The sequence below is a fragment of the Cornus florida genome, unplaced genomic scaffold (genome assembly GCF_030987335.1).
Source record: "Cornus florida cultivar Cherokee Brave unplaced genomic scaffold, ASM3098733v1 CherokeeBrave_3.0.0_Hap2_Chr02, whole genome shotgun sequence".
NCBI classification, from domain to species: Eukaryota; Viridiplantae; Streptophyta; class Magnoliopsida; order Cornales; family Cornaceae; genus Cornus; species Cornus florida.
The window spans coordinates 3,834,106-3,978,284 of record NW_026775572.1 but is presented as its reverse complement, the minus strand read 5'-3'; the positions used below and the strand labels follow the sequence as shown (position 1 = coordinate 3,978,284).

Below are 144,179 nucleotides of genomic sequence, written 5' to 3'. Positions count from 1 at the left end.
AAATAAAAATAAAAATAATAAAATATATAGTGATTGCCCCGAACTAGAATGTTATTCAAACTATCTAATTAGTTACTGAATTGATCCGTAATTATCACCTCGCCCAAATATGATATAATAATAAAATAGATAATATAACTTTGTTAGTAAATGCACAAATTTGGGGATATATAGTTAGAATATACGATCTCCACCAACCCTGGTTTTTTAAAAAAAAATCAATGATTGAGTCAAATTACCCATTACAGATCCATACAAGCCGTCTCCATGGATACCAGAGTATCCAAGAGACGCAGCCATCTACCATGGGTGGACAACTCCACCAATACACAAACACCACCCGATGTCTCTCCCAAGATTCTGATAAAGCCACCAAAGTCTCCAAACATCCAAAAGAAGTCGAAACTTTAGGCGGTAACGTTCCAAGTGGTGAAAGGATTTCAAGCAGTTATTGGCGTAGGCGGTGATTGGCTTGCTCATGCGTTAAAGGTAAGTGCAATTCAGACTTTATTTATTCATTTTCATTATTTATTCATTTTTCTATATTTATTGTTCGTTTAGATATGTTCATTGTCCTATGTTGTATGCACGTTCCTTTTCCATATGATATGTATCTACTTAATTTTATGGTTTCTTGTGAGCATACATATGTATGTTCGCATAACTGGACAAATTTATTTGTTATCGTAGAAACTCATTCTATTTCTCAATAAGCAATGCCAATGTCTTTTACGTTAATAAACATATCTAAGTAACATGACCATGGGATGTTGGTATACCTACTCAATAATAAAATATAAGTTTTCTGAAAATAAATTTTAGTTTCTTCCTTTGGAAGGCCAAAGGCAGACTTTTGTCACACCCCGCTACCAAGAGGCTATGCCACGCAGGCGCCACGCAGACGCCCAGCAGACGATGACATGGAGCCTGCATGGATTGGAGCTTTCTAGACTTCTCTACACAAGTATGGAACTTTCCGGAATTCTCTAGATTAGTGTGGAGTTGTCTAGCCTTTTCTAGACTTGTCTAGAGTTGTATAGAATTCTCTAGAATTCTCTAGACTTGTCTTGTACATAGTAGAAAGTTCTAGAGTTATGTAGATATTTCTGGAGGATTCTAGACACTAAATCTAGGCCACACATTTGTACACATCTAGAATGTTCTTGTAAGGCCAAAGGCCTATAAATAGGAGGTGGGAGTTCATTTACTCCTCACCAAGCAACCAAGTTGTAATCTCTCCTCTCAAGTAATACAAGTTCTATACATTCCCAAACTCTCTTGCTCACTTGCCTAACCTCTTCCTACACACCCAAGTAAGCAAAACACTTGTCTAGCCTTAGTCTTCACTAAGCTAGCACACTCGGGTAGGCTGACTTAGCGCTTCAAGGGGGCTTGAAAGTGTCTAAGGCCGCACGGGAGCTTGAAAAGGTTCAAGTCCGTGACAGTTGGTATCAGAGTTAAGGTCGTGAGGCGTCACACCTTGTGTGAAGGAAGCTATGGCGGAGCTATCAGACGTGACTGGCACCCAAGAGGAGACTCTACGTGGAAGGGAAACAAATCCCCCTCTAGGCGGAGTGAGGACGAGGGCTAGATCGAAGGACATCATGGCGGGCTTAGAGGCACGTGTGGCAATGATGGAGGGGTCCATAGCCAACGTGTTGGAGCAGCTTGAGGATGCTCACCAGCGCATGGATGGGCTGGAGTCGGAGGACGTTGAGGTCCAGAATGCTATCAAAGGGTCACTCAATGCCCTAAGTGGTGACTTTCGGCAGGAGCTCCAAGCACTTCGAGAACTTATGTTGGGGGAGTTTGCCACCCTACGTGGCTATGTTGATCAGGAGCTTGGCACTTTCCGCGAGCAAGTGGAGGAAATGCGAGCGGACTGGACATTGTGCAAACGGGCGGTGGCGTCCGGCACAGCTACTACGGGGGTAGTAGCACCCCGGGTTGATATTCCCAAGCCTAAGTGCTATGGTGGGAACCGGGTAGCGAGGGAGTTGGAGAACTTCCTCTTCAGCATGGAGCAATACTTTGAGGCTACAGGCATGACCGATGAGACCATCAAGATACGCACGGCGACCCACTACCTCACCGACCATGCCATGCTATGGTGGAGGAAAAAGTATGGTGACATGGGCAAAGGTACGGTCTCTATTGATACTTGGGCTGATTTCACTAGGGAAATTAAGAAACATTTCTATCCTGAGAATGCCGAGGATGAAGCTAGGGGCAGACTCCGAAGGCTGAAACAGGTTGGGTCGATTCGGGACTATGTAAAGGAATTCACTAATTTGACTCTTGAGATCCCGGATCTATCCGACAAGGACTCTCTTTTCTTCTTCATGGATGGATTGCAGTTGTGGGCTAAGACGGAGTTAAGGCGGCGCAACGTGCAAGACCTTGCCACAGCTATTGCAGAGGCAGAGTCCTTTATTGATTTCAGCTCCAAGAAGGAACCCTCGTCCAAGCCAAAAGACAAAGACAAGGACAAGGGGAGGTATGCCGGCAAAGGTGGGGGAGACAAGGGCGCTGCACCCCACAAGGATTGGTCCCGTAAGCCATGTGGTGGCCATGGAGGCAAAAAGGGAAGGGAGAACAAGGAAGAAGCACCCAAGCCTAAGGGTTCTTGCTTCATATGTGATGGACCACATTGGGTACGAGATTGCCCAAAGCGGAAGACCCTCAATGCCATGACGAGCCGTTATGAAGAGCAACAACAGGAGGAGGCGCAGATGGGTTCATTGCAAATCCTTAATGCCATTAAGGCTAAAACTGAAGTCCCTAAGGCGGCGGCTAAAGGGCTAATGTTCGTGGAGGCAAGCATCAATGGGACACCCACACGTGCTTTGGTGGACACGGGTGCATCCCATAACTTTGTGAGCCTTGACGAGGCCAAGAGATTGGGCCTCAAGTATAGCAAAGAAGAGGGCTCCATGAAGGCAGTTAACTCGGCGGCAAAGGCCATACATGGCATGGCACATGGCGTCCAAGCATGCATTGGCGAGTGGGGTGGCCACATAGATCTATCAGTGGTACCCATGGACGACTTCAAACTAGTCCTTGGGTTGGAGTTCTTAGACAAGGTGAGAGCCTTCCCCATCCCTTTTGCTAACACTATGTGTATTATGGAAGGCAACACAGCATGCATGGTGCCAGTGGAGCGAGGCGCCAAGTTGGAAGCCCAAGCTTTGTCAGCTATGCAGTTCAAGAAGGGCTTCAAGAAGGGAGAGACTAGCTACCTTGCTACGTTACTGGAGACACCCGAAGATGAGCTAGTCCCTTCCCCACAAGAAGAGGTGCCTAAGGAGATACGAGCCGTGCTAGACGAGTACACGGACGTGATGCCTAAAGAGCTGCCCAAGAAGCTTCCACCTAGGAGGGAGGTGGATCATAAGATTGAGCTGGAACCGGGTTCTAAACCCCCTGCTTTGGTGCCCTATCGGATGGCACCCCCAGAGTTGGAGGAGTTGCGGAGGCAACTTAAGGAACTGTTAGATGCGGGCTATATTCGACCATCGAAGGCCCCATATGGCGCACCGGTGTTGTTCCAGAGGAAGAAGGACGGGTCCTTGTGCATGTGCATCGACTACCGGGCGCTCAACAAGGTGACTATCAAAAACAAGTACCCCATTCCTCTCATTGCCGATCTCTTTGATCAGCTTGGTGGAGCACGCTACTTCACTAAGCTTTACTTGCGCTCGGGGTACTACCAGGTGCGGATAGCGGACGGGGATGAGCCTAAGACTACGTGTGTAACGAGGTATGGCTCCTATGAGTTTCTTGTTATGCCGTTTGGCCTCACCAATGCACCTGCTACTTTTTGTACTTTGATGAACAAGCTCTTCCATCCCTACTTGGATCGCTTTGTGGTGGTGTACTTGGATGATATTGTTGTGTATAGCACCACTCTAGAGGAGCACGTGCAGCACTTGAGCGCGGTCTTCCAAGTCCTACGGGAGAACGACCTATATGTGAAGATGGAGAAATGCTCATTTGCCCAAGAGGAGGTGTTGTTCCTAGGGCATAAGATACGGGATGGCAAGCTGATGATGGATGAGGCAAAGGTGAGGGCCATTCAAGAGTGGGAGCCGCCCACTAAGGTGACAGAGCTACGCTCATTCCTTGGGCTTGTCAACTACTACCGCCGCTTTATCAAGGGTTACTCGGCGAGAGCAGCCCCATTGACAGACCTTCTCAAGAAGGCGCGTGCTTGGAGTTGGACAGAGTCGTGCCAGGGGGCATTTGATGACTTGAAGAGGGCAGTTACGAAGGAGCCGGTACTTAGCTTGCCCGACCACTCCAAGCCATATGAGGTGCACACGGATGCATCGGACTTCGCTATTGGGGGTGTGTTGATGCAGGAAGAACACCCCATAGCTTATGAGAGCCGCAAGCTTAATGACACTGAGCGGCGCTATACTGTGCAAGAGAAAGAAATGACGGCGGTCATCCATTGCCTACGTACTTGGAGGCACTACTTGCTCGGGGCACAATTTGTGATCAAGACGGATAATGTTGCCACCAGCTACTTCCAGACACAGAAGAAGCTTAGCCCCAAGCAAGCTCGTTGGCAGGACTTCCTAGCGGAGTTCACTTACCATTTCGAATATAAGCCGGGCAAGGCCAATGTTGTGGCGGACGCACTTAGTCGCAAGGCCGAGCTCGCAACTATTAGTCGGCCCCAACACTCTCTTGTGGAGCGAATCAAAGAAGGGTTGCAGCATGACCCTCTAGCCAAAAGCCTTATTCAGCTAGCTAAGGAAGGGAAGACTCGGCGCTTTTGGCTAAGGGATGATTTACTTCTCACTACGGGGGACCGACTCTTTGTGCCCAGGTGGGGCAACTTGCGGAAGGAGCTAATACGGGAGTGCCACGACACCAAATGGGCTGGTCACCCAGGTATGCGGCGCACACTAGCACTCCTTGAAGATTCTTACTATTGGCCTCGGATGCGAGATGACGTGGAGACATATGTGAGGACTTGTCTTGTGTGCCAACAAGATAAGATTGAGCAACAGCATCCTGCAGGCCTACTAGAGCCACTGCCTATTCCAGAGAGACCATGGGAGAGCGTCTCTATGGATTTCATCACTTGCTTACCCAAGTCAGAGGGTTGCGGGAGCATTATAGTGGTGGTAGATCGATTCAGCAAGTATGCCACCTTCATACCCGCACCAGCAGACTGCACAGCAGAGAGGGCAGCAGAGTTATTTGTTGACCATGTGGTCAAGCTTTGGGGAGTTCCGCAGAATATTGTCAGTGATAGAGACCCGCGTTTCACCGGTAGATTTTGGACGGGACTCTTCAAGAAGATGGGGACGGATCTTAACTTCTCTACGAGTTTCCACCCCCAATCAGATGGGCAGACAGAGTGCATCAACGCTCTCCTGGAGCTTTATTTGAGGCACTATGTGAGTGCTAATCAGCGAGATTGGGCCAAACTCCTTGGGGTGGCACAGTTTTCTTACAACTTGCAGCGGAGTGAGGCTACCAATCACAGTCCATTTGAGGTTGTCACCGGACGACAGCCTATGACACCCAACGCCATTGCTTCAACTTGCGATGGTAAGAGTCCGGCGGCCTACAAATTTGCCAAGAGGTGGCATGAGCAGTCCGACTTGGCTAGGGCGTACCTTGACAAGGCGGCAAAGAAGATGAAGAAGTGGGCCGACACCAAGCGAAGGCGGGTGGAGTACATAGTGGGAGACCAAGTGATGGTTAAGCTACTACCCCAACAATTCAAGTCCTTCCGGAACGTGCATAAGGGGCTAGTAAGGAGGTACGAGGGCCCGTTCCCCATCGTCAAGCGGGTGGGCAAGGTCTCCTACATGGTGGAGCTTCCACCCAAGTTGAAGATACATCCAGTCTTCCATGTCAGCATGCTCAAGCCTTATCATGAAGACACGGAAGACCTTACTCGGGGCATATCGCATAGGGCACCCACGGCCGTTGTCACATCCTTTGACAAGGAAGTTGATTGCATCCTTGCAGATCGTGTGATGAGCAGGAGAGGTGTGCCCAAATATACAGAGTATTTAGTGAAGTGGAAGAACCTGCCAGATAGCGAGGCGAGCTGGGAGCATGAGGATACACTATGGCAGTTCGCAGAGCATATCCAGCAGTTCAAGCAAGAAGACGCGACGAGGGCGTCGCGAGCTTAGGTGGGGGAGAATATCACACCCCGCTACCAAGAGGCTATGCCACGCAGGCGCCACGCAGACGCCCAGCAGACGATGACATGGAGCCTGCATGGATTGGAGCTTTCTAGACTTCTCTACACAAGTATGGAACTTTTCGGAATTCTCTAGATTAGTGTGGAGTTGTCTAGCCTTTTCTAGACTTGTCTAGAGTTGTATAGAATTCTCTAAAATTCTCTAGACTTGTCTTGTACATAGTAGAAAGTTCTAGAGTTATGTAGATATTTCTGGAGGATTCTAGACACTAAATCTAGGCCACACATTTGTACACATCTAGAATGTTCTTGTAAGGCCAAAGGCCTATAAATAGGAGGTGGGAGTTCATTTGCTCCTCACCAAGCAACCAAGTTGTAATCTCTCATCTCAAGTAATACAAGTTCTATACATTCCCAAACTATCTTGCTCACTTGCCTAACCTCTTCCTACACACCCAAGTAAGCAAAACACTTGTCTAGGCTTAGTCTTCACTAAGCTAGCACACTCGGGTAGGCTGACTTAGCGCTTCAAGGGGGCTTGAAAGTGTCTAAGGCCGCACGGGAGCTTGAAAAGGTTCAAGTCCGTGACACTTTGCTTCGTATGCTGGTGGTTAAAAGTCTCAGTAGGTAAACTTATGTCTAAAACTCATAATGGCGCTCTGGCGAACTAATTGCCCAAGAGTCTAAAACGGCAGTGTGGACATTTAATTTATTAAGGATTTTTTTTTTTTTTTTATTACATCAATTCACTGGTATGTTAATTTTTTCAATAGGATTATGCTTAATAGTCTATATGCAAACCCACTTTAAAACATTAGAAATTTAGCACCGAAAGAGTGTTGCATTATAAGGCCTAGCAAATATACTAAGTGCACGAACTAGTATGTTGGCTTCCTCTTCTATGAAATTATAACTAACTAATTTCAACTAGTATGTTCCATTGATCTAGAAATCAAATTTTCTAAATTAAAAACATATCTTTTTTATAACCTTTGTTTCCTAAAACAAGGCTTCCAAAAATGTTTTGACATTAAAGCTTAATCGTATTTTATATTTTAGGCCTCCTAAGAAGTAAGAACTTAAGAATCAACTATTGAAAAAATATTCTCAGGCATATCAATTTATGTAGAAATTATTTAAATTCATAAACTCTCTTTTAAGATAGAAATGATTTAAATTCATAACCTCTCTTTTAAGATGTAACGATAATATTTTCTTGAATCCTAAAATCTTTGTATTTTAGTTGTAAGTCAATAAAAAATCACTTTTTCATTATTTATTTCATCTTTCCAAAATAAATGAAGTTAATTACATATTAGCTTTGGAAATATACAAATTGCCTTAGAAACACACATATATACACACAAATCATATTTTTTTTCTTCAAAAATAATACTTTCTTAAATAATAATTTACTAAAAGGGTTTTATTCGAATCTATATGGTCCCCTTTAGGGTTTTGTGTCGATCGTCAACTAATTTGGGCTCCACATGTCTCTATTTGCTTCGATTATAGTTAAATAACTTCCACTTTGTCTTCTTCAGGCTTATTGAAGTGTATTGTAGTTTTTTTAAAATTAAAAATAGGGTTACAATTCTAAGATAAAAATGAGGGCTTTTTGCCTTTTTTATTTTTATTTTTTATTTATTTATTTTTTTTTTTTTTGGGGTTTCACATGTCTAATAAAGTGTTAATTTGACTTTAACTTGTCTAATTTTTTATTTTTTTATTTTTCATTTGAGGTTGGTTCTATTAATGTGCTTACACTGATGTTAGTATTCTTTATTATCATATTGCGTCTACACATGCATGTAATATATTCGTTATGTTCTTGTCCTTACAATGCATAATATTCATTATGTTCTTGTCCTTACAGTGCATGTAAATTATTTGTCTGTACATGCATGTAATTTGATGTTAAGTGTATTGCGTGTTTAATTTTTTGTAGGTGTTGTTTATAATGTTTAAAAAGTATACAATTGAGATGCATTATGATGGGAAATTTGATAAGGACCACTATTACTATATTGGGGGGAAAGTTGATGTAACGACCCACTTCACCACTTGGTATGATATTGTTCGCTTTGGATCTAAGCTCGCACGGTTTTGCTCTTGGGCTTTACTCTAAAAGGCCTCATACCAATTGGAGTGACACACCTACATATAAGCACTTCACATTTCCCTTTCCCTTTCCCTTTCCCAGATGATGTGGGATTGTGCACCCGTAATTCGCCCAGTGTGGTAGCCTGTCAGTGTCTCGCAATCGCCTATAGGTTCATCACTATCCCTTTTGGGGTAAAGCTCAAGAGCAAAACTGTGCGGGCTTAGATCCAAAGCAAACAATATCATACCATGTGGTGGAGTAGGTCGTTACAAATGGTATCAGAGCCTGACCCAGCTGGAAGTGTGCCGGCCGGGACGTCGTGCCCCCAATGGGGGTGAATTGTGATGACCCTGTGGGCGGGTGTGCCATGGGTGGGTGTGAGACACTAACAGACTACCACACCGGGCGAGTTATGGGTGCACAATCCTACATCGCCTGGGAAAGGGAAAAGGAAATATGAAGTGCTTATATGTAGGTGTGTCACTCTAATTGGTATGAGGCCTTTTGGGGTAAAGCCCAAGAGCAAAACTATGCGGACTTAGGTCCAAAGCGAACAATATTATACCATATAGTGGAGTGGGTCGTTACAGTTGATGAATTTGATAATTATGATCCTGATCATACGTCATATTTTGAAATTGAAGATATGTTGAAACTACTGAACTTAGATCCGAAAAGTGAAGTTTATTATAAAGACCTTAGTAATGGAAATTATGTGTTAATAACCCCTGATGAATGTCTGTTATAAATGTTTGTAATGTACAAGAACTTTTCATTAGTGAAGGTATTAGTTGTTGGAGGTAAATATATTCCAGTTGTTGATGTGTCAACTGCACCTGAACCTGAAGCTGCACCTGCACTTGCGCCTTCACCTCATTCCCCTTCCCATTCACTTGTCCATTCCTCCTCCCATTCACTTGCACCTGAGACTGAGGATAACAATGGTGATATCAAAGCTTTATGGGGTCAAGTAGAAGAGTTAGATGGAGATTCTGTATATACACTAAGTGATGAGCTGTGGAGTGTTCATAGCTCATCGGATGAGGAAGTTGATAGCAACATCAAAGCTAGTGAATATGTTATTGAAAGGGATTTAGGGACTAAACCCTTATAAATTGGGACGAAGTTTACATGTGTAGATGATTTTAGGGTAGCATTGAGGGACCATGCTATAAAAATACAAGTATGATTTTAGGCTTAAGAAAAATGAAAAAAACAGGATTACTGCTGTGTGCATTAGTAAATGTGGTTGGAGGATTCATGCCTCAAAGAATAGTAGTGATAATATTTTTCAAATCAAGACATGTAAAAGTACACACCACTATATTCCACCTGAAACAAATAGGCAAGCAACATCAAGGTACATAGCCAACCACTACATAAATCAATTCAGAATGGACCCAATTTGGAAGAATTGTGGTTTAAATGGCTTGATTGAAAAGGATTTTGAGATACTAGTTTCTAGATTCAAGTTAATTAAGTAGAGCTAAGGTAAAAGCCTTGAAAATGATTGAAGGTAATTTTGAAGAGCAGTTTATGAAGATCAGAGAGTACTGTGAGCTTGTTATGCAGACAAATCCTGGCAGTGTATGCAAAGTGAAAAAAGAAATTGACAGTGAGGGTAAGCAAAGGTTTCTGAGGGTTTTTTTTTATTGTCTATATGCAATGTGGAGAGGTTTCAAAGTAGGCTATAGGCCATTTGTTGGGCTAAATGGTTGTTTTTTTGAAAGGGCCATATGGAGGACAATTGTTAAGTGCTGTTGGTAGGGACCAAAATGATCGTTATTACCCAATTGCATTTGCAGTGGTGGAAGTTGAGTTAAAGGCCACTTGGCAGTGGTTTATTAATGAGTTGATTGCAATCATTGGTCCCCTTATCACTTTAACTTTTTTCTTTGACAGACAAAAGGGATTGGTTGATGTGTTGGATAGGTTGTGTGAGAATACTGACCATATGTTTTATATTAGACATATGTATGAAAATTTTAGGAAGAAATTTTTATGTCTCAAATTGAAAACTGAATTATTGAATGCTTCTAATGTATTTACACTTGAGGTGTAAAAGACTCACGTGACAAACATTAAGAAGATGAACAATGATGCTTTTGAGTGGCTGAACTGAATCCCTCAATATTTATGGTCCAAGTGTGGCTTTAGAGTGGACTCAAAGTGTGATTTAAATAGTAATAATATGTGTGAATCTTGGAATATGCAGATTCTAAAGGCCACGGGCAAACCATTGATTTATATGTTTGAAATAATTAGGAGATACTTATTGAAGAAGTGTAATAATAAGAGAGAATACATAGAAGGCCAACATAGTCTTTTATGCCCAAAGGTGCAGGATGAAGTGGATAAATTGAGGCTGAAAACTAGAAAATGTCATGCGCAGCCAACAGGACCACAACTGTATGAGGTTGACAGTATTGGGGAGAATGATGGAGTTGATATGGTAAACGGAAAATGCATTTGCAGGGTTTGGGAGGTCACTGGTATACCTTGCATACATGCAGCAGCTGTTATCATTTATAGGAGAGGTAATATTGAAGATTATGTGAGTCATTACTACTGCAGTGAGACACACCTTAAGATATATACACATATAGTGAAGCCATTTTGTTTGAGAAAAATTCTGAACATTGAAGGATATCCTCCCATACTCCCATTATTGAGAGAAAAACCAAAAATGGGAAGGCCAACAAAGCAAAGAAAAAAGAGTGCTAAAGAACTGAAAGAAATTAAAGTAAAAAAACTGCTTCTGGAAGATTGAACTTTAAAGTGAAGTGTGGAAGGTGTAATATGGAAGGGCATAATGTCAGAAGCTGTAAGAATGATGCAAAACCTCCTAAACCACCAGGGGGCAAAGGTGGAAGGCCTCCTTTGAAGAGAACTGGGTTGTTTGTGGGAGAAAGTAGCAGTGAGGGGGTGGAATATTAGTTAGGGCTAGAGGAAATGCAAATGTGCAACAATAGGTAATATATATTCTTATTTTTTTTAACTGTGTAATTTTTGATCGAGTGTAATAACTATGCATGTGCAACTTATGCCTGTCTACGTACTTTTATTGCATGTGAATGTTACTTATATGCCCCAATCTAAAACACTTGGAATTGACCCTACACTTACTATCCAGGAATCTATGGTATGTGGACAGTCTCAAAAAGTTTGATTCCATTCATTTATTTGTAATAAATGTATACAGATCTAATACATTCATTTTTTACTTGTAAGACAATGGACAATGGCTGAACTGACTTTGGATGCAACTCTTTTGGTGTACTTTTGGTTAAAGCTACTTTGGGAGTTACGGGTGACTTGTTTGCTTCATGTGCATGTAGTATTCTTTCTAATCAATTCAATGACTTTTTGTGGTTGTACTGACTTGAATGACAATATTTTTTTATTTATGTGTATGCACACTTTGCACAGGTTCACATTAGTATGAGTTGTAAAACTTTACTGCTAGTGCTAGTAGTTCTAAGATTTTAATACTTTGTGATCTGGATGCATAATATTAATGGTTATTTTGAATGACTTATGGTGACTTACTTTGAATTACAGGTTCACAATGATGTATAACTTATTTTGAACTATAGGTTCACAATGAATGCATGATTGTTTTGCATCACAGGTTCACAGCTTCATAAATATTGCATGATTCATTTTACAGCTGCAAACATTGCTACCACTGCAATACAAGTAAGAAAAACCGAGAAGAAAACCTACAAAAACACCATTATAACCACCATTTATATGCCTCAGACCCAAAAAATCATTCCTTTCTTCATGGTAGTTTTTATTCCTCTCGTTTTTCAACTTCTTCACTTCACACATGAGATCAAACACAAACCTTTTGTAATATTCTAATAATTTTTCATCCTCCCAGCTATAAAACTTGCATGACTTTATTTTGTAATTTGAACAACCATAGAATTTTCAGCCTGGATTTCTTTTAGTCCAAAAAGTTTTCAATGAAGTCAAAACTCCACAATCACAATACAAATTTATTTGTTGGACTTGATGCTTGCATTCTTGATTTCTTGCTATATGAGCTTGAAGATGAAGCCATTTTCAATCAACCTGCAAAAAGAGTGAAAGAAACACGGAGACAAAAATAGGAAATGATCAAAATAGAGAAAGAAATAGAAAATGGAAATATAATGGTGGGAGAGAAGTTAGAGAGGGTGTGTGTGTTCTCTAAAATGAGAGAGAGAGAGAGAGAGTAAACTTATATGGAGAAAAAAAACAGTTAGATAGGAGAGAGGAAAAAAAAATTTATTTAGAAATTAATTATTGAGAGAGAGAGCCGTAACCGCCGTTATAAATGAAAGAATAACAAAATTTAAAAATTATTTTCATATTTAAAAAAAAACCCTTGTATTTTCAAAAGTGCACAAAAAACCCATGTGTTTTCAAAGGGGTATTTTAGGTAATGCAAAATAGTAGTTTTGGTATTAAAGGCCAATTTTTTGTCACATGCACGACACATGCCAATTTTCTTGGTCAAAAACCCTTATTTGCACTATTTTGAAATTACAGGAGTAATGTTTGAACAGTAAGAGTGTTATTTGCACACTTTTGAAACTACATTATGGATCTAATTAATATATAGTTTATACAAATACTAAACACAAAATTCAGATACATCATTACTTAAAATTCCTCTATAAGTATTTATTTATTACCATTGACTTCATTTCACCAGTTTAAATATTTTTCTTCTTTACTAATGGGCCAGTGACCTAGCGGTATCAGTCTCTTACTTTCCAAAGGGAGGTCATCAAGTCTCAGAAGAGACAAGTATGTGTGAGTACCAACTAGGAATTTTTTTTTTCTTTCTAATTTTAATTATATATAATGATTGCTAATTTAAAATAAAATAAAATTAATAACTCTTTAATTTATAAATAGTTAATTGATTGTGTTAAATGATCTTCAAGGAATACATAAAATTTACTAATTAGGTTTGCTTATTCATTAATTTCATAAAAATATAATCAATCTAAAATTCATGAATAGATCATTACTCGTGTTAAAATGATTTTTAAAAGTTCAATAAAATCACTAAATTCATTAAAACCCATACTTATTAAATTATGTGGTAAACAGTCATATCTGTGTTCTCTGGGCATTATTATGCGTGAGATATAAAAAAAATTCAAGATTGCAATAATCAATTCTGTTATGCAACTCCCACGGACGGCTTGAAGTACTAGTTTGGGGCCTTAGGGGGAAAAAAAATTAAAAAGTGATATTTTTATCAATATAAGTAAAAAATTTCACAACTCACAAACTAAATATACAGACAAATTAATATATATATATACACACACACAAATTTATAATAACAAAGTTAATATGTCTGTATATAATAAATTTTTGTCTACTTTTATAATAAAAATAGACAAAACGAAAAAGAGAGTAGGACAAAACGTGAAACCGAGGGTTGAGTAGTGCCGCCGTTGGTTTGCATGTCACAAAGGATTTTTATGCGTTTGTGGTGACACGTAGCCTGGTATATGTGTTAACGTTCATTTTCACTTGCCATCTGTTGGAGAAACAGACGTATGGAGTTCACATATGAGTTACAAATGGTACCTAAACATATCGATTAGCAAGTACGTACTACTATTTGTGATATATAGTGAGAGAAAATAGTACAGATGCAAAGTACAAAATTAGCTGATCAAGTAGGGATGAGTAGTACTGAAGTTTCAGAGGAGACGCAGCAGCAGCCGTTGATAGCAGGTCAGGAGATCAGAAAGATGAAGGTGATGGTGGCAGTGGACGAGAGCGATGAGAGTTTCTACGCTCTCAAGTGGGCCCTCGATAACCTCTTCAGGTCTGCTGCTGCTGCAGCACCTGATCAGCCGCCGGCCAACCAGGATGATCAGATCACCGTTGTTCACGTCCAGCAACCCTTCCAGCCCTACATCTACCCTGCTGGACCTGGTTCGCATCTCTCTCTCTATTTATGTCTACATTGAGTGATATATGTTATACATTTTCTCTTTCAAAACTTAAAATTAAGGGTTGAATTTTGCGGATTGAAAGGGGATTTCGCTTTATTAAAATCCTTTTTATTCCATAGCTCAATTTTTATATGAATAATTAAAAGTTGAAAAATATAACATTGATCAAGCTGGTTTGATTGACAGTTTTTTTTTTCTAAAATTATTGTTATATAAAATTGAATTTAAATTTAAAGAAGAAAAATGTTTGGTGTTCAGATGTAACGGTGCATTATTCGTGATTCAACCAAAAGCTTAAGCTATTAGTTGGAATTAACACCCAACTTATATACACACATTCATTTTTTTGATCCCAATCCGGTCCGACGCGGAACAAGTTAACTCCCCTTCTTGCATTAGACATAGTGAAAATTCTCTTTTTAGTTGTGTTTGGTAAAAATTAAAAATTAAAACGTTAATTTTTTTTTTTGGACTGATGAAGCCTAGTTGAAACTCAAATTTGGAGTTTCCTTTCCACAACATTTTTAATTTAAAATTTCTCATCGAGTTTGGTAAAATAAAAATAAAAAATACTACATTTTTTTTTGTGACTCAGTAAAACTTTTAGCTAAAACTCAAAATTGGAGTTTTAGAAAGAGTATATTATAAAATAAAACAAACAATACTTATATAAATTAATTAATGTGCTTTACATGGTCTGACTTCGATCATGCAACTTCTTTTGACTGGCGACGCCAAACAGACCCTTAATTAGTTTGGCTTTGGTTCATTTATAATGCAATGTACTTAAAATCAATGGTAGAAGAAGAACCCTTTGCATAATCAATTTAATGAGCAATTGATTAATTATACGCTCCTTCATTAACATCTTGAGATGATTTTAGAAGACAACAGAAAAAAAAGAAAAAAAAAACGTTTGGGAATATATATATCATGCTTCAAAATAAAAGAAAATTTATCCTATTTGATATCTCGACACCCTGCATCATTAAAAAGAGTTTAAATAAAATTTAGTAATATGTTTTTGAGGTTGTGCAGTTTGTTTAAATTAAAATACTGTCTGCTGACTATGTATGATTTCCAATTGTTCAATTTTTTAAGTTGTATATGCAACACCTACAGTGGTGGAATCTGTAAGGAAGGCCCAAGAGGAAACTGCTGCTATCATACTCACTCGTGCATTACAAATGTGCAAAGAAAGGATGGTGAGTTTATAATTCCCAATTTATTTCGTGAAACACTTCTGAGTTTGTAATATAATTAGTTTTTAATCTAACTATATATTAACTAAGAAATAATAATAAACAAAAAGGCGAATATGGTCGAGTTGGCATAGAAGTGATTCAAAACTATTCATGTTCAATTCCTGTCAAAACCTCTCCGGCGCCTTAGGTTATCAACAGATGAAAGAATAATAATGCGATACAAAAGGATATTGAGACAAAACAATTCTTTTTAATTCCCTTAGTGGATGTTTGTTACGGGGTTGGGACCTTGACAAACCCTGACAGCCATGGATGCTGTTAGTGTAATTTACCCCTGTGACAATATATATAGTAGTAGCATCTATTTTTGGTTTATCTATAATGTTTTTGGATTTCATATATGTTCTACACAGATCAAAACAGAAACTTTAATTCTCGAAGGAGACCCGAAGGACATGATTTGTCAAGCTACAGAGCAAATGCACGTTGATCTCTTAGTTATGGGCAGCCGCGGTCTTAGCAAGATTAAAAGGTGATTTCTGCAATTTGATTTATTTCCACTAAATTCTAATAGCTTGATGTGCAATTTTCTTTTGACATTGGTATTGTTAACACCAGCGCATTGTACGCATTTAAGTGCTTGTACAGAGTCTCACATATGCATGTATTTTACTCATCCTAGCGTCTCCTGACAGTATCTCAATTTTGATATGAAAACATATTAGGGGTGGGTAAATAATCCGTGAATCCGATCCGTGCGGATAGGATCATATTGCTATACTCACAGATCGGTAGCGGATTCAAAAAAATTAAATCCATATCCGATCCGATTTGATTCGTGAAATATATATATATATTTTCAAATAATATATTAGATAATTTAATTAGTTAATGATAATTTATTGTACTCTAAAGGGTATTAGTTAATAATTATTTAAATATATGAATTAATATTAATAAATTAAATTTTTATGTATTAGGTTAGGGTTAAAAGATAAATAAATAATATTACTTATAAAAATAATAATAATAATAATAATAGATAATTTAGATAAAACCCAATCCGCGGATCTATTCCGATCCGATCCATGGGGTAACAAATTGGTGACGGATTAAAATTTTTATAATCCATTGGGAGCGGAGCCTAATCCGATCCGTGGCCACCCTTAAAACGTATTCATAATTATATTTTTCCAAATCATATAATTAACATGATCAGCATGTAAATGTTAGAGGAAACATGATACGCATCTTTTAGCAAATTAAAGAAATATGGAGTTATTCTTTCAACCTTGAAAATAACATAAAAATAAATTGAAAAATGAATAATTTTTTTTAAGATTTGGGGTATGTGAGTAATGGTAAAGTCATCTATATATATATGAATGAATATTGCAAGAGTACATAGGAGATGATATGTGTGGAGAGGCTGTATATGAATGAAAATGATTTGAAGGATGAGAAGTTAAGAGTAGATTGTAAGACCAATCAAAATTTGTGGGTAAAGCAATTCACCGGAAGTCGTGACCTAAATATCAAATTTCTATTGTATATAATCCAATCATGTGTGTTTTTAATGTTGTCAATAAAGGTTGCTCTTCTTTTTTAGACACTATGTTCTGTCATCAATATGCTTTTACGGTTTTACCCACCTTTACCTGTTTTTGTCAACATCTTTATTATCGTATAATATGCGACATTTGTATTGATGTATTATGTTGTCAATTGTTCATTGCAGGGCCTTTTTGGGGAGTGTAAGTGACTATTGTGCACATCATGCAAAATGTCCCATCCTCATTGTAAAGCCACCCAAGGAGTCCCATAAGTAATTGTGGGGGTATTTTGGCCTTCAAAATGTACGTTGTGAAATGTAATAATGTATGTGAAGCATAATTGCTATGATGTAATGTAAAAGAAGCTACTCTAGTAGTTTTTGGTTGCAACTAAAAATGGAACTTTGCTTAATCCAAATAAGGGATCCTTATGTCGGGGTCCCATGTGCTTTCTCTAACGTTGTTTTGCATGAGAATGACCTTTTACTGGATTATATGCTGACGTTGAAATTATATGTATTAGTTGGCCTTTAAATACTTTTATTGATTTCGTGTTGGTATTTTTGTTGAAAAGTATTAAAAAAAAATTTGTTATTTTAATTTTTTTGTCTTAAATTATTAAAACCAAGGCTGTAGCCTGAATGTCGGATGGTATGAATGCCCGATTGGTGTAGTTCAAGTGTTCAAGTTTTTATCGGGACAAAGACAAAGCGTTTTTTGTTCAGAAAATAATAATAAAAAAATATTGTAAAGTGAAATTAAAATGAGATGGGAGACAAAAATGACATTGAAATTTAATTTCAGTATTCATGTAAACTGATTCCGGACTTTATTTATTTACCCTAAACATACCTAGGATATAAATCTATTTAGAAAATATTAATTTAAAGAGATCACAGCTAATTCTTGAATAAATAGGAAATACCTTATAATTATGCTATTAATTTCACTGGAGTTAAATGTAATTTTGAATCAATAGGAAAGTAAAACTATAAACTACTCAATATAAAGTTAATATATGGATAATATTAACCGTTGAGAATGCGATCCCTACTTATCCGTAATCACAAATTACAAAATAAAAAAAGTAATAGGAAAGAAAAATAATATTCTTTTGAAATAAATTGCGTCACCATTTATTCTTTATTTATTATTATTTTTTTAATTTTTTAAAAACATATTATATGTGTATTTGTGATTAAACTATATTTACCTACTCAATTCTACTTATCATCACTAAGAGTGCGACCTCTACTTATTGTCCAATCACAAATAACAAAATAAAAAGAGTAATAGAAAAGAAAAATAATATTCTTTTAAAATAAATTGAGTCACTTATTCTTTATTTATTGTTTTTTTTTTTAAAAATTTTGTAATTACATATTACATATTTATTTGTGATTGAACCATATTAACATAAAATAGGGGTCGCATACTCACCTGTAAGTAAGTAGATATTGTTCCAAGAAAAAACACTTTTCAGTCAATTACCAATCACCAACTTTCTGAAAAAATAATAATAGTAATAATAATAACAATATAATTTGCCTCCCACCAGAAAAATAATCCTAAAATTTGGAAAAAAAAAAAAAAAAAATCACTTTTATGGGTCTGCCTTGTTCAAAGGCAAGAAATGCCATGGAAAATTAATACTTGTGTAATTCTGCAAAAAAAAATGGAAAAGAAAAAAAAGTAAAAATGGGTTGTCAGCTCAGCTACAAATTTGCTAAAAAATGAAGTAAAAAAAATAAAATAAAATAATTACAACGACACATCTAAAATTTAACATTAATTTGACATAACATAATAGTTCTGAATTAACATTATTAACCTTTAATACATTTAATTACCAATTTATTTTATACAATTATTTTTTTATTATCCAAAATACCCTACCATAGTCACCACCGTAACTATCACCCACCAGGCCACCACCAATACTGCCCACCCCTTCTTTCTCTCTCTCCACCCATCACTCCAACCTCTGCCACCACAACCAAAACCCATCAATTGAACACATGAAAAACCCAGAAAACCCAGCCAATTAAACCCATGAAAAACCAAAACCCAGCCAATTGAACTCACGAAAAATCTACAAAAAAAAATCCCAATTGCACAGACACAGATTTTCTAATTTCTCCATCAAAACAAACACAAACAATTGAAATCATCACCACCACAACCACATCTCTAAACGCAAACGAGCCGCCGCCGCCGACGAAGAGGACGACGACGACGACGACGACGACGACGACGACGAAGACGACTCAACCTTCCTCCAGCTGCCACCACCACTCGACGCCCTAAATAGCGGCGTCGACCTCTCCCTCATCAAAGCTGCCAAACAGATCCGAAAACGTCGTCGATTCTTGGTCTCTTGCACCATGATACCATTGACCGTCGGATTGCTCCACCTCTTACCACCACTCCCAACCACGACCACCACTACTCATCACCCCCAAGAATAATATTGAAAAAGTTGCAAGTGATGTAGCAGAGTTGCTCGGGAGCATAATCTGTGCAGTTCATCAACATGTCTATGAACAAATTGAAGCTAGAACACAAGTGTATGTATATATATATATATAGAAGAAATGAAAAACCAAGCAAGCAGTATTATTTGCTTATATTCTCTCTCTAATATGAAGATGGGTTCTAGCTAAACTATATATAATGACAACAGTACTAAACATGTGCGTGTATGTATAAATTAAGGATCTATAAATATAGGTAGAGAGAGAAAGTTTAAAGAGAGAGAAAGAGGGGCAAAAAAACAAAGAAAGAAGATGAGCGATAGGATCCAAACTGGTAATCAGAGCTGGGTAGGGAAGTCAATAATAAAAATTAAAGTGGGTTCAGTAGGGCCCACGACAGGCAGGAGGTTGGGGAATTGGGAGTGGTAGCGTAGTGGGGGCGGCGTCGATGAGGCGGCGACGGCTGGTGCTCTCTCTTCCCTGCTCTTCCATATATATATATATATATATATAAAAGGGTAATAGTGTATATATAAGGGTAAATTTAATTTTTGTTTTTTTGGACAAAAGGTTCAAAAATGAGCAAAGGTATTCCTTTACGTGAAAAATTGAACAAATTACCTTTGACCATTTTTGAAACTTTTTTAACTACATAATTTAATAAATTGGATCAATCTACTTAAGAATAATTTATGCATAAAAAAAAAAATTTATATTGATTACTTTATTTATTTATTTATTATTATTTATTTTATAAATGTCTCAACTTCTTAAAAATATTGAAGTCTAAAATAATTTTTTAATTTAATACATATATTTTAAATAAATTATATTTTGTTATTACTTTTTTTCTTTTTCTTTTTTATTTTTAAATTAAGATGTTTAATTTTTTCATCTAAAAAAATTAAACCAATCTCTTTTCCTTAAAAATAAAAACTATGTTAACAGTATAACTTTATGTATCTTAAATTATATATCAAATATTATGCATTTCTCAATATAAAAGAAAATAGGTACCTCTATAACTTTATGCATACCTTTTGTTTTTGTTTTTTTTTTGTTTTTCCCTTATTTTTTTATTATTATTTTTTATTATTTTTCCCTTTTTTTTATTATTATTATCTTTTTCCTTTTTTTTTTTTTTCCCTTTGTTTTATTATTATTTTTTCTCTTCTATGTTGAGAAATACATAATATTTGATATATAATTTAAGATGCATAAAATTATACTGGTATCATATTTTTTATTCTTAAAAAAAAGAGATTGGTTTAATTTTATTAGATGAAAGATTTAAGCATCTTAATTTAAAAATAAAAAAAAAAAAGAAAAGAAGTAATAACAAAGTATAATTTATTTGAAATATATGTATTGAATCAAATAATTATTTTAGACGTCTAAATTTTTAAGAAAATAAAAAAAAAAGAAAAGAAAAAGTGAACAATATAAAATTTTTTCTTTTTTGGTTACTTTTTTTTTATATACATAAATTGTTTGTAAGGGTAAATTGGTCTAATTTATTAAATTATAAAGTTAAAAAAGCCTCCTAAACGGTTAAAGGGTAATTTGATTATGTAAATGAGTGTCTTTATTCATTTTTTAACTTTCGGGCTATCTTTGTCCAAAAAATAGATAAATTTAATCCGAATGTCTTTTTATCAAATCTCAGGTCACTATACTCTACCCTAAAAGTAAATCAAATATTAAAGGATAATTTCGTTTTGTAAACATTTTCAGGACTCATTTGAATCAAAATTACCACTGTCTATGTAAAAAAAAAAAATAATAAAAAAAAAAAATACAAAAACAAAAAAAAGCTAAGTTGTATATGGGTATATGTTAAACCTCACAGGTGTCCTCGCACTCAGCTCAAGTACAGAGTCCAAGTTATAACTGTGTGGCTTTGTACACAGTAGTACAGTACAGCAGTTTTGATTGACAAAATTGATGTGAACTTCAGGAAGGCCACACCACAAACAAGCCTCTATCTCTGTCTCTCTCAAAATCCCACTTTTCGATCCTTTACCCTATCGTCCACCTCTTTCTTTCTCTCTATATATGTACACCCGCCTCTATATATCTTTAACAATACTTGTCATAAATCAGAAGAAATGGAGTCAAGCCGTCAAAAGGTTGTGATTTCGTTGGAGGATAGTGACGATGAAGTTGTGATTTTGGTGGATGATACTAGAGTTGTGATTTCATTGGATGACAGTGAAGATGAGGTTCAGATCTGCGAACCCTTTGAGACGAAGAAGAGAAAGCTCGATGAATCAGCCGTGGGTAAAACTCGGCGACAGAGAGAGTACGACATGCTTGCGGATTTGACTGACTACCCACACCTCGCTGCAATGTTCGCAGCTGAGAAAATCTGGAGACAGAATAAAAAGAAAAAGAATAAAAAGAAGAGAAACAAGAAGCAAATGGTTGGATTCGAAGCACAAAACCAGAAGGTATTTCGTTTACGTATATGTATGTGCTTGTATTTGCACGCGCGCGCGCACACTTATATGTGCCTCCATAGTTGCCGAACTATGAATTTCGAATTTCATGGTCAAATTCTTCTATAATATTCACGTTTTTGATGTCCTTTTTTCTTCAATCTATGTAATTAATATGCTTAGAATTTTCTTTGATTTTTTTATTATTAATTTTGATTCAACAATATTTCCTTTTAGGTATCGTTTGGTTGCATTTTTTGGAAGTGTTTGTTTGCCTATATGCTGCAAAAGGGAAAAAGAAAGGAGTAAATGTATAATTAAATAATATTTTCAATTTTTTTTTTTGATGATAGTAATCATTAAATCAAAATCTGTATTAGTGATTCTTCTCAGGGGGAGATAATGAATTAAAAGAAGGCCTATCAACTAATGATTTTACAATTAGTTTTAAAAGATAGATATGGAACATATTTTTAGTTTTTACTTTTTGATGTTAAGCGTACCTCAAAGAAAATTTGAACAAAATTTAAGAATAAAATTACATATGAAATTGATTACACCTTTACCCAGACCCATCTTTTTCTACCCTGCAGGTAACTCGGTGTAGTTTAACTTAAAAAAATTTGCTATTGGATTTCTACAACCAAAAAATTAATGAAAATGGAATAACACAGCCAGTCAATTCACTTGGTTGAATTTGATAGTTTATTACATTTTCATCTGCCTTACTGTTACAAGTGAAACTTGTCCCACATCGGATTTGGATTGGGGGTTGAAGTGTGTATTAATGGGTAGGCATGCAGTACTATCCAACAGTTCGAGCTTTTGGGTAAATGGACAAGCGCCCACCTGTTACAGTTGGTATCAGAGCCAGACTCAGTCCTTAATCCGGTGTCACGCCAAGCGTCCGGCCCGGAGGGCGTCCGAGTCTGTCCTTGGGTAGACAGGGTGGTCCAACCGCAACGAGGGCGTTGCTCTGGATTTGGATGGTACTCACGGATCAAACCCAAACTCCACCAATTTGCCTCCGTATTTACTTACCCACACTCATTGCGGTGCTAGCTCATAGCCATGGATTTATCAAGTCCACTGAAAATCTGTCCAGCAATGACCAGAAACTTTTCTATCCAAGAAAAAGGAATTCTCTGTACTAGGAAAAAATGTAGGAGTAAAATAAACTTGTTTGTAGACAAATTGAGGAAGTAATAAGTACAAGAGGGACAAAGAAGTGTCATATTTTTCCGCAGTGGAGTTTGAAGTTCTGACTCATAAAATTTTAAAAATTTGCCAGCAGGAAATATAATTTTATTGTATATAAAACCATCACAGTGTCTATCAAATTACTGCTTTCTTTAGATTTTGATTAATATTGTCATTTTTAAATTATTGTAGTTAAGTTATTATTATTAATAATTTTGCTGGACATGGAGTTAAGATATTTGGAGAAGATTCAGGTTGCTGACTATTATAATTATCATTTTCCACATTTGTGCATTTCTTTAGGCTGATGCCACAGAGGAAGAAAATCAGGCACTTTCTTCTGAAGCTGTAAAAACAATAGCATTTAAGGCTTGTGATGAAGCAAGGTCTGCAGAGGTAACTGATCTCTCTTCCTTGTCTCCCGAGAAAGATGAAGTAATTGCAAATCTGGGCAGCTCAGATGCACTCAGAGAAATGGTTCCGACAAAGGCGATTGTAAGTGAAGAGTTGACAAGGATCAAAGCACAAGAGACCGATGTAATTTATTTATTTACTTTGTTGTTGAAGAGAGGAGAGAGGAGAGGGGTTGGGGTTGATTGGTCCACTTTTCTGATTTGGCTTCTCTTTATTTGTTTTTTACCTTTTACTTCTGGGTCTTATGGTGCATAAGGATACTGTCTTAAAATATTGTTTCGTTTTCAGTAAATTTCAGTTGTTGCATCAAAGATATTTTTTTCTAAGTTAAAGAAATTTTGTGCTTCCATTTTCTTAGTTGAATTTCATACCTATATCTTTTTTTTGCTGGACATGAAGTTAGGATAATTGGAGAAGATTCAGCTTGCTGGCTATTAGAATTGTAATTTTCCACATTTGGGCATTTCTTTAGGCTGATGCTACAGAAGAAGAAAATCAGGCACACTCTTCTGAAGCTGTAAAAACAATAGCATTTAAGGTTTATGATGAAGCAAAGTCCGCAGAGGTAACTGATATCTCTTCCTTGTCTCCCGAAAAAGATGAAGCAGCGACAAATCTGGGCAGCTCAGATGCACTCGGAGAAATGGTGCCGACAAAGGTGATGGTACGTGAAGAGTTGACAACGATCAAAACACAAGAGACTGATGTAAGTTATTTATTTATTTTGTGGGGGTTTCTGATTATTGTATCTGAAGTTGATCGGTCCACTTTTCTGATTTGACTTCTCTTTATTTGTTTTCTACCTTTCACTTCTGGGTCTTATGGTGCTTAAGAACTGTCTTAAAAATATTGTTCTGTTTTCAGTAAATTTCAGTTGTTGCATGAAAACTAATTAATATAGTTCAGATATTTTTCAACTTTAGGAAATTTTGTGTTTCCATTTTCTTAGTTGAATTTCTTACCTAAACATTTTTTTTTTGCTGGACATGAAGTTGAGATATTTGGAGAAGATTCAGCTTGCTGCCTATTAGAATTATCATTTTCCACATTTGTGCATTTCTTTAGGCTGATGCTACAGAGGAAGAAAATCAGGCACACTCTTCTGAAGCAGTAAAAACAATAGTAGCATTTAAGGCTTTTGATGAAGCAAAGTCTGCAGAGGTAACTGATCTCTCTTCCTTGTCACCCGAAAAAGATGAAGTAACTACAAATCTGGGCAGCTCAGATGGACTCAGAAAAATGGTGCCGACAAAGGTGATTGTAAGTGAAGAGCTGACAAGGATCAAAGCACAAGAGAGTGATGTAAGTTAAATAATAAAATGCATCTACCTCCCTTATAGTTAGGGTTTATTACACTTACCTCCCCTATGTTTTGGATAATTACAGTTACATCACTTCTAGTTACATGTGTAACAAACCGACTCCTAATTAACAGTCAGAGATGGTCAATGCTGTGCGACAAGTTTTTTTTGCTTCATACGACAAATATGCCTTTCAAATTGCTGTGAAAACACTTTTGTCCAATACTTGTGTGAAAAGACAACTATACCCCTAACTAAAGAAAATTAGATTGGCGGAAATGCGGGTGTAATTGTCTTTTCGCACAAGGAGCATTGGACAAAAATGTCTTCACAACAATTTAAAGAGCATATTTGTCATATGAAGCTACAAACTTGCCACATAAGCATTGACTGTCTCTGATTGTTAGTGAAACTGACGGCAAGGGTCGGTTTGTTACACACATGTAACTAGAAGGGAGGTAACTGTAATTATTCAAAACACATGGGAGGTTAAGTGTAATATAAACCCTAACTAGAGGGGAGGTAAGTGTAATTTACCCTTTACTTATCTGATTTGACTTCTCTTTATTTGTTTTCTACCTTGTACCTCTGTGTCTTATGGTGAATAAGAATACTTTATTAAAATATTGTTCCATTTTCAGTAAATTTCAGTTGTTGCATCAACACTATATTTTAAGTTAAGGAAATTTTGAGTTTAGGTCCCATTTTCTTAGTTGAATTTTATACTTAAAAACTTTTTTTTTTTTTTTTTTTGCTTGACATGAAGTTAAGATATTTGGGGAAGATTTAGCTTGCTGCCTATTAGAATTGTCATTTTCCACATTTGTGCATTTCTTTAGGCTGATGCTACAAAGGAAGAAAATCAGGCACACTCTTACGAAGCTGTAAAAACAATAGCATTTAAGGCTTGTGATGGTGCAAGGTCTGCAGGGGTAACTGTTCTCTCTTCCTTGTCTCTTGAAAATGATGAAATAACTACAAATCTGGGCAGCTTAGATGGACTTGGAGAAACGGTGCTGACAAAGGCGATTGTAAGTGAAGAGTTGACAAGGATCAAAGCACAAGAGGGTGGTGTAAGTTGTTTATTTTAGTTTTTTTTTTTTTTTTGGTCTTTGGAAGGGTGGATGTGGGGTGACTGGTGCATAAGAGTGCTGTCTTAAAAATATTGTTATGTTTTCAGTAAATTTCAGTTGTTGCATCAAAACTAATATAGTTCAGATATTTTTCAAGTTGAGGACAATTTGTGTTTACCTTCGATTTTATTAGTTGAATTTTATACTTAAACTAGGAATGGGTGTAACTGTCTAAGAAGTTCAATAAAGTTCTCGCACTGTGTTATACTTTTTTCTAGGTGGTATTGTAGCAGGTGGATGGTTCTAAATTGAACTCTCTTCAACTATTTCACTATTCCTATGACAATAAGCAGTCTTTTGCAACCTATTTGGCATATATGTGTATATGCCATACACCTGCAATAAAATAAAATATATAGACACTACCAACTTACAATGTGTTATTTCCATAGACAGAGTCATAGAGTCAAGATAATCATGTGAGAGCTAAAATTAAACCATATCAATAGATATTAGTTCAAATGGAATGATCTTTCCTCCTTAAGGGAGAGTTGAATGTTCCAGCCTTATTAGGAGCAATATTGTGGGTTATAAAATTAAGAGTAAGAGATTTGATTTGATTATTTTAGACATTTGGGTTAATCAGACAAGTATATTAATTCAATTGATTTCAAGTTAGGAAACCTTATAGTTAGTTTCCATCTTTCCTTAATTGGTATTTTCTATATAAAACCTTCCAAGTATTCTCAACAAAATTCCTGGTGTTTTCGCCATGTTTATTTATGTTGTGTATCTTAATGATCACTTTTATTTTCTTGAGCTATATGCTAAGAAGCACGGACACTTCTAAGAGGTGCTATGTCCGCGTCTGACACCGACTCTCCATGGACACTCCTAGATACGTGTCCAACATTTCATGGCCGTGTCCATTATTTAATTTATTTTTGATTTATTATTTTGAACACTTGGCCTACACATCTCGGACACTTGGTCAACACATTCCGGACACACAACCAACACATCCTACACTCTTCGTTTTATACAAAACAAACGCATAACAGTCCTGCAAACAACATTATGAACATGCATCAAAGTGTTCAATCTCTAAGGAACAAAAACGCAACTATAATGGTAAGATAGGATGGTAATGTCATATATAATATAACATTCTTTTTGAGATCCGAATAACGTCATCTTCTAACTTATGTAACTTTAGTGTAGAATTTATAAATTAATTAAAGTTCTATAATTGCCTCATTCAATGGATATATAAATGAAAATTGATATTTATATTAGTTGTGTCCATGCCGTGCATGTGTCCTACTTTTTAAAAATTTGATGTGTCAGTGTATCCTCGTATCGTATCCGTGTCCTGTGTCCATATCCATGCTTCTTAGGCTATATTTTAGTGTTTAGCAATCTCTGATATGCTTCTTAGGCTATATTTTTTTAATTTCATGTGCCCTTGAATTCTCTTGCTCTAATTCTCTTTTCATTGTGTTAGCTGTTGCATCAAAACTAATATATATCTTAAGGGAATTAGGAGTTCGAGCTTGCAATGGCTTCAAATGACCCTTTTAACATTTTTCTTGCCCTAGGTTGAAATTGCTGATGAAGAGAAGCAGGTAGACTCAAGTAAAGATGAAGAAACAAAATCAGTTGAGACAACTGAAAATATTGTGCTACGGAACCTTCTTGTGAGTAGAGACTTTTGGAGCTAATTACAAATTTAGGAAGTCGTAAGTCATAATAAGAACTGATTTCATGGGAATTAATTATTCGTAATTATTGTATTAGCGTGGTCCAAGATACTTTGATCATCCGGAAAGCAGCAGGGGAACATGTTTCAGTTGTGGTGCAGATGATCATATAGCTGTGAACTGCATAGTGAAAAAGCAGAAGAAACCTTGCTTTATTTGTGGGGGTTTGGAGCACATTGCGAAGCAATGCAAACAGGTTTTCTAATATTTTACTAGATTATTCTGCTTGTCCCAGAAATCTTTTGTTGTCCGGATCCAACTTAATATGTTATTCTTTTTGGACCTTTATTTGGTTATGTTTTTTTGCTGCATGGATTTTTTCTAGAGTAAATATCATTTAGATATATTGTTAAAAAAAATCCATTTTTTTTTCCTATTCAATAAATAATTCCTTTAATAATTTTAACTATAGCAGATGCGTAATACACATTGACTAGTTAATAATACTCAGTCAAACGCCTTTCAAGGTGAATCTCTTAAACCTGATAATCATAAACAGTAATATATGAGGGTTGATCATTAGAAACTTGAATGTCTGATTGAGGAGGCATAAACATTATTTTTCTCTATCCAAAACATTCCTAATGGAACTTGGTAATAAATAAATATGCTGGCAGAATGAAGCTCATTATAGCGATCTACTTTACATGAGTGTGGGATTGATTGTGGTCCTCTTGATATCCGTGCAGAGAAAGGCTTGCACTATCTGTGGTGGAAGAGGCCACATCAACAAGGATTGTACGGAGAAACACCCAGCAACCAGTGGAAGCTCTAAATTCTGTTTAAGATGTGGGGATTCAGGGCATGATATGTTCTTGTGTAATAATGACTATTCCCCAGAAGATATCAAGGTATTAAATTTTGCAGAACATTTCGTGTATTATGTACTTTAAGTGCTGATAACGTAATTAGGGGATTCTGTTGTGTTGAATTCATTAATGACGGTACACGACAAGTTTCTTGTTACAATTGTGGGCAGTCTGGTTATTTGGGTTCTCTAAGTCACTTATGCTCTTTTCACGTGGACAGAAAATACAGTGTTATGTTTGCAAGGCTCTCGGCCATCTCTGTTGTGCTGAATTCATTAATGAGGGTCCAAAACAAGTTTCTTGTTACAATTGTGGGCAGTCTGGTCATTTGGGTTCTGTAAGTCGCACATTCTATCTGTTTACTGTATATGTAACAGTTTGTTAGAGCACAATTATTGTGGATAGATATCCACTGTTCTTATGGAGTTCCTGTCTTTGAAGGGATGCCCACGGTCTATTTTTCGATGCTTCAGGTGTGGAGAGGAAGGTCATTATGCCCGAAATTGCACGAATATTGCCACGGTTCGTTTCATCAGATAATTAGCAGGCTTTCTAAATTATATTGAGTTTGAATAGGAGATCCTTCTCCATCTGCGTATGTATGTGGGTGGACTTCCTTGGTCTTTTGCTTATTATATGACAGTTTGTGTTTTGTTGATATTGTTTTTTCAGGCTAAACTGGGAACAGCTGATTTAGCAACCTCTGAGAGGTTTCCCAAGGAAAAGAAAGGTACCATAGGATTAGGATATTCGACTAGTGAACTTGGATCTCATAAACTGGAATACAAGAAAAGTACGAGTGTGGGTCAGTCTAGGTGGATGCACGGGGGGAATACCATCCGACCACAAAACCTCTTTAATGGAGAAGCCAGAGCAAATGTTTGGTTGTCACCTGCAATATCTGCCAAAATGAGTCAAGAGATGCCTGCCTTTTCGGGATTTCGCCAAGTTTCAGGTCCTCAATATCCTCAACACCAAGTTTCAGGTCCTCAACACCAAGCATCAGGTCCTCAATATCCTCAACACCAAGTTTCAGGTCCTCAACACCAAGCATCAGGTCCTCAACATCCCCAGCACCTAGTTTCAGGTCCTCAACATCCCCAGCACCAAGTATCAGGTCCTCAGCATCCCCAACACCAAGTTTCAGGTCATCAACAAAATGGATTTCTCCAAGTTTCAGGCCCTCAATATCCTCAACAAAATTTCAACCGTTACGCTGGGTCTCAGTGTTCACAGGCTTACCAGACATATCCTGTGTCGAGGCATGATGGTTCTTGAAGTGAAGGACAAACTACTTATGTTATGTTTGGATCACCGAATCGGTGTCTTGGATTTGGAATTGGAATAAGTTTAGTTGAAAATTTGTACTAAATTTTCTCCAATTCCAAATTTAAGGTGTCGATTCGGTGCCGCCAAACATATCATTAGGGTTCTTTTCTATTTATGCAATCTCTCTATTAGAAATAAAATTTCAAAATTACAGTATTCCTCATAATAGGAAATTTCTAGTGTTGTAACTTTTGTAAAATAACCTGTCTTTAGCTGGTTGATTTTATTCTGGTTTTCTCTGTAGCCTGTAATACTCTATTATATGTCGTTCAATATGTCACGCTTGGGAAAGAAAGGATTGAAGAAGGGATTTTGTAAGCCATTGGTGATTATGAAATGCTCCATCTCCGATTATCTATTTGATTTTGCATTTAGATTAAAAAATTACTATGGCATTAAAACCTTAACTGATGAAAGAAGTGGCTGCCTTCCCGTGCTCTTACGTTGAGGCAACCGGACATCGTTAAGTTATTTGAAGATTTAATGAGAGCTGCATTGAATAGGGGAGGTGATATTTGCATTCTATTTTTTTTTTTTTTTTTAACAATTGTACTCCATTATTATTATTTATTTTTATTTATTTTTAAAAAAAAAAGAAAAAGATGAGAATATTTCAATTCATTCGTTCATCATCTATTATTTTATAATATCATAATTATCCTTGATATAATAACTTTATCTTTACTTTCTTTTATTTTATAATATCATAATTACCCTTAATATAATAACTTTATATTTACTTTCTTTGGTTTTTTTAGAGAGAATTAATTAACGGGACAATTGTTGTTATTATTTTCTTAGTTGGTACTCCCGCACACACGTTTCTACTAAGACTCGAATCCTGACCTCCATTTGGAAAGTAAGGACTCAAATAGCTGATCTTCCTTTAAGAAGTAGGTCACTAGCCTGTTGGTCAATTATTATTTTTGGTTCTATCAAAAGAGAAATTATTTAATTGATATAATTTTTTTGGGACTTCTTCTTCTTCTTCTTCTTTTATTTATTTTATTTTATTTTATTTTTTTAAATAGAGAATTTATTCAGCTTAAAATACCTTTTGTTTGGTACCTTTAGTCCAATCAAAATAGAGATATTATTCGGCTAAAAATACCTTTTGTTTGGTACCTTTTTATATGAATTCAACTTTTCTCTTTGGGGCTTTTTTTTTTTGAGTTCCGTCAAAAGAGATGAAAATATTTATATTGGTGAGTCTAATTTATATCTTCTAGTCTCCCAAAATTTGTTTGCCTAATTTTCTTTCGGTTAATTAGCGAACCTGAAAAAAAACCCTCTCTTTGGTCTCCAACCATTCCTGCTCTCTAACCTCAATATTTAATTTCATCTGAAGATGCAAAATCTATTCATTCCATTACGAGAAGACATGGAGTTTACTACTTAAAACTGTTATCATATAACGAATTTACAAAAGATCATTGAAACAAAAAAGGAACCTTGAACAATTAGGTTCAAGTGTATTTGAAATAATTTCCTAATGGTGTCATTATGCCACATTGTAAAAATTTAGAACATCATAACATAAAAGTAACAGCAGAACACATCATAGCACAAAATTGAGCTCTAAATTTGGTCTGAAAGTGGAACTAGAAATCTATCGCCTTAAATTGTCCATCAAAATACATAAAGACATCAATCAAGTTGGGTAGCAACGAAGTTCCAAACTGCCAATGCATCTTCAAGTTCAATAACCAATACATAAAGTTTTCAAGATAACAATTTACCCATCAAGTTGAATTTCAGTTACACTATCTCCTTTCCTTCTGAGAAAAGTTTGTATGATTGTGTACACATCAAAATATCTCCCCACTCCTCCTTTCTCATACACCACCACCCCCTCTCTAAAATAGGATATAAAAAAAAGAAAAAAGAAAGAAAAATGCCTGTCAGAAAATATAATATCCAGAAGAGAACTCTTTGTTCATGGGAGGTCTTCATGAAGTCCAAGTACGAGCAGTCTATTACGATTTACCCTGCTTACTGTCAGATAAAATAATCAGTCAGTGAGAATTCAGTCACCAGGACTACTGAATCATGACCCCTCTATATATACACACACATATATATTTATAAGTAATCATGAGCCTCAAATATATACCTGTTGGCTCATAAGAATTTCCACTGCTACATTTAAATCCCCATCAGCAGCTGCCACTGCAACTTCAACCTGTGTCTGAAACAATCCAAAGGCACTCACACTCAAAATCCCCCATTTCACTTTGATACATGCACATTGAAGTAAACATCAAGAATGAATACATATTTTCAGCTATATGATCACACCCATTTTTCTTTGGATAAGTTGTTTTCAGCTATGATCCTAAATCTCACTCAAAAGAATGTGGTAACATATTTTTCGATCTTCAAAAATCCCTTGGGTCGTCCAAGTATAACGCGAAAAGGAAACCAATAAATTAAAACAAAACCATGTAGGTATGCAAGATATAGGCAATGATTTTACCTTTTCAAAACCCATTGCTACAAGCTTTTGGATATCTTCATCAGACACAACTGAGCCCTAAAGTCAGCAGCCAAGTAAAACAAAAATGTTTGAGAACCAGAAAGACAAAAAGGAGGCAAGAGCCCAACTCTTATATCGAAAAAACTAACCTGATGGCTTGGAAGGCCACCGGCAGTAGTTAAACCATCTACCACTGCCTGCCTGAAAAGTCAAACAATGAAAGACCACATTTAGATTGGAAAAAAGTGATACCTATCATTCATGGTCCACTTCACTGCAACAATCTAGGATTATCTATTGTAAATCTGGCAAAGCCCACTTGTTCACGCAACAGATTCTAGATCTATTCAAATCACTAGATAATTTTCCAATCATATTTCAGAGGCAACAGTGGTCATTTTGATCTAAAATGTATTTTCTGATAATTTTCCTCGTGATATTTTGTTTTCTGTAAGCTAGAGAAAGGGAGGACAACTCAGCTGCATATTTCACAACAAATTCCCTCTGAATGTCCAACCCAGTAAATATGTACTTTTTTGAACTTACATGAAGAGAAACATTTTTTTTAACCAAATAAAAACATATTCAAACAACATTAAAAGGCACATGTTCAACTCTAAGGGATCATAATCCAATTAATCTCTTTATAAACTTGGCAAGATTTCTCAAGAAGTAGAACAGAATCACAAATTAAAACCAAACTCGAAGCTTCAATTCATATCAAATCTAATTTATCATCCAATCAATGATCTTTATAAACTATGAGAACCAGTTAGTTCACTAAGATGCACCAATGGACTTTTCATAATACCTTCCATCTAAAATCTGCTGTCCTGCACTAATTGCTGCTGGACCTGATGGATGATTAGGGCTGCTGCTATTATCCAAGAGTCTTGCCTGCAGGCTTGAATCAGAACTTAAGGTAGAAACTGTTTGACTTCGACCAGAACCAAGAGACCTTCCCCTCCCAGGGAATCTACTGTCTTGGGCTGTCTGCATATTGAAATGACAACTTATGAGAAGACCAAAAGGAGGGGGAGACACACACACAAAAAAAAAAAGATGTACCAGAAAACATTTGAGGCTACAGGATTTGTGCTTAGGGATTATGATGGTATAATTCCATATCAGTACAAAATGAGGATGCGTGCACTGTTAGACTTACTGTTTGGACCAACACCAAGATTGATTTCAAGTATTCACGGTATCAGAACTTCGGTAGAATAATTGTTAAGATTACATATTACATGAACTAGTACATAGCTACAAATAAATTAACATTTCAATGATATCTTTTTGTTTTTTTTTTTTTTTTTTTTTTGATAAGTAACATTTTAATGATGTCTTTTAGAATAAGAAAAAGAGTGGATCAAACGAGGGGGAGACTACCAAATCACAAGGTTTATATACATGGTGTGTGTGTACGACACATTTGTCCAGATCTACAATTTATTAACGCCAAGCTCACAAGGTCCATATACATAAGCTAACACATTTGTCCATGTCTGCAAAGTTACAAATTCCAAGCTAACAAATTTGTCAACATCATCAAGAGTCAAGATCAACAATTTATGACATATATGTAAAGAAACATGCAACAAACGACACATTCACAATATCACTTTTTCTTGACAATCTTGAGAAAGCTAGCTCAAGTACTGAGTTGAAATTGTGTAATCATAATATCACAAGTCGCTCTTTCTTGTGAAAACTTGGACATATTTGTTTTTTGTAAGCTGTCATGGATTTTACACCAATGATCAATTCAGTGCAATTAAATAAAATTGTATTTTAAATATAAATTCCTTACAATTAAAAAACACTTATACGGTTATACTGAAGTTCCAAGTGCGCAACCTAAAAATGAGCATTTGACAATAAATAGCCATATAATTATTAATATGATGGAATTTTGAACTATTTTTACTTTTAAGCTACCATGGAATTCTGAATTTTATTGATCAACACAGTGGAATTATGTCTTAGTTTCAAACTTTCAATAGCGGCGGGACCAACTGTTCTGACCCTCAACCTGATCACTTTTTTAGATTAAAAGACCGACGATGATAAATGCTATAGGAGAGACACTACTCTGAACTCTATAGATAGCCGGTGCTAAATAATTCCAGCGTATGCTTGCTGCCTGATTTCATTTACTTCGGTCACCATAATGAAAACCAAGTAACAAGGCCTTAAGAGTATCCATTTTCTTCTCTTGTTCAAATTTTGCAACTCCAAGTTAATATGAGGGGCCAAACCCTTCTTGAACCACACTATCTATGTTTCATATCAAAATTAAAATGGTCAGAAATGTAAAAGGTCCAGCTTATCCGTGTGTTAGAAGCATCCATAATTAGCAAAAGTCAACTGGCAAATGTAGAAGAACAGAGAACATCAACTAAAACAACAGGTTGTCCTATTAAAGAAGTAAGAATTATATAGCAAAGCCCAAGGGGTTGGCCTAGTTGGAAATGACTTGGACCCTGGTGCCTCATGAAGCATCAGGTCTCAGGATTGATTCCTGCTACGTGCAAACAATTCCTTGGGAAGGAGGGGGGGTGGTAACCAACTAGAAAAAAAAAGAAAGAAAGAATTATATAGCAGCATTATTGAACCAGGGGGAAAAAAAGTCCCAAAAACAAGATGAAGTACTGCAGCAAGAGTAAAAAAGAATGCAGCACTGCTTCCAACACATACAGGCACATACTCAATTAAACCTATGATTTATGTATAAAAACTTACAGGCACATACTCAATTAAACTTATGAATTATGTATAAAAATTTACGCCACACACAAATATACATCTAAGACAGCCATTTTCAACATTGCTGAGAATATTCTCAATACCTGAGCAGATGTTTCCCTTTCTGGCATCCACGAAGAAAGATTTCTCCACATATTTCCGGAAAGCAACCCACTGTTATAAAATATCAAATTAGAAGTTATGTAAAGGGACTAAGTAAAACCAAAATTGCAGACTCTACCTGGATGTTGTATTTTGACTTGAATATGTGGGGATATAGCCTGAAGAATTTCCGCCAGTGCACAATATAAATTTTGGTCGCCTCACACAAGTTGCCTGAAAATCAAACCCAAAAAGCTCATACTGATGCATGCTTATATATCATTAATGTTCACATGAAAAACAACACATTATTCAATTCATACATGTACTTATTTTCCATGTAATACAATTTTTTTATGCAGTTATAAGACATCTTTAAGTAGGATAAACAGAAGATGAAATCAAAAATGTCATTTACTTAAAAATGCAACACAAGTTGAAAAGTACAAAATGTAAACTGTAGAACTATTAGCTATCAAGAGGGAGGCAGACCACACCCCAAGTGTTTGTCAAAGACACTCCAGGTGCTTGCCTAGGGACTCCAGCTAGGCAAGGCCCTGCCACTGCACTTTTGATACCCATGTGAAGTGTTTTTAGTGAGGTGCTAACCTATGATTCCTAGATGACCAATATTTGCTAACACAAAATGTCCAATCAGCACTTTTATCAAATACTTGCCTTTTCCCTTTGCTGATTAATTTTTCAAATCTAACTCTCTTAGTTCAGTTCTCTTTCAGGATACTTTTACAGTTTTCTTTACTACCTTAGAATTGCCAGCGACTTTGAAGGATATTGTACAGACAAAAGGAAAAAGTAACATGGAAAACAGAAGTAAAATTTTGAAGGATGTACCTACATGTTTTGTACACATACTGTACGCTAATTTACCAACAGCACTAAGAATTTAAGAAACACTCTAGCAGTAAGATGCATTCTATAATGTTTAACCATAGTGAAGTTAAAGAAATAAGTAGATCTGTTACATGCCTGTATGTGTCTCTTGGGAAATGAATCATCCCATTATGTTCAGCTCACATTTAAACGAGTTCATTGCTTTACATGTGAAGTACTATTAATAGGATTTAGAAAATTTTTGTCAGTGTAAATGTTTAATGTCTTTTTTGGTGATAGTTACATTACACCTTCAGATGCCACAAAAAACAAAATTGAAGGATCAAAGGCAGACAAATCAACAGACAGTTCAGATCGTATCCATTATGTAATTATCCTATTTCTATACAAAAGGTAGACACATACAATCTTCAGACAGAAAAGGAAGGGCAAAGCAGTTTGTAATTGAAAGCCAATGCTTTGCAGATACTTACAAGCCAAGAGAAGGATTCGATGGCTGAAAAGAAGGATGTTCCAGGTATTATAAGGTTGAATAACCCACTGGTATCTGATGGAAAAAAGAATGTATTGTGAGTATATCCAGTGACTTCCTAAATTATTATTGAAGAAGAAAGAAAGAAAAGGATTGTAGTTGGAAATGTAATTGTAGAAGAAAAGGATTGTAGTTATAAAAAAAAAGAAAAAGGATTGTAGTTGGAAATGTAATTGTAGATCTTGGGAGGAATGGAGATACACACATGCAAATCCTGATAAAATGCCACATAGATGTCCAAGTAGTGATACATTGGTCATAAGAAGCTGGAACACTACCAATAAGATCCATGCATACCTGACACAGATATTAAAATTGAAAGTTTTACATATAACATTTTAAAATGAAAAGAATGAGAAAATCAAGCAGATCACTCAGCACGTTCATTTACCATTTAGCAGGAACATTGAATAATCCGAACATACTGCAGGAAACAAAGACAACAATCAGTACTCAGTAGATGACCCCACTAGATTGGACGAGAAATAAAAGAACTGTTAATTGCTGTTAGATAATTAGATGCAAACTACAACAGTTTGTGATCACGGATCCACTCCATGAATGTGTGCGTGTAACCCATCAAGCATTTGCATGCGTACATTTATTCCACATATGGACAAACAATTGAGAAGGATTCACATAAAAAAAAAAAAAATCCTATCATGCAAGGTGACATTATTTAGAAGTCCACAGGGGAAACAAACCTTCTAGACTGAACTCCACTTAGACTCGTCTCTATGACGATCATAGAGAATAAAACTCCCGAGAAGCCTATGGCACACTCATCCATGAGATACTGATATTGGTGGAAGGGATTATGGGCAGCCAGTAGTGCTATTAGAAGATGAAATATTGCATTGCTTGTAGCCAATAGAATTATCATGTACAACAAGCGGACAGATCCCATAACTCTCTCCAGCTCAGAGCCCAAAGGAACCAAAGCCATCATATTGAATAGAACATGTAGCATAGAACCGTGAAAAAGAATAGAGGTGTAAAACCTGTGCACTGCAAAAAAAAAAAAAATAACTACAATCAAAACTCTAATAATAATATTTTATGGTGATTGAAATTAAGATGGATATCTTATTGAAGGCAAGAACGAAGTCAACTCTACAGTAATAAATATTTGATAGTTAATAGTTCAATACTCCTTCCGTCCCATGTTAGTAGTCCTTTTTCGTTTTATAACTTTTTAAGGGACATGCAATTAATGCATTGTAAAATTACCATGTTGTCCTTTCAAGTTTAAATATGTATGTTATCAAGTTGGAAGATTTTTGAAAACTTAAACTATAATTATGAGCAGATTGCTTTTATTTGTTTTGACTTTTCAAATGGGACAAGTATTTAGGGACAATCCAAAAAAGAAAGATAGACTGCTAATATGGGACACAGGGAGTAATTGATAATTGTTGCAGGAGCAAACTTGGTTCAATGAAAAATTGTTAAATAATTCTATAACCTAATAATTAATAATTTTTGGAAAAAAAAAAAAATTATTAGGATATAACAATATACACAAAATTGTATATATATTTTTACATACGATATGTCAAATATATTTGAGATACTGAGATACTATATTGACCAGTCACATCAATTAAACTCTAAAATTGAACTCCGAAGTCACATAAATGCATAAATAAACCCTTGAGCCAATGAATAATAACTAATTCAAAAGAAATTTGACTTTATGATAAAATGCTAATTCATCCTTAAGTCACGAGATTGTTCGTAAAATATAATTTGATAAAAAATTATTGTCACTAGAAGATGATGATGACATTGAAGAGGTTAAGGATATCAAGAATGAATCAATTGTGGAAGTAACGAGATTTATCTACGTAGTGCATCATTTTCTGTATGATAAAGCAATATATTATCACTTTTTCATAAATTATAATTTGTACATTTTAAACAATTAAAGGCAATACTAAGACCAAAACAAGTTTAACAGCCTCAATCTTTCTAACTTTAAGGAACAAAAGAAAAATGAAACTGAAAAGCAAACTTATGTAGTAAAATTTTCCATTCTTAAAAAAGGAATTTCCATACAACCAGAACCAGCCAGTGACTCAACCTGAATAACATGCATAATATAAATATATATGTATATATTAATTTTTGATCCAGAATTAGGATAATATATGAAAACTGGGTGACAGATCAAAATGACCAGCCATGTGATCAGAAATCTAATGCTGGAGACAGGACTGGACTGGTCCAAAGCCCACCGACTAAGTCGTACGCTTAAGATTTAGGCAGCCAAAGAGGTCAAAGCTGCAGCCTTAACCAAAGTCATGAGTCTGCAGGTTTAGGAAAAAGATCTTTTCTGGTAAGGAATCGAAAGGATATTTTACCTTAGAAATTATATGCCTTTCATCAAATAACTAAAATAAATCATATGCATTTAAAAAAAAAATTATAGCGACCAGTCCGGGAAAAAAAGTATATAGCGACCAGTCCGAAAAAAAAAAAGTCCTTTTTCATACATCTTCAGCCTGAGGTAATATCTAGCATGAGCCAATCTGCTTATATTTAACACTGCATTGTGCATGACCTGAGAATAGCCTAAACATTGTCTAGCACACAATCAGCCTTATCAGAACTGCACCAGTTTGAGTATTCGTTCAAACTTCAGATCCTCAATATTGATACTCAATTGAACTATGAAACTGCAATGGTTACTAATATAGATCTAATATTTCAGGCCTTCAATAAGGTGCTTGAAGGTTAAACTGAAATCAAAATGCTCGGGATATCATATATTGTACATGAATATCTATGTTACATAACAGTGTAGGAGAGATAACAAAGAACAGAAAAGACCAAAAAAAAAATTGTATGGATTGAGGAATCAAACCTCAGCCCCCAATAGATCACAAAGGCCACTGAAATCATACCTATGTTCTTTTAGGCAATCACAGCCAAAAGAAGACGTGTCAGACATCACAAGCAAAGTGGCCCAAGATAATTCCTCACTTATCTCAGCATTGATAAGAAAAAGCAATGAACGAGCGAAAGAATGCATTTTTAAAATAAAATATATTATTAGAAAGATAAAGTCATATACAAACTATTAATCTATAATTGTTTCACAATTCAGGAGTACCCATAATGTCATGGAATGAGGTTTCCCATAACTAAATTCTTACACCGCAATGATAAGATACACTGGATAATCTGTAACTAATGAATCACCCTAAGAGGATGTACCTTGAAACCTTGAAATAATTTCCGAGGGCAAGAAGCATACTTCAACAAAAGAATCGTATCCAAACAAAAGACAGACCAAGTAAATGGCTCCACAGACAATCACCACTGCTGAAGTAACAAATGGAATGCCTTCCCACCATTGGCCCACCCTGGTAGGCAATCCTGCCTATACACACCACAAGAATATAGTTTGTCAAAGAGAATATGGTTAAACCAAAGAATAAGGTAAAAACATAAATTCAACCTCTTTAATTCTAATGAATTTTTTGGTGTTCATAAATCATTTAAATCAAGACTAATCCCTAAAGAGTCACCCAACCACCTGAAAACCTTATAACTCCAATTATTTTTTTCCATTTTAGATTATGGAAAAAGAGAAAGCATTGATAGTTCAATACGGGCATTAATTAGGGAAAAAGAAATAGATGTACGTGTTCATCAAATGTATCCATTATTACCTTTTCTATTTGCTTGTTCATATCGTTTTATAATTTTCAATGATCAACAAAATGCACTCACTCAAACACCTGGAATATATCATCATCATCCTTGCCTTTATCCCATATGGATGGGGTCAGGCACATGAATTCTGTTTTCCATTTTTCCATTACCACGATTATATATTCTAGCAAACAATGGACACATATCATTATTTCCTTTTATTATGCATGGTTTAAAATACTAGTCACTACAAATTGTACTGTATTTAACTACTAATTACATCTTCCACCAACTGACTACTGAAGAGGAAAATGAGAAATAAATCAGATTGCCTCTTCAAAACCACTCAAAAACATAACCAACGAGCAAAATTTCTTTGTAGTCAAATTCATAGCACTTTCGACTCAAAAAACACTTCAAAAGAAACTTCAATTATCATCCACAGAAGGTAATCATCTTCTTTATACGCAGGGGTTCCTTGATATAGACAAAACATCAGACACCTAACGAAAGAAATAAAAATATGACAAAAAATCTAACATATGGCATAATTAGGGTTTCCCATTCATTCAAAACCACTAGTTTCTTCAACGTCGCCCAAGAAACAGGGGCACCGATATGATGCCGTAGAATGGTATTTATAGTGTATTACGCGCTGTTAATCTACTCAACAGTCTAATCGAAAATTCGAAGCATGAATTTGATTCAAGAAAAACCCTAAAACCCCATTGTTGTGTCGGATGCAAAACTGTGTATACAAAACACACTATACAACGTTCACATATGCATATATCACACAAACACACTTCGAAGCAAGAAATAAAGAAAGAATGAAGAATGACTGGTCTTTGTAGTTTTTACCTCAGAAACAACGTTTGATCTCATTTTTCTGCGTCTTCTACGTGGTGTACTTTGAACGTTTCTGAAATGAAACCAACACTGATCTCTGGAGTTCTCTGGATCTTCTTGATTCGAAATCGGATCAAAAGTTCGGGCGGGTGAAACTATTACGTGTAATCAGAACGCTAGCGGGTTCATAGGGGCGGGTCAGTGCATACGGACTCGCAAGTCAATATTGTTTTTTCCTTCCTTACTCGTTTCTCCTCAAGCTTGTTTACTTTTAAAAAAAAAAATAAAAATACCCGAAGCAAAAGGAGTGAAATGGAGACAATACTTTGACTAGTGAAGGTAAGAGAAACACAAGTATTTACTTGAGATAGAAAAAATTATAACACTTTCATTTTATATCTACGCTGACCTTTTCTCTCTTACTTACTACACTCTAAAAGGGAAACAAATGATATAATAGCTCAGTCTCACAGGTGATCCAACGATTATTATTTTTTTTTTTTGAGTGAATCTTAAATTTAAAAGTTTTTTTGAGTTGACTTGTTCTGAGATAACAAATTTTGTATTTTTTTTCGATAACTGCATATAGATTTTTAAAAATTTAGTTTAAAAAAAAAAATTCAGAGAACTCAAAATAGTTTGTTTTTTTTTTTTTTTTTTTTTTTTTTTTTTGAGTTTTTAGAACTGTCTTTTAAGTGAAAAAAAAAAAAAAAAAACAAGTGAAAAAAACTAAGTCTCTAATTATTACCTCAAAAACTCAAAACTTTAGGAAGAAAAAAAAGAAGAAGAAAAAAAAAAAAAGACAATAGATTGTTCAAAGAATAAAGTAGAAATAAGGAGGGAAAAAAAGAAAAGAAAGAAAGAGTAGAAATAAAGATTTAATAGAAAGCAAAATTCTTATCCCTGCATGGGAGAGATTTAATTTTTTAGGAAGGCCAGAGGATGTGTTAGAAAGGAATTTTTCCTTTTCACTGTTACCATTATGTTACGTTTGGTGTGCATGAATGGAATGAAATACCTATTCCAACCATTCATTTATTTGGTATGTAATTTAAAGTGGGAATGACCATTTCATTGGAATAAAAATTCATTCCATAACTAAACCTATGACATGACCATTTTACTTCCACGTAAATTTTTTTAAATAATCCACTTCCCAAAAAACCTCATGTTCCAATTTCAAAAACCACCACTTGTTTCAAGTCCAAAAACTATCACTACCTTCTACCACAACCACCTCCGCCTTTCACCACTACCACCACCGATTTCCACCACTACCACCCCCACCACCACCGTCACCGACTATCACCATCGCCCACCGCGTTCCATCACCACCGCTACCACCTCATTTTACCACCGACACTGCCTTCCTTTGCCGCAACCACCACCTTCCACCACTACCGCCTTTCACCACCACTACCGCCTTTCACCACCACCACCGCCACCACTACCACCGCCGCCGCCTTTCACCACCACCACCGTAGTTCTGAGATAACAAATTTTGTATTATTATTATTATTATTTTTTTCTGACTGCAGACATATTTTTAAAAATTTAGTTAAAAAAAAAAATGTTTTTAGAGAACTCAAAATAATTTTATTTTTTTTGAGTGAGTGAAAAAAAAAAAAAACAAGTGAAAAAAACTTAAGTCTCTAATTATTACCTCAAAAACTCAAAACTTTAGGATGAAAAAAATAAGACAATAGATTGTTTAAAGAATAAAGCAGAAATAAGGAGAAAAAAAGAGAGCAGAAATAAAGATTTAATAGAAAGCGAAATTCTTACCCTTGCATGAGAGAGATTTAATTTTTTAGGAAGGCCAGAGGATGTGTTAGAAATGAAATTTTCCTTTTTACGATTACCATTAAAGAAGGAGGAGATATGAGGAGACAATGAGGAAGAAACACTTAAATTTCACACAACATTTCTTCTTATTTTTTATTTATTTATTTAGGAATATTTCTGAAAATGTTAAATTATCAACCTCATTAAAGCATGTGATAGAAACGCGGGAAACCAATTTTCCCCCTTTTTAAAAAAAATATTATTTTTTGGTTATTTCATACTTTGCAACAGTGTTTTTTTACCATCCAAATTTTGCAATTCATTATGCTAAGCTTTCATCATCCTCTTCTCTTCACTGGTTTTCCTTTCCTACATTTCGTGACACTCAAAACACTATTGACACGTTGTAATTTTCTCAAAACATGGGGTTCGAATCAGATAGCCCAGCATCATATTTTTTATATTCAAAGCTGCTCGGAGTTTAGTATCTCTGGCTTCTCTATCATGTTCAAGGCCCTAAATTGTCAGGCAAAACAGAAAAATTTGTATCATGTGCATCAGAATGTTTCACAAGTCCAGAACTGCAAATCAAAACTTCAGCAAGGAAAAAGTGAGAAGAACAAAAAACCAAAACAATATGAAAAAGTAACTGCTCTTGGCACTTGAACATTCAAGATTAAAAAACATGCCTTCTAAGTTTAGGCTGTCAATTTCATTTAGGACAAGATTCCTCCATTTTTCCTTTAGAGAAAAGAAATCAAGCAAGAGTCTTAAGTGGCCCATGCACTGAATCTGTAGTTCAAAGTTCAACTGCATCAGATGATCTCAGCCATGGTGACAAGTTTTGGATCCAGGGCTCCTCTCGAACAAAATCTGCCAAGAAGAGTTGTGAAGCCTATAACAATTATAGCAAGCATTATCACTGGGAAGCCATTTTCTTTCAACGTGAAGTAGGAACAACAACAACCAAGCTTTTTCCCAACTACTTGGGGTCGGCTACTAACGGTAAGTAGGAATAAGTTAAATTGAGTTGGAAGTATAACATATAAAGAAAATCAGTCATAATAATTCTGACTTGCGTAGTTGAAATCGTGTGGAAAATGAAAGTATTTATTCCTCCCGTCCCCACCCTCCCAATCTCATCCCAGGGTCATAGTTTGTGAATAGTCGAAACTCGTTGCCAAGTTTGCTAGAGTGTTGAGGCCGAAAACCACATGGACACAAACCCAAGACCTCAGAAGCCCTGTCCTTTTGCACCTCTCCTGAACAAAAACATAACAATTACATCCATTATAGAAAAGGTTAGAAACAATCACAGGATCAATCCAATAACATAATATAAAAGGCTATGATGAGCCTATCTTGTTATTCACTTTCTAACTTCTAGTTCATTGTATAGATAGTAAAATAGTCATCTTATCCAAGTATCTGTTTTGTTATACCCGTACATCTGATATAAAAAGCTAGTACTCTAATATGCTTTGCTAATGGGTTATGATTAAAAATATATAATTAGAAGCCTTGGAACTCCAGTCCAGACCAAAACAAAATCAACAGTTACCTGTGAGTAGAAGCAAGTAAGATTTTCCTGATTGCACGAGAAAAGAAATTGTTTGAGCAACTTTCTCTAAGCACTCATTGCTCTGCCATAAAAAAATCAGTTGAAGGAGATCAATGATGTGAGATTGCATAATGTGAGTCACATCTGATCTTAGTGCCATTTTGAAAGATACAGGAACAAGAAGCAAGTGCCAGAAAAAAGAAACCAACAAGAATTTATAGGACAAAACTGAAATATATAAAAGGAAACCTCATTGTGCATGATTTTGACCCACCAAGAAGGAAAGAAAGTATTTGGTGCAATATCTGGCTAGAAAGCCACTATATTGACAACATCACATTCTTTGAAACAAAGCACATAGCAAACAGAAATAAATTAATGGGTGAATTTAATGACTTGAATGATAGCAGATGCATCTTGGATGGATCACCGATAATGTTATCATTAGTTTGTTTACATCTACCATATACAGAAAAGATCAACCTCTCCATCCATAGCACCATAGCAAGTTGACCTCTTAATATTTTCTGGGAAGTTATAATCCACTAAAGCTTAGAAATATACTTTCTATACATGATCAGATATCTTGAAATCTTCTGTATTCATCCAGAAAGTTAATTACCAAATAAGGTGGGTTAGGTAAATCTGACTAGTCTTACGAAATCGGCAGCTTAATTTTTTTTTTTTAAAAAAAGATTTCCTCTGATGGACCCTTGCATCCGATGAAACCAAAAAATGAACAATTGAAAAAATCTATTTAAAGTCAACAGGCAAATCAACAAAGGGAATGAGGACATTATCTAGAATTAATCCCGCCAATGCGAGGTGCTGGTAGGGGTAGGCTATGTATGGACCAAAAGTTTGCCATTGCTTGCATAAAGTGATTGCTCTTGTACGCAAACTCGTGCTTCTGCCTACTTTGCAGAGCAACAACATATATAGAAAACAAGTAATACCCAGAAAATCAAAAAGAAGTATTTAGGTCATTTAACATTTTGATCTAAGTAGTTTGATTGGAACCCACACGTTCACGCATTTATGTAGGCAACAAAATTGTCAGCCAGAATGGTCTGTATATCTAGTGTTTTGGAAAAGTTCGTGAATATAGGCCAAATAATCACAACAAGTGATTAAGTAGCCATTCTGGCCATAATTTGTTTCTTCCAAGTGATGAACTAGTAAGATTCTATCAAAAGGATTAGATACATGGTCTATGAGTCAAAACATGTAGATGACCACTTTTTCTAGGTCCAATTTCCACATATCTCAGTTTTAACCAGCCATCTCAGAATTTGCTCCTTATTCTTGCAATGTAGAGGTGAATTTTACGTTCAAGTATTGTACTCAGTACCCACAATCTCATATCTCATGAACCAGTGAAGAATAAAGGGTCTTGGACCAATCACTACGATTAATTACAGTAAACCAACAACTGATTACAACAGTTGCGGCTTGAATTAGGCCCCAAAATTGAACTACTCCACATGATGAGCTTTTTCCAAATTATTTTTCCTTCATATTTTATTGTAAGGTATATATGGACACACACATAAACAGGTTGGCTATATGGTTCGATTAGCCCCAAATATATGAATCAGATTGCAATGCAGGTCTCTGAACTTGCTTAAAAACGGGCCAAGCTTGGGTAAGATGCCTTGTACTTGGCCCAATCCAAAACGAATAAAGAGTTTTTATTCTGTTGAACTTGTTTTTGCATTTGGCAGACTCTCTAACAATGAAAAAAAGGTGAAAGAAAATTTTAGTACTTATTATAGAATGATTTCTATTAGCAAGGCGTCTTCTTATTTCTCAAAAAAATAAAAATAAAAATAAAAAAGTTCACTTTTTGTTATGCATTCTTTTATTAATTTCTGTCCAAATTTCATCAATAGATACATGTGCCCAAGAACGTGAGACGACAAAGCCCTGACAAACACCATACCATCCATGATGAACAAAGCAACATGTTTCAAGTCTTCAAGATGAAGTAAAATAAATCTTAAAAGCAAAAGCACCAAAAAGGTAACAACCATGAACAAGAAAACCATGAACAAGAAAACTTTACTACAAATAAGATTAAAAAAAAAAACTCTGTAATCATAATAAACAACACAATATCATACATAATTTTAACACACAAAAGAAAACACAAACATACAAAATCCCATCTAAAATCCAAGCACTAAAAGCTATACAAGTTCATAAGATCATATTACCCATTCACATCCATGTGCTTGACAATATATAAATAAACATTCTTAAACTAATATTAATTAAAAAAACCTTGAGGCTTGAACCATGTTAAGGAGATTAGTAGGAAGTAGTTCTACTTAAAAATAGTTAAAACGGGCAAAATCAGAGAGAAAGGATCATAAGAGCAAATGAAAAGCTTTCTTTCTCAAGTACTCTAAATGAATGGAATGGCCATAAAATAAGTACGAAAATGGAAAAGAACCCGCAGGTCTACAAGTAAATTCCCAGCAATGCAAAATAAGTTCTTACCAAGTAAGGAGGATCTGCAACTATAATTCGATATGCATGCTTCAATGATAATGGAAGCTCTTCCGGTTGGTTGTAGTCATAGAATGTGAACTCATTTCCATATTGCTCAAAACGTTTGTCATACTCAAGAAGTTGAACGGCAACATTAGGATCAATTTTCTGAAATTCAGATTAGGACAGAAAGGGAAGTCGCAAGTTATGACAAAGCAGTAGGTGAATGCATATTAAGAAAGTAAAAGATGAGACACATCAGTGACACTACTACCATCTATCAGTTTAAGACTTTACTACTTGGAACCTAAATTTTTTTTTTCTTCAATTGAATATTTTATCAATCATATCTATTATTATTATTATTTTTCATTACAAAGTAACCATTTTATAACCGAAATAAAGAACCATATAGTATCCAATCTGTGAAAGAATTTAGTTGGAAAATATAAAAATGGATTAACAATCAACCGATCATTAGCCAAATTCTTCAGCACAACTTGAAACACTTTAAGAATATTCATCATCGATAGTAATTTATTATAATGCTTAAAAAAAAGGTAATTAATAAAATTAAAATATACGCAAAAATTATATACCTTGAGATAAGCATAGAGTGTAGGGCAAGCAACGCAAGCCACCGACGGAGAATCGATGGACTCGCAGAGAGTGAGAACTTCTTTGGCAACGGTCTCGGCAGTTTCACGGTCGTACCAGAACTGGCTCAGCCTCCAATCCTCCGACACTAGTGCCACCTCCTCCTCGTCCAAGCCTCCGCCATCTACGGCGGCGCCGTCGTTGGAGACGAGGTTTTGGTTTTGTTCAGTTAAGAAATCTTTGAGGGCTTCGAGAGCTTGAGAACTCAGCATCGGCGGATCATCGTCGTCGTCGTCAATTCGCGAGTGTTCTTCTCCCTCGTCTCTCGCCACTTCCATTTTCGGGTTCTCTTCCTGAAACATCGCGAGGAGGTCTTTACCAGGGCATCAAACCTCAATTTCCGTGTTATTTTGTAAATTACAAATAGTGCCATGGGAATTTGTACATAGGTCCCTCTACTTTTAGACAATTCGAATTTTCACTTCTTTTCCGTTACATAAGGCGGAAGATACCCCTGCTAGGGCATGCATTTTTTTACCCAATATCTGATTTGGAGTCGTCGTCTTCTTCTTCTTCTTTTTTATTTTTTACTTTTATTTTTATTTTTTTATTTTCTTTTTGAGTTTTGGGTTACAATTTTAAATCTGAATTAAAAACGAGTTGGCAATGAGTGTTATTTGAAAGATTCAATCATCATCATATATAAATGTGAAAAAAAAAAAATATTTTTTGGTATCGAGTCACTTAAAATATCAAAATTCACTCTTGAGTACTGTAGTTATTCATTGCATAGGCTCAATATTAATTTGAAAAAATATATAAAAGTTCTTTTAATTTGTCATAATAAACTTGATTACTGGAATGAAATAAAGTTCACAACTCACAAGGCTTAAGATGCTAATTATGTTTATTTAAATATCATCTTCTTACGTTTTGAAATGCAAAAATACTAATTAAATTCTTGTATTGAGATTTTGCTAAAAGTATTTTTTTTTTCTTTCAATTTGAATAGATATATACTCAATAATTAATACAACTAGTGTAATAATATAGGTGGGAAAAAAAAATGATTAGCTAATGATAGAAAATATGAGTTTAATAATTCTTTGGGCTCACTATTAAATCTCTGTAATTTGTTGAGATCTAATAAGGAAATATAAGTTTTAATGGACGTAATAATATAAGGAAATAAATAAATTTGTGGTAAGAAAATAAGTTTTAGAAAGGTAATAATATGAGAAATTAGTTTTTTTTTTTTTTTGGTCATTGAACAGAATCTCATACACAACCACTTTGGAGACTCGAAATCTCACTATTCACTTTGAAAAATACTAATGAGTCACAAGACTTTTAGTGGGAGCTTCTGTTATTGATTAGGGTCTAATAGTATACAGAAATAAAATTTTTAGAGAGGTTACATATTGGCTGGGCTTAGGCTCGGTCTAATTGCATAAAGAAATAAATTTTTTAGAGAGATTACATATTGGTTGGGCTTAGGCCGGCTAAGTTGCCTCCGGCTCTTGCCAGCGCTTCACAGACACTGGCCATTTTAAGGGATAGGATGTGGAATGAGAGACTTGCCAATAGACTATATTTTTGGAGTTGCATAAAATAGATTAGATCATTTCAAACTAATTTTATTTTATGAGTTAGATGTCAAATATGAATTTCATATATCCTATGTTTGGGAGCACGAAATGAGCATCTTGAATGTGGGATTAAAAGAAATTCAGTTAAAAGTCGAAATTAAAATTTTCTCCAATCTCAAGTTGAAAGCAAATCATAGGTACAAATTTGAGTATATCCTTAAGATCTAACTCAAATTCAGATTCAACAAGCATGAGCCTTAGCATTGATGACATGTTTGGAATTCACTCCAATTTATGTTGTACTCTTTCCACCGCTCAATGGTACCATTCACCATATATTTTAGATAAACACTTGTCACTCCCGAATTTGGGTGAGTTCACGGTTGGAACGTGAACAATTTGCCAAAGAAAAATACTCAAATATCAAATCAAGTGATTTAAACAACCAATTTATATCTTACCATTAGATCAAAAGGTACACCTCAAAAACCTATGATAGGGCATGAGAGGCAATGAGTGTAATTTGCCTTGCAGCTTTTTCCACAACAAATTAGGCTTCTGAACTCATGTAGGCCAAAAGCCAATTAGATCGTAGGGTTCACAGAGAAACTTATCACTTAACTACACAAGTGTCCACCCATAATTCAGTTTTGAGACTAACCAAGCCAAGGCTTTAAAATTCTAGCATTAATTTGGTAAATTTCTCCGGGTTTGAATATTATATGGCAAAATCTTAAACATAAATTTGCAATATACAGATTTAATTAAAATTTTCAGATAAAAAAAATTTACAAATTCAACTCATCCTATAATTTCTAATAAATAGGATAAAATTTGATCAAAAATCAAGAAAATTTGGCCCCAAAGAAGAAAAGAAAAGAAAAAAATAATAAAAACATTGGATTTCAACATTAGGGGCAGCAATACACTAAATTTGGAATTAAATCAATTTCCCTAATGGACAGAATAGTGACAGCCCTGCGGCCACACAAATAAAACATAGTTTACAGCAATAAATGTGAGGGAAAAAAACAAATAATAAACGGCCACTGAAATTCCGAAAAACTACAACATCCACACAGAACCTACCTTATCAACTGGCATCACCCTACAATTGCAGTTCTTATTTCACCTTTCCCTCTTCTATCTCTTCTCTGTTATTTCCTGGAACTCAAAATTGTTAAGCATAAAAGGAAGAAACCGTGAACCAAATTAAAATTTTCTACAGAACCCAAATTTAATTATTTTCTATTACCAATAAGGGGAAAACAACAACTATCAGTACTTGACGTTCCTCTACAATTTTAGACATTCCATGGAGGCATACTAGCTATTTTATCCTACCATGACTAGGTCTCTACAGACTCTACTTACAGTAAGTATACCTAAAGTAGCCAAATAGAATTAATAACAAATTCAGGGGCATATGAAACCAATCAAGGTCTTGGCCATTGACAGTTTCAAGTTGTCAACAAAGAATCAGGAGGCAAACACAGCTCCGACCATCCAAAAATAAGTTTGCCCCTGTAAGACCACTTGAGGCCTTGGTTCCACACTCGATCTAAATTGTCTTCAGAGATGCATGATTGGGATGGAATGGGTAAAACAAAGCTTACCTAACAGGTAAAAAGTCATATATACTATAGTTGGGGAAACGTTCAAACAAATTCCTACAAGAGCACGGCAAATTCCACAATCAATCTAAATTGTTCTTGGCAGCCTTTTGGCAACAATAAGCACTAAACGTTAGCATTACCAAACGACCCCTTAGATGTCAAAGGAATTTATGGAAATTTAGAAAAATATTGTCCACTAAAAGTGCAATGATCGGAGACATTGTATCTGGACTACGTTTGGCGTAAGAAGAAGCGATAAAGTTATTCACAAGGAACATTTTACTTTGAATCCACAAAGTAGGTGTTTTAAATCAAGAGATAATATAGAAAAATATGATATATTATTGATAATTGAATGAATAAAAGATAATTCTGCACTTGACAGTACAAATATTTATAATAAAAGAAAACATAACTCTAGAAGAAAACTAAAACATAAAGAAACCTAATAGCAAAAGAAAAATAATACTAAAAATAAGCCTAAAAATAAAATTTCTCTAAAAATTCCAAAAAAATATAATAAGAAACCTAATAAATAAAAAACACTAAATTTTAAATTTTAAATTTTGGAGCAATTCGAGTTCGTTAAGGCCTTGAACAAAAATCCTGAAATAATTAGCAAGCCTCGTACAAGACGATGAAACGTAATTTCGGAGCCCTAAACGAAAGTTTTCAGCTGAAAACCAGCATGACCCACAAGCTAAAGCTAGTGGGTTTTTTTCCAATGCATCGTTTCCATCCAAAAAACTCTATTGGTTTGTCGAAAACAAACTCATTGAAATGCTTGTCGAACTGTGCAGAATTATGTCCTACATCAGTCCCCTCGATTTAAAAAAGACTCGTCATCGAGTTTGGCTGCAAACAACATGAATTATTGCCTACCACAAAATCATATAGTTCACTGCCATGAGAATCTCCTAGGCACAGCACCAAAGTATTTTCATTAGCACATTTCTGAATAAAAACTTCTTTACTTACAATCTGCTCAAATAATGATCATTTACCAATTTGAATCACAAATTCATCAAAACCATATTGGACATGCAATTTAAAATTTTCTTTGACCCCGTCAACAATTGATTCATATTTTTCGCTTTCAACGTCAAACTTCTTGTCACCATCATCTTCTTTTGCCGCATTAAATTCCTTAACGACATCAACTTCAACATCAACAGGTGAAACAACAAAATTCTTTTCATGATTAATCTCACAGTAAGGTGGAAGAAACTTGGCTTGCAAAAAATATTTCATCTTCAACCAAGATCGTACTCGTGCTTTTCTTTGTTGTGCATGAGAAACTCGTAACTGTTCCCACCAATTAAAAGCTATTTATTCTAATTTATATGTGACCAATGCCACCTTATTATCCTCTTTAATTTTTATGTAATCAAAGAACCTCTCAAAATCTTCTAGCCAATTCAGAAAATCTTCAACATGAAATAAACCATTAAAACTAGGAGGAAAAATGTAACGATCCTAAATGATGTCAAAATTAAAAAAAAAAAAATCGACGTGATCTCTACTAAAAATCGTCCTATGACAACCTATTTAAATGCATTTTTAACCTGTCCTAACACAATAAACATATAATACATTCCATGGTGGTACAACCACATACTATATCATCCAGATATCATAATTACAGTCCCAAAATACAAGATTAATATCAAATGTCCGTGTTTTACAACATTTAGACAGTTTATACAAAAGTTACAGCCCATAGGTATACTTAAAATAAGAGTCCATAAGTCGTTGTACAAAATACATTATGCTTAGTCGTACAAAAATAGTGAGACTCAAGTACAAAAACAACAAAATAAGCTCCTAATCCATACTAAGTCTGTGGTAGAATGTCATCCGCTACTTCTTTCCCGTTTCCTGAAAAAAAAATGTTAAATAAAAGGGGTGAGCAAAATTGCTTAGTAGGTGGTGCCTAAGACACATCAACATTTAAGTATGCTTTTAACACAAATCCACATATACACATAAGCATGAATTCCATATACAAAACCAAATCAATCATTTTAGAGGCATTCATCTCAAATTTAGCATGTTTAACTATATTTAACAAAGAATAATTCACAAGGGAGCAAGAATCTCATGGATTAGGAACCTCTACCTCACTTTTAAGCAAAACCCCCAATTTTTACCTCAAACCCTCAAAATGAGTCTCAATTTTCGGACTCTCAAGGTTGCTCAAAATTGAAATTGCTGGTACACACGTGTAGAGCTCGCCGTGCTCTCCGTTTTGCCGTTTAACTTAAAAACACTAAGAAATGAGGAATTAATCAAGGATTGAAACCTTGAAGTGGGAAAAAGGAAAAAAAAGAAATCAGAGAGGAAGATAGAAGCAGGCAGCAGGAGAAAGTGAATTGAGCTTACAGAAAACCAAAACACAAACGTGGTCTTATGACCACTTTAAAACAAAACTGTGGGTCCCTCTAGTAATATATATATATATAAGACTTAAACATTACAAAAAACTCCTAGGATCATAATCCCCATGATTAGAATATCTTTGTGTGTCTCTATAACCCCCTCCCCCAAGACCTCTTCAGCGTAATCTTCATCATCACTGAATTCTTCCTCGTAAAAAAGATGCCTACGCAGCGGGATAGGGTTGTGATTCCGAACAGGATGAACGCGATCTTCGTCATCGTTACGCACCCTGTTGCTCCCGCAATTTTGCTCCAACTTAAACCTAGCAATCATTGCTTGAATATCTTGCAACATTCGCCGAGTTTTACACTGATAGCCTTGAAATTTGACCCTAAAAGGAGCCACTCTGTGCCGATCTTCATCGCTAGCGAGGTTGCCGTCACCACGTTCATCTGCCATCAGACTAGGAAAAGCCAAGGCTCTGATACCAACTGATGTAAGTGTTGGGAAACGTGCAAGTTTTAAAAACTTTTCGAGGGATTTTGCTTCATAGATTTTGATTCATCACATAGAGACAAGTTTTATAAAAAAATAAAAATATGATGTATCATTCAATTAATGGATTGAATACTTACATCAAAGGTCTGAGTAAACCTTTAAATCTTTCCTCTAAAGTGAATGTTCTCACTTATTGTAGATCCCTTAGCAAGATGCCTTCTCCTTGGATCTCCATCTTCTTGGTAATTGTTTTGCCTTTAGGAATCACTCACAAGCCTCCATGAATGACCTTGGAAAACTAGGCTTGTGGGAGCCTCCATTAGATGAGAACATAAACCCTAATTTTCTAGAGAGAGAAAATAAATTCCTTTTTCCTTCTTCTAAAAATCATCCCTTAAAATATACATAGACCATGTATATTTATAGGCAACATAAAGGTAAAGAAAAGGAAACAACGAATCCTTCTCAATCTCTAATTTACATGTCTCAAATCTAATATGATTCCAATATCAAGTTGGGCTATGAGTGAGAATCCATTGGGCCTATTATTTTATTGGCTACAATGAATTAATAATTGACCCGGTCTATGGACCCAATTCAATTAATTCATAAATTAATTTCTACTGCACTAAAAGAAATTAATTGAACTCCAATTAAATAATAAATAACCTCTAAGTCAATATTACACTTTGACCCCTCTATGCATAATTAGTTATCGGATAAATAAAGCCATCAACCCGACTACTTAATTAATATATTTATTTTGGTACCTTTGATTATTTCTAGCTCGATCACAATAAAACATTTGTTTGACAAAAATAATAATTTAAATAAATAAATATATAATAAATCATTTTGTCTAAAACACACGAAGGCCTTCGAATTTACTTTGTGATCAACCTAATCAATACAAAATAAATACAAGTAACAATGATGTAAATATTGAAAATATAATCCTCTAACTATTAATCACATAACTGCCCAAAGTGTCGGTCTAAGGATCCCGAAGAATCCGTCGAACAAATCAAAGTAATTATTAATTAATAAAAGATTCTATAATTTTCTCATGCTTAAGAGTCAAATGCCATGACGATGATAGGGAGCAATTGCATACGACGGCTCTCGCAATATATCTCAACCTAACGCGGATCCAGTTCAAGTCTGAATCAATTATGAGTCCATCCATAATTACTGACTATGAATAATTTATAATTACTATTTATATATCATGCATTAATTGCCATCACTTACATATATATATAAATATTTCTTGTAATCACAGGGACACTATCAATTTCATAGTGAATCGAAACATAATACATTGAATTCACCTATTATATAAATCATAAATATTTCAGATATGTCAGGAACATATGTCACTATAATCCAGATAGGAATTTGCTATGCCAGGGCATATAAATCCCAACAGCTCCCATTTGCCCTCATAGCCAATTCAAATTGCACCTAACACCAATGTTATCCAGATGATGATTAAAATTTTTGATCAATGACACCTTTGATAATGGATCAACAAAGTTGTGTTCCAATGCAATGTTCTGGCTACAAGTACATTTTCTTGCCGGACAATATCATGTAGAACATGATACTTCTTCTCAGTGTATCTTGTTCCTCTATAGAACCTTGGGTCATTGGTTTGGACTACTTCTGCACTATTGTCGCAACATAGCTCAATAGGCAGGCTAGTATACTCCACAACCTCTAAATCAGTGAGATCAAACCAATAGGCTTCCTTTGCCGCCTTTAAGGCTGCAATGTATTCCACCTGCAGATTTGAGTCAGCAGTTGAAATCTGCTTAACAATCTACCAACTGATTTCCTTTCCATTAAATGAACATACACTAAGTCATGAACCTCATAGTATCTACTTCTGATTGAAAATCAGAACTAGCATACCTGACTAGGACCATATCATCACATCCATAAATGAGTATGATATCATTGGTTCTCCTTAGGTACTTAATGAAAATTTTCACAACAGACCAGTTATCAAGTCCAGGATTGGACTGATATCATCTGACTATCCCTACAATGTAGCGGATGTCCTGTTCGGTATATACCATGGCATGTATGAGACTCCAATATGCCAAAACATATAATTCCAGTCTCATTTGCTCAATCTCCTCTGCTAGTCTTAGAAAACTACTTAGTAGAGAGAGCAATCCATATTAATAAAGCAAGAACTCATTCTTTGAGTTACGCATACCAAACCTGGTCAAAACTTTTCCAATGTAAGATTATTAAGATAATCCTATTTTCCTTTTAACCTGGTCTTGCAAAAGCTTGATCCTAGGAATATAGTTTACATCTTAAAAATCCTTCATTTAAAAGTAATTGAACAACTACCTCTTTATCTATGACAAAACTTCCACATCATTCTAAATGAGTAGGATGTCATATATAAATATAGAATCAGAAAAATAATGACATTCCCTTGTACACTCATGATTTATTCACTAAAAAATCTTCTGGTATCTTTTTGTAGATTAACTTACCTTCCATAGGAATCACCCTACTAGAAAGTTCTACAAGATCCCAGAATTTATTAGAATACATAGATTCCAACTCTGATTTCATAGTAACTCGCCAAAACGATCTGTATCCATATCGGTTCACGCTTCCGTGTAGCTTACTGGGTCCAACTCATGTTTAACAGGGATGTCCATAATGGTCTCACCTAAAAACATGATTCTGTCGGATTGGATAATAATCCTCCTACTACATTAATGTACCGATGCAGGAATCTGTGTACTAGATGATGCTGACGCATCAATAGGGAATTCATTTATTATTCTCAATCTCTATTATAATAAGTGTGTTCATATGTGGTACATCTGGTACTCATTCCATATTCTCTAACACTATGCTACTAGGTATATGATTCATAATATGATTCTCCTATAGATAAACAGTGAGTGTAAACAATCAACTTTTATCATTGAGATCATAAAATAATCCGTTCTAGTGACCTTTAGAGTAGCTATCAAATCTATCATGTGTTTGATCTGTTTCCAACTTACTTGTCCATATCAAGCGCACATGTGCAAGACTACCCCATATGTGCATGTGATTCAAACTAAGATTTAGTCAAAAACATAGCTCAACGGTATCCTTGAGACGGAGTAAGATGGAATGCAGTTCATAATGCGCATCGATGTCATTAACGCTAAACTCTTAAATAAAAGAGATAATGTGGCATAACTGATCATAGATCTAACCATGTTAAGTGGAATTCTGTTATTCCCATTTGACACCTAAATGCATGTAGCGTCAATTGCGGAAAACTGGTACACAACACCCTCATTAACCATATAGTCTTTGCAATAGCCCAAGAAATACTCATATCCTCGATCAGATCGAAGTGTCTTGATAAGTTTATCTAATCTGTGCTCCACATCAGTCTTGACCCTCTCGGAATATACCAAAAGTATAAAACTTGTGTCGCAACAGGTAAATTTATCCAAAACGTGAGTAATCTTGCTTGGATGCTCATAAGACCACACGTGTCAGTGTGTACCGACTCCAATTGTCCTTTATTTCTATTTCATCTGGCTGATTAAGCCCTAAGAGTTATCTATCCTTCAAAACAGGGTTCACAAGTTTGGTTTAGGCTCCTCTGCCTCACTAGGTAATTAACCTTCTTTGACCAATCTTTGAATCTCATTTTGATTGATTACAACCCAAAAATAGACGCTAAAAATACAATGAGTCAGGAATAACAATTTTTCTCTTAACATTCAATCTAGAAGATGCAACATTAGTTTCTACATCTTGCAAATCTTAAGAGTTTGTGATTATAGTATATTAACCATCTTTCAATGCACCAGAAGCAATCGTATATCTATTCAATTTTATAAAACCAGTTTTACTAAATAACAACACAGTTTTTATAAACCACAAGTGAAACAAGAATTAGATAGCGTCTAACTTCTGTGCATAAAGATAGTTCTCTAATACTAATATCCTCATACTCTCTAATTTTAGATGTAATACTCCCATTGACTTAGCTACAACCTTGTCATCGGGTCAAGTACAAATATATTCCATATCATCGAGGCTTCTGGATTCCTGAAATCCTTGCAACGAATTGCAAAACATGTTTAGTGGCTCCAGAATCTATTCATCAGGAATTAATAGATACAACCACATAACATGGCTCAATGATTAAATATATATTTTCCTATGCCACGTCATTGCTTAGACAATTGGTCCTTGAGTGTCATAGTTAGCGGCAAAAGAAACAATTTCCTTCGCCCTCAACATACACTGCCTTATTCCCTTTAACCTTTTTGAATACCCATGTTTTGTGCTAGCCTAGTCCTATTATCATCCTTCTTCTTTGTTTTGCCCGTCCACTTGGGCCTAGAAGAAGATGGTATAGACTAGGTTAGATTGATAGGAACGCCCATACTCTTGATTATCCCTTCATCTGTTACCAATTCTATAAAAATATCAGCGAGTGTGAACCCAAACTGATTTCTTATTTAGTTCACTTTAACATAGTCGAACGAGTTTGGTAACAAGGCAATAATCATGTCAACTTGAAACTTACCACCCAAGTCAGCCCTATTGATCTCCAGCTAATATTTAAATAATCAACAATCATTTTCCAAAATTCGATTTCATACTGGAGTTCCTTAGGCTATCTTGATGATATTCAAGTCTGACATAGTACTTTGGCATACTCTCTATCTAATCTCACCAAAACATCTTATTGAATTTTAACATGATGCTTGAAGAAAATAAAATAATGTAAATGTTAGCTTTGGAGCGCATTCGAGGTAAACTCTAGAATATTGCACCAAGTCATCTCATTTGCCTTATTTCACTTATTCAAAGTATTAATGTTCTCTTGGGTATCTTAAAGTAAAATGATTAGGTTTAGGAGTAGTAAATACATTTGTATCCTTACATTGTGAATAAAATATTTAAGTTCCTTTCTCAGTCAATATTAATGAGATCCAGTTACATTGAATATGTAAGCAAGCAGATAAACTGGATTAGACATAATTAATCTGAATATAAATGCATTCATACAATATGCAAGGTGAATTATTAATACTGTCATGCATATTTAAAATTAAAATGAGCTTGTTAACCACATAATACAATAAATCTCAATCGAACAAGAGATCATTATCATTATTGGTGAACAATCCCTTTTAATTAATGCGGGTCCCTCAACTCTATAGTAGAATAAATTAACCAATCAATATGTCAATAACTTATCCTGTTGGAGGAGTTCATTATTACTATTGTTGAGATTCATTTACTATTAGGCGAGCACTTCCATTAAAATAGTATGTGGGTCCCTTAACCACTGCATGAAAAATCGAATAACCAATACGCCAATAACTTATTCGGTTGGCGAAGTTCATTATTGCTATTGGCAGGCAAATCCCATCATTTCCATATCTCTTAAGACAATGCATTGTCTATCTATATGAAATGATTACCGATTATGTTTAGCCTTTCTAAAATCACCTAGTATAGACCACTCCGTTGGGGAGCTAACACTATTGATTTTAGATTGAGTATATAACGTTATTAATGCTCTAATGAAAAATAAAACATTAAATATCTTGTCATTATAATCTAGACTCTTTAAATCATGTGTAGGGCCTTATTTTTAAAGATCTAATTACAATGAACATTTAATATTATTATTTTCATGAGATAACCATTCTTATAATATTAAGACTCTTCAAATCATGCGTGGGGCCTTATTTTTGAAGACCTAATTACAATGGTGTTAATAACGAAGGCCATGGGGCAATGTATAAAAATCCCTGCTCCCACTCAATTTTTAATCATTCATAATTAGGGTTTTCATTTTATTCATTTACATGATATAATGCATGCAAAACGTCTTGATTTTAATCCAATTAAATTTAGAAAATATTTGGACTTTAAACGATTCGCTAATATTTAATTTGAAGCACACTTTAAAAATAATTTACAAAAAATAATTTTGCGTTTCCCAATAAGTGCCCTCAAATTAATTAGTAATCAGATCCACTTAATTTTCATAATTTAATTAATATAAATCAAGTCATTTAATTAAATATCATGGATCCAATGCATGAATAATAACTAATTAACAATTATCTATTCCATGCATTTCATACATCGCATAATTAAATAAATGACAAATAAAGCAAATAAAATGGCCAATGAAATCAGCTTTTAACATTTAATTGCTCTAAGTATTGTGCGAGGGTCCACCACCGACTTGTAAACACCTGTATAGAGCTGCTACACGCTTGTGGAGGCAAAACAGCACTTGGAACGCGCCCGGAGGGCCCCACACGCGCTTACACGCGCCTGGGGCAATGCACGCGCCAGCATGTGATGCAAATGCCACCTCCTAGCGCGTGTTCCTCACGCGCCAGGCTCACCCTCTATGCACCATATCTGATTCCAGCCTCCTTCGACGCCTCTTCTCGCCGCCGGCGATGCTCCGGCCACCGGAAAAACGCTGAAAAATTCTAGAAAAATCAGAAAAATTCCCAGAAAATTAAATTAAACCTCAAAAAATTCCAGAAAAATTTCAAAAAATTCAGAAAAATTTCAAAAAATTACTGAAGCATAATTTAACCCTTTTGGACCTTCTTGAAATTTCATAACTTCCTTTGATGAATATTACATGACTTTAAAAATATTTACAACTTGAAATACAATGAAAAAAAATTAAATTACATCATTGAACTTTCAAACGGCTAAATCAAAGCCTTAATTACATTCATCCAAAGATAAAATTACATTCAATTATCCTATAAGCTTCATCCCTGACCCTAACACACATCATCATCCATTCACAATTATACATACATCATTATATATCAATATATTAATTCATACATCAACATATATTAATAAATAAATATATATGCATATCAAAATTGGATCCATGAATGATGGTTTTCATAAAATCATGATCTCTAGTGATGAATCAAACCATGCTCTGATACCACTGTTGGGAAACGTGCAAGTTTTAAAAACTTTTCGAGGGATTTTGATGCATAGATCTTGATTCATCACATAGAGACAAGTTTTATACAAAAATAAAAATATGATATATCATTCAATTAATGGATTGAATACTTACATTAAAGGTCTGAGCAAACCTTTAAATCTTTCCTCTAAAGTGAATGTTCTCACTTATTGTAGATCCCTTAGTAAGATGCCTTCTCCTTGGATCTCCATCTTCTTGGTAATTGTTTTGCCTTTAGGAATCACTTATAAGCCTCCATGAATGACCTTGGAAAATTAGGCTTGTGGGAGCCTCCATTAGATGAGAACATAACCCCTAATTTTCTAGAGAGAGAAAATAAATTCCTTTTTCCTTCTTCTAAAAATCATCCCTTAAAATATACATAGACCATGTATATTTATAAGCAACATAAAGGTAAAGAAAATGAAACAACGAATCCTTCTCAATCTCTAATTTACATTTCTCAAATCTAATATGATTCCAATATCAAGTTGGGCTATGAGTGAGAATCCATTGGGCCTATTATTTTATTGGTTACAAGGAATTAATAATTGGCCCGGTCCATGGACCCAATTCAATTAATTTATAAATTAATTTCTACTGCACTAAAACAAATTAATTGAACTCCAATTAAATAATAAATAACCTCTAAGTCAATATTACACTTTGACCCCTCTATGCATAATTAGTTATCGGATAAATAAAGCCATCAATCTGACTACTTAATTAATATATTTATTTTGGTACCTTTGATTATTTCTGGCTCGATCACAATAAAACATTTGTTTGACAAAAATAATAATTTAAATAAATAAATATATAATAAATCATTTTGTCTAAAAACATACGAAGGCCTTCGAATTTACTTTGTGATCAACTATAATCAATACAAAATAAATACAAGTAACAATGATGCAAATATTGAAAATATAACCCTCTAACTATTAATCACATAACTACCCAAAGTGTCGGTTTAAGGATCCCGAAGAATCCGCCGAACAAATCAAAGTAATTATTAATTAATAAAAGAGTCTATAATTTTCTCATACTTAAGAGTCAAATGCCATGACAATGATAGGGAGCAATTACATACGACGGCTCTCGCAATATATCTCAACCTAACGCGGATCCAGTTTAAGTCTGAATCAATTATGAGTCCATCCATAATTACCGACTATGAACAATTTATAATTACTATTTATATATCATGCATTGATTGTCATCACTTACATATATATATATATAAATATTTCTTGTAATCACAGGGACACTATCAATTTCATAGTGAATCGAAACATAATACATTGAATTCACCAATTATATAAATCATAAATATTTCAGATATGTCAGGAAAATATGTCACTATAATCCAGATAGGAATTTGCTATGCCAGGGCATATAAATCGCAACAGTAAGCGGAAGCGATAAAGTTGTTCATAATAAATAGTTTACTTTGAATCCACAAAGTAGGTGTTTTGAATCCACAAAACGAAGAGATAATGTAGAGAAATCTGATATATTATTGATAATTGAATGAATAAAAGTTAATTCTGCACTTGGCAGTACACATATTTATAATAAAAGAAAACCTAGAAGAAAACTAAGCAGTACACATATTTATAATAAAAGAAAACCTAACTCTAGAAGAAAACTAAAACATAAAGAAACTTAATAGCAAAAGGAAAATAACACTAAAAATTCCGAAAAAATAGAATAAGAAACCTTGAACAAATATCTCGAAATAATTTGTAGGCCTTGTATAAGACAATAAAACGCGATTTCGGAGCCCTAAACGAAGGTTTTCAGCCGAAAATCAGCATGGCCCACCAGTTTCTCAATGCATCATTTCCACCCAAAACACTCTATTGGTTTGTCGAAATGCTTGTCGAAATGTGCAAAATTCCCCTCCACTTCAAAAAAAACACTCGTCCTCGAGTTTGGCTGCGAACAACATGCCGACCACAAAATCATATTGTTCATTGCCATGAGAATCTCCAAAGCACAACACCATTTTTTTTTTTTCATTAGCACCTTTTTGAATAAAAACTTCTTCACTTGCAATCTGCTCAAATAATGATCCTTCACCAATTTGAATTCCAAATTCATCAAAACCATCTGACATGCAATTTAAAATTTTCTTTGACCCTGTCAACAATTGATTAATATTTTTCGTTTTCAACGTCAAACTTCTTGTCACCATTTTCTTCTTTTGCTGCGTTAAATTTCTTAACGGCATCAACTTCAACAAGAAGAGGTGAAACAACAAAATTCTTTTCATGATTAATCTAATAGTAAGGTGGAAGAAACTTGGCTTGCAAAAGACATTTCATCTTCAACCAAGATCGTACCGGTGCTTTTCTTTGTTATGCACGAGAAACTTGCAACCGTTCCCACCAATTAAAAGCTATTCCTTCTAATTAATATGCGACCAATGCTACATTATTTTCCTCTTTAATTTTCATGTAATCAAAGAACCTCTCAAAATCTTCTAGCCAATCCAAAAAATCTTTAACATGAAATAAACTATCAAAACTAGGAGGAAAACTCCTAGGATCATAATCCCCATGATTAGAATATCTTCGTGCGTCTCTGTAGCCCCCAAAGACCTCTTCAGCATAATCTTCATCATCACTGAATTCTTCCTTGTAGGCTACTTGCCTACGCGGTGGGATGGGGTTGCGATTCTGAATAGGACGAACGCGATCTTCGTCATCGTTACGCACCCTGTTGCTTTCGCGATTTTGCTCTAACTCAAACCTAACAATTATTGCTTGAATATCTTGCAACGTTCGTCGGGTTTTACGTTGATAGCCTTGAAATTCGGCCCTAAAAGGAGCCACTCTCTGCCGATCTTCGTCGCAAGTGAGGTTGCCGTCACCACGTTCATCTGCCATACGAGGAAAAGACAAGGCTCTGATACCAATTGACATAAGTGAAAGCGATAAAGTTATTCATAAGGAACAATTTACTTTGAATCCACAAAGTAGTTGTTTTGAATCCACAAAACGAAGAGATAATTCAGAAAAATTTGATATATTATTGATAATTGAATGAATAAAAGTTAATTCTGCACTTGGCAGTACACATATTTATAATAAAAGAAAACCTAATTCTAGAAGAAAACTAAAACATAAAAAAACCTAATAGCAAAAGGAAAATAACATTAAAAATAAGCCTAAAAATAAAGTTTCTCTAAAAATTCCGAAAAAATAGAATAAGAAACCTAATAAATAAAAAATACTAAATTTAAAATTTTAGAGCAATGCGAGTTCGTTAAGGCCTTGAACAAAAATCCCGAAATAATTAGCAGGCCTCGTATAAGACGATAAAACGTGATTTCGGAGCTCTAAACAAAAGTTTTCAGCCGAAAACCAGCATGACCCATAAGCTAGTGGGTTTTTCTCAATGCATCATTTCCACCCTAAATACTCTATTGGTTTGTCGAAATGTGCAAAATTCTGTCCTGCATCAACATTAAAAGTTAACAATTTATAGCAATACTTATATTACCAAAGACTCATTATGGACAGTTCACCAATCTAGAAAAAAGGCATTCCATCCGATCAACATAAATTCCAAAGAAATTCAAGACACATGTAAACATAGTAATATCAAACCTTCATGAATACTGCATAAAAGAAATTCTAACATAACAATAACCTATTACTAGTTGATTGACACTGTTTGATACCCTGATTTATATCAAATATTTTAGGTGAACATAACATTACTAAACATTAGAAATTGAAGGAGCTGCAAGCATGCCATCAGTTTAGGTGCAAACTAACAGTAGTATAGCTTAGAAGACATAAGTAAAGTTGGATGACTTTTAAATTACACGACTAAACAAGAAAGAAAATATATGATACCATAAAAGAAACATTCTTCAGTTATCTTTCTTTCCTTCCATCCTCAAACTTTGTAGCAATCCCAACTACAGTCCCATAAGTTCAGCATCAATCCTAATAGAAACACGAATTTTCATATTGGAAACTTATGGGAAGATTATGATTGATTAGGTTTTCTAAGTAAAATGTACTACAAAATTGATACTCTCATATGCCCCATCCCTTTAGCATCAAGTATTTAATAGCCAATGTGCAAGTTAAAGAGAAAGATATCAACTCTACAAACTGCTACCTAAAATGTTCTGCCAAAATATATTACATTACCCCTCCAACTACTTCCCCCACTCTATTTCTTTTTCCAGTTAGTTGTGTGAACTGCTCGAACAGGAATTCATCTGTAAGAGAGAGAATACAATGTATAAGGTGTTAGGTGATATAAACGTAAGTAAAAAAGAGAGAATACAAAAAAACGGTAATACAATTCTCTCCTCTTAGAATATGTTCTACTAGAGGCTGGTAACTCAATGGTTCTACTGGCCGTAGCGGTAGCATTGTGACTAGATTACGTCACCACTCTCTACAATCCACAAATATTAAAAAGGACATACTTGATTGAAAAATATTATATCTGATCATGTAATTTAAAGGATCAAAATGTCTATAACTAGCTATGCCAAATAAGATAAAGTTTAAAAGTGCAAACAATATAGGCGGAGTACAGACTCATTTTGGGTTACCTCTTCTTTCTACCCTTCTTTTTATTCATCTTCTTTTGTGCTTGTGCTTCGTCTTGTCACTTTCACCAACACCATGAAGCGGTACCAGGCTTTCCAAGCATATGTTTTTCTCTTGATAAGTAAGGAACATGTCATCTGTGCTTTCAAAACTCGGAAGGCCGTGAATCTTAATCTTCTCGAGTTTTTCCATTTTCTTTAAGTCATACCATAGAAGCTCTCGATCGGCCTGTTCCAACATTACTTTTCCACCACACTTTGAATATGCTATTAGCTTGAAATAACCAAACTGCTTTGATACAAAGGACACCAGTTTAGTCCAAGATTCCTTTATTCTATACTCCTTCATCACCCAGACATCACCATGGCCATCAAAGTAATCGCAATATATACAAAGGCATCCTCCCAAGTCAACCACATGCATAAAAAAATTCTTATCTGAAAATTCAGGGGTCGGAACCAACCTATATTCCTCAGATCCAAGATCAATAGCAACTATCAGGTGGGAAATAATAGATGATGATTCTCGTCTCTCATTCCCAACCCAGTGCAGAGCCCCACTAATGAAAACACCATTCTCTTGGTGGTACCGGATGTAATAAGGGAAATCTTTAACCCTTCGCCACAAATTCAATTTCACACTATAAACCTTAACTTCAACTTCAGAAAGAAAAGCATAATCATCTTTGGAAGGACACACCGCCATCTTCACCACCTTGTAGTCATCATTGACAACATCATACCCAAATCCGTAAATAACAATCCAATTGCAGCATTCGGCTTTACGTGAATTCTCAAAGGAAGAGTTGGGTAATATTCGGTGATTTCGGGTGGACGGGTTCCACAAGACAGAGCAATAAACACTCCTAACACTCCTACTTTTGTTGTCCTTAAATGGGTACAACAAACCGAGCAACCCATCGCAAGAACCCAACACTCCTACTACTTAGGATCTCCCACAATTAAACGGAGACGGAAACGGATCGTCAAGCTCAACAGCATGATCGAGCCAATCCAACTCTACTGAGTAGAGTTTGTCCCTTTACACAATGAGGGTGCGATTGATGTTCATTTCTTTCTTTTGATGTTCTTAGATGCAATTTACGAAATTCTGAACTGTCGATTAGGGAACACCAGGATTTAGAAACGCACCTGAAACGCAGAAGAGGTTTCACAGGTAAAATCGAGACTATATTGGCGACTACATCCTCTGGAACCTCTGACATCTTTTCGCTGCTTCCAGGGTTAATGTGAGAAGGAAGACACGGTGCATAGGGTTTTGGAACGATGGTTAGGTTTCTGATTCCAGGTTATGAGGTTTTGGAACAATGGTTAGGGTTTTGGAAGATAGCCGTTTTGATTCTGAAAATAGAAGTAGCAATAAACCGTGCACATTCTCTCAAGTAGTCCAGTGCATTTTGTGGAGTGAATTTAGAACATAGAAAAATGATGGTAATATGATATCAGTAATAAAAATAAAAATAAAATAAAAGAAAAAAAGATTATTTGGTTATTGTTTTAACAATTAAGAAAAAATATAAAAGAGAGTGAATAATAAGAAAATAGTGAATTTATATATATATATATATATATATATATATATATATATATATATATTAATAGAAGGATAAATTAATCAGTAAGGACCTTGTTTTTTATATATAAAAAAAATAAAGAAAGAAAGTTTTTTATTTTCGAAGAGGTTAAATAATAATATAAGGGTAAAGTGCAAAAAAATTCCCTGAAAAAACTTGCAACTAATTCCCTGAATTTTTAAAAATACAAAAAATTCCCTGACCTATGCAAAAAAATTACAAATCATCCCATCCGACCAACGTCCGGTGAGAATTACACGTTAAATCATGTTGATTTTTTAAAAAGGCCATACTACCCTTAGAAGCATGAAAGAACAGGAGTGCCCTTAATATATATATATATATATATATATATATATATATATATATATATAAAAGAGTAAAACATATTTAATAAATAAGAGTAAAAAAATACTATGTGTGTGATACAGAGCTGTTTGGGTTTGGTTTGGTCAAAACAATATCCCATTTGCTGCCGACGAACCTAGAAACGGCGCCGACGAGGACAAAGGATGAACTCGGCGTTGCCGTAGGTTGCCACGTGGCGATTGGATTTGGCCATGCTACTACCCTTCAGAATCATGTCATCAATAGGGTATTCATCATTTAATTGAAGATTAGCATATGGCCGGAAGAGCTCCATTGATTGAAGACTAGAACATGGCCGGAAGAACTCCATTGTTGAAGACTAGAACATGGCCGAAAACTCCATTGTTGAAGACCCATTGAAGAACTCAAACCGAAGGTTTCATCTGATCTTCTCAATTGAACCATACAAACCCAAGCCACCACCATTGCCGCCTCTTCACCAACCACGACCTTCTCTCTAGAAATTCAAATAATTCACGCTAAACCTTCAGAGAATCAGAACACCGTAAACCGACCCCATCACCCAATTTTTGCCACTACCATCACCGCCACCTCACACATATATACACACGAACACACGTACATATTTTGTTGTTAAACCCCATCCATCCCGATGTCTGTCCTTCTTCATTGCCACCGCTGGTATATACAATGATTCAATTTTGGGATTTTGTAAAAAAATGGGTTAGGGTTTTGCAGACAATTATACGACTGGGTGACGATTTGACAGAGTCAGCTCAAATGAGTCTCAACTGATTCGAGTGATTCGTGCAATGCTTTGATTTCTTGAATTTCAAAACACACAGAGGGAGATCGATGATGAAGATGAACATTGCATATATATATATATATATATATATGTATATGTGTGTATTATACAGAGCTGTTTGGGTTGGTTTGTGTTTGCCTCGTCAAGTGAAATGGAGTTTAAAGGAAACTGCGTCCTTTTATAGGAAGGGTAGCATTGTCTTTTTATTTTTTTTTTGGTGGCCTGTGTGGGCAAATTACAACAAATTGAAAATTCAGGAGAATTTTTTGTAATTTCGGGAGGTTAGTTGCAAACCCCCATAATTCAGAGAGGTTTTTAGCATTTTACCCTAATAATAATAGTCTAACTATTTGTTTGGTTACTAATTTTTTAGTTCCAGTGAGAATTATTTTATATTTTTTGATTTTTAAAAAGTTTTTTAAAAAGAAATAAAGCATGAAAAAAGTTCTTACTCTTTTTTTCAAGACCATCTCACGTAATGTTACCAAATTCCTCCCTCTTCCTTATTTTCCTTTTTTCCAATTTTTTTTTTCCCCCTCATTTTAGTGAAATACAAAATACATGGGTGTGAATTTATTGTCGAGGAAAGAAAAATAAAAATTGGGCATTGTGTGAGTTTATTGTCGGGAGAAAATAAAAAATAAAAATAAAAATCCTTTAATTCAAACATATTATAATTAAGGATTATCACTTCATTGCAATTATGATTATTCAAAATGAAAAATAAAATCCAAGGGAACAAGAAAGAGCATAAGAACAAAAACTCATATACTCCTAATATTCCAAAACAAAGTACCATCCCATTGACCCATTCATCTGTCAACGCAGACTTTGAGAATGGATATCCGATTTCTATTAAGCACACACCAGTTGATCTTTTATAAATTTTATAAATCTTTCGCATACAATACACATTGACAGTGACACACACACACACACACACACGACTCCTGGCAACAAATAATTTGGATAATCTATCTGATATGGTGTTTGGATCAAAAGACGAACTAATCAACTTGGAAAATAGCTTTCTTTGGATCATCTAATATGGTTTTCATATTAGCCAGAAATTTGGAAATTGTGGATTCAAAACGAATTCCCTAATCATCTTGGAAAATAGATTTCTAAAGCCTCGATTCTTTCCTGTAGGGATGATATTTGTCTCTAATCCTGTGAAAGGAGAAAATCTATTTACAAGTTACAACATATGTAACACAACATTATCCTAAATTTTCTTCGACACACAACATACATATACAAGGTCATAAAAACTCATTTAACCCATTTCTGAATAGAGAGATACAAGTCCTGTATCAGTCCAACCCATTTCCAAATGCATTCAAATCGTATAATTCTTGAAATCTTGCCAATGCACACAAAACACAATCAGAAAACCAATGAATAAAACACAAAGGATGCACAACAGTGATAAATTTTAGCACCATAATTATATATATATATATATTTCACCATCCACCTACCAAATGCATGTCATGCATAGCATATGCAACAAACTTGGTGCTAAAAGATAAACATTATTTTAGTATTAGAATCTAATTCTATGAAAACTATATTAACATTTGGGGCAGAAATACAGAAACTTTGGAATTAAATCAATTTCCCTAATCAACAGAATAGTGATAGCCCTGCAGCCGCACAAATAAAACTTAGTTTTACAACAATAAATGTGAGAAGAAGAAAAAAAAAAATAAAAACAAAAACAAATAATAAATGGCCACTGATATTAATGGACACGTCTTCTTTCATTACTAAATCAAAGATGGTGCAAGCACCCACTATCTCTCATATAGTAAATGAGTATGGAGATCCGAGTGAAAATCCACAATATTCAATCAGAACCTACCTTCTCAACTGGCATCATCCTACAAAAATGTATCCTACAAGTGCAGTTCTTATTTCACCTTTCCTTCTTCTTACTCTTTTCTGTAATTTCCCGGAACTCAAAATTGTTAAGCATAAAAGGAAGAAACCGTGAACCAAATTAACAATTTTCACAGAACCAGAATTTAATTCTTTTCTATTACCAATAAGGGGAAAAAACAAAAGAAAGACAACAATATCCTACAAGTGCAGTTCTTATTTCACTTTTCCCTTTTCTTACTCTTTTTCTGTAATTTCTCGGAACTCAAAATTGTTAAGCATAAAAGGAAGAAAGCGTGAACCAAATTAACAATTTTTCACAGAACCAGAATTTGATTCTTTTCTATTACCAATAAGGGGGAAAAACAAAAACAAAAACAAAAACAAGGTGCTTCACCTGCAATATCAGATAGTCCAATGGGGCATATGAAACCAATCAAGGTATTATCCATTGACAGTTTCAAGTTGTCAACAAAGAATCAAGAGGCCAACCCAGCTCCGACTATCCAAAATTAAGTTTGCACCTGTAAGACCACTCGAGGCCTTGGATCCACAATCAATCTAAATTGTTCTTCACATATGCATGATTCGGATGGAGTGGGTAAAACAAAGATTACCTAACAGGTATAAAGTTATGTATACTCGAGTTGGGAAAATTTTCAAACAAATTCCTACAAGTGCATGGCAAATTCCAAAATCAATCTAAATTGTTGTTTACAGCCTTTTGACATCTTCATGTTTTTCAGCCTTTTGGTAACAATAAGCACTAAATGTTAACGTAAACGGCCCTTAGATGTCAACGGAATTAAATCAAAATTTGCAAAAAGTTTGTCCACTAAAAGGTCAATAATCGGAGAAATTGTATCCAGGTTAAGTTAAAAGTTATCAATTTATAACCATACTTTTATTACCAAAGACCCATTAGGGATAGTTCACCAATATATATGTATATATATATATAAAAAGGGAATACCATCCAATCAACGTAAGTTCCAGCAAAAGAAATTCAAGAAACATGTAAGCATTGTAATGACAAACCTTCACGAATACTTTGTTTTTTTGACAAGTAATAATTGAATAATAAAAGGCGTTCAAGTGGAGAGAAAATTGCCAAAAATCAGTTTTTTGACGTCCCTTATACAAAAGTGGAACCGGGGTTTAAGGCCACCAAGAATTCAAAAAAATGATTAAATCATCTGGAGAGGAACAGGACTTCCTTTTCACGCAACTAAAAAGAAAGCGAATGATGTGAAGTTTCAGAATCATCGTGGACGACTCTTTCCCTTCAAACATTCTACTATTCCTCTCCTTCCATATGCACCACCAAATACAATGTGGTACAATTCTCCAGTAATCACAAACACCGCTTCTCACACGGCATCCTCTCCAAACATGAATCAAATCCTAAGGATAACGAGGCATAACCCAACGCACACCATACAGACCAAAGATAAGATTCCAACAGTTGCTCGCCACAGGACAATGCATGAGAATATGATCAACTTACTCACCATCTTGTTTGCATAGGCAACACCAGTTAACAAATCAGTTGCCCCTTTTCCTTAGATTATCAATCGTCGGGATCTTACCCCATACAACGATCCATACAAAGAATGCCACCCTAGTTGGAGCCATAGAACACCAGATGGTCTTCTACGGAAAATTAACGATATCAAAATTAGAAAGACATAAGACTAAGGATCGAACTTCGAAGCAACCACGGGAAGAGGGAATTCATGTCAGGTCATCACTACCTCTGCCAACCTTCATGAATACTTAATAAAATAAATTCTAACATAACAATAACCTATTACTAGTCGATTGACACTGTTTCATACCCTGATTTATATCAAATATTTTAGGTGAACATTATATCACTAAACATTAAAAACTGAAGGAGCAGCAAGCATGCCATCAGTTTATGTTCAAACTCATAAAACTGTAGCATAGCTTTCAAGACAAAAGTAAAGTTGGATGTCTTTTAAATTACACGACTTAACAAAAAAGAACATATATGATACCATAAGAAACATTCTTCAGTTATCTTTCTTTCCTTCCATCCTCAAACTTCGTTGTATGCCCAACTACAGCCCCATTGGTCCAGCATCAATCCTGATAGAAACACGAATATCATATTAGATACTTATGGGGAGCATTGTGATTGATTAGGTTTTATAAGTAAAATTTTACAAAATGAATACTCCCATATGCCCCATCCCTTTAGCATCAAGTATTTAATCCCATCTCTGTACACATAAATAGAAAATCACCCCTAAGAATATCATTACGCTTAAAACTAGCCAATGTAGGCAAGTAAAAGAAAAAGACATCAACCCAAACTGCTATCTAAAAAGTTCTGCGAAAACATATTAACCTACCTCTCCAACTTCTCCCTACTATTCTATTTCTTCTTCCAGTAACTAGTGTGAACTGCTCTAACAGGAATTCATCTGTACGAGAAACAAAATACAATGTATAATTAAGGCGTTAGGTGACATAAACGTAAATAAAAAAGGATGAAAAAAAATGGAAATACAATTCTCACCTCTTAAGTATATGTACTACTAGAGGGTGGTAACTCAATGGTCAATATTGGCCTTAGCAGTTGCATTGTGACTAGATTACATCACTACTTTCTACAATCCACAGATATTAAAAAGACATAATTGATTGAAAATATTGTATCTGGTCATGTCATTTAAAGGGTCAAAATGTCTATAACCAGCTATGACAAATAAGATCAAATTAAAACAATGGGCAGAGCTCATTTAGGGATTACCTTTTCTTTCTACCCTTCTTTTTATGCATCTTCTTTTGTGCTTGCTGCTGCTTCTCATCACTTCCACCAACATCATGAAGCGGAACAAGGCTTCCCAAGCATATATATGTTGTGTGAAATCTTGGAGGACCATGAATCTTAATTTTTTTGACTTTTTCCTTTTTTAAGTCATACCGAAGAAGCTTTGCATTGTCCTGTTCCAAAATTACTTCTCCATCGTTATTTGAATATGCTAAAGGCTTCACATAACAAAACGACTTAATCACACTTCCTTGCGCAATTGAAAACAGTTTAGTCCAAGATTCCTTTACTCCGTACTCCATCATCACCCATACATCAACATGGCCGTCAAAGTAATGGCAATAGAGACATAGGTGTCCTCCCAAGCCATACACATTCATTGTAAAATTCTCATATGAAAATTCAGGCGTCGGAACCAACCCATATTCCTCAGATCCAAGATCAAAAGCAGAAATCAGGTTGGCAATATAGGATGATTCTGGCCTTTGATTCACAACCCAGTGCAGAGCCCCACTAATGAAAACACCATTCACTCGCCGGTACCAGATGAAATAAGGGAAATCTTTAACCCTCCGCCACGAATTCAATTTCACACTACAAACCTTAACTTCAGAATCAAATATATAATCATCTTTGACACGATACTGTACCATCCTTACCACCTTGTAGTCATCATTGACAACATCATACCCAAAACCGTAAACAATGATATGACTAGTGCAGAAGATTTCCCTGTAGCAATAGCAGGGTTATGTGAAATCTCAATCGGCGAGTTGGGTAATTTTCGGTGTTTTCGGGTCGATGGGTTCCACAAGACAATGTCTTCGGGTGTGCAGAGTGTATCGAACAAACAAAGCAACCCATTGCAAGAACCCAACACATCTATGTCAGATTTCTTACATTTAAACGGATGGTCAAGCTCAACCACATGATCGAGCGAATCCAAACTTACAGAGAGGAGCTTGCCACCTCCATCAACCAGGCTGAAATTTTTTAGTAAGGAGAATGTGGCTGCGATTGGTGTTCGTTTCTATTGATTTTTTAGATGCAATTTTACGAAATCTGGACAGTCGATTAGGGCACACCAGGCTGAAAAATTCAGTAAGGAGAATGTGGCTGCGATTGGTGTTCGTTTATATTGATTTTTTTAGATGCAATTTTACGAAATCTGGATAGTCGATTAGGGCACACCAGGGTTTAGACACGCACCTGAAACGTAGAAGTATGACATCTCCGGTGCTTTTCTTGTAGAGGGTTTTGGAACAGTAATGGTTAGGGTTGAGGGTTCTGATTACAGACGAGGAGGTTTTGAAACAACGCTGAGGTGCTTCTAGGGTATTAACAAAGGACAATTGGCAAATGTAAAATGGCTGCTTCCACGTCACATTTCATGTACGGATAAAGTGCAAAAAGGACCCTTATAGTATGCTTATATTGCATATTGCACCCACGTGCAAAAAATACTCTTAAACTATGACATTTGTGCAAATAAATCCTCTTTACACATTGATTATAAAATTGGACTAAAATGCCTTTATTGACACATTTTATAAAATATATAAAAAAATAAAATTTTATGAAATGACTAAAAGAGGTACCAAGAAAACTCACTAGAATTAAAAAAATATAAAAATAAAAATATGAGTGCATCTTCTTCAACTCCATGAAACATCTTATAAATCTCCACAGATATCAGAGTATAGCAGACCGTGATACAGTGAGAAGAAAAAAATAAAAAATTCCCAAAACCCGATTACAAATCAACACCATCCTAGGCACTGTCGACAGTGCACTGCCGATTCAGTCCGGCCTTCATTCAACCTTGCCACCGCCGATTAATCTTTGGTCGCCGTTGAACTCACTACCATCGTTGGAGTCGCAACTATTACAATTATTGCTCGCTGCCACCGTCTCGGTAAGCTCAGTGCTTTATCGCAGTCGATAGTCCATGCTCGCCGGTAAGAACAAGTTCTCCATGCTCGCCGATGAGAACAGTCCCGCGGCCGCCGGTAAATTCAGTCTCGCTACTCTTTGCATTCCGCCGTCTTGTCTTGACTCAGTTCATTGTTTCTGGTTTATGCTCGGCTGTTCAAGCTGCTTTTATTCGAAACCCAACTCTGAGACTCTCTGATTCATCCGACCAGATCCGGACCCACAGCAAGAACGGCGGTGAACAACAGTGGGGTTGGTTCTTACTGGAACGGTGGTGATTTGAACGGCAACGAAGCAGCGGTAAGACGGGCTCGTAATAGGATTTCGTCGTAGCATATGCTTGAAAGATGAAGTCCACGAACCAAGAATTTCAGAAATCTGTGAAGCAAGGTGGAGGAGAAAAAGGGTGTTTGGTTACAGATCTTTCCTTATTCCAAACCAGCTTTAGACTGAACCAGTTCAGGGTCAACCCGGTTTTGGGGGTGGAGGGTAAGGTTTGGTATGGGCATTTTTTTGAAGAATAAAAGAGTAAAATGGGTATTACAATATTAATTTTTGATTGAGGGTTGTTTTTGCACAATTTCAAAAGATCAGGGGTGTTTATTGCACACCTTTTCAAATAAGGGGTAAAAGTGCTACAAAAAGTATACTTCAGGAGTGTTTTCTGCACTTCCCCCTTCATGTACTATATGATAACTGAAGCGAATGATGGTGTGGAGATAGCCGTTTTGATTATGGAAATGAAAAATGATTCTCAGTTTGAATCGGCCAAGCAGAACAGTGATGATACGAATGAATTTAAAACATGGAAAAGGGATGGTAATATGATCAGTAATAAAAAGAAAAGGAAAAAAAAGACTATTAATGTTTTGATTCTTATTTTAACAATTAAAAAGAAAAACATATTGTAAATATGAATTATGATTTCATTGTAATGAAAATGTTATGATTTTTCAAAATGAAAAAAAAAAAAAGAAAAAAGAAATCCAAGGAAACAAGGATGAGAAGACGAACAAACACTCTTTTTATACTTCTAATGTGAAAAAACAAAGTATAGACAAAACACAATCCATGAAGACCCAAAAAAAAGTTTCCCCGTTTATGGAGAACAAACAGCAGCAAATCTCAGTGACAACAACATACATTCTTTTATAGGCTCAGTAGTGTAAACCATTTTTTTTGTAAAACCAATTATATATATTTTATTTTGTTATTTTCTGGTATTTGGCTGAAATCCTGAAAATAGTGTTTGACATCTAAAAATATTTTTAAATAAAAATTGAAACCCTTGTGACTTTCTTTCTTGCCAAATTTTCTCGTTCTCATGTATCCAAAATTTTCTCTCTTCCCCCTTAAATGGGACTGACCTTTTTAAATGCAACTGAGCTATTAAAAGTTGACCTGTTGTTTGGGTTACACAGTACCAGAGCTTGCAAATACAATAACTATTTTTGATTAAAAATAAGTGTCATTAAGCCACGGTAATGACAATTGCTGTATGGTTCATCACCACAGGCACATGGTAGTGTTGTCCAAGGAAAATTTATACTAAAAAAATGCTAAACGGATAATATCTCTTTAACAATGTCACTTTTGGAGCACAAATAGCTCATAAAACTCTTTTTTACTAAGAATATCACCTTCTCCTCGTCTTGAAATTTCCCCAAATAACACACATAAGGTGAAACTATCATTTCTCCAATCTTTTCCATGTGGATTTGAATGAACTGTTCAAATAATTCATAATGCAATAGATGATTGAAAATCAAACACCAAACATCATTTACCTGTTAGAATTGCACTACACAATCAACCGAATTTGATTCCAGTTGTTGTAGCGGAAACGCAAAATAACAACGCACGTTGTTCAAGGAATAATCAATCAATCACCAAGAAAAAAAAAATCACACCCAAGAACACAAGATATACATGGTTCACCCAAATCTTAGGGCTACATCCATGGAGCACACCGAACAAATTCACTATGAAAAAGATGAAGAATTACAAGGAGAATTCTCTCTCAATCTCTCTCAATTGCTCTCTTTTGTATTGGCACACCTTTGTCTCTAACTTTCACCCCTATTTATAGAGTCCCAAACTTATCCTACAAGAACTTGCCTTTTGTAGAATCCAAAACCAATAAGGAAATTAAATCAGATCAGGAAATTGAATTTTTCTTAAACCAATAAGGAAGTCAAATCAGATTAGGAAACTGAATTTTCCCTAACAGATTAGGAAACTGAATTTTCCCTAAAATTCAGTACTCTTGAAGTTTCCATATAATTAAATCTTCCTAAAAATCTTCTACCTAATCAGACTCCACAAAACCACAACAATCTCCCACTTGGAGTCTGGAGCACTTGTAAACCCATTCTATCTTCTTCTCATGCATGTCCCATACATGTCGGTGCGCTTCTTTCTGTCTTCAAGCTAGAAGACTAACTGAAGTTGCGCACAACTTCAGTTTCTCCATGGTTACTGTCTTGGTCAATATGTCAGCCGGATTCTTGGTGCCAAGTATTTTCTCAAGTGTCAACACCCCATCTTCTAACAAAGATCTGATAAAGTGATACCGAAGTCCTATATGCTTGGTCCTTGAATGAAATGCTAAATTCTTTGCCAGATGTATCACACTCTGACTGTCACTGTGCAAAACATTCTTCACCTGTTCGAATCCCAACTCTGTTAACAAACCTTGTAACCAAATCATCTCCTTGCTGGCCTCTGTCATCGCCATATACTCTGCCTCTGTAGTAGATAACGCTTCAATCCTCTGTATTTGTGAAACCCAACTAACTGCAGTTGTACCCACTATGAACACATACCCAATAGTACTTCTTCTGTGGTCCACCTCACCAGCAAAGTCTGAATCTACATAACCATGTAGTTTCACTTCACCCTTTCTGAAACATAAACATCTGTCTGTGGTACCCCGTAGATATCTCAATATCCACTTTACTGCTTCCTAGTGTAGCTTGCCCGGATCCTTCATGAACCTGCTTACTACTCCCACTGCATATGCAATGTCTAGTCTTATGCACTGTAATACCCGTATCACATGTACACCATGGCATACATCAAACTTCCAATGGCTGAGGCATATGGAATTTTAACCATGAAGTTTTTCTCATCTTCTGTCTTCGGACACTGATCTTGAGATAAGCAAAAATGATTAGCTAATTGAGTACTCACCGCCTTAGCATTATTCATGTTGAACCTCTTCAAAACCCGTTCAATGTACTCAGCCTGAGACAACTGCAAAATACCTTAATGTTTGTCTCTGCTAATCCTCATCCCAAGAATCTGCTTCGCTGCACCAAGATCCTTCATCTCGAATTCACTAGACAACTGCTTCTTCAATTTGCTAATTTCTTCAAAATCAGAACCTGCCACTAACATGTCATCAACATAAAGTAGAAGGATAATGAAACTTGACTTAAACCTCTTGAAGTAGTAGTAATGGTCAGTGTTGCACTTGTTGTACCCATGTCGCTTCATAAAACCATCAAATTTCTTGTACTACTGCATCGGGGCTTGCTTCAAACAATATAAGCTTTTCTTCAACTTACACACTAGTTTCTTTTTCCCTTTGACTGAGAAACCCTCCGGTTATTGCATGTAAATCTCCTCCTCTAGGTTACCATGGAGGAAAGCAGTTTCTAATTGCTCAAGGTGCAACCCATCTGCTGCAACAATGCTAAGAACTGAACGAATGGTACTCAGTTTCACAACCGGGGAAAAAATGTCTGTGTAGTCAATGCCTTGCTTTTGCTGAAAGCCTTTGACCACCATTCTCGCCTTGTATCTCTTGGAACCATCGTGTTCCTCTTTTACCCTGTACACCCATTTGTTGTGAAGAGCTTTCTTCCCCATGGGCAACTTGGCTAGTTCCCATGTTTTGTTGGAGATAAGGGACTTCATCTCATCTTCTATTACAAGCTCCCACTTGCTAGCATCTTCAACCTGACATGCTTCATCATAGTATTCAGGCTCACCATTATCTGTGAGCAACATATAATCCAAATATTTCTTATTCGGCACATGAGGTTGCGTAGACCTTTTAGGTGCAGGCATAAGAGTTGGAATCTGCGGTGAACTATGTTCTGTGAGTTCTGGCCAAGAACCCTCATCTGTCTGCTCCGCATCATTGCTCTCTGGATCATTATCCAACTCAATAAACTCTGGCTTACTCTGTACAGGACTAGTTAATTGTGCTGCATCTCTATCCTTGTACATTACCTTCTCGTTGAAAATCACATCTCTACTTTTAATGATTTTCTTGTTCTGATTATCCCAGAATCGATAACCAAACTCATCTTCGCCATACCCAACGAAGATGCATTTTAGTGACTTTAATGGATGGTCAAGCTCAACAACGCCATGGTCGAGCGAATCCAATTCTACGGAGTAGAGTGTGCTACCTCTAAGAATGAGGTTGTGATTGGTGTTCATTTCTTTTGATCTTTTTAGATGTAATTTTACGAAATCAGAACTGTCGACTAGGGCACACTGGGGTTTAGACATGCACCTGAAACATAGAAGAGGTTTCATCGGCAACCTTGACAGTATGTTGGCGACTACATCCGCTGGAACGTGGTCTGACATCTTTTGACTGCTTGAAGGGTTTTGGAATAATAGTTAGGGTTAGGAGGTTTTGAAACAATTCGCAAATGTGAATGGATGTTTCCACATCATATCATCATTATTTATGATAGCAGCGGTACGGTGTGAAGATAGCCGTTTCGTTTCTGGAAATAGAAACAGTTTTCAATAATCAAACGTATTGCATCATTATGGAAATACAACAGTAATATGAAAAAGAAAAAACAAAAATTAAGATAATAATATATTTTGGTTCTTGTTTAAACAATTAAGGAAAAAAATAAAGCGACTTAACAAATAGAAAATAGTAAATATTTTTACTATATTATTAGAAGGTTAAAATAATCATTAAGGGCCATTTTATATATATAAAATGAAAAAAGAAAGAAAGTTTCATATCATCATAGAGCTAAAATAAATAAATCAAAGTCTAATGAATTGTTTGGTTGATGTTCTGACGTTTTGACGCTTCGGATTTACATGGTCAAACGTTTGGACGTTCTGACCTACATGGTTAGGTGTTCGGACTTACATTGTCAAGCGGTCGGGCGTTCTGACCTACATGGTTAAGCGTTCGGACTTACATTGTCAAGCGGTAGGGCGTTCTGACCTACATGATCAGGCGTTCGGACTTACATGGTCAAGCGTTCTGATGTTCTGATGCTTCGGACTTACATGGTCAAGTGTTCAGACGTTCTGACCGACATGGTCAGGCGTTCGGACTTACATGGTTAGCACCCCCAGCAACAGTTGAGGGACAACTTCAAGAGACTCCTAATCTGTTTGTAGTAGGATGGTCGCCCCTCTTCGTTCCTTTTAAATCCCGTTCACGCCTTCTGACAGGTGTTCGTACATCTTTTCTTTTATCTTTGTTTTTCATTTCATTCCTCATTGATATCGATTAGATGGAAGTTTTTCTTATGTAAAAATGCCCGACAAGAGAGTCCATGGGGCAAACCCTGTAAGAGCACTAGAACGCACGTTAAAGTGCACTATCATAGCCATAGAAGCTATTTTTGTGATAACTCAAGTTTTATAAACCCGGTGCGTCAGTGATGACCAAAAGATGACCCGATAACAGATCCAAAATGCGGAAGCGAAAGATGATCAAAGCAAATGAAAAGAAAGGTTCTGAGCACCCGTTCGGCACTCAACACTGAGCACCGTTCGGTACTCATACAAGATCTGTCATTCTGACCTACATAGTCTGGCGTTTGGACGTTCTGACCTACATGGTTAGGCGTTCGGACTTACATGGTCAGACGTTCGGACTTTCGGACTTATATAGTCATATGTTCGAACTTACATGGTCAGGTGTTCGGACGTTTTGACGTTCTGATAGAAAAATTTAGTCCAAGATTCCTTTACTCCATACTCCTTCATCATCCATACATCAACATGGTTGTCAGGGTAAATGCCAAATACACAAAGGCGTTTTCCCAAGTCTATCACATTAATTAGAAACTTCTCATCTGAAAATTTAAGCGTTGGAACCAACCCATATTCCTTTGATCCAAGATTAAAAGCAGCAATACAGTTGGGAATAGATAATGGGTCCGGCCTTCGATTCATAATCTAGTGCAGAGCCCTACTAACGTACACATCATTAATTCGTTGGTAGGACATGTAATAAGGGAAATCCTTAACCCTTCACCACGAATTCGATTTCATACTATAAACCTTAACTTCAGAATGTAAAACATAATCATATTTTCCACGATAATGTGCCACCAGCACCACCTTGTAGTCATTGTTGACAATATCGTACCCAAACTTATAATTAAAGACCCAACTGGTTTGGCCTAAAATCTCAATTGTAGGGGTCGGTAGTTTATGGTATTTTCGAGTCGACCAGTTCCACAAGACAATGCCTCGATGTGGGTATAACGAACAGGGCAACCCATCGCAAGAACCCAACACAAGTATGTCAGATTCCTTACACTTTAACGGATGGTCAAGCTCAACAACGCCATGGTCGAGCGAATCCAATTCTACGGAGTAGAGTGTGCCACCTCAAAGAATGAGGTTGCGATTGGTGTTCATTTCTTTTGATCTTTTTAGATGTAATTTTACGAAATCAGAACTGTTGATTAGGGCACACCATGGTTTAGACACGCACCTGAAACGTAGAAGTGGTTTCACCGATAAGCTTGACAATATGTTAGCGACTACATCCGCTGGAATATCGTCTGACATCTTTTGACTGCTTGGAAGGTTTTGGAACAATAGTTAGGGTTAGGAGGTTTTGAAACAATTCGCAAATGTGAATGACTGTTTCCACATCATATCATCATTATTTATAATAGTAGCAGTACGGTGTGAAGATAGCCGTTTCGGTTATGAAAATAGAACCAGTTATCAATAGTCAATTGTATTGCATTATTCTGGAAATAGAACAGTAATATGATAAAGAGAAAACAGAAAATAAGATAATAATATATTTTGGTTCTTGTTTAAACAATTAAGAGAAAAAAAAATAAAGAGACTGGACAATTAGAAAATAGTAAATATGTTTACTATGTTATTAAAAGGATAAAATAATCATTAAGGGTTTATATATATATATATAAAAGGAAAAAAGAAAGAAAGTTTCCTATCTTTATTGAGATAAAATAAATAAATAAAAGTCTAATAATTTGTTTGGTTGACGTTCTGATGCTTCGGACTTACATGGTCAAGCGTTTGGACGTTCTGACCTACATAGTCAGGCGTTCGGAATTACATGGTCAAGCATCTGATATTCTGACGCTTCGAACTTACATAGTCAAGCGTTCGGACATTCTGACCTACATGGTCAGGCATTCGGACTTACATGGTCAAACGTTCGGACGTTCTGACACTTCAGACTTACATGGTCAAGCGTTCGGACGTTCTGACCTACATGGTCAGGAGTTCGGGCTTACATAGTCAGGCGTTCTGATTATCTGATGCTTCGGACTTACATGGTCAAGCGTTTTGACGTTTTGGCTGTCGAACGACGGAAAAGAAGGCAACAATTTGCCAAACGACAAAACAGTAAGCAAGTTTAAGGCAACCTTGAAGCTATACATGCCTTCTAAATGATCCAAAACAAGTTTAAAAGCATACTTGTGTGAACTTTAAAATTAATGGCCCTCGGCCTCATGCTATACGTACAAAATAAGCAACAAAAAATGTACTTAGGTACACATTACATAATTCAAGGCAAAAATAGCATTTTTACACCAAAATGATACTACATGCTAACACTTGCATGTTTTGACATAATAAACCAAAATGAAGCATGATATGCTGACAAGTGCATATTCTATCTAACAAAAATTTATCCAAGTAATCAAGCAAGCCTAAGAGTGTTGTGCATCCCACGATAATGCTTCTTTACCTGAAAAATAACCCGGTAACTTTGGGGTGAGTGAACAAGTTGACTCATAGGGAATGAGCATGCAAAAACCTAACCTTATACAAACTTGCAATTTAATGTAATTCAATCCATAATGTTTAACTGACTTTGGAACTTCCAACATAACACAATAAGATGCAACTCACAAAGTTATCAACTTGGAATTTAAAGTGCGAAATCAAACCAAGGTGGATACTTGGATATTGCCCGGATTAAAACCGTACTCTTAGGATCACTTTAGGGCTACTAACCTATGGGTACCTTCTCCTAGTGCGCACTATAGTGCAGGGAGCTCTGTATCTCCCGTACTAGAACCAAGTCTTAGCCAAATTAAGTTCTTGATGATATCCCAAGTTTCCAAAATCAACAAGTTGAGCAACAAATCATGACATATGATAAAACACAAAAGCTCCATGAAATACATGACTAAATCATTAATTAAACTAATTAATTAATTTCTTTAGATTTTAAGAGTTATTCAAATTATCCCAAATTAGTATATAGTAAGGATTAAGTCATGGCTATGCCTTATATCAAGTCTAAAATGGAATACAAGCAAGGTACAATTAAGTAGAATTTAAACCAAATTAAGTTTATTAAATTTTTAAATTTAAAAGCTCATTTAAATCATGCCAAATCAATATACAACAAAGATCAAGTCATGACCATGCCATATACCAAGTCTAAAGTGAGTTATATGCGAGCTACCATTAATCATTAATTTCTCAATTTAATTAAAAGACATGCATACAACTTATACATCACTACAAAAACAACTAATTCACTTAGATAATAAACTAGAACACCCCCTACCTCAATAGAGAATTGAATCTCTATAATCCAAAGCAACCAAACTTACAATGGAAAACAAAACTAGGGTTTTATAGAGGAGAGTGAGAGGAAGCAAAAGTATTCCAAGCTTAAAGGTCTAAGGTGAGTGGAAGGAGACCAAAATGAAGTTCAAAGCTTTAAGTCAAGTTTTTCCTTCAATGAAAGCTAGGTTAGGGTTTTGAGAACAAAGGAAATGAATGACATAAAATGAAAAAATAGTGAGTAGAGGATCTAGTATTCCTCCACTCACTAGGTGTTCTTACACTACCTCTCACACACATAATGCAAGACTCACTTTGGAACCTACACTTGTCACCAATCCATGGCTCCTTCCTAGGCTTAATCCTAAACTTACACTTGTCAACCATCCAAGCCAACAAGTGCACCTATATTAGACCAACAAGTGGGTGAATCTCCACCCTTTAAATGTCAAGATATTAAGCTTCCAAGTCACTCCACCCCAATGCCAACAAGTGGCACCATGAGAGTGTGACACTTGTCACACTTTTCAAAAATTACAAAAATGTCATTTTTCAAAATATCTTCCAAATTAAATTGCAAAATGGTCCCTAAGACGAAAAATAATTATTTTACATAATTACATTAAAATTCCAAAAGTCAAGAATATTTCCAAGAAGTTATGCATCCATACCCTTTACAAAAAAAGTAAACATCTAGCATATTTTTCTACAAAAGTAAAATACAATTATCTTGGAATTCAATTATTATAGATGCTTGCAAAGTCAGATCAAATCCAAGCACAAAAGGTAAGGTTATGCAAGGAAAATGATAAACGAGAAAAGGACGAAATAGGAAAAAAGACGAAAAAAAATTACCGAAAAAAGAAAAGAAGGAAAAATGACCAGGTCATTACGACTTTCCTTCCTTTTGTGTTCGCAGTAGGTTCAATAAAAAGGGGCACTTTCCTTTATTATTGATACGCTTGTGCTTGTGCCTTAATTTCATTCTGATTTCCATTCTTACACGGAAACTAGCCGCCTGTGTTGGTGCAAGCTATGGAAAGAAAGGCTCGGTATCTTGCCCAATAGCCGCTTCAGCTGCCAAATAAGGTTTTTCTTCATTCTATATTAAAAGGGGGATATAGGTGGCGTCGCCATATCACTTACACCGACGATCCTCATTTCTTATAATAGAAAAGGAGTGAAGCGAAATGACTGCTTAACGAGAGCAAAGACCACTACAGTAGATGCACCGATTATGGAAGTTATTTGACTCGCACAGCCTCTTCTAGAAGGTCCCTCAAGAAAACATGGCTGCTATGGCTGGGTTTAACCAAAGTCAATCCATCTATAGGTAATTCACGTATTGATGTCTTTCAAGTGGCTTCAAACAAACTATCATGCGCATAGAATAGAAATGTTGCTGTTTCGCCCAAATGTGGTTACCTTAACCAGTCCTATACGGGCTGGGTGTTGAGTTCAGTAGCTCAGTGGTAGAGTGGGTTAGCTGTTAACAGACTGGGCGTAAGTTCAAATCCTGTCTAAAAAAACCTACTTGTGATTGGTTAACTTCGCTTGAAACCCGCCCGATCCACTCTAATGATCAGTTATTTTAGTCGGAACTAGCGGCCAGTAGTGCCATGCTTGATTCGACACCTTAGCGAAGAAAGAAAGAAATGGATATAGTAATTCTTACTACGAAGCAACCATTTCTCCTCCAAATAAGCTTGTTGATAAAATAATCCCTCCTTTACCAATAACAAGAAGGATGCAAAGATGTGAACAACATTGTATAAAACCCAATGTGAAGCCTTTTCTTTTTTCAGGTTTAGTTGCTTGAAACCGTGCTAAAAGCCTAAAATGCATTATGATTTCCCCCTCTTACATGGAAGTCTGTTTATTTATGAAATTCGATTCGGTAATAAAGTCAAAGGTCTTTGATCCTTCATTTGTAAAGGAAAGGGGTGAAATGAGTTCTGCTCCCCATGGTCCGATCACATTGAAACCTTACCCTTTCTCCCAGCAGGAGTAGCCCCTGAAGATCTGTTCACATGGCAAATCCCTTAACCCCCATTGCTGACAATGGTGTTGAGGAGAGTAGATTTGAAAATCAATAAAAGACCTCCTTTACCTCAAGTCAAAGAAAACAATGAGACAAAAACAGACGGTAGGGGATCAGCAGACAAAGCAAGAAAAAGAAAGAAAATAGGAGATGTTGACAAAGAACCTTCCAGGTGAAAAGTGAAGCTCTATTCCTATTCTGTTTTTGACCCATGATGTCTCTCTAGAAGAATTTCGTGACGTAAGTGAGTATTATAGATCTTTTGATCATCCATTCATGAAATGCATGACCAGAATTAGAAAAAATTATGTTTGGTTGACAAGCTAAAAAGACATTCCCATAATTGAACTTTTTATTCTTTAAGAATCATTTTCTCAAATTGGTTCCAAAGTAATCAACTAAATAAGCAGAAAGCATTCAACTTTTAAGAGGAAAATTTTATTGTGTTACACACAGAATAGATATTCTTGACGATTACTTGGCCAAGTGGCTTTGGTTTTTATCGTCGGTGCTTAGTATAATTAAATTATATTTCAAAATTTTTTTTTCACCTCTTCTTTTCCTCTCTTGTATGCAGTGGGGGGCAAAATCAATCAATGTGAATTCAGGAGAAAATGGTTATAGCCCTCTTTTTGATGTTGTTACACGGAAATATGGGCAAAAGAATATGCAATGTTACTGGTATAGTATCATTTAACCATAAAAGGATATAATTTAAATTCAAATAGAACAATAAAAAAATCGAATGACATAATTTGATATTCATAAATTCAGAACATATTTGGATGCCAAAGAAATCAAATAAAATTCTGAAAATGTGTCTCTGCTAAAAAAAGTCCAATGATTGGAGAAATCCTATTTTCCAATGATCATCCTTAGTCTACCTTCTCAACTGGCTTCATCATACAAAATGCATCCTACAAATGCAGTTCTTATTGCACCTTTCCCTCCTATCTCTTTTCTATTATTTCCTGGAACTCAAAATTGTAGAGCATAAAAGGAAGAAACCGTGAACCAAATTATCATTTTTCACAGAACCAGAATTTAATATCAGATAGTCCAGGGAGGCATACTAGCTATTTTATCCTACCATGACTAGGTCTCTAGTTACAGTAAATATAACTAAAGCAGCCAAATAAAATTAACAAAAAATTCAAGAGCATATGAAACCAATCAAGGTCTTAGCCATTGACAGTTTCAAGTCGTCAACAAAGAATCAAGAGGCCTACAAAGCTCCGACTACGCAAAAATAGGTTTACACCTTGAGTCCTTGGTTCCACATTCAATCTAAATTGTTCTTCACAGATGCATGATTGGGATAGAATGGGTAAAGCAAAGCTTACCTAACAGGTAAAAAGTAGCACATACTCTAGTTGGGAAAATTTCAAACAAATTCCAACAAGTGCATGGCAAATTCCACTATAAATTGCCCTTCACAGCCTTTTGACATCTTCATGCTTTTCAGCCTTTTAGCAACCAATAAGCACTAACTGATGAAAGGAATTTATGGAAAATTTGAAAAATGTTGTCCACTAAAAGTTCAATGATCAGAGAAATTATATCCGGGCTACGTAAAAAGTTATAAATTTATAACCATACTTATATTATGGTCAGTTCACCAATCTAGAAATAAGGCTTTCACTTCCCCTCAACATTAATTCCAGCAAAAGAAATTCAAGACACACTTAAACATGGTAATGACAAACCTTCATCAATACTGTATAAAAGAAATTCTAACATAACAATAACCTTATTACTTGTTGATTGACATTGTTTAATTTGTTTCATAACCTGATTTATATCAAATATTTTAGGTGAACATCGTATCACTAAACATTAAAAAGTGAAAGAGGAGCAAGCATGCCATCAATCTAGGTGCAAACTCATAAAACTTAAGTATAGCTCCCAAGACATAAGTAAAGTTGGATGCCTTTAAATTACATGACTTAACAAAAAAAGAACATATATGATACCATAAGAAAAAAATTTCAGTTATTTTTCTTTCCTTCCATCCTCTAACTTTGTAATATCCCCAACTACAGCCCCATTGGTCCAACATCAATCCAAACATGAATTTTCATATTAGGTACTTATGTGGAGCACTGTAATTGATTAGGTTTTATAAGTAAAATTGTACAAAATGGATATCTCATATGTCCCTACCCTTTAGCATCAAGTATTTAATCTCATCTCTGTTCACAATTTCACATAACTACAAAATCACCCATAAGATAGAATATCATCATGCTTAAAACTAGCCAATGTAGGCAAGTTAAAGAAAAAGTCGTCACCTATAAATTACTATCTAAAACGTTCTGCCAAAATCTATTAACCTACCTCTCCAACTTTCCCTCCTCCTCTATTTCTTCTTCCAGTTACTGCTTTAACAGGAATTCATCTGTAAGAGAAACAAAATACAATGTATAAGGTGTTAGGTGACATAAACAGAAGTAAAAAAGAGAGAAAAAAAAAAAAGGGTAATACGATTCTCACCTCGTACTCTCTTAGTATATGTAATACTAGAGGGTGGTAATTCAATGGTCAATACTGGCCTTAGCAGTTGCATGTGACTAGATTACATCACTACTCTGTACAATCCACAGATATTAAAAGGACATCCTTGGTTGAAAATTATTATATCTGGTCATGTCATATGAGAACAAGTTTAACGGTGCAAATAATATAGACAGAGCACAGGCTCATTTTGGGTTACCTCTTCTTTTTATGCATCTTCTTTTGTGCTTGCTGCTTCTCATCACTTTCACCAACACCATGAAGCGGAACAACGCTTCCCAAGCACATATGTGTATTGCGAATGTACCGAAGGCCATGAATCTTAATCGTTGTGACTTTTTCTTTCTTTAAGTCATACCGAAGAAGCATTGCATTGTCCTGTCCTAAAATTAATTCTCTACCGTTCTTTGAATATGCTATAGGCTTCACATAATGAAAGGACTTGATCACACTCCCTTGCACAAAGGAAAACAATTTAGTCCAAGATTCCTTTATTCCATACTCCTTCATCACCCATATGTCAACATGGTAGTCAAAGTAACCGCAATACATACAAAGGCTTCCTCCCAAGTCATCCAAATTCATTGTAAAATTCTTATCTGAAAATTCAGGCGTTGGAACCAACTCATATTCCTCAGATCCAAGATCAAAAACAGCAATCATATACGATGATGCTGGTCTTTCATTGGCAACCCAGTGCAGAGCCCCACTAATGAAAACACCAGGTACCAGATGTACCAGATGCAATAAGGGAAATCTTTTACCCTTCGCCACGGATTCGATTTCACACTATAAACCTTAACTTCAGAATCAAATGCATAATCATCTTTGAGTTGATACTGTACCATCCTCGCCACCTTGTCATCATTGACAACACCATTCACTCGCAGGTACCAGATGTACCAGATGCAATAAGGGAAATCTTTTACCCTTGGCCACGAATTCGATTTCACACTATAAACCTTAACTTCAGAATCAAATGCATAATCATCTTTGAGTTGATACTGTACCATCCTCACCACCTTGTCATCATTGACGACAACATACCCAAACCCATAAACAATGACATGGTCACGGCAGTAGCATCCCCTTTAGCAATAGAGAGGATGTCGGCGACTACATCCATCGGACAGTTTGACATTTTCCGCTGCTTTTAGGGTTTTGTATATATAATAATTTCTCCTTATAGAGGGTTTTGGAAGAATGTTTTAGGGTTCTGATTCCTAGCTTAGGAGGTTTTTGGGTATGCCTGCTTTACGCTTTGGAATGCTGGATTTGATGGGATATGAATTTGGATATAGGATTTGTCTTGTTTAGAATCACAGAATTACAAATAGGATTTGAAAGTTATAAGATTTCAAATACCTTTTTCATTCTAAAACGCAATTTCACGGGATTTGACTGAATAAATATTCTTAATTATATACTTCTTTAATTAATTCCCCAACCCTTCTTCTTATTAAACCGTATCTTATTAAATATATATTACCATATCTCAATCTCTAACATTTTCCTTCTTGTTTTAATGTATGTGTATATATTTTTCCATTGAGTGTTGAGCGTATCCAATTTTTTTATTTTTTATTTTTTATTTACTTCCATATCTTAAATTGCATTTACCATATTGATCCTCAAAGTTATGGAACTTTGGGTAAGACATTGATTTCTCAAATTTACGAAAAGTCTGTATTTAACCGATTAATCCACCACCACTTTTGTTCTTGTACTGAAAAATCTATAATACAAAATTTTATAACCAAAACTCATGCTCCACGCAATCCTTCATAATTCACACCATTTTTTTTTTGTTTGGTATACTCTAACAGATTGATCTACCACAATACAAAATTGTATAACCAAAACTTGATCTACCACCATACAGAATTATATAACCAAAAGTCCGCATTTAACAATTGATCCACCACCTTGAAATTTTAGCAGAATTTTATAAGTAAAAATCATATTATCCAATTCTTCAAAATTCACAGATAAGTCATTTATATATATATATATAAGCCAATATTGCCAATATTATCTTTAATAATTGTTTTTTTTTTTCTTTTTAAAAAAATTTCACGTTTCAGAGTTCCATCACGTAATCATTCTTGTTGTTTACATTCTTGCTGTAACTTTGGAGTATATTTTACAATAAAATAAATATTTCATTTATTATTTAAATAAGGGCAAAAATGGTATTATATTATTTTTATTCAAAATCCTATTTTAAATCCAATTTGTTCCAAACATATAAATAGAATTTCATTTTAATTTCAATTCCTATTTCAATTTAGATTCCTTTTCCAAATCCTAAAATAATTGATTCCAAACAAAGCGTCAGGGTCAGTTAGGTGCAATGGAAAGAGAGGAAAGGAAAGGAAATGAAAGGAGATGGACAGTTAGGTGCAATGGAAAGGGAGGAAAGGAAATGAAAGGAAAGGAAAGGAAATGAAAGGAGATGGAGGGTGATTAAAAAATTGTATTTGGCATAAATGGTTAGAAAGAAAGGGAAGAAATTAAAGAAAAGGGATGGTTTTAGAAAGATATCACAGGTATAAATAGTAACTTTTTTATCTTTCCAAAAATGGGAGAAAATAGAAGGAAAGAGAAAAAGAGGCTTGATGTATTATTTCTGATGCCAAACTTACCCTTACACAAAATCAAGATTACACTAATTTTAAATTTTAGTTTACAAAACAAGAATTACAGAACTTGATTAGTTGATTTAGAAAAAAAATTAAAACAAAACTCATACAAACAAGTTAGCAGTTGCAAAGAGAGAGAGAAGGGGCGCCGGGGGGGGGGGGGAGATAAGCTTGAGAGTTGAGAGACGGGCTGAAGCATGCGAACGGCGAACCAGAACTAGAACAGCGGGCAATGGAAACTAAAGATATGGGTTTTGAACAATCTGAAATGATATGCAGACATGGGTTTTGAACTTTTGATTCTTGCAGACAAACAGATAAATAGAAATATATGGGTTTTGAACTTCTGATTCTTATAGATTTTGTAGTTTGCAGGTGGAGAGAGAGAGAGAGGGCAAGTTTAGAGTTGAGAACGAGAATAGAGAGATAGATGGAGCCAATTGGGGAGGCTGAAATAATTTGCCCTAAAAATATATATATATATATTTTCTAGTGGCCCATCATCCATGAGCCTATAAATTTTGAAGCCCATAAATAATTGTTCTCGCATTCTATTTGTGAGAAGTATATATAATTTAGGGCTAAATGCTCTTATACCTCCTCAAGTTTCAGTTTATTGCCTACATATTAAACCTCAGCTAATTTTGCTCTCACATTCCTTTTTTAAGGTATGATAAAAGTGGGTTTACTATTACACCCTTAGCTTTATTTAACATATATCTAAACAAGCTGTGAAATAACAATATTACCACCTTCTGAAACTTCACCATCCTTCCTTCAATTTTCTCAGCACTCTCTTTCTCTCTCTAGAATTCCACTCGTTTTCTCTCTCTAAAATGGCTCCCAAGGCCGATAAGAAGACAGCGGCGGAGAAAAAGCTGCCAAAGGAGAGACGTCCTAGGAGAAGAAGAAGTGGTTCAAGGCCGTGAAGGAGGAACTGAATCGGCCGGGAAGGAGGAACTGAATCGGCCGTGAACTTGCTGCGGTGGTCGGAACGGTGAGGTCGGCTGACTTGCGGCGGCTTAGTGTTACTTGCAGAGAACAAGAATGTTTTGGAGGTATAATTGAAGATACCCAACCTCCAAATTCTTCAGTTTTGCCATTAGTTTTATTCTAATTTGTGAATTTGGGATTATTTTGCAGGCTGCAAAGATCACAGGTGAAGAGTGGAAAAGCATGACAGAGAAACAGAGAGAACCTTATGAAGAGGTTTACTTCATGCCCAACACATCTTTTTATTTGTTTATGCCCTGAGCAAGATCTTTTTGCTAATGGAACCAATTTTTTTTTTAATTGAAACTTGTAGATGGCAAAGAAAAACAAGGAGAAATATATGGAAGAAATGGAGGTTTACAAGCAGAAGAAGGAAGAGGAAGCTGCGAATCTGAAAATGGAAGAAAATGAAACGATGAAAATTTAGAAGCAGGAAGCCTTGCAATTGCTGAAGAAGAAAGAGAAAACAGAGAACATAATTAAGGTTCTTTTATTCTTATACATTGATTAACATGTAATTGTTGGATATTGTTGTTTATGAAACTTCAATGCACAGGCTAATATTGAACTGTACTATCTGCAGAAAACAAAAGAGAAGAAGAAGCAAAAGGAAAAGAAGAATGGTTGCTTCCTTGCACACCCACCGTGGCAATCCTTGCCCACTGATCAGAAACAAATTGCAAATGGAAGCAAATTAAAAATAAAAATATATTTGAAATAAAGGAGGGTAATTTAGGTATTTTATTTTATCATTAAAAAAAAAGGAGCATGAGAGCAAATTAAACCAAACCTCGTGGGATGTATTAGCAAAATTGGCTGAGGTTTAATACGAGAGAAATAAATTGAAACCTCATGGGGTGTGAGAGTATTTAGCCCTATAATTTATTATTGAAATAATTGTTTCATATTTTTGACGTGTTTGTCACATAAATATTATGCAGTTCTCTAGTTTATCTTTTTTGTTTATGTTTTATTGGTAACTTTTAATTTAATTAAGTTGTATTAAAATAGTAACATTTCTTTTGTCTATCTAACAAATAAGTTAAAGGTATAACATGAATTCAAAAGAATGATAATATTTTTATCAAATTATTTTTATATTACATAGTTAAATCTATAAATTTATTTTTTGAAAGATTGTCTAATAGTAAATTTACTAAAATAATTTTTTTTTTTTTTTTTTTTTTTTTTTTTCAAACATGATTATTATCATTTTCTTTCTTTTTCTTTATTAATCAACCAAACACAATAAAGAGTTAAAATTATCATTTTCTTCCTTTTTCTTTCATTTTATTTTCCTCATAACTAATGTTATTCTTTGCTTTTCTTTCCCACCGTACCAAACATAGGTTTTACATGGAAGAAGGTTTTGAAACAGTTGTTAGGGTTTCGGAGCAATGGTTAGTGTTCACAGATGTAAAATGGCTGCTTCCACATCATATGTTAGAAATGGCTAACAAAAGTAGGGTGTGAAGATAGCCCTTTTGATTCTCGAAGTAGAATGCCTTCTCTCAATTGAAGTTAATTTAAAACATAAAAAAGGATGGTAATTTGATATCAGTAATAAAAGAAAAGAAAAAGGATAATATATTTTGGTTCTTGTCTTAACATGAACCAAAATTCTTGTTTTATCCTTCTCTCAATTGAAGATAAAATGGCTGTTTTAACATTTAAGAAAAAAATAGAGTGAACAAAAAGAAAATAACGAATATTTTTATTATATTAAAAGAAGGATAAAACAAGAATCCACATGTTATAAATTAAATAAAAATTGAGTAATCATTTATGGCCTCTTTTTATAAAAAGATAAAAAAGAAATAAAGAAAGAATAAAGTTTTCTATCTTCATAGAACTGAAATACAAAAAAAATGTCTAATGATTTGTTTGATTAATAATTTTTGAGAAATTGATCAACAGTAGCACAATTAAATAGTCTGGTCATTAGATAATTTCAAATTAGTTTCATTATATATGACTTCGATATCAAATATGAATATACAATGTGTTTGAAAAGCAAAACATTTTCCCATGTTATATGAGTCAAATTTGAATATGTCCTTGAGATTCAACTCAAAATTAGATCCAACAAGTATGTTGTACAACAAAGGAACAATTTGCCAAAGAAACATCTCAACTTAGCCATTCTCTAGGGTTAATTTACATGTCCATTCATTAAATAACATCTTGTCATTTTATTTTTTATTTTTTAAAAAGCATCTTGTGATTTCAATAATTTGTATTTAGGCTCCGTTTGTTTCGACGTAGAATATTTTTTTATTTTTATTTTTTCGATGTTTGACAAAGATTTACGTCGAGGTTAAGGTCGAGTCCATCAGGCGAGACATATAAAATAACTTGTCAAAAATTAATGAATAAATTATTTATGTTAAATTTTAATATTTTTTTTCTTCAATAAATATTTTATGATAATCAAACACCAAAATTTTTTTTATTTATTTATTAGTGTTTGGTTGTCGTAAAATATTTACGAAGAAAAAAAATGATAAAATTTATTTAAAATAACTTATTCTTTAATTTGTGACAAGTTATTTTACATGTCCCGCCCGGTGAACTCGACTTCAATCTCAATGTAGACCTTTGCCAAACACCGAAAATGTGAAAATAAAAGAATATTTTATCTGAAAAAAATTTTAAAAAAAGATTTTACTTCGAAACAAACGAAGTCTTAGTGTTATTTATTTGCATTTCAACCCAATAAGACGAAGAAACAAAAGATTCCATCCTTTGCAGTTATCAAAATATTGTACTATCACATTGCTTGTGTTTGGGATTGGCCAACTTCTTTTTTTTTTTCCTATTATTATTATTTTTCTCGGTAAACCTTTTTTTTCCCATTATTTCGTAAACGGATGAAGATCAATTTTTGTTGAAATACTATGCAAATCAAATGGTGCAACATTCAATCTGTGACTTACTGATGCAGGCAGAATTTAATTCAGTGCCCCAAAACATGAGATTAGTAAAAATAAGCAAGGATTCTACAAAATTGCATATAGAGAGCGTTAAAAGAAATATTAAAATTAGGGTTTGAACTCATGTAGGCCAAAAGCCAAATTAGAGAGCTTAGGGTTCATAGAGAAACTTATCACTCCTTAACCCCAATCACAAAAGTCCAGCCATATGAGTTTTGAGACTAACCAAGCCAAAGCCAAGGCTTTAAAAGTCTAGCATTAATTTCGTAAAATTCACAGGGGACTATAAGTTTGAATGTAACAAGGCAAAATTTAAGGAGAAAATTATAAACATAAATTTGCAATATACAGCCATAATTAAAAAAATTTACAAAATCAATTGATCCTATAATTTATAATAAATTGGATAAAATTTGATCAAACAATCAAGAAAATATGATACCATAAGAAAGAATATCATTAGGCTTAAAAGTAGTCAATGTAGGCAAGTTAAAGACAAAAATATGAGCTATACAAATTGCTATCTAAAACATCCTGCCAAAACATAAGATTAAGTTTTAACAGTGCAAATAACATAGGCAGAAGCATAAGTTCATTCTATCCTTCTTTTGTGCTTGCAGCTTCTTCTCATCACTTCCACCAAGATTTACATACGCACCTAAAACGTAGAAGAGGTTTCACCAGTAACCTTGAGAGTATGTCGGCAACTACATCCATCAGAATATCTGTCATCTTTAGTTGCTTTTAGGGTTTTGTATATCCATTAAGTAATTAGCGAGAGCTTTCGGTTCTAATTCCGCAAAGGTCATTTACATTCCTCATGAAATCCATGTCACAAGGGATGCACAGCAGTGATAAATCTTAGCTGCATAATTTTAATATATATATCGGCCAATTAGGCCAGGCTCGGTACAATTTGTCAAATTTTGTTGTCCCTCATACTTTATCACCTTATAGTACAAACTATAATGTTGAAGTTCAAGTTTATGCATGACACTGTGAATTTCTGGACAAAGACAAAAAAAAAAAAAAAAAAGGCAAAAGAATTTTTATTTTTATTTTTCTGAGAGAATCGCTTTAAAATATAATTTTTTTAACATTGAATTTTGGATTTTTTTTAATTAGCCAGAAATTCAGAAATTTGGAAATTGTGGATTTAAATTGAATTCCCTAATCACCTCGAAAATAGATTTCTAAAGCCTCGATTATGATAATACCGCAGGAGTGATTTTTGTCTCTAGTCCTGTGAAAAGAGGATCTACTCACACAATACAACATATGTAACGCAACATTATACAAAGTTTTCTTCAAGACAGTGTATATAATAAGATCATAAAAAAACTCATTTAACTCGATCCAATATCCTATATTAGTCCAACCAATGCATTCAAATCTTACCTATATAACCCATTTTTTAATAGATCAAATCCGAATCAGACCAATTTCTGAATAACAGATTTCTTTCATATTAGATCTTGGAAATAAAATCAAACGACAAACACCCACTTTATCCTTTCTCGGATACCCATATTAGACCCAAACAAAGTCACGCCAAGCAGGAAACCAATGAACAAAAATATGCATGCCATTTGAAACTATCTTAAACCAACAGCAAAAGATCATTTCCATTCCTCATGAAATCTATATATATATATATATATATATATCTTAGCAGCACAGTTTTAATATACATATATATATATGTGCGTGTGTATTTCTCCATCGACCCACAGGATTCACTTAGAATATGCCAAATGGAACAAACTCACTGGTAATTCTATAAAAACCATATTAACGGTAGATACCAGACAGCATTCACAATTAGTTGTTTATCTAGTGTCGTTATATTGCTTATGCAACAAGAATGTTGCATGGTTGTTTGATAGTGTTACATTTCGTCCAGTAACAGTTGCACTACAGATATAAATTGTAAGGCAATGCACTAGCGATATAGTACAGGCTGTACAGGATCCCCATCCACAATGAAACAATATCAGATATAATCTAAAGTACACCTTATTTTGTTTTAACAAATTCAGATAAAACCGTATTTTCTCAGACCAATGGCATATTAGAATGGACCAAATATACAACTGAATATTGCAAGTGCAAGAATAAGTGCCATGAATCATGCAACCATTTAACTTCGGGAGCAATCAATAAAATAAAGCGTTCATAATTGCAAGATCGCACTTTCATCCAAGTTTTCATTCCTCTGTAATTACGTTAAAGGAGCAAGGGTATACAATCAGAGTACTACCTTAAACAAAACTAACTCAAGCAGCTCTATAAATTTAGAGCTAGCTCTCAAAAACATATTTCCATCATGTAACAAGAACAAGAACGCAACTAAGTGGCTCCAGTTCATCTTGCTCTTAGAAAGAGTCTAAATTTAAACCCATGCCAACACTACCACCTGATAAATTCGTTCAGCAACCATCGAATAGATATTCTGGATTTTTACTTAGGCAAGTGGTTTTGACCGTCAGTGCCTAGTATAATTTATTCACATAAAATGTATTTCAAATTATTATTATTTTTTTTGATAAGTATAATGTATTTTCTCCTAGCTTTTTTCCCCATTTTGTTTCGGGTGGGGGCACAACCGATCAATGCAATTTCAGAAGAATATGATTATGGCAGTTCTTTCTCCGTTACACAAAAATGTGGGCAAAAGAATACGCAATGTTACTACTTTAATATCATATAAAAACAGAACAATAAAGAATCAAATGAAATAATTAGATATACGAATACGGAAAATATTTGGATGTCAAAGAAATCAACAAAAATGACGAAAATGTTGTCTGCTAAAAAGTCCAATGATTATAGAAATCTTATTTCCCAACTATTACTCCTATTTGGACAAAGTTAAAAGAATTGAATTTACAACAATACTTCAATTGCCAAATACTCATCATTGACACTTTGCCAATCTAGACTTGTCGTAAAACACAGCAATAATAAATTAAAGAGACGCACAATAATGACAGACCTTCATTCACACCATAAAAAAGCAATTCTAATTTCTGGAAAAAAAAAAAAGAAAAAAGAAGAAGAAAGAACAGTAGCAGCAATTATGACATAAACAATGCCCTATTATTGTCTCTTGACAGTGTTTCACCCCCTCATATAAATAAAAGATCATTGGAAATTTAGACCGATGCACAATTGAACAAACTGACGAAGCTGCAATCGTAAGTAAAGATGGAAATATTCAACTACATAAGGTTCCAACTCTTAAAACTAGAGTATATATAGCTTTCAAAACACAAATAAAGATGGAAGTCTTTTTAACTACATAACTAGTCTTTACCAAAAAAAACAAGTAATATATTTTTAACAAAATCCATAAATCTTCCTTCTTTCCTTCCATCCGCGAACTTTATAATATTCCCAACTACTGCCCTGTTACAGAATCAAAACAACCCTCGGAGAACGGCCGAACGGGCAACAGGATCAATAAGGTTGTATAAGTAAAATGGTATAAAATTGTTCTTCCTATATGTCCATACCTATAGCATTAATTACTCAATCTCATCACTGTTCCCATACTAGGTAGAATATCACCTATAAGACAACATACCATTAGACTTGAAGTAGCCAACATAAGCAAGTTTACAGACAAAATACCATTAGACTTGAAGTAGCCAACATAAGCAAGTTTTCAGACAAAATACCATTAGACTTGCAGTGTCCAACATAAGCAAGTTTAAAGGCAAAATACCAAATGCTACCGGGTACTAATTCAAAAATTGCTGCCAAAATCTAATGACCTACCTTTCCACCTTCTCGCTCCTGAGTTGGTTTCTTCATCCAGTTGCTCAAAGCTTCAGTTTGAACCCCTTTGACAGGAAGTCATCTCTAAGAGAATCAAAATACAGCACGTAAGTGAAGTCATCTCTAAGAGAATCAAAATACCAGTACGTAAGCTATAAGGTGACATTAGTATAAAGAAACAAAGGCAATATAATTCTCAGCTCTAGGCAAATTTATTGGTAGAGGTTGAGAATTCAATGTTATTAGACTAATTATTATACTCTTCTAAAATCCACAGATATTAAAGAAAACAACTCAAATTGCCAGTAATAAATATATGTGATCATTTCATTTAAGGGATGGAAATCTCTATAACTAACAATGCCAAGTAAGATAATACAGGCAGAGCAAAAAGAGCATAAAAAGATTAATTTGGGGTTACCTTCCCTTTCTATCCTTCTTCTTCATTTTCTTTTGTGCTTGCTGCTTCTCTCCATCATCACCCTGGAGCGGAACTAGACTTCCCAGGCACATTTCAGGTTCAAACAAACTCGGCACACCCTGAATCCTAACATTCTTGAGTGTTTTCCTTTTCAGGTCGAACCAAAGAAGCCTTACACCGTCCTGGTCCAGAAGTATTTCCTCACCATTCATTGAAAATGCTAGAGGCTTCACAAAATCAAACAAGTTAACCACACTTGGCTGCTCAACAGAAAACAATTTAGTCCAAGATTCCTTTACTCCATACTCTTTCATCACCCATATATCAACTCGTTCTCCCACATAATTGCACATTACATAAAGGCATCCTCCCAACACTCCCACATTCATATGAAAATCTTTATCCAAATAATCAGGCTGTGGCACCAATCGATATTCCTCAACCCCAAGATCAAATGCAGCAATCAAATTGGCTGTGTCCGACTCCGGTTTCCGACTCACAACCCAGTGCAAAGCCCCATTAACAACCGCAGCATTCACCCGCTTGTAGAGGAGGTAATAAGGGAAATCTTGAATCCTTCGCCACGAATTCGATTTCAGACTGTAAACCTTAACTTCAGAATCAAATGAATCGTGATCAATGCCATAAAACTGTACTATCCTCACCAACTTGTAGTCATCACTGACAGAATCATATCCCAACCCATAAATAAAAAACTGGGGAAAGGTGAATTCAGGCGGGAATTCGATAGGTGCGACCGGTAACTTGCGGTGTTTTCGGGTGGAAGGGTTCCACAGGACAATTTCTTCCTCTGAGTTAGACAAACAGAGCAAGCCGTGGAAAGAGCCCAACACTTCAGTTCCACAACTATTGGATTTCAAGGGGTGGTCAAGCTCTATAGCACGATCCAACGAGTTGAAGTCTATGGAGTAGAGATAACAATCTCTGAGTATGATGCTGAGATTATCGTTGGTCTCGATGGACCGATTGAGATGCGATTTGATAAAAACAGGGCTGTCGATGAGCGAACACCAAAGTTTCGATACGGACCTGAATCGCAGAAGCGGTTTCACTGGTAATCGTGATAATATGTCGGCGGTAACTTCCATAGGAAGGTCTGACATTTTTAGGGTCTATGGAGAAGAAGAGGAGCAAATGTTGAAGGGCGTATAGGGTTTTGAAACAAAAGTTGTATCGGTTGCATTTAAAGTGGTGGTGGAATAGAGGGAAATACTAATTTGTTAGTAGTAAAATAGGAGTATAATAATTTAAAGATGAAAAGTGAAAAAAATAAAAAATATCAATAAATCTGAAATCAAACAAAACTAATTACATGTTTTGTCTGTGTTATAAGTCTATTTGAATAAATGAGCCACATTAATTTAATTTAATTTAATTTTTATTTTTTAAAAAAATCCTTCCAAAAGTTTGTTAAGTTATGTTTGATAAGTATGAAAATTGGTGTTAAATGTTTTGATTCAATTTTTTTATTACATTTCTTTAATTCCACAAATTTTGTTAAGTTATGTTTGATAAGTATAAGAGTTTTGAAATTAAAATTGATAGAATTAAAGAAATGTAATAAAAAAATTGAATTAATTTTTTTTTAATTACGAAATTATAATTTTATACCGCCAAACACAACCTTAATCTTTTTGAAAATAACCATTAAATCTTTAATTAGTCTCAATTCCCATATATTTTGGGCCAAGGGCAATTGTCAGCTAACTCAACCAAATAAAACAGCCGAACAAAAGATTGTATTTTTTTTTGCAGTAATTAAAATATTATAGCTCGTTACTTTATTTTTCTAATGATTATAGACTGCCTTTATGTAGAATATCAATTGTCTTTCTTTGTTTTTTTTCATGAAAAGCTAGCAATCAAAATTTGTCAAGCTAAAGAAGGATTTCACAAAAGTTGTAATTAGTAAATCTTAAAAGATTTTAAAGGTATATCTAAGAACTCAACTGTTGACCGAATATAAATAGTAGATAGTATTTAGTATGCTCGGTGCTCAATGCAACAAATAATAGATAGTATTTAGCACCAGCTTGAACCCCTTCGACAGGAAATCATCTCTAGGAGGAACAAAAATGGTGACATTTAAGGTATTAGCTAACTTCCATGTATACAAAAATTGCACTAAATGTGTATTATAATTTGTGAAGGAATGGTCTACATTCTACAATTATAGTGCTCTAACTATGAACTCACAAGTCATGTCCACATCCATTGGATCAAGCATGTACGTGGCACCATATCGAAAGAGTACGTTGCATATTATAAGACAAAATCTTTAATCTCCTTTCCTTCCTTCCTTCCATCCCCTTAATTGCTGCTAATATGCCCAATTACTGTCCCATCAGTTCAGCACCAATCTTGCTCGACTCCCTGGGAGAAACACGAATTTTCATCTCAGATACTTCAGGGGAGCAACATCATAGAGTAGGTAAAGTATAAAATGGATCTTCTCATATAGACACCATCCCTATAGCATCAAATACTCAATCTCATTCTGTTTATATGATTATCACATCATCTATATGACAGAATACCATTGAAGTTAAACTAGCCCATCTAATGAAGTTAAAGCCAAAAGACAAAGAACTTACTCAACAAAATATGTGTGTAAGATACTACCAAAATATTTTACCCCTCTTGTTTGGTAAAACCCTTGTTGGGACTCAGCAGCTATCACTTTAGGCTCCGTGTTGTGCACTAAAATGACATTCTTTTGGTGCAAAGGTGCCTTCTAAATAAGAAGAGGTCCTCGTCCAGATAGCAAATCATTAATATATAATGTAAAAGACAAAAGACCTACTCAACAAAATATTTATGTGAAAGATACTACCAATATATATTAACCCCTCTTGTTCGGTAAAACCCGTGTTGGGACTCAGTTGGGCTTGCTTTAGGCTCTGTGTTATGCGCTAAAACGACATTCTTTTGGTGCACAAATGCCTTCTAAATAAGAAGAGGTACTCGTCCAGATAACAAATAATATCTCATGTAAACTTCCCATTGAAAATGGAAATAATTTTTTAACTTTGACTTTCGCAAATGAAGAACTTATCCTCCGACATCAAAACTGGAAAACAGGAAACTAATTTTGGAACCGAAAGTATTGAATAGCAGTAAATTAAGCTCTCCATCACTATATATTTTGTTTCAAGGGCAATTGCCAACTCAGCTACTTTGTGAAATCAATTTTCACATTTTTTTTTTTTCATTTCTTGTAACAATTTCAGGTTTTCAAACAATTTTTTTAAATATTTTTTTCAGTAAGTATTTTGGTTAATGTTAATCACTTGCAGCTCAACCAAATAAAACAACGAAAAAAATATTGTATTTGTCACAGTTTTCAAAATATTACTTTGAAATGCTAGCAATCAAATTTTCTCATGCAATTGACACTTACCTAATAAATCATTGCCATTAATTAGATAAGTGAAGGCAGAAAATACAAAGATAAAAAACAACACAATTAAGCAAGCATGCAATGCCAAGCCAAGATCCTACCTTCTATTGCAAGATCACCAGTGCCATCACAAATTTCTTTTATTTTTTTATTTTATGAATGAGAACGATCACCTATATTAATCTAAACAAAGCAGCACCATAAGTAATGAAAAATTTGAATGCATACTTACAAAAGCAATTAACTATTACTTGTCTCTTGATTTATAATACCAAAATATATATTACCCTACATCTGCACGCGCGCACCTTCTTGCTCCTTTACTCGACCTTCCAGTTGCATGCAAAGTATGTCCTTGGATCTATTGGATCAAGTGTGCGAGGACGAGGACTCGCGCGAGTGTGCGTGTCCTCATCATAGCCTTTAATTTCCATTGTAAATGTATACTAGTATTAGAAAGGTTATAAATTAATAGTGGCCTCTGCAGTTGCAATGTAACTAGATTAAACACAACAATACTAATTCATCAAAATGCATTTACGTCTACAAAAAAACAATAAAGATGGATATTAGGCAGAACACAATGACTTACCTCTTGTTTCTATTGTTTTGCTTCATCATCTTCTTTTGTGCTTGCTGCAGCTTCTTACCATCCGTTCCACATCACCATGAAGTGAAACAAGGCTTTCAACACAAAGTTTAGCTTCTAGTAATTAAAATATCTCTAAGTCACGAATCTGAATATTTTCTACTCTTTTCCTTCTCAAGTCATATATACCAGAAAAGCCTTGCACTGCCCCGTTCCAAAAGTACTTCCCCACCACGTACTCGTTGAATAGGCAAAAGGTCTCACATTACGGAATGACCTAATCATACTTGGTTGAGCAACAGAAAACAATTTAGTCCAAGACTCCTTTACTCCACATATATCAGATTGGACTCCACGATAATGATGACAAACAACACAACGGCAATCTCCTAAGGTCAGGCCTCCACATTTATATCACCATCCTCTTCCAAACAATCAGGTTGTGGGTATTTCTCAACCCCAAGGTCAAAAGCAGCAATCAAAATGGCCCCATCGGACTCAGGTTTTCGTGTCACGAGCCAGTGCAGAGCCCCATTTAAGGTTACACCAGACAAAATCTTGTATAGGTAATATCGGAAATCTTGAACCGTTCGCCATACATTGGATTTCAGACTAAAAACCTTAACTTCAGAATCAAATGAATCATCGTCGTGAAGTTAAAAACCTTAACTTCAGAATCAAATGAATCACCGGAAGGTCTGACATCTTTAGGGTTTATGGAGAAGAAGAGGAGCAGATTAAATGGTAGAAGGGCGTTTGGGGTTTCGGAACAAGGGTGGGTTTTTGGAGTGAGGCTATATATAAGAGCAGCAATACAAGGCCATCAAATACTCCCTCCCTCCCTGTCCATGTTTAGAAATTGAGGTTTGAATGCGACATACAATTAATGTATTATCGCCTTTAAAATTATAACTTATCTATTTTAGTTTAAATACTTATAGTTAAAGCCTAAAAAAAATATAAAGTATAATGATAAAAAGTAAGACTTATTTACTTTTACATTTTAAAATAAAATAAAATAATCAACTATTAATATGAGACAGAATAATAATATTTTCTTCCGTTTTGAAAAAAAAAAGAAAAAGAGAAATGATAATTTTAAATTGAATAAAAGGAGATTTATCTCCTCCTCCTCCTCCTCCTCCTCCTCCTCCTCCTTCTTCCTTTTTTGGTTGGAATGAAGTCTCCTCCTTCTTCTTCTTCCTTTTTTGGTTGGAATGAAGTCAATATACTCTTCTTACACGTGTGATAAAATTTTAGTACCAAGTAGAATTTAACAAAAAAAAAATTGTAACTAATTTATTGGAAAAATTGATATATATATATATATGGGATGTTTTGTATCTCCTTACTTCCTTAATATTTTCTTCGAACCAAACATATCATTCAAAATGTAAAGTTAAATACTTTTAAATTTTTTTTTTTTGTTTGAAACCAATAAAACCTATTTCGTGCTTTGTTGTTCTAGTGCATTTGAATAAACGAGCCTCATGAGTGTTTTTTATTTTTTATTTATTTTTTATTTTTTATGTCATATATATATATTGGTAAGTGTCATATTCTTATTTAGGAAAAAAAAAAAAAAAAAGTGTCATATTCTTGTTAGTTTTTTAAATTTGGGTTAAAATAAAAAAAATTCCCATACTTCTAAATTTGTGCATAAAACCCATGTAAAATTTAAAAAATTACTTAACTAAAAAAAGTCATCAAGTTAATGACCGTTAACTAATAGATCTTGTTATTTAACATTAAAATTTTGTTATTTAATATTAAATTAAAATGTCAAAAATTATTGTATTTTATCATTTCACAACCAAATTAATGAATTTATGGAGGAAAATATATATATTCTTGTCCTTACCTTCTTCTTCTTCTTCTTCTTCTTTTTTTTGTTTTTTTGTTTTTTTTTTTTTTTTTTTTTTCTTGTGTCATTGACAAAAAACTCAAACCCACTACTTTATTTATTTGATTTAAGCCCTCACCATTTATTTTGAAAAGTAAAAAAAAAAAAATCACTGAAACACAAGACACTTGGTATGCTTCTCTTTAGCTTCAGAAATAATACAAGACCCTTGCTATCCTTCTCCTTAGCTTAAGAAATAATTTATATTAGAAATTGATGACTGTACGCATTGCACTTGAGCCATTATTTATTTATTTATTTTTTTTCGTCAATACGCTTTGTGGTCCTAACGGGGCAACTTTTAGAATGTAATAATTCCATTGCTTCCCCCACATTTCCTCTAAAAAGCATATTACCTCTCATTGAAACCGAAAAGGAAAATAATATTTTGAACTGCTAATTTTGACCGACAAATAACCGACTCAACCTATTGACATTGCATGTCCCTCTCTCAGTCGCACACAACTTTCTCCTCTCTCTTTTCTTCCTAGTAACTCCTCTGAATATGTCAATAAATTTCATCAAATCACTTGCAAGACCCTAATCCCTGCCAGCAGATTCAAAACCCATGATTTGGATCCTGTATAAAAATTTCTGCTGACCCAATTCTCTTCCTTCCGATGACTCAAAAAAAATTTCGGTTTTGATTTTAAAATAATCTTGAATTTTGGGGTTCTTATGTATTAGTCAAACCCAAATTACTAATTTTCATTATGTTTTGCCTCTTTGAAACCCTAATTTTCTCTAATTTTGTCATTTTTTTTATGCAATTTACTAATGAGTGTTGAGATTCTATGGATATTTCAGCTCTATGAACAAAACAAACTTGAATATGAATCATCATCTGACATTCATTGCAACAATCTGGTTGGTTAAATTCCAAAAAAAAAAAACAATCTGGTCGGTTTGCTGACGTATTTGTGAATTTCTTGAAGCCAGGTTCTTCGGTTGCAAAAGAGAAGAATGGAGATAAAGAGTTGCTAGGCTATATAACTCCTATATTCTGATTTCAAAACGGCCCATGGATAGATAGCCATGTATGTTAGTTTTTTTAAAGTCAAATTGTAAAGCAGTTCTCTTTTCGAATATTATTCACTTTTCTTTATTTTTAGAAACGAATTCCAGCTTTTCAAACATTTTTATTTAGCATTAATCATTTTCAACCCAACAAAACAAAATAAAGGAAGATTGTATAGGTTAATATATTAAATCTCATTACTTTACTTTTCTGACGAAGCAATCATCAATTTTTAATTTTTAATGAAATGCAAGAAATCAATTTTTGTTAAGATAAAGAAGTATTTCACAGAACTTGTAATTAAAAAATCGTAAATGAATTTATCTAAGCTTTCAGTTGATCAGCCTAGGCTTCGCACAAAGGCTGTAGTTATATATTTGAAAACTAAAATAATCTTCCCATTATTAAAAGGGAAAAGAAAAAGAAAAAAATCATTTGTCAAATGTGTTAGTCATATTTTAAAATATAATATTTGGGGTTTAAATTTCTCCCAAAAAAAAAAAATAGTGTGTGAGTTTTTTTGACAATATATATATATATATATATATATATATATATAATTACGTCATGACTTGGACCATTTTTATCATGTGGACGCATGAGCACATTGAGAGTCGCCCTCGCCTAAATTAGAATATCTCATTCAATTTGTCAGTTACCAAATATTAAATCATTGTCATTAATTAATAGAGCTGAAGAGGGAAAATACAAAGAGAATAAACGACATAATAAAGCAAGCATGCCAGCCAAGATCAGATCTTCTATTGCAAGATCACTAGTGCCATCACGTACTTCTAAATTAGGAAGAACGGTGCACTGGAGGTGTTCGACACTGTTTGGACATGCAGACACAGATTGGACACGGTTAAAAGTATTTTGAAATTTAAATATTTTATTTTTTGATTGGACACGGTAAGGACACTTCCAACGCACAGATGCATGATTTTGTATTTTTTTTAGAAAATAAAAATTCAATGCAATTTAAAATATATTATAACAAACATTTATTTCTAAACTTCAAATTAGTGCTTTCATTCATGATTATGCGGATAAAATGAATAAAAATGATTATTTTTTTATATATAATAAAATATTATATTATTATTTTTTGACGTATCTATGTCGTATCCGTATCTTATTTTTTTGAAAATTTTCATATCCATGTTATATCCGTGTTCTATTTTTTTAAAATTTGTCGCAATGCCATGTCCGTATCTTCTCGTACCCGTGTTTTGTGTTCGTATCTGTGCTTCCTAGGTTTTAACATTCACACAAATCTAAATTAATGATGCTGTACTATCCAAAAATTTGTGCAAACAAAATACAATATTTGTATTGATTTAACAAAGGATAAAGTTAGAAAAACACCCCTAATATTTACATTTTTGACAAATAACAACCTTATTATTTATGTTGTGTATATAAATTCATTAAGTTTGAAAAAATAAATAAATAAAGCTTATGTTGTGTATATAAGTCCGTTAAGTTTGAAAAATGAACAAGAAACGGCATGAAGTCATTATTAAGATATGAAATTTCGATAATACCCTTATCTCTTTCGATAATGCTCTCATATATTTTATATATATACAATGATGTTGGCCTTATATATATATATTAAAAGAGGGATAATTTAGTCATTTCATATTTAATTAATTTTTTACCTTTTTCAATTCAATTATAAAGGGACACTTAAGTATTTTCATCATCCAGATTATATATTAAGGGTTTTTTAGAACGGGGCTATACACTCTGTATGCATACTATTACATCCCCTAACAATAAGTGGATTGTTACAGCAATATGCTCAGAGATTGAATAGTTCCGAGTTTCTTTAAATGGGTAGAAGTGGTGATTCACGCGGTGACATAGATGCTCGCATTGGTTCAAAAATAATGGAGGTGGTGGTTACGAGCTCTACCCTCTTCGGTTGGGCAACATTTGTCTCAGAATTACAACCCAAAAAAAAAAAAAAAAAAAAATTGATCAGGTGTGGGTTATGATGGGGGACGAAGATGATGACTAGTTTTACTCTCCCAAAGGGTCTTTGGGCAGTTGAGAGAGCTCAATTTGTGCGGAGGAGAATGTTTGAGGTTGTACCGAGGAGAATTTTGAGAGGAAGGGCTGTGAATCCATTTCCTCAACTCCGAGTTCAGGTTCACCAACTCGTTTAGTATCTATACGTATTTCTCTGCCGCTTAGTTTGACTGTCAGACTCCGGAATTCGTTGCAGCGAGGCTTCTCTACCACTCCATCTACCCCATTGCCTAATAAGTGAAATTCAACTTCCTTTGGCCTTCAATGCTAAGCCGGAAAGACCCTTTTTTTTTCTTTTTTTTTTTTCGATAATTAAAAAATAAAAATATCAGCTTGGTAGTCTTGTATCAGGGTAGCATGAGACTCTTTAATTGTAGTGGCATAGGTGGGAAGCAAGGTGACAAAATTTAAAGTTGGAGATACTAGGAGGGAGGTGAAAAGTTGGTTCATGTACTCTACCGTTTTGTGATGGAATCACTGCTTACAAAGCCTTGAAATTATGGACTAGACAAACCGGGTATGCATTTGGGAATTGTAAGCTTTGGTGGGTTTTGTCACCAGAAAGACCATGCCGAAAAGCTAATTGTGAGTCAACAGGACGGTAGCCATCAAGGCATTGGAAGAAAGTTCTAGCTTCTACTCCGTCAGTTCCTCCACCAATTCTGACTTCTACTCCGTCAGTTCCTCCACCAATCCTGAAACCACCCGCTCTAGTAACATTGAGGAAGGAAGGGTGTTTTTGTCATTTCAAACAAATGAAGAAAAAGGTGGAGCACAAGAGGATATAGATGGAGCGCCAATAGCAGCTCTCGTTTATGAATTTACACCCATTCTTACTTCTTAGATAATCAGACCCGCCATGGAGAGTTCACCAATCCACAAAAGGCCATTCACATTCCCTTTTTCCCATAAAACCCAGCAAAACTAATTTAAAAGGCACAAACCAATGACTAATACGGAGTAATAAACTTGAATGAATACTAACAACAGCAATTATCTATTACTTAGTCTCCTGACACTGTTTTTACACCTCATTCAAATTCAAAGGTCATCAGTGAAAATTAAACTCACAAAAGATTAAGCAAGCTTTAAGGAGCCAAATAGGATGCCAACATTTAAGGTGACAACTCTCGAAACCACACCATCTATAAATTTCAGAAGTAAAACGAGATCTTTAACTACAAGAAAATTGTTTCAACAGAGAGAAAATACCGCATATTGCAAGACAAAATCTTTAGGCTTCTTTCTTTCGTTCCATACATCACCAGACTTTCTAATATGCCTAATTTCTGGCCCATCAGTTCAGCATCAATCTCGACTCCTTGAGAGAAACATGATAGAGTAAGTGCTTATAAAATATTGGACCTTCTCATCTGGCCCAACCCTATGGCATCAAACACTCAATCTCATCTCTGTTTCTATGATTGAATAGAATACCATTAAAGTTAAACTAGCCCATATAATCAAATTAAAGCAAAAGCAAAGAAATACTAAACAAAGTATTGATGTGAAAAATACTACCAAAATATATTACCCTACATCTGCACCTTCCGCTCCTTTGCTCTTCCAGTTGCTTAAAGCACCAGCTTGAAACCCTTTGACAGGAAATCATCTCTAAGAGGAACAACATGTAAAGTATCAGCCAAATTTGAAGTATACAAAAAGTCCGCTATATGTGCATTACAATTTGTCACCTAATGGTAAAGAAATGTATATAATGATAGTGCTCTCATCATGAACTCACTAGTTGGACCAAGTGTGTGGCATCAAAGCAAACTAAATGCAATGGCTGAGGACTAGGACTCACATGAGTGTGTCCTCATCATAGCTTTTCCCATTGGTAAATTTATACTAGCCTTAGCAGTTGCAATGGAACTAGATTAAACACAACAGTACTCTAAACAAACAACATTAAAGAGACCAACTCTTATTTCAAGAAATATATTTGCCAATTCATTTGAAGGATCAAAACGTCTATAAAAAAACAATAAAGAAATTAGGCAGAACAAACAATAAGAACACAATGACTTACTTCTTCTTTCTACTGTTTTGCTTCATCGTCTTCTTTTGTGCTTGCTGCTTCTTACCATCCTTTTTACCATCACCATGAAGCCGAACAAGGCTTTCAACACAAAGATTAGCTCGTACTAAACTCTCCCAACCACGAATCTGAATTTTTTTTAGTGTTTTCTTTCTTATGTCATACCAGAAAAGCCTTCCACCGCCCAGTTTCAAAAGTACTTCCCCACAGCTCATTGAATAGGCCAAAGGACTCACATAAAAGAATGACCTAATCACACTTGGTTTAGCAATAGCAAACAATTTAGTCCAAGACTCCTTTACTCCATACTCCTTCATTACCCATATATCAGCTCGTACTCCACCATAATTACAAACAACACAAAGGCAATCTCCTAAGGCAGCAACATTCAAATAACCATTCTCATCAAAAAAATCAGATTGTGGCACCAACCGGTATTCCTCAAGTCCTAGATCAAAAGCAGCAATCAAATTGGCCGTATCGGACTTGGGTTTTCGAGTCACAACCCAGTGCACAGCCCCATTAAAGGTCACACCAGGTGAACCCTGGAGTGGAAAGTAATAAGGGAAATCTTGAACCCTTCGCCATGTATTCGATTTAACACTATAAATTTCAACTTCAGAATCAAACGAATCATAATCTTTGCCCTCAAACTGTGCCATCCTCACCAATTTGTAGTCATCATTGACAGAATCATACCCTAACCCGAAAACAATAACGATAATGCGGAATCCAGGCGGGAACCGAACCTTTGAGACCGGTAACTTGCGGTGTTTTCGAGTGGAAGGGTTCCACAGAGTGACGTCTTCATAGATATTTTTGCACAAAACAACCAAGCCATCGAAAGAGACCACCAGTGAAGTTCCTTCATCATTCTTCATAGGATTGTCAAGCTCTACGGCATTATCGAGAGAATTCAAGTCTATGGAGTAGAGATCTTCAACTCCAAAGATGATGCTGCGATTAGTGTTGGTTTCGATGGATCGATTGAGATGCGATTTGATGAAATCGGGGCTGTCTATGAGAGCACACCATGGTTTAGATGCACACCTGAACCGCAGAAGGGATTTTACCGGTAATCGTGATAGTATGTCGGCGGTTACATCCATCGGAAGGTCTGACATCTCTCTTAGGGTTTATGTGTTTATGGAGAAGAAGAGGAGAAAATGAAATGGCAGAAGGACGTTTGGGTTTTTGGATCAAAAAGTAAGGGGTTTTTTAATAAACTAAATTAAATAGTTTACCTAAATGGGAAAAAAATTAATCCCTCTATCTCCAAAAAATAATAATAATTCGCATTTCCATTTTTTATGTCTGAAAGAAAACATTCTGTATTATATATATATAATAATAATAATAATATTACCAATTTAACCATTTGTATAAAAACTTATAACTTCTCTTTATGGACTCATGAATAATTTGATAATTCATTAACTATCACTACAATTTTTTTTTTTTTTTTTTAAACTAAAACTCGGCAATAAAAAATGATAAGTGTTGATGATGGATTCTGCGCAACCTGAATCTAATCTGACTTCCTGAATAAAGAGAAAAAAAGTGATCCTAGGCTCCGACGAACAAGTCAGTGTGAATGATAATCTCCCTGGAGAAATTGAGAAATTGAGTTAGAGTTTATTGCGTACCTCAAAACGTTAATTTCTCGCCTTTTTTATAGGGCTTAGGTTAAGATGTCACGTAGAATTACCTTATTGTAATCTGTAGACTTAATCCTCATCGTAATATTTAATCCTTATCACAATCTTTAATTCTTATCGTAATCTGTAAAGCCTATCTCAATCTGTAATCCTTATCGTAGTCTGCAGAGCCTATCTCAATAGTGCGTTAATTTAGTAATCTTCCCTTAATTATGGATATTTAAATTATACATCCATCAGTTGCCCCCCGTTTCGGAGGATTGCTTGTCAAACCACCGGAACGTTAATTCCAAAATATCACACAATAATATATAATTAGAATTGCAGAGCCTTGTCCATTAGCCTGACTTATATTGTCATTTCGCGAATACAGTCGGGGGTCATAGTATCACATTGGCAGCTCGTATATGTGGCAAGCTCGTATATTTGTCGTATATTGGCAAGCTTGTATATTTGTCGTAGTGCCACATTGGCAGCTCGTATATGTGGCAAGCTGCCATGCTGGTAGTCTACCGTTATGTGGCAAGCTGCCATGCCATGCTGCCGTGGCAAGCTGCCATGCCATGCTGCCGTGGCAAGCTGTCCTGCTGGCATGCTGCCGTTATTTGTCAAGTTGCCCTGGCAGGCATGCTGCTTTTATTTGGCAAGCTGCCCTGCTGACATGCTGCCTTTATTTGGCAAGCTGTTATGCTAACATGCTGCCGTTATTTGGCATGCTGCCTTTATTTGGCAAGCTGCCCTGCTGGCATGCTGCCTTTATTTGGTAAGCTGCCCTACTGGCATGCTGCCGTTATTTGGCAAGCTGCTCTGCTGGCATGCTGCCTTTATTTGGCAAGCTGCCCTGCTGGCATGCTCCCATTATTTGGCAAGCTGCCCTGTTGACATGCTACCGTTATTTTATACTTGATTTTATTGACATTTTTAGTCGGCTCGTCCCTTTAGTAAGGAAAGTAGATTAAGACGAGTTTCATGTAACTCGTAATAAGGTAAGTAGATGAATACGAGCTTCACTCAGCTCACCCTTTAACAGGGGAAGTAGATTACTATGAGATTCACCCAGCTCACCTTTTAACGAGGGAAGTAGATTACTATGAGCTTCACTCATCTCACCATTTAACAAGGGAAGTAGATTAATACGAGTTTCACCCAGGTCACCCTTTAACAGGGGAAGTAGATTAATACGAGCTTCACCTAGGTTACCCTTTAACAGGGGAAGTAGATTACTATGAGCTTCACTCAGCTCACCCTTTAACAAGGAAAGTAGTTAACCCCTCATCTTTTTACGAGGGAAGTAGATGAAGCTGACCATTCATTCTTTTAAGGGGGAAAGAGGTATGGTCTTGACATGGGAGTCATCTCCTCTGACGGTTGTCTCGGGATGTTGGTAAATCATTGACACTTGTTGCACTTTTAAACGAAGTCAAGTGCATCTTTCTGCATGGTGGGCCAATAGTATCCTAGTCGGATGGCCTTGTTAGCAAGTGACCTACCCCCAGCATGGTTTCCACAAACTCCTAGGTGGATCTCCCTTAAAATGTAGTCAGCTTCCTCGCTAGAAACGCATCGTAAATACGGCATGGAGAAGCTTCTCTTGTTGAGCACCCCTTTGATAAGCGTATACCTAGCTGCCCGCATCTTGACCTTTCGAGCTTCTGCTCGGTCTGTTGGTAGCACCCCATCCTTGATATATCTGATGATAGGATCTGCCCATTCCACACTCAATATCGCTTGTTGCACTTCAATTTGTCTCTCCTGAGATATAGATGGTTCGTCCAAATATTCCAGTGGTATATTCTTATTGATCTCAGGTTCAATGCAGTAGTTAGCCGGGCTAAAGCGTCTGCTTTCCCATTCTCTTCTCGTGGTATTTGATGAATTGAGAATCTTTGGAAGTGATTCTTTAATTCATTCACCTTTTGTAGGTAACTTTTCATCTTCTCGTCTCGTGCCTCATATTCCGCTTGAACTTGTCCAGCGACCAGCTCGGAGTAGGTGTAATTGCTTAACCCCTAGGGCATTTGCCACTTTTAATCCTCCTATCAAGGCTTCGTACTCTGCTTTGTTGTTGGTTGCGTTGAAACCAAACCGAAGTGCGTACTGTATACTTTCTCCCTCTGGGGAGACAAGAACAAGCCCGGCTCCGCTAACCTGAACATTAGATGACCCATCCACGAACAAGTCCCAGACTACTTCTGGGCCCATCTACTCACTTAAACCTGGTTCTGTCGAAAATTGGGGTTGTTTTTCCTCTTCTGGAGGGGTAAACTCAGCTAAGAAATCAGCCAACACCTGAGCCTTTACTGCTGTTCTTGGCTTATACTGAATGTCGAACTCTTCTAACTCTACTGACCACTTCATCAGTCGACCAGAGCTTTCTGGCTTGTGTAGGACCTGTCAAAGGGGTTGATCTGTTAGGACCACTATCGTATGCACTTGAAAGTATGGTCTCAGTTTCCTGGCGGACACAATTAAAGCAAAGGCCAACTGTTCCATCCTTGGATATCTTTCCTCCGCACCCCTAAGTGCTCTGCTCACGAAGTATACTGGCCTTTGGAACCCTTCTTCTTCTCGTATCAGAGCTGAACTGACAGCTGTCGTGGAGACTGCAAGGTATATGTATAGTTCCTCTCCCGGTATGGTTCGAGACAGTAGTGGGAGAGAACTAAGGTATTACTTTAGTTCTTTGAACGCCTGCTCACACTCTAGGGTCCATTCAAATGCATTCCTTAGCACACGAAAGAAAGGTAGACACTTGTCAGTTGACCGAGAGATTAGCCTACTCAAGGCAGCAATCTTCCCTGTTAGTCATTGTAGATCCTTGGTTGATCTTGTCGATCTCATGTCAATGACTGCTCGGATCTTCTCTGGATTGGCCTTAATTCCTCTTCTACTTACCATATATCCCAAGAACTTTCCTGAGGAAACCCCAAAGGCACACTTGCTGGGGTTGAGTTTCATCTTATGCCTCCTAAGTACCTCGAAGGTCTCCTGCAGGTCAGTCAAATGGTCTTCAGCTTTTAAGCTTTTCACCAACATGTCATTAACATATACCTCCATGTTTCTACCAATTTGATGCTTAAACATTGCATTCACTAGCCTTTGGTATGTTGCACCAGCGTTCTTGAGCCCAAACGGCATTACTTTGTAACAGTACAAACCTCTATCAGTGATGAAGGCCATTTTTTCTCTATCTGAGGTGTTTATAGATATCTGGTTGTATCTAGAATATGCATCCATGAAACTTAATAGTTCGTGTCCAGCCGTTCCCTCAACGAGCATATCGATTCTTGGGAGAGGAAAGCTGTCATTCGGGTAAGCTTTGTTAAGGTCGGTGAAATCCACACATAGCCTCCACTTTCCATTTGCCTTCTTCACTAAGACCACATTTTCCAGCCAGTCGGGGTAGTACACCTCTTGAATAAAGTCGACTTTTAAGAGCTTTTCCACCTCTTCTGATATAGCTTGATTCCTTTCTGGAACGAAAGTCCTCCTCTTTTGTCCGACAGGTTTAAAGTCAGGATTTACATTTAAGCGGTGCTCCATGATAGTGGGGTCTATACCCGGCATGTCTTCATGGACCCATGTAAATACGTCTCGATTCTTCCTGAGGAATTGAGTAAGTTTATCTTTGATACCTGGGGGGAGTAAAGACCATATACTTACTTTTTTCTCGGGCTCACTGTCACCAAGGATGACCTCTTCTAGCTCCTCTGTAGGTTCCGCTCTATGAAAGTCTGGTCTATCTTTCCCTTCCAGCCCTTCAATCGTAAATGCCTCTTACGATTTTGTTTTTCTAAGAGAGGCGACATAACATTCGCGAGCCATTATTTGGTCCCCTCTTAGCTCTCCCATACCATATTCAGTTGGGAAGCACATCAGGAGATGGTAAGTGGACGTGATTGCTTTCATGGCATTCAATGTTGTCCTCCCCAGGATAATATTGTATGATGATGGGCAGTCCACCACTACAAAGTCCACCATTACAGTGACCTGCTTTGGATTGGCTCCTGCAGTAACTGGAAGGGTAACTGCCCCCAGTGGATGTACTTTATCGCCTGAAAATCCCACCAGTGGTGATTTCATGGGTCGGAGCTTCTCTCGGCCAATTTTCAATTTCTCGTATGCCCAGGGGGTCATCATGGGGCTGGTGAATTCCCTTGTCATCTTCTTCAGAAAAGGTTATGACCGGCTCCTCAACTCGAGGTAATTTTGTTGAAGGACTTGTCATTCCAACTTCATCCACCTCTGAAAAACTCCGAATACTCCTAGCATGAGCCCTCCGAGTCGAACTCGTCTCACCACCACCAGCGAAGCCACCCGATATAACTTTGATCTCACCCATTGGTTGGTGTTGAGGAGGGCGATCATCTCGGCCCTCCAGGGTTGGAGCCTCCTTTTCCATTTCCAGTTGTGAATTTGCGTAAATGACCTTTACGAACAAGGTTCTCGATCTGGTTTTTGAGGTCGAAACAATCTTCTGTGTTATGTCCATGGTCCCGGTGAAACCTACAGTATTTACCTAGAGACCTCTTTGTTAGATCAGCTTTTAGCTTTGGCGGCCATTTCAATGATGCGTCATCTTGAATCTGCAGAAAGACTTGATCTACAGATGTATTTAGGGGGTATAGTTATTATACCTGCCTGGGCTCACTGGGCGGCGAGATGATCTGTCAGCCTGGTTGTTTGAGAATTTCTTGTACTTCGATTCCTTTTCCTCCCTAGTGTTAGGTGCTGGCCTCTTCTTCTCCGACCTCTTATCTTCACCATCTTTGTTTTTTCGTGCATTCATAGCATCCTCAGCGTTCATGTGCTTCCATGCTCTAACCATCAACTCTGTCATGCTTGTAGGGGCTTCTTTTGATAAGGAAAATAGGAACTTAGAAGTCTGTAGTCCTCCCATAAAGGCTGTGAGGGCAACCTTGTCGTCCACCTCTTCTACTTGCATCATATCAGCGCTAAAACGACTTATGTAACCACGGAGAAGCTTTCCCTTCTGCTGTTTCACATTCAATAAGTGTGTTGCTATCTCCTATGCCTCTGCCCAGCGATGAAGTGTCCAATGAATTGTTTGCTCAACTCATTAAAGATTTCAATGGAGCCTGGCTTTAATTTATTGAACCAAGGACGAGCCCAACCCTTTAGTGTGGTAGGGAAAGCCCTGCACATAATCTCATCCGGTACGACTTGCAAATACATAAGAGCTTTGTAGGTCTCCAAATGATCGAGAGGGTCCCGCGTCCCATCGAAGCTCTCAAGAGTTGGCTGTAGGTCTCCAAATGATCGAAAGGGTCCCGCGTCCCATCGAAGCTCTCAAGAGTTGGCATATTAAATTTGCTAGGTAGAGGACAACTCATAACATAACAGCGAGGCTAAATGCTAGGTTGGTCTTCTGTACCAGATCGTTCACTGTGGCCTGGCCCTTCCCTTTTATTGCTTGCATGACGTCTTTGACCCTAGTTCTCAGATCTTGCATCTACAGATTGAAATAAGTGACGTCTTCAGTCTTGTCACCAACACAACCAGAGGTACCTGCACGGAGCCTGGTATTATTCCGTTCAAGAGACCGATGGTGATGGCTTCTCTGTTGACCCCCTATTTGACTAAGCTCAGCGTCATTGTCAATCCTACGGGAGTCATTCTTGGGTACTTCATTATTCTTCACCTCATTAAGGGCGGCTAAGCGTTGTAGAATCATTGAATTTTTCTGGACTAATTGGTTCATTCCCTTATTTAGGGTTTAAACCTGTTGTTCCAACGCTGTGACGCGTTCCTGATCGTTTGGGACGACGGGGGGTTGCCTCGTCGAGTCCCCTTGATCAGAAGTTTGCAACGCTTCGTATTCGCCAGTAACCAGACCAAATCGCAATCGAACCATACTTTATTTAGAGAACTAAATCGTTCCCACAGACGGCGCCAACTGTTGATGATGGATTTTGCGCAACCTGGATCTGATCTGACTTCCTGAATAAAGAGAAGAAAAAGTGATCCTACGAACACCGGTGTATAACCGGTGGAGTAGGCTCCGACGAACAAGTCAGTGTGAATGATAATCTCCCTGAAGAAATCGAGAAATTGAGTTAGGGTTTATTGCGTACCTCAAAATGTTGATTCCTCGGCCTTTTTTATAAGGCTTAGGTTAAGATGTCACGTAGAATTACCTTATTGTAATCTGTAGACTTAATCCTCATCGTAATCTTTAATCCTTATCACAATCTTTAATCCTTATCGTAATCTGCAGAGCCTATCTCAATCTGTAATCCTTATCGTAATCTGCAGAGCCTATCTCAATAGTGCGTTAATTTAGTAATCTTCCCTTAATTATGGATATTTAAATTATACATCCATCAATAAGTTTTTAGTCAGGCAATACAAACCCATCAAATAATCTTTTCTTCAGTTTTGAAAATAAGAAAAAAGGTAAATGGTAATTTTAAATTGAAGAAAGGAGATTTAGCTCCTTTTATTTATTTATTCTTTTTGTTTGGTTTTCAATTTCTTCACTATAAAACATCATTAGTGTTATTGACTCAATGAAAATACTAAAATGATTTATGCATAGTTTGGTTGAAAAGATGAAAAATGAATGAAAAGAAAATGGGATGGATTAACGAGACTCCACTAAGAAGATAATAAGTCTGCTTTCGTTTTCACTTTTAATTTGGTTGAATAAAATAAATAATAAAAATGATGAATAGAGTATCAATTTTCCTTTTTGGTTTGGTTAGAGTGAAGTGAATGAATTTTTTTATTTTTATTTTTTTTCAATATGCGAGTGAGAGAATTTCACTAGAATTTAACAAATTATTTTGTAAGCAATTAAAAGAAAAAATAAAATTGATGATATATTTTTACAGGATAACTTTTTTTTTTTTTTTTTTTACCTTCTTTTGTTCCGTCCAATTTTAATGGATAAAAAACTTTCTAACACCATAGAATACTTTATCTCACATTGCTTTCACCATCTCATCTCTTCCCTACCATCTAACCAAATAAATAAAACTACTTTTATATCTCTTCCAGTCCTCTCTTCCCTCCTACTTTAGTCAATGGAAAGTAGTTTAAAGTTTAAAAAATATTAACCGATTTGAAACCAAACAAAACTGATTACATGCTTTCTTGTGCTCGACTATTTGAGAATAAATGGGCCTCACCAGTTTTTTTTTTTTAATTTTAAAAAAAATCTTTTTTCTTATTGTAAGTCATATTTCTTGTTAGTCTTTAATCATTATAATGTTTGATTGAGGAAAATTTCAATCATATTTTCTACTGAAATGTTATTATACACGCCACATATTCTTCTCCTCATCTTATGACATTGCCGATAGTACACATTGCACTTGAAGACGGCCGGGAATGTCATAATATAAGGAGAAGAACATGTAGTGTGTATAACAATCAACAACAGTGAACACAATGTAATTTGTCAACCAAAATGGAAAGACACAATTTGCCTAATCGACATAATAAATGAGATTTAACGAAAAAAGGACAATAATTTTGAAAGGAAAACATAATTGAATAGTATTAGGGACATGATGGAGCCTCCGACCTCAGCTTCGGAATTAATCCTACGCATCCGACGTGACCTTGCCACGTCAACTCACTACAAAATGCACTGGCATTTCTCCCTCCATCAAATAAAATATACGCAGCCACGGCAAATACAAAGATTATGATAGATTGCTTCTTTCCACACCATGGCCAGACAATCAAACCCAATATAGTTACTGTTGTTCCAAAAACTTTGTTTTGCCTTCGACTATATATGTAAACAAATTACAGGTGAATGAGATAATTCAAATAATCCTATATATGTTCTGGATGTTATTGATCGCTTATTACTTATTGCTTGGAGCAAAGGAGGAGTTAAGATTGGAGAGAGTTAGCAAAATCGATTGGAGTAATCTCCACCAAGTGCGCAATTACAGTGGTGTTTGTATATCTATATAATTTCAGATGATGAGTAGACTAATAGCAAAATTGCAGTCTTTGAGAAGGAGACCCATATGTGTGTGTTTATATATTTAGAGAGGATATATATATAGAGAGAGAGAGAGAGTTAAACCCATATACATATATATATATATCAAGTGTTCAAAGTTAAACCCATCATCAGCGACACACCTCAATCACCACTCACCCGCGAACCCCTCTTCTCCGGCGAACCACGACCACCTCCCAACCGTCAACTTTGTAATCGAAACTATGTACAGTGGTGTCGATCGGAGTACCAATGCCCCAATCAACTACCACCACCATCTCCATCACCAACCACTGCGTAATGGCCTCCACTACGACACCCACCACATCCGAAACCCATCAACACCCGCCGCCAAAATATAAACTACCATCCAACTTGGTGGGCTCTGAACAAACCCCTAAGTTTAATTTGATTTTTTGGGCAGTCCGGCAGAATAAGTGTAATACCCTTAATTTTAAAATAATAGTCTCGGTATTTCTTTTATGATTTTCTTAAAATTTTAAATTCATTATGATTTATTTGTTTTAATTGAATCATATGATTATGTAGATTTGCATTAATTGCTTAAATTGTTTTATTTGTTAATTGATAATATAGGTTTAACTGATTTATTTGTTTAATTGAAATCCTGTACTTATGTGGACTTACAATAAATGTTAAATTAAATGTTTTTTTTTATTATTTATTTATTTATTTAAGGAGATGGGCTTGAATAGTATGGATTAAATGAGTACAGTTAATACCCATGGGTGGTTTATACATATATATAAGGGTATATATGTATGCAAGGTTAATGTAATTATTAATTATTAATGATGGTTAAATTAGTATTATTATTCGGTATATATGTATAATATAGTTTTAGGGTTTAGTATATTAAATTTCTGTTTTTCTTTTCGTCTCCTCACAAGAATAGAGTTAGGTTAAAGTTAATTTGCCTATAAATATACTTGTATATGTTTGCCGAGGATTTTAGAACCCTATTCACAAAACATAGTAGCGGAGAGATACAGAGAGGTCTGAGAGAAAATAAAGAGAGGAAAATTAGGGTTTGGCTAAGACTAAGGCTGAATCAAGGAGAGAACGAAGGAGTGGTTGTTCGTGGGTGGAACCAAGGGCAACAGAGGAGTTGAGAACAATAGGAATTGCCGGAAAAGGTTAGAAAGACGACGTTGAGATTTTAATCGGAAATCTCAAAGACAAGTTCTATCTCTAATTCTTTCTCTTAGACTTTTGTTCTGTGCATGCCTAGATAAACTCCAGAATTTTAATCGGACATTTAAAACTGATCATGTATGCATATTAATTCTAAATTTTAATTGTATTATGTGTTGTAAAGTGAAATTGATTTATCTTATCAATTGTTGCCTCTGTTGTATTGTAATTGTTGTTAATGATTCATACTAAGTTTTTATGAGTTCTGGAATAAATTGGGACATAGATGAAACCTTAGAAACCTTAGCAAAGAATTACAGAGAGGTCTAGACATTGCCGGCAAAGCAGAGGAGGAAAACAAGAGGAGAGCCGGCTCCCTTTTGAAGGGAGGCGACTCCCCTCTCAAAGAGGCGGCTCCCCATGGAAGGGAGCCGGCTCTACATGCTAGGGAGGCGGCTCTCTTGAGGGGGGAGCCGGCTCCATGCTTGGTAAAGGCGGCTCCTTCCATGGAGGAGGCAGCTCCTTCCATGGAGGAGGCGGCTCCTTGCTTGGTTAATGGTTTTGACAAGTTTCTGGGCCACAGTGTTTGGATTTCGGAGTTCCAAAATGTATTAAGAACTTCTAAGAAGAATTAAAATGATTACTAGATTGTAGATTAATCTCCCGGAATGTGTATTAATGCATAATAAACCACATAGTGTTTATAGCTTGAACAGTATATATTTCTTAAACAAATATGCATACTGTTATTGGATATGGATGATTTAAATTGCTTATTTTTATTTTAGCAATTTTTCTATGAATGGGTATATTGTTTAATCATGTATCAGTGGTATCAAATAAGCATGTTAATTTATAGATTTTTACGGTCTGTAGTCCAGTGAGAGTCCCTTAGTGTAGATATAAATATGTACGGACTATATAGTTATTGTTGAGTTATTTAAGATATATCTGCGTATAGGGTCTCTGTTTGGATTGTAGTTAGAGTAGAATTTGTTCGTGGGCATGACCCACTATCATTTTTCTTAAGTGTTCTACAGTTCCAGTCGTAGAGCTTGATCGTGCTGGACAGAGACAGTCACTCACTCCTCCGACGACGTAAGATTTCTCTTTATGCTTTAGTTTTTGGATTTTCTTTCAGTTCAGGTTATTCTGTTATCCAGTTGGGATATTTTTAGGGGTCCACTAGATGGATTCCCGAGTTGTAATAATATTGGAGGTTTGAATTATATTATTATATTTTGAGGATTTAATATTTAGAATTCTTTCAGCTTATTTAATTATTTCTTATTATTCTTTTGTATTCTGTGTTCATTTACATACTTAATTGTTTTGGTATCCTTCGGATCTGTGCTCGAACTTAATCACCCATGGCTCTAGAATCGAGGAGTATCACAATAAGTGGCGATGGTGGAATGGATTTCTCATCCTCTCTTCACACGATCGAAGGCCTCTAGAGGGTTCACTGTTGTTGGGTTTGAAGATTTGGGGGAAAAAGCTACAGAATCCGGTAGGGGAGGGAGAGGACCGTATTCATATATATTTATCTTGTGTGAACCGAAACAAAACCAAAGCCTGCCGGTGACTGATGAGGACTTCGCGGTTGGCTCGTGAATTTTCTTCCCTTACTCGAGATGATCACCGATAGGGGTGAAGACATAAAATAAAAAATTTGTCAGGGGTAGGTTATAAAGACAGGTTTTACACTCCCAAAGGGCCTTTAGGCAGTTGAGAGAGCTCAATCCTGTGCCGAGGAGAATGTTTGAGGTTGTAGCGAGGAGAGTTTTGAGAGGATGGGCTGTGAATCCACTTGCTCATCTTCGAGTTCAGGTTCACCAACTCGTTTAGTATCTATAAGTATTTCTTATTTCTTTTTTATCCTCGTGATCTCTTTTCGAACCACTGACCCCTTCTTTATTTATTTTATTCTCAACCATACCAAAATCACCAGAGATGGTTGTGGCCAGGCTTCTCCACCAGTCCCTCTACCACCGCATATGACCCTATTGTCTAATAATAGAAATTCACCTTTCCTTGGCCTTCAATGCCTCTAAGTCGTCACCGGAAATAAATAACTTTTTTTTGATAATTTAAAAATAAAAATATCCTCTTGGTAGTCTTGTACCAGGGTGGTAATGAGAATCTAAGTGTAGTGACGGTTGGGAAGCAAGGTAACAAAATTTAAAGTTGGAAATAAAGTTGGAATCGGGTGAATATAGGGTTGCAAGTTGGACGGGCTAGCCCAGCCCAACCCAACCCCAACCCAAGAATTTTGAAATTTGGACACACAATTCACAAATCGGGTTCATGTTCGGGTTGGGTTTAATCAAAACCCAGACAATTCGGGTTGGGCTCGGGCTCAACCCGAACCCAACCCAAAACCCAAAATTAATTTTTATTCTTTTTTCTCTTTTCTCTCTCCTCTCTCTCTTCTTTCTCTTTTCTCTCTCTTCCCCGAAATTTTTTTTTCTCTCTCCTCTCTCTTCTTTCTCTTTTTCTTTCTCTTTCTTCTTTCTTCTTTCTTCCTTCTCTCTCTCTCTTTGCCCGAATTTTTTTTTTTTTTTTTTCTCTTTTCTCTACTTTCTCTCTCTTCTTTCTCTTTTCTCTGGCCGTCCCTCAGCCGATCCACCGCCGCCACCCCTCAGCCAATCCACCGCCGTCGCCGTCACTTCCAAAAATAAAAACAAAACCCATACATACAAGTTAGCAGTTGCAGAGAGAGAGGGGAGCAAGCTTGAGAGTTGAGAGAGAGGGGGGCAAGCTTGAGAGTTGAGAGACAGCGGCTGAAGCTTGCGAACGGCGAACCCGAATTGGAATAGCCGGCGATGGAAACTGAAACATATGGGTTTTGATTTTTTGAACAATCTGAAATGATCTGAAATATATGGGTTTTGAACTTTTGATTCTTGCAGACAGATCTGAAATATATGGGTTTTGAACTTCTGATTCTTGTAGATTTTGTAGTTTGAAGTTGCAGAGAGAGAGAGTTGAGAATGAGACTGGACGATTGGGGAGGCTGAAATGATTTGCCCTAAATTTTTTTTTGTTTTTTAATAATATATAGATATATCTATATATATATATATATAATATATATTTTCGGGGAAAAAAATATATAAATAAAATTTTAAAACTCAACCCGTCAACCCGACCCGACCGGCTCGAAATTATTAGGGCTGGGTTTTGACTATAACCCATGTTAGGTACAATTCGGGTTGACCCAACCCAACCCGATTCGGGTTGAGGTTGGGTTGGGACTGGGCTGGGTTGGGCCAACCCAACTTGCAGCCCTAGGTGAATTGTTGGTTTATGTGTTGTACTTTTGTGTGCTGGAATCACTGCTTAAAGTCCCTTGAAATATTATGGATTAGACAAACCAGGTATGCATATGGGAATTGTAAGTTTTGGTGGGTTTTGTTATTAGAAAGACCTATGCTGAAAAGCTATTTGTCCAGTCTACAGTAAGTTTACTAGCACTATTCCATTGCCACTACCTCGATGGCAGCCACCAAGGCATTGGAAGAAGCTCTAGCTTCTACTCCATTAGTTCCTCCACCAATTCTGAAACCACAAGTTCTAGTAAACATTAAGTAAGGAGGGGTGTTTTTGTCATTTTAAACAAATGATGATAAAGGTGGAGCACAGGATGATATAGATGGAGCACCAATAACAGCTCTCATTTATGAACTTATATCCATTCTTTCTTCTTAGATCATGAGACTCACTGTAGAGAGTTCACTACTCCACAAGAGGCCATTCACATTCCCATTTTACCATAAAACCCAGCAAAAACAAATTTACAAGGCACAATGCAATGACTAATAATAAACTTGAATGCAAACTTACAAAAGCAATTCAAATTCAAAGTCATCAGTGAAAATTAAACTCACAAAAAATTAAGTAAGTTTTGAGGAGCCAACTGTTGTCTGAATATTATCCGAATCTTCCTCAGAATCAAGCTTGGATGCAAGTTCAGGACAAAATAGCATGCAAGCGTGCCAACATTTAAAGTGACAACTCTCAAAACCACAATAAATATAACTTTCAGAAGTAAAGATGAGATCTTTCAACTACAATAAAAAAATTTCAACACAGAGAGTATGCCACATATTGCAAGACAATCTTTAGTCTTCTTTCATTCCGTCCATCACCAGACTTTCTAATATGCCCAATTTCTGCCCCATCAGTTCATCATCAATCCAGACTCTCTGAGAGAAACACGATTTTTCATCTCAGATACTTAAGGGGATCAGCATGATGGAGTAGGTAAAGTATAAATGGACCTTCTCATATGGCTCATCCCTATGGCATCAAGCACTCAAATCTCATCTCTGTTTCTATGATTATCACATCGTCTATTGAATAGAATGCCATTAAAGTTAAACTAGCCCATATAATCAAGTTAAAGCAGAAGACAAAGACCTAGTCAACAAAGTATTGATGTGAAAAATACTACCAAAATATATTACCATACGCACCTTCTTGCTTCTTTGCTCTTCCAGTTGCTTAAAGCACCAGCTTGAAACCCTTTGACAGGAAATCATCTCTAAGAGGAACAACATGTAAAGTATCAGCCAAATTTGAAGTATACAAAAAATCCACTATACAAAAAGTCCACTATATGTGCATTACAATTTGTCACCTAATGGTAAAGAAATGTCTATAATGATAGTGCTCTCATCATGAACTCACTAGTTGGATCAAGTGTGTGGCATCAAAGCAAACTCAATGCAATGGATGAGGACTAGGACTCACGTGAGTGTGTCCTCATCATAGCTTTTCCCATTGTTAAACAGTTAGAAGGTGAGAACTTAATACTGGCCTCAGCAGTTGCAACGTATCTAACTAAACACAACACTACTCTAAACAAACAACATTAAAGAGACCAACACTTATTTCAACAAATATATTTGCCAATTCATTTGAAGGATCACAAAAAAAAAAAAAAAAATTAGACAGAACAATAAGAACACAATTAATGACTTACCTCTTCTTTCTATTGTTTTGCTTCGTCATCTTCTTTTGTGCTTGCTGCTTCTTACCATCCTTTCCACCATCACCATGAAGCGGAACAAGGCTTTCAACACAAAGATTAGCTTCTACTAAACGCTCTAAACCACGAATCTGAATATTTCTTATTATTTTCCTTCTAAAGTCATACCAGAAAAGCCTTGCACTGTCCCGTTCCAAAAGTACTTCCTGACCGCTCTTTGAATAGGCCAACGGCCTCACATAAGAAAATGACCTAATCATACTTGGTTGAGCAACAGAAAACAACTTAGTCCAAGACTCCTTTACTCCATATTCCTTCATCACCCATATATCAACTCGGACTCCAGCATAATTACAATTAACACACAGACATCCTCCTAAAGTATCAATATTGAATTGAAAATTCTTATCCAAAAAATCAGGTTGTGGCACTAACCGGTATTCCTCAAGTGCAAGATCAAATGCAGCAATCAAAATGGCCTTATCGGACTTTGGTTTTCGAGTCATAACCCAGTGCAGAGCTCCATTAATGGTCATACCAGGCAAAAACTTTTGTTCAAGGTAATAAGGGAAATCTTGAACCCTTCGCCATGTATTCAATTTAAGACTGTAAACTTTAACTTCAGAATGGAATGAATCGTCATCTTTGCCCTCAAACTGTACCATGCTCACCAATTTGTAGTCATCATTGACAGAATCATACCCTAACCCGAAAACAATAAAGTCGATCATGCTGCACCCACGCGGGAACTCAACTTGCGAGACCGGTAACTTGAGGTGTTTTCGAGTGGAAGGGTTCCATAGGGTGACGTCTTCGTAGTAAGGGTTGCACAAAACAACCAACCCATGGAAAGAAACCACCACTTCAGTTCCTTCCTCATTCTTCATTGGATTCTCAAGCTCTACAAAATGATCGAGAGAATCCAAGTCTATGGAGTAGAGCTCTTCAACTCTAAAGATGATGCTGCGATTGGTGTTGGTTTTGATCGATCGATTGAGATGCGATTTCATGAACCCGTGGCTGTCGATGAGCGCACACCATGGTTTCGACACGCACCGGAAACGCAGAAGCGGTTTCACCGGTAATCTTGATAGTATGTCGGCGGTAACTTCAACCGGAAGCTCTGACATTTTTAGGGTTTGTATGTGGAGGAGGAGAGGAGCAAATGGGAGAACCCAGATGTGCTTATAGGGTTTTGGAACAAGAGGCCTTCACTGTAACCAATGAACTGATAGATTGAATAAGAAATAAATAAATAAAAAGATAAAAAAAAAATTGATTATAGATAGAAAATGTGGAAAAAATAAAATGATGAAGAGACCCATCAAAGAAAAAGGTGGTAAATGATAATTTTAAATTGAAGGAAAGGAGATTTTGCTTTTTTTTGCTTTCATTTCTTCAATCAAAATTAATTTTGTCAAGTAAATTAATCTCTTTTTAGTTTGTACCAAAGGTAATTGTCAACTCGTTGGTATAAAGGGCAATGGTCAATTCCTTTATTATTATTATTTTTTAAAAAAAGTTTGAAGTACACTACATTTTAAAATTAAATCACTCTTTTATTCAGTCTTAGACTCTTAGTCACAAATTACAAGTTTTAAAAAAAATATAAATAAAATTAAATATTAATTTTGATGACACTCCTTTAAATTTGGTCAAATATTACCTTCAAATATTTTTCAAAATTAACTATCACTTGCATTACAAACTTTTATTCCATTTTCCATTAACACCCCAACAATTAGTTAAACAGTTCTAATAAATGACTTAATCACTCTTTAAATTTGTCAAACCAACCTTTACCCTAAATAATTAAATTAAAAAACTAAAATATCCTAAAAAGTTATAAATTTACAAATTTTATATACACGCAGTTACACACACACACACACATAATTCTTTCTATTATAAACATAATTCTTTCTATTATAGGAAAATACAAAGAAAAGAGCCATTTTGATGTGTCTGTTGATTCTTTCCATTGAGAAACTAAGGTTCACCGGAACAGAAACCAAATCTGACTTTTGGAAAGAGAATTGCCACAAATGAGAGCAAATAGAGCCCGAAACTGGGGCTTTTTATTATCCAATTTCAACAGGCTAGCGGGTATGGAAATCGAATTCTATTTCTATATGTGAATACTCAGTGTGATGTCAATAGAAAGAAAAGATTTGAAACTCATTTCGGTATGATTTTTGAGTTCTTTTTGAATAGGAATTGGGGTAGACTTCAGTGGAAAATCAAAGAAGTCACATTATGGTATACCCAGATATATATATATATATATCTCGCAGAACTGTTTCTAAATGTCAGCCAGTGGCAGAAGGAGGTCCATCAAATTTGCCCTATTCTTGGAATCTTAAGTATTTTTGAAATCACAGCAGACTCATTCAATTCGTCACAAAGAGCCACAGAGCATAGGCATTGCAAACACATCACACACACAGACATCCGCCGCCACCACGCACACAGACATCCGCCACACAATCCCAACCCATCACCAATCGTCGCCGCCGCCACCCACACAATCCCAATCTCAACCCAACTGGTTTTCCTATCCCTCTTCCATGGGACCAGTTGACCCTAGCTGACTTTCAACAAGAAGACCTTGAGCGCCGACTGGTTTTTCAATAGCCTAGTTCTCTCCAAAACCCCTTTTCAGCGGCCAACCCCGATCGCTGCCGCCCAAAAGTTGTTTCGCCTCCGTCTTTTTCTGCTCCTGTTGAAACCCGAGTCGGTAGAAACACACATCTTCAATTGCTCATCTCTGTTGCAAAGTCTGGGTTAGTCGGTGGGTGGGGGAATAATGACGATTTAGGAAATATGACATTTTAAAATAAAATAGATTAAAAAATTAGTGGTAAAGTTGTTTTTTTTTTTTTTTTTTTTTTTATATCAATTTAACAAATATTTAAAGAAAAGTTAGAAATGAATCTAAGTTTTCGAAATATATTTGAGGGTGATATTCGGTCAAATTTGAGAGTGTTCGAGTTAAATTAACCCTAACATTAATTTGCAACTTAACCAAATAAAACAAAAAAACAAAAGATTGTATTTCTCAACATAATCAAAATCTGATTTCTCATTACCATTGTCATTACCTAAGCTCTTACCTCATCTGTCAGATTGGATTCTAAAAGTAATCCTTTATAGATTAAGACAATTTTTTTTTGTGATGTATGTAAAATCAAATAATTCAAATGAATAACTTAATAGTGAATCTTGAAACTATGTTACTCTGGAAATAAATTATTCTTGATATCTGAGCAATGGTCAATTCCTGTATCAAGGCCAATGCCACACATTCTGAAGTATAAGATGTTCAAGTGCTCACAAAGGATCTAAATTTCTTGCAAAATTAGAAAATAAAAGTGAAAAACCCACATAATAGAGCATTCAAATGACACTCACCACCTCTAATTAGAGTCTCTTTCATTCAAATCACACTCACCTAATAAATCATTGCCATTAATCATTATACAACTGAAGAGCGAAAAATCCACATAATATATGCCATGCCAAGATCATACCTTCTATTGCAAGATCATTCATCAGTGCCATCACATAGTTCTTACATTCACATTCTTCTTTAATCCATATATTTCCTACTCTTTTTTTTCATGAACTATATATATATATATTAGTCTAAACAGAAGCTGAATGATTAAATAAGAGAATAGTTCTAAGGATCACAATCCACGTACTGCAGTCCAACCACAGCTAAAGAACTCTAGTTTATCCCCATCTCAAAAGCAGTCTTGAAATGCACTCAACTCATGTCAGTCCATTCAGATTCCAGTACAAATACTTAATCTTACCTCTGTTTCTATGATTATCACATCATCTATTGGATAGTATACAATTAAGTTAAACTAGCCCATATAATCAACTTAAACCAAAACAATTACTGTTAGAAAGTTGCTTTTGGCGGTAGCGTTCATGATTCGATGTGAATTAGCTGGGAAAGCCCAACCTGAGTTTGGTCAAAATATTTGAGCCGCAGCTTGATTTACCTAATCCTACCTGAAACAGACCACCACAATTTTGGTCATTCATCTCTTTCATCAGTGAAAATTAAACTCATAAGAAATTAAGCAAGCTTTAAGGAGCCAAATAGGATGCAAGCATGTCAGCGTTTAAAGTGACAACTCTCGAAACCACAGTAACTAGAACTTTAAAAAGTATATGAGATCCTTTAACTACAAGCAAATTGTTTCAATCGAAAGAGTGTCGCATATTGTAAGACAAAATATTTAATCTTCTTTCCTTCCTTCCATCCCCAGAGTTTCTAAAATGCCCGATTACTGCCCCATCAGTTCAGCATCAATCCTGACTCCCTGAAAGAAACATGAATTTCATCTTAGATACTTTAAGGGGAGCAACATTATATAGTAGGTAAAGAAAAAATTGGATCTTCTCATATGGTTGCCCCTCCTTATAGCATTAATACTCCATCTCATCTCTGTTTCTATGCTTATTGCATCATCTATTAAAGAGAATACTATTAAAGTTAAACTAGCCCATATAATCAAGTTAAAGCAAAAGACAAAGACATACTCAACAGAGTATTAATGTGAAAGATGCTACCAAAATATATTACCTTATGTCTGCACCTTCTCGCTCCTTTGCTCTTCCAGTTTCTTAAAGCACCAGCTTGAACCCCTTTGACAGAAAACCATCTCTAGGAGGAAAAAAAGGCAATATATAAGGTGTAAGCACAATAATTACAGTTAACACAAAGGCATCCTCCTAAAGCATCAATATTGAAATGAAAATTCTTAGCATAAATTACAATTAACACAAAGACATCCTCCTAAAGCATCAATAGTGGAACAAAAGGCAACATGTGAGGCATTAGCTAAAAACTGAGCTACATGTGCATTACAATTTGTCACCTAATGAAAAAGAGAAGTCTATAATGATAGTGCTCTCATCATGAACAAGTCATGTCCACATCCATTGGATCAAGTGTGTGGCATCAATACAAACTCAATCCAATGAATGAGGACGAGGACTCTCGTGAGAGTGTCCTCATCCTAGCTTTTTTCCACTGGTAAATGTATAGAGTTAGAAGGTGAGAACTTAATACTGGCCTTGGCGGTTGCAATGTAACTAGATTAAACACAACAGTACTCTAAACAAACAACATTAAAGAAACCAACACTTATTTCAAGAAATATATTTGCCAATTCATTTGAAGGATCAAAATGTCTATAAAAACAATAAAGAAATTAGGCAGTACAATAAGAACACAATGACTTACCTCTTCTTTTTATTGTTTGGCTTCATCTTCTTCTGTGGTTGCTGCTTCTCACCATCCTTTCCACCATCATCACCATGAACTGGAACAAGGCTTTCAACACAAATATTACCTTCTACAAAACCCTCTAAACCACGAATTGGAATATGTTTTACTCTTTTCCTTCTCAAGTCATACCAGGAAAGCCCTGCATTGTCAAGTTCCAAAAGTACTTCCCCACCGCTCTTTGAATAGGCCAGAGGCCTCAGAAAATGAAATGACCCAAACATACTTGGTTCAGCAATAGAAAACAATTTAGTCCAAGACTCCTTTACTCCATACTCCTTCATCACCCATGTATCAACTCGGCCTCCAGGATATTTACAAACAATACAAAGGCAATCTCCTAAGGTAACAACAAATAAAGGAACAATATCCTCATCCAAACATTCAGGTTTTGGCACCAACCTGTATTCCTCAACCCCAAGATCAAAAGAAGCTATCAAACTGGCCGTATCCCACTTGGGTTTTGGAGTCACAACCCAGTGCAGAGCCCCATTAATGGTGATACCAGGCAAAACCCTGTGTAGAAGGTGATAAGGGAAATCTCCAACCCTTCGCCATGTATTTGATTTTAGACTATAAACCTTAACTTCAGAATGAAATGAATCGTCGTCTTTGCCAACAAACTGTACCATCCTCACCAACTTGTAGTCATCACTGACAGAATCATACCCTAACCCCAAAGTAGTAAAATTGATAAAGAGACATCCAGACGGGAACTCAACCTGTGAGACCGGTAGCTTCCGGTGTTTTCGAGTGGAAGGGTTCCATAGTATGACTTCGTTGTAGAAAGGGTTGCACAAAATAACCAAGCCATCTAAAGAAACCACCAGTTCGGTTTCTTCTTCATTCTTGATAGGATTGTCAAGCCGTACGGCATGATCCAGAGAATCCAAGTCTATGGAGTAAAGGTTTTCAATTCTAAAGATGAAGCTGTGATTAGTGTTGGTTTTGATCGATCGATTGAGATGCGATTTGATGAAACGTGGGCTGTCGATCAGAGCACACCATGATTTCAATACGCATCTGAACCGCAGAAGGGATTTCACCGGTAATCGTGAGAGTATGTCGGCGATAACTTCAACCGGAATGTCTGACATCTTTAGGGTTTGTGTGTGTGTGTGTGTGTGTGTGTGTGGAGAAGAAGAGCAAATGAAATGGCAGAAGGGCGTTTGGGGTTTTGGAACAAAAGTGAGGGTGTTGCAACATATATATATATATATATATATATATATATATATTGCTCAGTGTCATAGTCATCTTGTTTATTAGAGAAAAATCAAAGTTTTATATCTTGTCCATGTAAAAATTAGGGATGTTTCTTAAGCATGATTAGATTTGACAAAGAAATATTCAAATCCAAATATCTTCCCAAAACTAAAACACTTTTTCCCACTTGTCGCCACGATTTAAATGGACTAGATAGAAAATGAGATCCACAACATAAAAACACTCCACTTGCTTAGTAGCGAATTTTTTAAATTTTTTAAATTTTTTTAGTTTTCTAAATTTTTATTTTTACTCTTATCTTAAGAAAATTTTAAATATTTTAGCCTTCAAATAAAGAAAATGTACTATTTATTTGCTCAATTTAAAAATGTATGAGTTTTTTGTTTTTTAAAAAAAGACCTTACATAGTTACAAATTTTGTATGCAGCAGCGTAGCTTTTTTGCACTCTACCTATGAAAATATTATAATGACTCAAGGAAACAGGTTACATGTTTTGTTTTTTAATTTTTTTTTATTTATTTTAAATCTTATTATAAATCATATTTGTTGTCAGTCTTTTCTATTTAATAGTTTTAGTATTTAATTCCAGAAAAATTTCATACACTCCCATTAAAATCACTACCAATTGTTTATTCAACAAATTTACGAGCAGCAACAAAAACCAAATAAAATTAATCAAAAGAGATATGTAATATGGCCATTAAATAAAAATTGCTTGAGAAGTATTGATTATAATCAAAACTCAAATTTCAAGATTGATTCATGTTTTATACTCAACTTAATAAAATATTTTGAATTTGTTCAGCAACTAATTTAAAATTAGGATACTACTATTGGCTTTATAAATTTTTTAGAAAGGTCCTACAATACAACTCTTAATATATTATTATATATCCATCTAAATGTTCTAATTGTTTTTTTGTTTTTTTTGGATAAATTAAATATTCAAAGTGTTGATCCTGTAAGAGCATGCCAAAATATGTATAATATCATTACAAATCCTAAGCTTTTTCAAGATCCTTAATTTATACTATTCTAATAGAGAATTATGTTCTCTATTTATTTAAAATCATTTAGTACATGTTTTCATAATTTAGATATAGTGTGGAAAGAAACTAAAATGATAACTTTTAATTTTAGATTAATTTTACTTCATCTAAAAGGCTGCTTGCGAATTTGGCAAAAAATAACCAAATTATTTTATTATTGTTTCTTTTAATAAAGAAAAGAAAAGTTAATTAACTAATTGTCCTAAGGATACACTTAAAAGTGAGTATATAATTTCTTGCTCCCAAGAGCAGTTGAACACGATCTCTGATCTCCTCATACTATATCATTGTCTTTATCTGACATCAATTTTAATAACACGGTCTCCGCATATTATATCATACAATTACCAAAATTAGTCAAATTATAATATAATTGGACTTTTTTATTTACTTAAATTCCACAATTTTGTATGAGTTTTGATATTAGTCCATATTTAAAAAAAAATGACAAAGTACAGAAAACCCCCCTCAACTTGTAATATTTTTCAGTAAACCCCTTATCAAATTTTTTTACCAAAAAATCCCCTTGATTTGTAACATTTTTCCAATAAATCCCCCTTGTCTAATTTTTTACCAAATAACCCCCCTCAATTATCTGAAGGGGGTAAAAGAATTGATATTTGGACCAAAATACCCTTTTATTTAAATTTTAATTCTCCCAAACTTCAAAAATTCAAATCTCACAAACCGTACTTTTAAAAATTATAAATAATATATGCACGGAAAGCTTCTTAAATAAGGATTCCAAAAATATAAGATTTGTATAATAAACCTTCATAACCAGAGAAAAATAGACAATCTAAAAATCTACTCCAACAATCTTATTTTATTTTAAAAAAATAAAATATTCGAGATATTTGCAAGAAAATTTTTAGACCCATTCATTTACATATGGAGCCAAATATATAAGAATTTTTAGCCCCAACAGAGATCGATTCATGAAATATCATATTTTGCGTCAAAACATTTTTCATTCTTTTATAGACTCACCATTAAATTTTTTTTTTTTTTAATATTTGGTCTCTATTGGGACTAATTTTTTTATATGTTATGCTCTATATAAAAATAAATAATTTTGAAAATTTTCTTGCAAATAACCGAGTATTTTATAAAAAATAAAATAAAATAAGATTGTTGCAATAGATTTTTAGATTGTCTATTTCTCTCCGATTATAAAAGTTTGTTAAACAAATTTTATATTTCTAGAATCCTTATTTTATAAGTTTTCCGTTCACATATTATTTGCAATATTTGGATGTACAGTTTGTGAAATATTAATTTTTAAAATTTGAGAAAATTAAAATTTAAATAAAGGGGCATTTTGGTCCAAATATCAACTCTTTTACCTCCCTTATATAGTTGAGGGGGTTCTTTGGTAAAAAATTAGATAAGGGGAATTTATTGGAAAGGGTTACAAGTCGAAGGGAGTTCTTTGATAAAAAATTAGACAAGAAATATTTAGTGAAAAATGTTACAAGTCGGGGAGAGTTTTCTATACTTTGCCCTAAAAAAAAATTAGATATTGATTACAAATATTTTTTTTGTGGACTCCACTAAAGAATTACCGCTATAACGTTCAGAGGACTTTTAAATAAAATTTCAGAACTAACCCTAGTGCTTGAAAGTTTCCATAACGGTAAGCACCCTAGGTAATTGTCCTCGTCTTTATTATACGTAACCCGAATATCACTTCCCATTAGCTTTGGGTTTTACCCTATTGTTTTACTGTTTGGACTTATCAATGTTGTTTGCCTATAAAATTCTAGAGTGTTTGGCTTCTAATGAGTTTTGACCGAGGTAAATTACTACGTTTTAACAACCTGTTTGAACCCCAACTCTCCTTTTCCGTTTCTCTTTGTTTTACCCTGCTTTAAAAACTTCCACCTTTGACGTTTTTTCTCCTTTTGCTTTCCTGCAACTCTTGTGTTTGCTAAACTTTTCTTGGGTTTTTGGTTGTTTGGAGGAGAATGAAAAGAGATGGAACTTGGTAATCCAATGGAAGGGGAGTTAGAGAAACAAGGTGTTTGGATACCAGTAACACCTGAAAAGTTCTCTCTCACCCCGGTGAAGCCGCCGGAGCAGGAGCCAGAGCCAATTTCCGTTGACAGTGAATGGAAAAAGCATATGGGTCAGAGTTTTTCTGCTGGAAATTGGGATCAGCCTGTGGTTTTAAATGCTGTGACTTCCATGGATACAAACAGAGGAATGTATAACTGTGACACTACTGCATTGGCTGCCGCCAAACAAGGAACAGTGGTGGATCATAATGTGGCACACACAAGTAATGGCCTTTCCGGAGATTTGGAAGAGACAACAAATTGTGGTCTGATGGGCTGTGGGAATTCAAGTTTAGGTGTTCCGAAATTGGGTAATTGGGACAACCTTACTTTTATGGAGATATTGGCTCTTGCAAACAACACTCAACCAATTTCAGCGTCTGCGTTCGATGCCATGCCAGGTTCTTCAAATAAGAGTGAGTAATCTTAACTCTGTTTTTTAATTAATATTTTAATGTGATTGATTTCTCCTCTTTTACTGCTCTAGCTAATTGTCCATCCTTTTCACCTGTGATTTCTATGTAATGTATGGCTTTGTTGGAGTAGATTTTTCCTTTTTATCAATCAAAGCCCCTTTCCAAACTATTTTGATCAATCTTTTATATATATATATATATAGGAGTGGATATATACACTCATGTTATGATTTTCTCATCCATCCATCATCCTGTGAGTCTCACCACCACATCTAATACTGGTAATTTTTTTTGAGTTTTTTTTTTTTTTTGAAGGAGCGAACCAAATAAGGAACCGTCAGTAATAATAATAATAATATACATATACATATACATATACATATTGTATTGCATATGATTCTCGGCTTCCATAAAAATTCTAGAAGGAAGTACTCATTCTGTATATGAGAAAATGCCAATTTCCAAAAAAATCCCCAGGTTCAATTTTGATTGGTAGATAACGTAACTTGCATGGGCTAATTCATGCATCTTTACAGAATTTACAAATAAACACACACACACACACACACATATATATATATATATATAATTTTGGTTTTTCATTCCAACTATTTGGTTCCAGTATTTCTGGAATAGTTGGAATTCACCCAACCTGTTTGTTTATTCTACTGCAATATTTTTATTATTCCCTTTGGAATTGGAAATTTACGCTACTATTTGAACTATTTGAACTTGATGATTGTTAATGATTTGTAAGTAAATGATAAACCAGATCAACAAAAAGACAACGATGAGATACAGTGCGAAGGGAAAAACTCACATTCCACCCCAATTCATAGAAAGAGACCCCGCAATGTCTCAGACTCCAACAAAAAGCCAAGACACAGGCCAAAAAAGAAGAAATATTGGCCTAAGATAGCAGATGAAGGGAAAGCTAGAAAAGCTTCAAAATCTCGTAAACCAATGTCTTCAACTCCAGCTCCTAAAACTCCAAAGCATGCCACTTCCAAGAAGAGGAAGAATGCAAGGAAGAAAAATGTCAAAGTATCAGCCAATCTTGGGGAAGCAGATCCGAAGCCTGATGGGCATGATGAACATGCTGCAAAGTCGTGCAAGCGAGTTCTCACTTTTATATTGGAAGCTCATGCAAGAGAAAATAATGATTTGAGTAACAAGGGAAGGAGAGAAGTTGCTACTGAACAGAATCTCACAATTCAAGGTTGTGGATACAATTCTTTGCAAGTGTACCGTAGACTATTCCAAGCAAATAATTGTCAAAGAAACAGTAAATTAATTGGACCAAATTTTCCAAGAATATTCAAGAAGAGGAGGATGACGAGAGAAAAGTCTATCCATTGGGGTAGCCTTTATAGACGGCTTTTTGTCAAAATGATGTTACCTACAGAATTACAAAGAAGATTAGCATTTGGTGATCCCAAATCTTTCAATTGTATATTCTCATTGATCCCAGCGGTAAAGTTTAAACAGAGAAGATCTTCTGGACTTGCAAATCCTGTGGGCCGTGGTGGTGGAATTGACAACAATGAGCATCAGCACGTCGAAAGTAAAAATATCCTCACGGAAGTACACAATAATAATCTTGAAATTGACAACAATGAAAATCAACCTGTGGGAAGTAAAAATATCCTAATGGAAGGACAGGATAAGATGGTAACTGGTGCACAAATTGAGGATGTTACAGTCACTTCAAAAAGGTCACAAGTTCAGGGACTAGAATTGGCCACTCCAAAGGTGACTCCAAAAAGTTCAGTTATGCTGCATTCTACTGTTCAGAGACTACAGTTGGCCGCTCCAAAGGTCACTCCAAAAAGTTCACAGGTTATGCTGGATTATATTATTCGACAGCTAGAGTGTGTTTGTATCAGTGATGAAGGAGGCTGCCAACTTGTAGTCTATGATCAAAATTCACATTTTTCTGAGAGCGAGCATAGAGCACTAGTTCCTTATGATCTTAAAAAACGCAAAAAGCTGCCCAAAGTTGATCTTGACTCAGAGACAATGAGGGTATGGAAAATGCTCACCGAGGGTCTTGAAGAGGAGGACAAGAATAAGGAGAAATGGTGGGAAAAAAAGAGAGAAGTATTCCGCGGACGTGTAGACTCATTTATTAGCAAAATGCATCTTATCCAAGGTAACATGGAACTCAGGCTTAAATAACATGGTACTTAGGCTTGTTAATTAGATATATAAAACATAACCATGTGTAGTTAAGGATATTTTTTTCGGAAGGTATAGTTAAGGATATTGAACTTTCCTTACACTGCATTACCATAGACTTGTAGGTGCATCAAACAACTGCAATCATCATTATAATGATTAACTGGCTTAAATATCAAATATCCAATTTTCACTCAAATTCCTAAATAAGAGTATGTATACATATGCACATTTACTAAAAGCAAATGAACTTCACCATGGAAAGGTTCAGTTGTGGACTCAGTGGTTGGAGTCTTCCTAACTCAAAATGTGTCAGACCATCTTTCAAGGTAAACAAAACTTTCTAAGTTAATTTATACTAACTAATTTTTATGGCTGAATGTAAATAGTATGGTCGGGGATGATTTTGTTACCTTTTTGTTATTTCTCCAGTTCCGCATTCATGTCTCTTGCTGCTCAGTTTCCCCTTCAATCTACAAATAACCACATAGCATGCAATCTACAAGGAGCAGCTGAGGAAGCATGGGATGCAAATGACAAGCAGTCACTTACCCATGAAACTGCACATGATACGAGTGATCAATTACTAAATCGGAGAGAAGAGACTATAGGCACGAGGAGGCCAATTTCACATGAAGGAGAGGTCAAAAGAGAGGTCAAAGATGCATCTGCACTTCAGAATTTGGATTCTTTAACTGGTGGAGATCTGCCAGCCACCTTTATACTCTGCACCGATGAAACTTCTCCTCGCAAAATTGACAGATTGTCATGTGATGCGACTGAAATTAATGGGAATGGGATGGAGACTCAAAGGCAAGGATCAAGCTCATCAGACAAAGTATTTGACTTGGAAGGTGCATATGCATCAGGCCATTTTCCTGAGAATCATTGTTCCAAAGTTCCCCTTGTCCCTTCTGATATGGAGATTGATTCTCAAGGACTCTTGGGAGGCTTTGAAAACATAAAGATGAATGATACAGGGATTATGAGCAATAATCTCAGAAAAGTTGACACCTATTCATCATTACACAAGTGCCAATTGCCCCATGAAAGCCACTTGGAACCAACAAAAGTCGGAAAAGAAAAAATCCTCCACGCTAGCAACAATCATAAGGAGAAGAATAAAATAAAGTTGGGTACCTTGAGAACAAAGAAATCGAAGGTTGAGGGGAAGCAAGAGAAACCAATTAACTGGGATGATCTAAGGAAAACCTATTCCAGCGGAGCAAGAAAAACTAGTGGTGATGCAATGGATTCATTGGACTGGGAGGCAGTTAGGCAAGCACCCGTTGAAGTGGTTTCCAAGACCATTGTGGAGCGTGGAATGAACAATGTTCTTGCAACTCGAATCAAGGTACACAATTCTGCATCAAGAAAATGAAAGTTTAAATGTGAAAATTGTTTATAGTAGCTGAAATTCGCTATTCATTTATTAATTAATTATTATTAATTTTTTTTTTTTTGGCAGGGGTTTCTTGAGCGAGTGGTTAGAGATCATGGAAGTCTCAACCTTGAGTGGCTAAGAAAAGTACCACCAGACAAATCAAAGTAAGCCAACTATAGTTCGATGTGTAATCACAGTTTTCATATACAGACATTAACAAATAGCAGCAGGACATCTACTGAATATCACTAATATCTATTTTCTATTTTCTATAATTGCAAATCTTATTATTCCAAATTATATGTGTTTGTAGGGAGTACTTATTGAGTATTGAAGGTCTGGGTTTGAAAAGTGTGGAGTGTTTGCGGCTTTTGACACTTCATCATCATGCCTTCCCAGTAAGATTATATTGAAAAAGATGATCAGTTAATAGCTTTATAAAGTTTAGCCATACACTTAACTGCTACATGTTTGCTGCTTCATTAAGGTTGACACAAATGTTGCTCGCGTAGCAGTGCGTCTAGGCTGGGTCCCTCTACAACCACTTCCCGACTCAATACAGATACATCTCCTAGACCAGTAAGTATTATATACCAATTGATCAAATACCACTTAAATTTCCAATCAAATAAAAAATCTTGATTTTGTTCCTGTTTAGGTACCCTATGATGGACTCCATTCAAAAGTATCTATGGCCGCGGCTATGCACACTTGATCAACCAACACTGTAATTCCTGAGTTTTCACTAACAATAATAATCTTGAAGGATCTGATCTTACTTTTATAATTTACTTATGTTAATATAACCATTAATCTTTTCTAATGTAACATGTGACCTATTACAGCTATGAACTACATTATCAGATGATAACTTTTGGTAAGGTATGCTATCACACTGATTTAGAATTTGTTAACAAATCATACTTCTCTCAATTTAATTAAAAAAAGAAAACACTAATATTGGTCACATCTTCAAGATTATGCAGGTCTTTTGTACAAAAAGACGTCCAAACTGCAATGCATGTCCAATGAGGGGAGAGTGCAGACACTTTGCCAGTGCATTTGCAAGGTTTGCATCATCTTTGGTGCTCAATTTTCTTAAATTGACACTGAATGCATAGGAACATAACTAAAATGGTAACTTATAACATTCTAAATGCAGTTCTAGGCTTGCCCTGCCAGGGCTACAACAGACAAGTAGCACAAATCCAGGGGTTCCAGTTGCTGCTTATGCTCAAAACCCTGTTGTGTGCACACCAATAACGGGGTCTGAGGAAAACTTACCAGACTCAAGATACCAAAGCAAGGATTGTGAACCAATCATTGAAATGCCAGCTTCTCCAGGGCCTGAATATACAGAGACACTTGAAAGGGACATTGAAGATTTGTTCACCGAGTCTGATGACGAAATACCTACAATCAAGCTAAATATAGAAGAGCTTAAAGGAAATTTATTGGATTATATACACAAGAACAATATTCCAATCCCAGAAGAAGATATGTCGAAAGCTTTGGTTGTTTTAAGTTCAGAAGCTGCTTCGATGCCTGTGCCTAAAATGAAGTATGTTAGCCGTTTGAAGACAATGCACTATGTGTAAGTAGACACTACCATCTTCATACAGTTAAGAAAGTATAGTATAAAAATTTATGCTCACATGAGAACTCAGACAAGTTGAATAGAGTATGGTTCGGAAACAAAGTAAATTTGCCAACTTGAAAGACACCAACTATGGTGACTTTAGTTAAGAGCAAATTGCAGCCTCATTGAAATCACACAATTATTTGGTCTGGTTACACCCAGGCTTTGGGAAGAATTAAATTCCATGCTTTGTCAAGTATAGCATTTGCATGCCATTGATGTCACGCCAAATAGTAAAACTAATATCAAAACAAAATTGATTGGCTAGATGCAGCAGTGAATTAAACTCTCAGTACGGTGTGCTAATTGTTTTCCATTGTAATGCAGCTATGAGATTCCAGATGGGCACCCTCTTTTGGAAGGGGTAAGATGCCTCACCCCGACTCACCCTCATATTTCTATGGCTTATTTGCATTCACATATTTTGTTCTGATACACTTTCTGAATATTTTACAGCTAGACAAGCGGGAACCTAATGATCCAAACCCGTACCTTCTTGCTGTATGGACATCAGGTACAAAATTAACAATGCAAACATGATATGGAAGTTAATAGTCCTACAATTATAAATCAGTCCCAAATATGGCACACAGAGCACATGATGTTCAATACGTGGGCATGTTGGTGACAGTTTTCTATTTTTTTTAATTTTTAAATTTACAGTGGCATAATTCTAGCTCTATCAAATTGAAGTAGATACGATTTTTTATTTTTTTTTACAGCCAAAAATGAACAATTTATCTTTCTCTGTTTTACTAATATTCATATTCATTCGGAATGTCTACTATTAGGTAAAAATGCAAATTCTTCCAAATCACCCAAAAAACAATGCGACTCCATGGGATCAGAACTATGCAATATAAATACATGGTCGTCATGCAATAACATTCCAGAACAAGACACAGTTCCGGGAACAATTTTGGTGAGAAAAATGACCTACCTACCTAAATTGTTGTAGCTGTAATTTAATATTCTAAACTACAATAGAGAGTTGACACACACAATGATGTATGACAGATACCATGTCGAACAGCAACAAGAGGGAGCTTTCCACTCAATGGGACATACTTTCAGATTAATGAGGTAAAATCACTCTTAATAGTATGTTTTTCCGAACTCTTTTATCATTCACCATGGTTTAGAATCATTAGAATTTCAGATGAGGCTGTCGTACTCAAAAAGAAAATATTGTTTTAATGCAGGTGTTTGCTGATGATGAATCCAGTCAAAAACCAATTGATGTTCCCAGGGAATGGATACGGAAGCTAGACATGCGACCTTTAGGTTGTGGAACTTCAGTTTCAACTATATTGGGAGGTGAAAATCATTACAACTTTTTGACTCATATAATCCTAGTTAATTATATAAACTTACAGAAATTTGCTTACAAAATGCTATTTGTGTAAACCAGGCTTTTCAACTGATCGAATTCAGAAGTGCTTTCGGAGAGGTATGAAACAACAATTTACCATATTCAATTGCAATAATATTTACCTAGGAAAAAGACTTCGAATTTACAAATCTAGTTGGGATTACTGTTAATGGATCACGCAAAAGATGTACTCATTCACCACATACTGAGAAAAACCTCCTACAAGCGAATTGAAAAACATTGCTTTTTGTTTATTTCAGCATTAATATATTTAATTTATTAGATCAAGCACGGCAGAGAGAGAAGATTTGAGATAGTCACAATTCATAATACGTTCTCATGGGGAAACTCATATTCTTGCTAAACATGTCAAATTTGCTCTAAAATAAATTGATAGAATCGTCCCTAGGGAAAAAAAAAAAAAAAAAAAAAATTTATTTGTTGTTGAATTTGTTTATTCTAATAACTGCAGGATTTATTTGTGTAAGAGGATTCAACCGAAAGACTCGGTTTCCCGAACATTTGGCTAATAGATTTCACACATCGACAACTGACATAGCGAAGGCCAAAATGACAGATGAGTAGTACTGCTGCTAATCCATAGAATGTCTCAGAAATGTTTTTCACATACTCTTTACTTCTTGTGACATATATGCAGAGTAAAATTTGGGGGGTCCTCATTGTTATACAAGTTTTATATCTCTTTTTGGGGAAGGCACCCATGGAAGGGAGAGAGTACAGAGATCACTTTTGGGACAGAAATAACTTTGTTTTTGATTTTTTTGAAGTTGTTTTGAGATTCTTTATTCATTTACAGTTAGTGTCACTTCCTTTCAGCCTGAATGATGGAATTTTATTTGTTAATCTTTAAAGCTATTGTTGTTGATCGAGTTATAACTCTTTTTAGAAGGCATTTAGTTTGGAAAACAAATAGTTTAATTATCTAAATAAGCAAATAGTTCAATAAAAATTTGCCAGAAACTATAGACATCATGCACATATCAAGGATTAAAAAGGAGAGAGAACTTATTTCAAAAGGGTATTTGGACTTAAAGCAATTATAGTGTCTACCCTTATTATAAATTATGTTTCATGTAAATCTTTTAAAAAAGATTTAGATGATTTTCTCATTCTAGTGTTTGGCAACAAGAAAATTTCATGCAATGATGTTTCTTTTGAATTATTTTACACACATACACACACACATATATATATCTCCTTCTTATTTGATGTAGAATTTTCTTACCACCATCTGTTCAAAAAAAAAAAAAAGCTGCTCATACAATTACCAGAATTGGAAAAATTATGACACAATTTATGAAGTATTGATGATAATATACATTGCTGATGACATAGTCTTATTTCATCAATACGAGTATTTGTTTTTGGCCCTAACAACAACCAAATCCTTATTCTCACATGTTGCTTAATATTTTAAACCCACCCTATAAGCTATGTTTAGAATGTAAGCTTCCTCACATTTCTACAAAAAGAAAATTACATCTATTGTAAATGAAATAGATATAACTTTTTAACGTTGACTTTCCAAAACAAAGAACTCATTTTTCAGGAAAATGAAAATGGAAAAGAGGATACTAATTTTGAAAATGGAAAAGGTTGAATCAAACTCGAATCTCCAGATAGTGTGTCAAAGGCCAAATTTCATGCTTTCAAACATTGTTATGTAGGGGTGATTCGTGTGAGAACCTAGGTTCGATTCACCCCCATCCTTCTCCTTGTCGCGTATAATAATAAATAAATAAATAACATTTTTATGTAGCATTAATAATTTACCGTATTTCTTACAGTAATTAAAATATTCCCATTACTTCATTTTCCTAATGTTTATAGACAGCCTTTTCTATGGGATTGTCAAATTTTTTCTCCTTTTTTTAAAATTTTGTTTTGTTTCCCTTTCTCATGAAATGATAGCAATCAATTTTTGTTAAGCTTAAAGAAGGATTTCACAAGAGTTGTAATTCGAAAGATCTTAAAAGAAATATCTAAGCTATCAGCCATTCAGGCCAGGCTGAGCATAAGGGCTGAAGCTTTATATTTTAAAACCAAAATATAATCTTACTGCCATATTTTGGCTGAAGCTGGAATCCAAAGAGCCTCAACTTTTATAAAGAATAAATCCACACCTCACATTCCAAGCAC

General features: G+C 35.3%; 11 protein-coding genes across 19 annotated transcripts; 3 read left to right on the top strand and 8 right to left on the bottom strand.

Moving 5' to 3' along the window:
* Positions 1-13,884: 13,884 nt before the first annotated feature.
* LOC132293183 (universal stress protein A-like protein) lies at positions 13,885-17,544 on the top strand. 2 transcript variants are annotated; one of them, XM_059790545.1, is made up of 4 exons: positions 13,885-14,228; positions 15,371-15,453; positions 15,867-15,985; positions 17,192-17,544. In XM_059790545.1, exons 1-4 carry the CDS (start codon positions 13,940-13,942, stop codon positions 17,280-17,282), a joined length of 582 nt encoding a protein of 193 aa, XP_059646528.1. In that variant the 5' UTR covers positions 13,885-13,939; the 3' UTR covers positions 17,283-17,544. The 2 variants fall into 2 exon arrangements, with proteins under 2 accessions (XP_059646528.1, XP_059646527.1); XM_059790544.1 differs by having other exon boundaries at positions 13,886-14,228; positions 15,350-15,453; positions 17,192-17,542.
* Positions 17,545-21,368: 3,824 nt separating this feature from the next.
* LOC132293180 (uncharacterized) lies at positions 21,369-30,162 on the top strand. Of its 5 annotated transcripts, none has more exons than XM_059790535.1 (11): positions 21,370-21,930; positions 23,422-23,655; positions 24,005-24,238; positions 24,598-24,834; positions 25,673-25,906; positions 27,505-27,603; positions 27,704-27,862; positions 28,356-28,517; positions 28,696-28,812; positions 28,917-28,997; positions 29,148-30,162. In XM_059790535.1, exons 1-11 carry the CDS (start codon positions 21,589-21,591, stop codon positions 29,751-29,753), a joined length of 2,505 nt encoding a protein of 834 aa, XP_059646518.1. In that variant the 5' UTR covers positions 21,370-21,588; the 3' UTR covers positions 29,754-30,162. The 5 variants fall into 5 exon arrangements, with proteins under 5 accessions (XP_059646522.1, XP_059646518.1, XP_059646523.1 ...); XM_059790537.1 differs by having other exon boundaries at positions 21,371-21,930; positions 23,422-23,514; XM_059790536.1 differs by having other exon boundaries at positions 21,371-21,930; positions 23,422-23,613.
* Positions 30,163-31,460: 1,298 nt separating this feature from the next.
* On the bottom strand, positions 31,461-41,183 carry LOC132293182 (rhomboid-like protein 15). 2 transcript variants are annotated; one of them, XM_059790542.1, is made up of 13 exons: positions 41,033-41,183; positions 39,731-39,896; positions 37,216-37,519; positions 36,903-36,935; positions 36,717-36,808; positions 36,453-36,526; positions 35,267-35,361; positions 35,130-35,199; positions 33,092-33,273; positions 32,430-32,481; positions 32,281-32,337; positions 31,918-31,992; positions 31,461-31,799 (listed from the first exon to the last, which is right to left on the bottom strand). In XM_059790542.1, exons 1-13 carry the CDS (start codon positions 41,054-41,056, stop codon positions 31,797-31,799), a joined length of 1,227 nt encoding a protein of 408 aa, XP_059646525.1. In that variant the 5' UTR covers positions 41,057-41,183; the 3' UTR covers positions 31,461-31,796. The 2 variants fall into 2 exon arrangements, with proteins under 2 accessions (XP_059646525.1, XP_059646524.1); XM_059790541.1 differs by lacking the exon at positions 31,461-31,799 and having other exon boundaries at positions 31,906-31,992.
* A 2,260-nt stretch (positions 41,184-43,443) lies between these two features.
* LOC132293179 (uncharacterized) lies at positions 43,444-47,870 on the bottom strand. The gene is made up of 4 exons (XM_059790534.1): positions 47,459-47,870; positions 46,869-47,027; positions 44,367-44,448; positions 43,444-44,067 (listed from the first exon to the last, which is right to left on the bottom strand). The coding sequence occupies exons 1-4, from the start codon at positions 47,816-47,818 to the stop codon at positions 43,916-43,918; spliced, it is 753 nt and encodes a 250-aa protein (XP_059646517.1). The 5' UTR covers positions 47,819-47,870; the 3' UTR covers positions 43,444-43,915.
* A 17,290-nt stretch (positions 47,871-65,160) lies between these two features.
* Positions 65,161-66,358, bottom strand: LOC132289402 (F-box protein CPR1-like). Its single transcript, XM_059789972.1, has 2 exons — positions 66,179-66,358; positions 65,161-66,021 (listed from the first exon to the last, which is right to left on the bottom strand). The coding sequence occupies exons 1-2, from the start codon at positions 66,356-66,358 to the stop codon at positions 65,161-65,163; spliced, it is 1,041 nt and encodes a 346-aa protein (XP_059645955.1).
* A 21,663-nt stretch (positions 66,359-88,021) lies between these two features.
* Positions 88,022-88,952, bottom strand: LOC132289388 (F-box protein CPR1-like). The gene is made up of 3 exons (XM_059789966.1): positions 88,874-88,952; positions 88,672-88,793; positions 88,022-88,615 (listed from the first exon to the last, which is right to left on the bottom strand). Exons 1-3 carry the CDS (start codon positions 88,950-88,952, stop codon positions 88,022-88,024), a joined length of 795 nt encoding a protein of 264 aa, XP_059645949.1.
* Positions 88,953-98,218: 9,266 nt separating this feature from the next.
* Positions 98,219-99,719, bottom strand: LOC132289372 (F-box protein CPR1-like). The gene is made up of 2 exons (XM_059789965.1): positions 98,596-99,719; positions 98,219-98,297 (listed from the first exon to the last, which is right to left on the bottom strand). The coding sequence occupies exons 1-2, from the start codon at positions 99,717-99,719 to the stop codon at positions 98,219-98,221; spliced, it is 1,203 nt and encodes a 400-aa protein (XP_059645948.1).
* Positions 99,720-108,715: 8,996 nt separating this feature from the next.
* Positions 108,716-110,795, bottom strand: LOC132293178 (F-box protein CPR1-like). Of its 3 annotated transcripts, none has more exons than XR_009477791.1 (3): positions 109,596-110,795; positions 109,085-109,177; positions 108,716-108,884 (listed from the first exon to the last, which is right to left on the bottom strand). XR_009477791.1 is itself a non-coding variant. In XM_059790533.1 (3 exons), exons 1-2 carry the CDS (start codon positions 110,726-110,728, stop codon positions 109,138-109,140), a joined length of 1,173 nt encoding a protein of 390 aa, XP_059646516.1. In that variant the 5' UTR covers positions 110,729-110,795; the 3' UTR covers positions 108,716-108,884; positions 109,098-109,137. The 3 variants fall into 3 exon arrangements, 2 of the variants coding, with proteins under 2 accessions (XP_059646516.1, XP_059646515.1); XM_059790533.1 differs by having other exon boundaries at positions 109,098-109,177; XM_059790532.1 differs by having other exon boundaries at positions 108,716-109,177.
* Positions 110,796-123,874: 13,079 nt separating this feature from the next.
* Positions 123,875-126,521, bottom strand: LOC132289347 (F-box protein CPR1-like). Its single transcript, XM_059789960.1, has 4 exons — positions 125,386-126,521; positions 125,154-125,260; positions 124,877-124,925; positions 123,875-123,959 (listed from the first exon to the last, which is right to left on the bottom strand). Exons 1-4 carry the CDS (start codon positions 126,519-126,521, stop codon positions 123,875-123,877), a joined length of 1,377 nt encoding a protein of 458 aa, XP_059645943.1.
* A 3,475-nt stretch (positions 126,522-129,996) lies between these two features.
* LOC132284989 (F-box protein CPR1-like) lies at positions 129,997-131,803 on the bottom strand. The gene is made up of 2 exons (XM_059787143.1): positions 130,655-131,803; positions 129,997-130,072 (listed from the first exon to the last, which is right to left on the bottom strand). The coding sequence occupies exons 1-2, from the start codon at positions 131,791-131,793 to the stop codon at positions 130,033-130,035; spliced, it is 1,179 nt and encodes a 392-aa protein (XP_059643126.1). The 5' UTR covers positions 131,794-131,803; the 3' UTR covers positions 129,997-130,032.
* A 3,147-nt stretch (positions 131,804-134,950) lies between these two features.
* On the top strand, positions 134,951-142,604 carry LOC132289336 (protein ROS1A-like). Its single transcript, XM_059789956.1, has 18 exons — positions 134,951-135,446; positions 136,204-137,598; positions 137,890-137,953; positions 138,057-138,978; positions 139,093-139,172; positions 139,322-139,406; positions 139,496-139,587; positions 139,667-139,735; positions 139,854-139,890; positions 139,995-140,077; positions 140,171-140,602; positions 140,975-141,011; positions 141,104-141,161; positions 141,439-141,569; positions 141,665-141,730; positions 141,850-141,964; positions 142,059-142,097; positions 142,492-142,604. The coding sequence occupies exons 1-18, from the start codon at positions 134,951-134,953 to the stop codon at positions 142,602-142,604; spliced, it is 4,314 nt and encodes a 1,437-aa protein (XP_059645939.1).
* Positions 142,605-144,179: the final 1,575 nt, after the last annotated feature.

Excerpts from the sequence above, each read along its gene's own strand:
- LOC132293183 (XM_059790544.1), top strand. The coding sequence starts at position 13,940 with ATGCAAAGTACAAAATTAGCTGATCAAGTAGGGATGAGTAGTACTGAA. Across the intron at positions 14,229-15,349 it reads CATCTACCCTGCTGGACCTG|TTGTATATGCAACACCTACA; the intron begins GTTCGCATCTCT and ends CAATTTTTTAAG. Across the intron at positions 15,454-15,866 it reads AAATGTGCAAAGAAAGGATG|ATCAAAACAGAAACTTTAAT; the intron begins GTGAGTTTATAA and ends TGTTCTACACAG.
- LOC132293180 (XM_059790535.1), top strand. The coding sequence starts at position 21,589 with ATGGAGTCAAGCCGTCAAAAGGTTGTGATTTCGTTGGAGGATAGTGAC. Across the intron at positions 23,656-24,004 it reads TCAAAGCACAAGAGACCGAT|GCTGATGCTACAGAAGAAGA; the intron begins GTAATTTATTTA and ends GCATTTCTTTAG. Across the intron at positions 27,863-28,355 it reads TTGCGAAGCAATGCAAACAG|AGAAAGGCTTGCACTATCTG; the intron begins GTTTTCTAATAT and ends ATATCCGTGCAG.
- LOC132293182 (XM_059790541.1), bottom strand. The coding sequence starts at position 41,056 with ATGAGATCAAACGTTGTTTCTGAG. Across the intron at positions 39,897-41,032 it reads GATCAAACGTTGTTTCTGAG|GCAGGATTGCCTACCAGGGT; the intron begins GTAAAAACTACA and ends TGGTGTGTATAG. Across the intron at positions 37,520-39,730 it reads AATTATTTCAAGGTTTCAAG|TGCACAGGTTTTACACCTCT; the intron begins GTACATCCTCTT and ends TTTTTTTTGCAG.
- LOC132293179 (XM_059790534.1), bottom strand. The coding sequence starts at position 47,818 with ATGTTTCAGGAAGAGAACCCGAAAATGGAAGTGGCGAGAGACGAGGGA. Across the intron at positions 44,449-46,868 it reads TTGCAGATCCTCCTTACTTG|AGCAATGAGTGCTTAGAGAA; the intron begins GTAAGAACTTAT and ends TTTTTATGGCAG. Across the intron at positions 44,068-44,366 it reads TTACTTGCTTCTACTCACAG|GAGAGGTGCAAAAGGACAGG; the intron begins GTAACTGTTGAT and ends GTTTTTGTTCAG.
- LOC132289402 (XM_059789972.1), bottom strand. The coding sequence starts at position 66,358 with ATGTCAGAGGTTCCAGAGGATGTAGTCGCCAATATAGTCTCGATTTTA. Across the intron at positions 66,022-66,178 it reads ATCAATCGCACCCTCATTGT|GACAACAAAAGTAGGAGTGT; the intron begins GTAAAGGGACAA and ends TACCCATTTAAG.
- LOC132289388 (XM_059789966.1), bottom strand. The coding sequence starts at position 88,952 with ATGGATGTAGTCGCCGACATCCTCTCTATTGCTAAAGGGGATGCTACT. Across the intron at positions 88,794-88,873 it reads GTCATTGTTTATGGGTTTGG|TTAAGGTTTATAGTGTGAAA; the intron begins GTATGTTGTCGT and ends TTGATTCTGAAG. Across the intron at positions 88,616-88,671 it reads ATGACAAGGTGGCGAGGATG|TGTGAAATCGAATCCGTGGC; the intron begins GTACAGTATCAA and ends TAAGGTTTATAG.
- LOC132289372 (XM_059789965.1), bottom strand. The coding sequence starts at position 99,719 with ATGTCAGACCTTCCTATGGAAGTTACCGCCGACATATTATCACGATTA. Across the intron at positions 98,298-98,595 it reads AAGAAGGATAGAAAGGGAAG|AGATGACTTCACTTACGTGC; the intron begins GTAACCCCAAAT and ends TGATTCTCTTAG.
- LOC132293178 (XM_059790532.1), bottom strand. The coding sequence starts at position 110,728 with ATGTCAGACCTTCCGATGGATGTAACCGCCGACATACTATCACGATTA. Across the intron at positions 109,178-109,595 it reads CAAAACAGTAGAAAGAAGAA|AGATGATTTCCTGTCAAAGG; the intron begins GTAAGTCATTGT and ends TGTTCCTCTTAG.
- LOC132289347 (XM_059789960.1), bottom strand. The coding sequence starts at position 126,521 with ATGTCAGAGCTTCCGGTTGAAGTTACCGCCGACATACTATCAAGATTA. Across the intron at positions 125,261-125,385 it reads CAAAACAATAGAAAGAAGAG|AGTAGTGTTGTGTTTAGTTA; the intron begins GTAAGTCATTAA and ends TTGTTTGTTTAG. Across the intron at positions 123,960-124,876 it reads AAGAGCAAAGAAGCAAGAAG|AATTGGTGGAGGAACTAATG; the intron begins GTGCGTATGGTA and ends TTGTGGTTTCAG.
- LOC132284989 (XM_059787143.1), bottom strand. The coding sequence starts at position 131,793 with ATGTCAGACATTCCGGTTGAAGTTATCGCCGACATACTCTCACGATTA. Across the intron at positions 130,073-130,654 it reads CCAAACAATAAAAAGAAGAG|AGATGGTTTTCTGTCAAAGG; the intron begins GTAAGTCATTGT and ends TTTTCCTCCTAG.
- LOC132289336 (XM_059789956.1), top strand. The coding sequence starts at position 134,951 with ATGGAACTTGGTAATCCAATGGAAGGGGAGTTAGAGAAACAAGGTGTT. Across the intron at positions 139,407-139,495 it reads TTCATCATCATGCCTTCCCA|GTTGACACAAATGTTGCTCG; the intron begins GTAAGATTATAT and ends TGCTTCATTAAG. Across the intron at positions 140,078-140,170 it reads TTTGCCAGTGCATTTGCAAG|TTCTAGGCTTGCCCTGCCAG; the intron begins GTTTGCATCATC and ends TTCTAAATGCAG.